Below are 144,179 nucleotides of genomic sequence, written 5' to 3' on the forward strand. Positions count from 1 at the left end.
ATTATGAGTTTTGACATAAATATATGCGGATGTGTGTGTATATGAGTGGGTTTGTGTGTATGTATATATTTGTGTGTGTAATGAATGTATATACATATTGTAAGACAAACGTATAGACTCAATATTAGATTGTTTAAGATTCGAGTTAATTTATCTAATTAAGTCTTTATTTTTCAATACTTTCTATCTTTGTACAACTGTTTATGTTTGTCCTGTTGTGATTAGTTATCATAATTTTTTTTGTTCTTTTTGCCCGTACTAGTTAGGTGGCTTCTCTTGTATACTTCTTGTATACATGGGATGCGTTACATTTTTAATGATTTCTTGATTACTTATTAAAAAAAAACACTTAAATAATAGAATTTTAACAATAATTAATTAACTAATAATAATATGGATTTAAGAAAAAAAAATTAAACAATCACAACATTTACTCTATATATGCAATGAATAAGTTAATTAAGTAGCATGTGAACAAATTCAAATTCGTTCGAAAAATAAATAAACAAAGTTTCAACAGATTATCTAGCTCGGTGATAAGTTCGAGCTCGAGCTTAGCTCATGTTTGAAAAAAAATTGAGTGAACTGAGCTTGAACATTCAATACTCATCTCAATTACAGCCGTACATTTGACCAAAAAGCAATTTGATGTTGTTCATACACATACAAGTTGGTCTTGCATGTCCTAAGAGCAAAAACAATTTAGTATATAGCATTTGCTATTTTGTTCTTTTACAACTAGGCTCAACTTTTTCTTTGTTTTTAGCTTAATTATAATGGGACCTAAAAGGTTGGAAGATTATTTCAATGACCTCCTAGTGACCATTATTTTATCCAATTCCTTGCCCATTGTAAATGTTTGTATGTATCTGTCAAGAGAACTACCATCATACTGCATTTCTTTGTATTTATTAGATGTAGTATATATGGCCACTTATTGTATATAATATTAATACCAACTAAACAATATAGTGCATTAACAATATGTGCATTTTTTTTATATCCGCCTAGAGAAACCAATTCATTGATATTTCATCTTTAAAATTAACATGTTTCTTTCATGATTTGTAATTATATATAAGAGAACTAAAAGGAATCAACCTAAATTTTCATAATTTGAAGTTATTTTTGCTTCACTTCGAAATGATTGATGATAAGGAACAGTAGTGTGGAGCCATTATGGGCTCTACAAGACTACCACTACAACAAAAATAAATAAATTAAATTAAATTAAAATTGAGCAATTAGTGATGTGTGAATAGTAAATCACTTACTCTCGCGTCGCTAATTAGTGACGTGTCACTATTTGACATGTCACTAAAATATTTTGGTGCGTGTGAAATTTTACACGTTGCTATATTTTCTGCGAATATAATTTTTTTAAAAATATATTAAATTTCAAATTATTAGTGACGTGTGACAGAGACAGGTCACTAAATAGTAGGGGGTGTACATTCGGACCGGTTATCATCGGTCAGAAAACCGGCTCCGAGAAATTGAAAAACTAGGAAATCGGGTAACCGGATACTCGAAGCTAAAGCCGAGTATTAGTTTTTAAAAACCCCAGTTATAACTGGGTAACCAGCTACAGGTCTATTAATTAATTTTTTTAAAAAAATTACCCCCGACCCTTTTACCCTAATGCTACACGACCTAACACCGGGGACCTTTCCATCTTTTTCACACTTTTGCCTTAAATCCTGATTTCTATTTCTCTTAAACTTGCCACCGCTTGCCTTCACTCTTCACGCCCCCTATTCCTTATGAATTCTTCTCCTCCGCTCTTCACTAACTCTTTGCCCTAAATATTCCTTCACTCTTCTCCTTCGCCAATCGCCAGTCGCCGCCTACCAGATAACCAATCTTCTTCTTCTTCTTCTTCTCTACGATTTTTTATTTTTGATCTGGTGATCTTTGATCTTTCAATTCTTTTCTCACCCTTACTGAGTACTGACTTCGTCTTTCTTTGTTTCTCTACAGATTTGGTGATTTTTGAAATAGAAGGAGCAAGTCACGGTTAGGTGTGTTGTTCTTCTTTAATTTTTGTTATGAACTAATTTAACTTTTGGTACTGTTTTAGCTTTCCTTTGGGATGCTAGGTTTTTTTTTCGGGTTGTTGGGGGGGGGGGGGGGTTCTGAGAAGTGGGTTTTGGTGAAACTGAGGGAAGGATCAATGGGTCGTGTTTGATTATTTGATTTCTACAGCTTGCATGAAGCCTCCTTGGCTTGATTCTGTTTTTTTCTGGTGCGTTTTCGGTGCCAATAACTGTCCTGTTCTATGGAATTATCAGATTTAGCTGATCAGATATCTGAAATGGAAATCAATAGGATAAGAACCTTAATACAAGTTGGTTAGCATTTTTTCTTTTTTTCTTTTTTTTCTTTTTTTTTTATGAATAGTTTAACATCATTCATAAAGTTCCTATCATTGAGGAGGACGAGAACAAAAACAAATAAATCCAGATTCCAGGCGCAATAAGAAGAAAATGAATTTATATGAACTTTGCCTTTGACTTTTGGCTAAATTGAATTGAAAAGGATTATGGGCTCTATCGATTTCTAATTGTATTTATTTGTAAATAAGTTTTAGTTGGTATTTTTTTCATTTTTGAGTTGAACGAGTGTACTTTGTAAGGAGAGATCTTTAAAATAGATTGTTCAATCATGTAACTACAATTATTATCTCTATATGTACTCACTTTGCAGAAGTATCAAGAAGAGAGAAGGCAACCAATTTTGTAGAGATATGGCAGGAGGATTACAAAGAGAAGCTAGATCCTAAAGTATTTAGAAGATAGAAGACATAAGATATCTATGTAATACTTATTGAGAGATGTTATTTGTAGTGGATAAAAGTTTTGCAAAAATTTAATATATGGAAAGATTTTGTTGCTGCATTGAGAATGCTGAACAAGTTTAATAAACTGAAGATTTAACAGATCAGATATCTGAAATGGAAATGAATTGGATGAGAACCTTATACATTATAATTTTTTTAAAAAAAATACTACCTGGTCCAGATAACCGGTTTTCACCCGGGTAACCAGCTAAAAACTGGTTAACTGGAGTCTCTGGTTAACGAGGTTACCCGATTCCAGAGCCTGTTATTGAAATTCAATAACCGGGAACCTCGTAGCAGGTTTCCGGTTATTGGGTAATAACCGGGAATCGGCTCCAGGTGTACACCCCAACTAAATAGTGACGTGTCAAACCAATACATCACTAAGTAGTGACGTGTCAATTTAACATGTCACTGATTTAGTGTTGTGTCAATTTGACACGTCACTACATTAGTGATGTGTCAAAATCACACGTCACTAAATGTTAAATTGACACGCCACTGTTTAGTGCATGACATGTCAATTTAAGACGTCACTAATGTAGTGGCATGTAATTTTCCCACGTCACAATCTAGTGACGTTTTATTTTCGCACGTCCCTTAATAGTGATGTGTCAATTTCATACGTCACTAAATTATTGACGTCCTAATTTTATATATATACATTTTGGTTTGATTTTTGATGAAATTTAACACATTACTATTTTAGATAAGGTTAGAGTTATACATATAAATAGAATATACTAAATATAACGACTTCTATTTTGGTTAGTGCACTATGTATATACAGGGTTAAGGTTATGTGTACACACACACACACACATATATATATAGTATATTAAATTGATGTGAACGTTATATTGTAAATGGAACATATGCACTTAGTATGTTAATTACTTAATCTGTTATGTATTATATAACAAAAAATAATAATATGTTATGTATTAGTACAATTATTAACATGTTATATCACTATTAACTAATCACTAGATTATATGATCTAAGTATTATAATCAAAATTTAGATAATATATATGTTTGTCTAATTTAACATTATGCCTATGATCATATGCTCTAAGAGTTAAATAAGTTGGGCGATTTGGCTTCCTGACATGTTATTAATTGAAAATCTCCAGAATAACGCAATTCTATACCACGATGATTAACAAAATAATCATAAAGTCACTTCTAAGTGGCATTTCACTTAATTTGTGATTATAATAAGCACAATGTTTATAGTGTGTGTGTGTATATATATATATATATATATATATATATATATATATATATATATATATATATATATATATTTTCTAAGTTTATGCTTGTAATTGTCAGAGTCCTTCTAACCTAAGTTCATTCATAAGTTTTCAAGTTTTACTTTAAATTAAGCATTTCTTTAAAGTATCTTCATGATCTTTTGAGTATTCTATTATTTTGTATTCAGATTTTGATATTGAAGTCCGTATGCTTATTACTTTATGCTAACCATTTCTCTATTCACTCCACTCTCACCACTTCTTATTTCTCTTAATTCCTCTTACTCTCTGCTTCTGCCCTCCTTTTGGTATCAAAGCCATAAGTGTTGAGTTGATTGTCTAGATTATGACTTATAATCTCAGGCTGAAAACTTTCATTAGTTAGCCTCCATTCTTTGGGCAAACTAACTTCAGTCCACTTAATAGTTCGAGGAACGCGAATATTCGCATTACTCTAGCTACTTTGAATCAACATGGTTTAATTCCTTGGGCTTTTGTTAATTGCCTGGAAGTTCATGTTAGTCCCAGTGCACTTATAATAGATCCTATATATCAAGGCTAAAGGTTGAACACCTTCAAGGACTCTGTATCCTTGAGTTCTGATGCTCAGGGTTGGAACTTTTAATATATGGGGATCACTTAAACTTACGGTGAAATCAGGGTAACAGTCAAAGTAAACTGGCCCATCATGCATAGTTGCCTCAATGACTCCAAGGAGACTATCCTTCCAATCAATGAAGCGAGCATCTTTTAATCCTAGCATTACATAGGCTTTAAGACCTCTTCATGTTAAGGGCTTAATGGCGACCTGAACTAATCTTATGTGTATAAAGTTATGAGCTTCTCTTCTGTGTCTCTTAATAGCTTTTGGGCTAAAAAGCTGACATAACTCATGCTCCTTGTTCAGAGCATAGACTTGTTCAACGGTCTTGACATGTTGTTCAGTTTTGAACGATGCCATTGACCACTTCTTCCTGTAAATTTCTTTGCTAGGAACGTTAGGGATATTCCAATCATTAGCATCAATGAAGGAATCCTCATCATGGTATTCAACATGTTCTTCGTTGACAACTTCTGGGATCTCAGGGATCCTAGTGGACTTAGAGCTTACTGAGGAGTTAGATCTGAACAATCTATTCATCTTTGCAAGTTTAGGGTTACCTGACTCAGACTTTTATTGTTTCGATCCCTCTACCACGAGAAATCTCTCTATCACACTTCATCTCTGTTGATTGATGCCTCCGACATTGGTTACAGTGGTATTCTTAAACAGCAAATTCATTCCAATCAACCTGAACATATTGTTCGTTTCCATTCAGGTGTTTGGAATTCAGCACAACGGAACTATAGTACTATTAAGAAAGAAATTTTATTTATAGTACTATGTATTTCTAAGTTTCAAGATGATCTTTTAAATCAAAAGTTTTTAATAAGAGTTGATTGCATGAGTGCAAAGCATGTTTTAGAAAAAGATGTTCAAAATATTGCATCTAAACAGATTTTTGCAAGATGTCAAGCAATCTTAAGCATTTTTGATTTTGACATTGAGTATATTAAGGGAAGTCAGAATTCAATCCCTGACTTCTTAACCTGTGAATTCTTGCAGGGAAAAAATGGCTGACAAAAAGAAAGACAAGGCTCCAGCCATTAAGCCTAAACTAAGACCAGAAGTCAAGCCTTTTGCGCTTGTCAACCCAAGCCAATTAGGTTCCAAGGACCTCACCCTAAGCAATTCACCTCTTCAAATGGTGAATCGATTTACTACCCTAGGTAGTACCATAAGTCCAAGGCTGTCTTTTCAGTCTGCCTTAGTAAGTCCACCAAGTCCTTATGATCCTTTTGAAGGTATTTAATCTCAAAGGTCTAATACAAGGTACCCTAAGTCTTCCCCTTATTATGCCAAAGATCCGCCCCATAAACAATTAGTGTCATGACCAAAGAAGAAGAGCAAGAAGAGTTGCTTCTTGATCTTATAAGCAAAATTGAGAATTTTAAGTTAAAAAGACAATACTTAGAAAAATTAAGAAAACCCTTAACAAAGAGAGAAGTTTCTAAGTCTAAAAGCCAGGAGATAAGCTTAAGTAATACACTTAAAAGATTTGATAAACCAAAGGAATAAATCTCAATAAAAGATTTACAACTTGAAGTAAATCAAATTAAGTCTGAGATTAAAATACTTAAGGAAGAAAATCAAGATTTAAGACAAGATGTTAACATCTTGAAAATCGAGCACAAGCTTACAAAAGCAATTCAATTTCTAAGTTTGTTAACCTAATCAAGTCAAAGACTCAACAGATAAGGTTTTTACAAGAAGAGATTAAGGTTAAAAGAATTGAAGAACAATTAAGCCAAAAATCCCTTCAACAAAGAATTCAATTCTTTGAAGACAGGATCAAAAGTAAAGTCTATTTTGATCTCCCTATTGTCTTCTAGCATAGGAAGAAGCACACTGTAAGCCTTCCTTATGTCAAAGATTTTGACAAAGGAAAAATCACCACTAAGTCACAGCCCATCCAAATGAGTCAAGAAGTCATGGAATTTTACCGAAATGAAATAGAAGATTTACTTCGGAAAGGCATAATCCATAAAAGTAAGTCCCCTTGATCTTGTTCAGCCTTTTATATTCAGAAAAATGCTGAGCTAGAAAGAGGAGCCCCAAATATATATATATATATATATATATAATGAGGTGGCACATACACTAGCTAAGGAGGCAACTCGAAATAAGATAGAGCAGAATTGGATTGAAGAATATCCTTTGAGTATTTTGAATATTGTAACTAGGGAACAACATTGTCTCTCGATCCCTATTTTGGAATCAATTTTTTTTTAGTATTGATTCATGAGATGTTGAGATTTTTGTTAAATAAAAAAAAAAAAAAGTATCGGCTCAAAATCATAATTATCGGTTTTCAAAGAATACAATGACATAATACAAGTACTACAAACTTAACATGAGAAAATTGACAATATATATATAGGAATAACATCATTCTAAAGTTAATCAATGACACATACATCAGACAAAACCTTCATCCTCTAGTGTGGCTTTTGCCTTGATGAACATCCTTCCTAGTGCATTAGTCTAATCGATCGTGATACGATCAAATGATTGATCAAACTAGACACAATTGAAAGTTTGACTGAATATCTAATTCATCGTAGTGTATCGGTCCGATCTATTGTGATACGAATGTTCAATCAATCAAACTTGACATAGTTAATGTTCGATCTAGCGTGCGATCAATCATGATAGGATCATAGAGTCGATAGAATCATCCAATTGATCCTGGTGTATTACTCAAATCGATCCTATAGCTAGTGCATTAGTCTAATCGATCGTGATATGATCAAATGATCAATCAAACTTGACATAATTAAAGTTTTGATCGAATATCTAGTTCATCGTAGTGCATCAGTCTGATCTATTGTGATACGAATGTTCGATCAATCAAAATTGACACAATGAATGCGATCGATCATGATAGGATCATAGGAAAATAGAAAACGACTCCAAACAAAAATATGAACTAACTAAAAAAAAAAAAAAATTTAACTCGAAACAAAAATTAGATTTTATTTTATTTTATTAAAAAAAACTTAAATTTTATTTTTTAAATTGAGAATAATCTCAGTTGATTAAAATTTTATTTTACTTTTTTTTTTAAAAAAATTATTTTTCGAAATAAAAATATGAACTCATTTTAAAAAAAAAAAATAGTTTTAATAATTTTAGAAAATCAATCTTTTTGTATTTTTTTTTTTAAAAAAAAAAGCGCGAGCGGTTCGTATCCCCCGCGCACGCCCCTTGTGTTTTTTTTCAAAAAATTTCAAACTCCTTTTTATTCTTCTTTTTTCTCTTCCTTTTTCCCCTGCCCTTTCTTTCTTCTGTCTTGTTCTTCTTCCCTTTTCTTTCTCTCGACTTCACCTGCCCCAGCCGACTCCTCCTTCCCTTTTCTCTCTTTTCCTTTTCTTTCTTCCTCTCTTCTCTCTGATTCTCTCGCACGACCCCCTCTCCATTTCTCCCTTCTCCTTTCTTCTTCACACTTGATGAACCGAGAGAGAGAGAACCCGCGTGTGAAAGGTGGGTTTTTGGCCGTGGGTGGTACGATTTTTGGAGATGTGGTGGCTAGGTCACCGTCGTGGCTTGGAGGCAGCAGCTAGGGCAGTGGGTTCCGGCCTTGCTTCGGTGAGATTTCTCTATCCCTTGTCTTGGATTTGTTTAGATCTCTCTGATTTTCTGTGTTGGCCGATTGAGAGTATTGGAGCTTCAACCGATGCTTTTACCTGGGTTTGAAGTTGAGTTATGGTGTTTTTAGTGATTTTTGGTGGGTGTTGACCGAATAGGTCTTCCTCTTTGTGTTTGGTTACAACTGGTTTAATGTTTATGGACAGGATACCATGGAGCTATCTCAACCTGCTTCCCAAATGCCCAACGCTCCTTTGATTGGCATCATCCAACCAAGAAGAGAAGAGAAGAAGAAGAAGAATGAAGATGGAAGAGTAAATCCAAAAGGCGTTTTTTCGGTCATCAAAGGAAATCAAGCAAGGGGAGTTAATCTTGAGCTTCTCTTGATAATTATGAGATACCCATCCGGTTGAAGCTTTTTTTTTTTCTCTATGAAATTTGGTTGATTTGGTTAATTTGGTATGTTGATTTTGTTATAGCTAAATGGTTATATATTTTGAAATTTTGATGGGTACTCTTATTTGACCGATTATAGTAAGAATTAGTGGGTTGTTTTGTTTAATTTCGAAAATGGGTAAGATTTTCTAGGTGATCTGTTTTAAGATGACCGATTATGGTGTTGTGGAACAAGTTTTTATGTTGTAAATTTTCTGGGTAGATGGGTTTCTTTTCTACCTTGTCTCTATGATGGAAATGAGTAATTGGCCGTATGGGTAGGCTGGGTAGCTGGGTTTTCTTTTCTACCTTAGCCGTATGGTACACTACAATTTCTATTAATTGGTAATGGGACTTGGAAACAAACCTTTTATGATACTACAAAAGGATTAATATTCTTTAAAAAAAAAAAAGAAGGATTAATATTGGTTCTTGATGATGCAGGCTGACTTCATGAAAATGCCATTTCCTGACAATCATGCTTCTGTTGCTCCACAGGAACTAAACCTCATTTCTGGAGTGGACAAAACCTGCAATTTTGTGAAGATTGGTTGACAGAGTTCATGTTTATGTTATCAATCTTTTTTTATTTTTTTTTGAATTGACAAATCGATCTTAGTACTTCATTGCAGCAGTGCATCTGTTAATGTGTTTATTTTGTTATATTTGCAGCTATTGCCACGGTCGTTACCATAGCAGAAATTTTGAAAAAAAATGGATTGGCTATTGAGAAGAGTAATATTTTCTGTCTTCCGTACGTATATTTGTGTAATATTTTAAGAACACAGTTAACTTCTAATTCTCATAGAAAATAACATTCACTGTATGCAAAGATCAGGATCGATCTAAAGGATGACTCTAGTGGAAGTGCATTGCATTGCTTGGTGTGCAGGGGCTAGGCTGGTGAAAATAAGGATATGAGGGTGTTTTCTTTGGTTTTTTAATGCACTTTAGTCAAAACTTCACTAAAGTAATAATAATATTTTTTTAATATGGGAATTTTAGTGACGCGTTACAAATTGACACGTCACCAAATAGTAGAGTGCCATTTTTGCCATGTAAATTTAGTGACGTGTCAGTGTTTGACATATCACTAACGGAAATTTAGCGACTTTGGGTTTCAAGACGTTGAGAAAGCATCATTAACGTCACGTCACTAACTTTTAGTGACCTATCAGAACCTCTGACACATCATTAAATGCAGTTCTTAAAAACTCAATTTTTTGTAGTGTACCTCCAAGTCAGGCCACATAAGGTACCTGCCATGAATCGGCGGTACCTAAATGAGGTCTTGTGTTGCTCAAAAATATCATATTTGGAACAATATAAAACAGAAAAATATATAATGATAATTGGTCTAAAGCTAGTTGGGTGAATCACAAAATAGGCAAAATGAACCAATTGAAAATTTATTAGTTATCCGTCCAAGAAAAAGTAAATCATTAGTTTTGGCTAGTATGCCAATTCTTCGTGGAAAACATTTACATTGTACAACAAAATGAATAACGTTATAACCACTTCTTCATTTTCTTATCAAAGATGCCTGGTCCGTAAGTTGACTTGAACATGTCAACAAGAAGGGGAAATTGCATCAATACGAATAAGGCGACAGGAATACTAGCGAAACAAATGACAGGAATGATTATCCATGAATATTGTCCTTGGAGCATAATTAAAAGAGCAGTAGAAAAGGCTATCATCATGGCTGCAATGGAAAAGAAAAGAGTGGAAAGTCCTATGATCATCTTTCTTGGCAAGGCTTCAAGGAAATCGTCTTCTGCATAGCGTGATGTTAGGATTCCCAAAAACATCACGACGGAAGTTGTGGAGGAAAAGAGTGACAAGGCATCGAATATTATAAAGAGCATGAACAATCTTTTATCTAAGAATATAGGGAAGCCAGTATTTTGGTTGTTACCACCTGGAACAGTAAAAGCTGTAGCAAACATAATAGTAACAATGAGAGCGCCTACCACTGTACAAGAAGTTGCTGTGCCCTTCATCCATTTCTCTCCCTCTTTCATCAAGTCCTTGTGGTTCTTCGTAAACAATTGCCTAGGAGTGAAATCATCATTGTTGAAAGATTCCTTAATCTTGGGTTGGACCATGCTCTCTACTTCCTGCAGTGTTGAACTAAATCGTATAAGTCCAACCTTATCAAAATAATAATAATAATAAGAAAATAATACACTTACTCTCTTAAACTTACACCTAAATTGTAATGTCTCCCAAACTTTAAAGAGTTGCAATTGACTCATGAAATTGCGTATCCCTTTAAGAAAAGATTCTAACGAAGGGTGCTAAGTGAAAGGACAAGGTAATTTAGGGTCAATTGCAACTTTTTAAAATTTAGGGGTACATTGTAATTTGGGTAAGTGCAAATTTCCAAAAAAAATGAAAGCTACTAATATATAAACTTAATATCCTATTGGTCGATTACAATAGTATAAATACAGAATTTAACCCTATATGTAGGAATAGTAAATATTAACATTAAAGTTCAATACGTTAAATAATTAGTTGAAATGAAAAGTGAATTATAAAGATAGAATGATATTAAATTATTTTTTATCCAAAAGATTAAATTTATAAAAGGGTGGGTATAATCATTTATATATGTACTTTAACTTTTTTAGTTTATCCCACAAACATAAAATTTATTTACTTTACTTTTTATTATTTCTTCTGTGTTCCCAGGCACTAAAGCATCTAGGATCCTATTCCCCATTTAGACTTCTAACATTCATGTAGGAAGAATTCTTTGCCAATTAGGTACCTTACATATCTCCTCAAATGACATAATACCTAATAAGCCCCTTCTCCTTACTGCATATAAAACGGTAGTATATTTTGTGCAGAGTCTACAATTATAAAATTTGTAAGTAATAAAATATATGCAGCAACTATGAAATGTCTAATTAAATTAGTGGCATGTCACAAACAATGATGTTGCCCCGCTCCAAGGCCGATTGACCATATATGCCTTGCTTACACGTACGACCAAAAATAAAGTTGGCCTATTTGAGGTTATTGAAGGGCTGGACACAAGTATGCTCTCAAACACTCTCAAACATCTCTCTCTTTCACTTGAATTCATTTTCTCCTTACTCAATCACAAACTTTAGCATCAGAGATGATACTGTCGACCCGCCAGGGCGACCACTGTGACCCTTCTGTCTCGGGAGGTTCTTGTGTTGTCGGCCACCTGTGTAACATTTATATTAACAGTTGGCGCCGTTTGTGGGATATATAGCCAACTGCTTGGTTTATTGTCCACATGATCCAGGAACACACAGGATGCCTGGTTCAAGATATCTGGTAGCCATCAAACCCCACTGGCAATATTTGCTTATTGTGAAATAGAAAGAATGAGAACCTCTGAAGGACTTCATGGCTTGCTTCAACTGGGAAAAGCTCACAGTCAATGATCTAGATCAGAAGGTGGTCCTACCCACCCTACTCGGACATATTTGGCCATGTAGCCCTTTCATGGCCGAACCTCCAAGACCTTATGAGCAAAGCAGAGTAGTTCATGAATGCAGAGGGAAATAATAAAGGCTTTCACCAAGCAATCAAATTGAGTAGAACTGCTGGATAGAGAGCGAAAGGATCGCCCGTGAAGTGAAAGGGACACCTGACCTCAGCGCCTACACAAACGCTTCCTGGTGTTCCAGCCATGAAAAGGAGCCCCACAACGGCACCCGCTGCGTTTCATATCATTCATTGCCTTTGAGGATGTCCTAGTTGATGATTGTATGAAAAGATCTCAGATTCAGGAAGGCTGAAATGCTAAGGTCAAACCCTTGAAACCGTAAAACAAAACAAATACCTACTCAAACTCAAGCTACCAATTACTGAAATTCTTCTACAAAACCAACACCTTATACTCATACAATTGGCTAGCCATCAAGAAAACCCCAACAATTAATAACCCAAAAATACCATGAATTGCTCAATCAAAATACCTATAGCTCAAGTCATAACCGGCCATGGTTCAACCTTAACAACTGAATCACACAACCAGCCCATATAAAAGAGACAATCCTCAAATCATACGGCTAAATAGGGCTATCACCAAAACCTACAACCCACCAAAACTCACGGGTCCTTTAACTAAAACCACAACAATATCATCAATTCAAAGCTTTAAGAAATGGAGTACCCAAAGAAATCATCCCTCCATTCAGCCATGAATCCTTCAAAGCCATAACTTCAACTCTAAAGACAACCCATCTTCTCAAGTCATCAACACAACCCGGCAAAACACCAACTAATTGAAACCCAAAACAGCGGAATAATTAAGCCATACAACAACCCAAATCAACCTTCAATTACCGAAACAGGGGAAAGAAATAAAGCTCCAAAATCCACCACAAGCCAACCCAAGAACCAGCCACCAAGAATTTACATCAAACTCAATCTCAAAATCAATAACCCAATTCAATCCAATCTGCTATATATATATTGCAAACCCCACCCACTAAATCTTCACCATTAGAATTTTATCACCCATTCGGTCCTACACTTGAAAAATAACCGTACTTTTGTTTCAGAGCATTTGATTAACACAACAAAATACACCATCAAAATCACTGAAACACTAAACTCTTCTTCATCATTGGCCATCAACAGAAAATACCCAATCAGCCACAAAACCTCCAAAATCAAACCCAGAAATTCAATCAATTAGTCAACTACAACTGAAAGAGAACACCCAATCAACCCTACAAAATTCTCAACATCAACAACCCCAAATCTGCTGTAAAAATCACCCAAAGAGAAATCACCAGAATTTATCCCCAAAATCAAATACCCAAAAGCTAAAGAAATAGAATTTACCTTACTGATTTTTGTTGGACACTAACGAGCTAAGGGAACAAAACTACGGGTTTGTTTTGCCGGAACAGGGCCAGAAAACACAGCTTAGCCGCTACCCATAGCACAACGCCGGTGGCCTAACCACCGTACCACAGCTGCGGTCTCTCTCCGTCTCCTTCTGCTTCGGTCTCTCTTCTCTGTCTCTTGGTCTGTGACTCTCCATCTCTCTTGGTGAACGACGCAGCACATGGGCTAAGAAAATCTTCTCTGTTTCTTCTATTCCAAGGTCAATATGAAGACTCTACTAATTATTGCGTGTGAAATACAAAAGGAGAATGGTCTTTTATAAGCTGTAAAAGACGCAAACGGATCCTCAGAGTAGCCGGTCCTTACAATATATGCGGTAAAATTATCATTTTAAATTTTTAAACAATTTTGTTTATTGATTTGTAAAAGACCGATTCCTTTCCATTTCACATCTTCCCATGATTACACGGTATACCTACTTCTAGGGTTGGGCATTGGGTGGGGCAGGGTGGGGCAGATTTCTGCCCTCTTTACCCTTGCCTCACAACCCTACGGGTGAGACATTTTTTACCCTTGAATAACAAGAAAAAGAGTTAATCCATGAGGGGCAATTTTGTGCGGAGCGGGGTGATGTAGCGCCGCGCGGGAGGGTGGGTGGGTGTTTCAACAGGGTGAAGAAAATGAAAAGAGACAAAGGAAAAAATATTTTGCAAAGATAGAAAACATAAGGATTAATTAGTAATTCTGTTTACAGAGATGGAAAAGTCTCTCAAGAAATGAAAAAGTCTATTTGTAATAAACTAATAATTTCATAATCAATTTACAAATTATAGGGAGCATTTAATAATGGAATAATTGCACCGTTGGTCCCTGTGGTATATCATAATTATTTTTCACTCCCTATGGTTTAAAAAGTTCATGGGAGGTCCTCGTGATATGCAATAATTACAAATCGATCCCTGACGTCAAATTCTGTTAAAAATTTTAACAAATTCCATCAAATGCCACGTCAACGACACGTGTCGCCAATAAGATGGCGACACGTGTCCACCGTAATAAAAAAATAAAAATTTATTAAAAAAAAAATACTTATTTTTTAAAAAAAAAATAAGTATTTTTATTTTTTTTAATAATTTTTTTTTTTACTGTGGACACGTGTTGCCATCTTATTGGCGACACGTGTCGCTGACGTGGCATTTGACGGAATCTGTTAAAAATTTTAATAGAATTTGACGCCAGGAATCGATTTGTAATTATTGCATATCACGAGGACCTCCCATGAACTTTTTAAACCATAGGGAGTGAAAAATAATTATGGTATACCACAGGGACCAACGGTGCAATTATCCCTTTAATAATTTCATTTACAAATGCAAATTGCCAAAACCCAAGTGAAAGGAATCCAAAGATTGACCATGCGCACATGAGCATTAATTATAATTAGTAATTCCATTTTCAGAGATGAAAAAGTCTCTCTAAAAATGGAAAAGCCTATGTAATAATTCTATAATCCATTTAAGGGAGCATTTAATACTTCCATTTACAGATGCAAAACTAAAGATAAAGGAATTCAAAGGATTAACGCACCGTCAAACCACCATCTCACCATTAATTTATTATGGAGGAATGTTATAGCATTTCTTGGTGTTCTTTTGAAATAGCATAGATATAATTTTTTTGATTAGACAATTGCATTTATGCCATCCAAAAGGACATAGATGTAATTTTTTAATTGCACCTATGTCATTCCAGGAGAACATTAGGAGATGCTCTAACATTTCTCTTTATTATGCTGGCGTAACATTGTAAATTCACCCTTAAACCCACCTTTGTTAATTAATTAATTAATTTAAAAAGAAAACTAAGGTGTGGATGTACATGGTTTTCCTTGGTTTTCCCTACCAATGAAAACCTCCATAAAAAACATGCTGCCCAAGATCCTTTATGCCTGATTTGTTATCAGGAAAGTGAATCAGAGGGTCACATAATCTGGAGCTGCCGATCATCTGAAGCAGTTTGGCAGGAGAGCTCTAGGAAAATTCAAAAACTATCCATATTGGAGAATGATGGTTTACTTCTGCTGCAGAAATTGCAACAACAGTTGGAGGAATCTGATTTCATTTTTGCTATGATGGTAGCTAGGCTCATTTGGATGAGGAGGAATTCTTTTGTCTTTGAGGGTCTTTTCTCCCCATCTCTCCATCTTATTCAGCAAGTCGCTGCCACCTTGGAAGAGTTTAAGGCAGCAAATGTACCTGGAGAACCTTTACTGGTGAGGACCCCGGCGATTCACAAGTTGACCAAACCTCCATTGGGCTCTATCAAGATCAACTGGGATGCATCTTTGGATACCAATGGGAACCGTATGGGTATGGGGATTGTTGCTCAGGATGAATCCGGGTCTTTCCTAGCGGTTGTGGTTTCGACCATGCCCTACATTCGTGATCCAGAGGTGGCCGAGGATTTAACAGCTTAGAAGGTGGTCTGTTTTGGTGAAGAACCTGCGGCTCAAGGGGTAGTCTTCGAAGGGGATGCTCTAAACGTGGTAAATGCTCTTAATGAAGTAGGGCATTGCTGGAGACCTTGTGGAAACATTGTGGCAGCTATCAAGGATAGACTTTACCAGTTCAGCCCTTGGGCAGCGAATTTTGTTCACAAAGAAACCAACCAAGTGGCTCATTCACTAGCAAAGTATGCCTTGGTAGTTCAGAGTGAGTGTGTCTGGAAGGAGGAGTGTCCACCCCTCCTCCAGGATCTTCTTTATGATGAGCTTATGTAATACTCAGTGATTTTGTTTTTGAAATCTGAATGATTATTTAATATTCAAAAAAAAAAAAAAAAAAACTACCCACCGGAGAACGGTTTCCAAGTGTTACAACTTGAACAACAAACACCAAACATTCGGCGAGGGAGATCTGGTGCTATGCAAGACATTCCTGGCCACGAGGAACTTGGCAGAAGGAAAATTGGGTCCCCGTTGAGAAGGCCCTTACAGGGTAATCGAGTGCAGGTGCCTCAGAACTTAGTTCCAATAGCCTAAGTGATTGGTCTCAAATCTAATGATAATTTTAAAAGTTACATCAGGAAGTGTGAGAGTGAGAGTGTGTGTAGCATTACTAATAAAACTTACCTTCAATAAGATTTGAAGTTTCTGGCTATCTCATAAGTCTGTCGCAATTCCGATTAATTATAATTTCAAACCACTAAGAAATCATACTTGTCATCTAAATCTTATATAATTATGAAAGAGCTCCTTAAGCTACTAATGCATAAAAATAAACCCCTCCATGCATGAGATGTCCACAATTTAATAAGATGTTTTAATATTTTACTATCAGCTTATGTAATGTACATCTTAATCATTGAGTAACCGAGTTAATCATATGATCATTTACAATACTCTAGAATCAAATTCTTTATAGTATTAATCTTAGTAGCAACTTCACTAAAAAATTACCAGGTCTAGAATTAGATGATCAATTCAATTAAATTATCAAGGACTCGTGTAGATCTGTAAGATATTAAGAATATCAATCATATAAGATCTCCTTAGTTGGTAAATCAAAGTTATCAGCATTTCATATATAAGCCCACTAATTTCTCCAAATTAATAGTCTTTGCAATTGGTAGATCTATGAAATGCATTCAAGTGACATTGGTTTGTAGAACGCATTTTCATGGTGGTCCAACTCAATGCATAAACATGCTAAGTAGAAGTCTCAACTTTAATGATACAAGACAAATCATTATATCACATATAAATATTATGTTATACTTATTGCGAATAAAATGCCCAATTTTATTATCACTTGTTGTCGACTTAAATTCACAAGTTATATCATGTAACGACTTACCCTCAATGATATAATATTGTCCATTTTTAGTTCCTCTGAACCAGACTTTTAAAGAAGTCACTCATCCTAATACTACTGTCGCATAAGTACACTTAATTGCGGAGTTATGATAAGTTCATGACCATTACAGTTTTAAAACATGCTCAACAAATGTTAAGAAATGTGTGTGTATATATATATATATGCACATCACCATTCCCATACCCAGTAGAAGCGGGACGTTACATATTGACCTTGTGATTTAGATGTTTTCTCCATTAATTATAACTAAAGCACCTAAACAATATGAATATATACTTCAACCAAAAACAATATATCTATATATATATATATTATTTTTTTTAAAAAAATTTTCCAATTCAATTTTGATTTTGGGCTACTAATCCTAACAGCTAATAGTGAAAGTATATGGAATTAAAAAAATAAGTAAATAAATAAATAAAAAATAGTGAAGAGCATATGAGAAAAGTTGGAAAATAGAGAAATGACCTTAAACCATTGTAGTTCTCTTTGCATCTTCAAAGCTGCGCCTGGGATTCGATTAAGTTCAATCGAAGCTCCTGTCATCCCAGCCATATGTAATATGTTATTGCCTTCTTTATTAATCCAACATGTCATAGCTTTCTTCACACCAAGCTGGTATATAAGGCTAAAAATGTTTGCCTGACGATATAGGACAGCACGTGAAAATAAGGATGTTAAGTCTTTATCATTGGTCCATATAAGATTTGGAATTGCTCTGATTATGTCAAAAAAATATTGAAAATTCCCTCTCTCGACAGAACGGGTGACGGCATCATAGACGCCACCTTTCTTCCTTTGGTTTTCATTTGACTTTAATACTTCTTTGCACATGAGATCGAGAAGTTCATGGGACTGTGCATGAACTAACTTCATTTCATATAAATGCTGGATTCCTGTGTGAATGATCCAAACAATGGCAACTTAGCTAAATGAAACTATAATTGTTTTTCAAAAAAAACAAGGCTCAAGAAATTAAGCAATGTATGGTATTAATTGAATTGACGTAGTATACCCAAGAAGTTAAGGAGAATTGAAACTGGCTGGTGCAATAGAGCTAGCACTGCAAAATAAAAACGCAATTTAATTGGTCACTCATACACATTAGAAAATTATTACTAAAACGAAATTAATAAATAAAACAGACCAATGTACGTATAAGTGTTAAAAATTATAATTTTACTTATTCTATCAAATTAATAGTATGAGTTTATGGATCAGATGGTCGATAATATCTAATCAACCTCAAATTATTCAGTTATGTGATATTAGCAATCTTTATATATACTAGCTAGATTTAACTTGATACATATTTTGAACCATATACATAGAATTAACATCCGTTGTGGCTGGATAGAAATTTATTAATTGATCGATAAGTTAATCAATGGTGTAGCTTAAAGCGAGAGGAAAAGAAGAACACATCTTCTTTTTTGAATTTCAAGAATTCCAGAAAAAGGACCAAACAATCGAAGAAAACTCTAGGTTGTTAAAAGGGCTGAATTTTTTGTTTGCACAATTTTTTTTTTTTTTTTTTTTTTTTCGCTTCATTGTTTACACATTCTATGCTCACCTGTATGCCACTTCGAATACAACTTGTCGACTCGCATTTGAGTGACGTTTTCTAACCTACTTCCGTTTGAAATCTTGTTTGAATTCTCCTTCAAACATCATCGCCACAAGCCATGTCGTTATCACGGTTCACATCCAATAATACGTATCTTGATGAGTTTGACGATGAAAATCCATGAATTCGACCATTGTAGTGTCTTAAATTTTAAGACATAAAATATGACGTCTTAAATTAGAATTTAAGATTCAATAATAAAATAAAGAAATATATAAATATTTATAAGATTAAATATTCACTACAAAAAAAATTGTTTTTTGCCACTTGCAGTTCGTCACATGTACGGTCACTGTACACGTGGCGAACTGTTGGCCACGTGCAAGTGGCCACGTAAATACACGTGGTGGATCCGGGTGACACTAATTGCACAGTTGGCCGCGTGTATTTTAATACACGTGGCTAAATGTTTTTTTTTTTTAAAAAAAAAAATTATATTTTTTTTGGACACGTATACTTAATTAATGCACGTTGCCAACAATTATATTATCTTTTCTTTTTTTTTTTTCTCTTTTTTTTTTTCCTTCCTAATATATTGGAGTGTACGTATATGTTAACGTACACTCCATCCAACTCTCGTCTATACGCCACTAGCCGGCCATACCGAGAGAGATACAAAGAGTGAGAGAGACAGACAGAGAGTGAGACAGAGAGAGAGAGAGAGGTATTAGAGAAAGAGAGTGAGAGGGTACTGACGGAGAGAGAGAGAGACGTCGACGTCGGGAAGGCCGGCCACGTGGTGGTCGTGGAGCTGGCCGGTGGTGCGCATCTAACGGAGAGAGAGAGAAAGAGAACACTGAGAGAGAGAGAGCGAGAGCAAGAGAGAGTGAGCGAGAGGGAGAGAGAGAGAGAGAGAGAGAGAATAGAGAGAACACTGAGAGAGAGAGACCAGAGAACGAACACTGAGAGAGAGAGAGAGAGAGAGAGAGAGAGAGCGAGCGAGAGGGAGGGAGAGAGAGAGAACACTAAGAGAGAGAGAGAGAGAGAGAACAGTAAGAGAGAGAGCGAGAGTGAGAGAGAGAGAGAACAGTGACGGAAAGAGAGAGAGAACACTGAGAGCCTAATTTATATATGTATAAATTATATATACATATATATTCAAAGTAATGGCAGGTGGGTGCGCGGGAGTTGTCCCGCGCGCCTACCTGCACCAATTTTAAATATATTTTTATTTTATATGTATATATATATATACAAATTTTCAAAAACAGTTGGCCACGTGTATTAAATACACGTGGCCAATTACAAATAAAAATATATATAAAAAAAAAAATATTTTAGCCACGCGTATTTATTACACGTGGCTAATTGGCCACGTATAATTAATATACGTGGCCAATTGCAAATATAAATATAAAAAATTATAAAAAAATATAAATATTTTAGCCACTTGTATTTATTACACGTGGTCAATTACAAATATAAATATAAAAAAATATAAATATTTTAGCCACGCGTATTAATTACACGTGGCCAAGTAGCCACGTGTAATAAATACACGTGGCTAACTGTCATCTAGCCACGTCTATTTATTACACGTGGCTACTTGGCCACGTGTAATTAATACGCGTGGCTAATTGGCCACGTGGCTACAGTAACGGTTACTGCAGCCACGTGGCTAATTGCATGTTTTTTTGTAGTGATTCATCAATATTAGAAACACATTTATAGTTCTAATTCCACTAGAAAAGTTTGACGGAGCTTAAACTTTGGCAGGAGAGAAATAGGGTCAAACGAATTCCCTCTTAGTTAATTCAAAAATTAAAAAACTCTACTCGAAATCTTTTATCTACCCTCTAAATTTCATAATTTTTGAACTTTATTAAAGATGCGAAAACACCCGTAAAACATACTACCTCTGATTTGGTTGAAAATTCACATCCAGCATTATTAATTAATTGGGATAATAATATTAATATTATAATATTAATTGATGTTATAATATTTATATTGAGTGTAATATTGTTTGGCATAATATTATTTGATATAAAATATTTGGTATAGATTATGAATATTGTGTTATTATATTATTAAATTATTGGTATAATAATCTTATCAGTATAATAATATTATTAAAAAAATAATATTAATAATGAAATGAACTAGAACTCAAATGGGTTTAAGTTATAATTTTAGGAAATTAAAAATGAGAAAGACCAATATGAAATACCTACAGATAAAATATCTAAATTTTATCATGATAAGATAATAACCCATGTTCATTTTACACGGACCCAGCCAACGGTAACTCTTAAATAAAAATTCGTTCACAATTTCAAACGCCCATGTCTGTTTTTACACGTTATTGTACCCAGCCCAGTCCACGCTAAGACACAGATCGATGCTCGTTGTTCTTCTACTGTTTCGCATATTCAAGAACCCAACCCAGCACTACAGAAAAGAAAGGCAAAGGAGAACTTAGTTAGAAGAAAATTAGTACTGCGTTAGAACCTAAACACTCGTTAGAAGATGATAAGAAAATCTTCTTCCACTCTCGAACCTACTCATAGGACACTTGCCCATACCCCAACCGTTGATTGAAAGCCACTAGGCGGAAATCCAACCGTCCAAGATGGGTACAACCCCCTTCTACGTTACTCTCCTCTTTCTCTAATCATTACCTCCGATGACTCACCATCCCAGCTCATCACCCAGATGCAGAGAACCTCTCCCAGCCATTGGATTGAATCTAGCTCAAGAGGATCCGGTCCGTTGAAGAAATCCTAAATAAAATCTATAAATAGGAGAGAAATGCTACAGACCCAAAATCTTTTCCAAAGAGATGATTCCAAACTGACGTGGAGATTGATCTGGCCGAGCCATGTTGGGCTTTTGTAAAAAATAAAATTTGACGATGGCTTCAACTTTTCACTGACAAAATGGTAGACGTGATGTTTTTTGATCTGCTTGCAGAGAAAATTGTAGCAACAAGAAAAGGAGAAAAATGGCGTATTTGTGGGTCTCTGTCACATGGGGGTGGAGCCCACTGTTGTGGTGTTGTTGTAAAGGAAAGGGGTTTGATTCCTAGGGTATTGTTGTAAAGGAAAGGGGTTTGATTCCTACACTTCAACACCACAACAATTATACAACACCCCCTCACATGGGGTGGGCCCCATACACTGGGCCCCACCCCCAGTGTATGATAAGTTTTAAGGTTTCATGATAAGTCATAGACTTCATGTTACGTTTGAAAATGACATGCAAAGTATATTATGTTAATGATGCATAAGTGTGTGAAAGCATGAACATGATGAGCATGAACGAAATCATGAACGCTGAATGTAAGACCATGGGTTCAAGTCCCGTCGGTGGATCAAGTGTAAGATCGTGGGTTCAAGTCCCGCCGGCATAAAAAACAAGACTTTGGGTTTAAGTCCCACAGGTACTAAGAATGAAGACCATGGGTTCAAGTCCCATTGGTACCAAGTGTAAGACCGTGGGTTCAAGTCCCCCGACCACTATGAAACAATGAAAACGAATGAAAGGCAAGCATGACATAATGATGATGTATGACATGTTTTATGATTGATTTCATGCTAGATGTATCGGTATGTATATGTTTTTTTTTTTGGAACAGAACATATGTATACCGTTACAGCTAGATTGCATAAAATGATTTTTTATGTGGTATTTCATGCTATATGTAGTAATATGCCTATTAGTTTGAATGGAATAGAACATATGAATATTACTACGACTGGTTTGCATATAATGGTTTAGGTGGTTTCATGCTTAGGTGTACTTGAATACTTGTATTTCACAAAGGTTTGGAATGCTTGTGTTGGTTTATTTTAATTGGCTGCATTTTATCAACAAAAACGCTTCCATACTAGGGACACCGTATTTCCAGAAGAATTTATGCAGAATATTTATCCTAAGATGGAAAGAGCTGAACAAGGCAATATCTGTACAGAATATCACTACAAAGGAAAGATTGTGGTAAAGGAAAGTTTCTGGAGACTTTATAGCTCAAAAAGTTAGTTTTCCCTGTAGCACGTCCGGAAGCCCAAATGCCAGAGTCCGGATGCCTAGCTAAGAAACTTAGAGTTCAATACATGCCCGGACGCCATTAGCGGATGCAGAGGTCAGTAGGTTCCAATTTGCAGAGAAGTTTGGACACAAAAGTAAAGAATACGGACGGAGGAGCCATTTCATACAACCGTCTGGACGCTAGGGTTGAAAGTCCAAACGCGCTTCAGTAATTATGAAGTCCCAGATGCAGGTCCGAATGCCAAAAGTCAAGTCTGGATGCGGCCTATGGAAATCCAAAATTGTGTAGAATTAGGTTTACGAAACCTATTTAAGGGGCTTCTAGGCTGTGTTTTTGTATGAATTTTGAATAAAATTCATGTGTGCTAAGAGAAGAGTTATTAGGTAGAAATTGTTAGATGTGCTGAATCTCTTAGAGTTTTTGTGTTGTAATTGTTGAACCATTTGATGCCTAACTAGAGAGGAGCTCTAGATAAAGGGATCAATTGAAGAACTCTTAGACAAGGTCTGGTAGAGAGGCATTCAAGTATAAGTATTTGTTAGAGTTCAAGGTACGACTACTACAAAAGTATTGTGAGTACGACTGTCTTGTAATTAGCTATTTCTTCTGTTAGTTGATTTCCTGGGTTTGGCTGCCTTGGAGTGGTTTTTCTCTTTGGTTCAAAGAGTTTTCACTTTGTAACCAAATATTTGTGTCAATCTCTTTATTGCTTTACATATTTGGTTGCATGCTTGGTTGCAGTTAATTTAAGAGTTACTATTACTTTTCAATTGGTATCAGAGCAGGTTCCCTCGTTTTTAGATTAATTTCCTGAGCGTTATCCTTTGACTTCTATTATCATGGCTCAAAATCTTAATTTTGTCTATGCTTTTGATGGTTCTAATTATGGCTATTTGAAAGTGCACATGAGATTTTTTTTTTTTTTTTTTTTGAAATCTATATATGTTTGGCATATTGTTGAATTTAGATGGACTCTACCCAAAACACCAATTGCTGAATGGACTATACCTTAGAAAAATTCTTGTATTGAGAATGACAAAGCCATAAATGCTATCTGCCAAGAACTTTTACCATTTGAATTCTCACGAATCTCTCATTGTGAAACTGCCCTGGAAGCATGGGAAATCCTGGAAACCACATATGAAGGCACAAACTTGTTAAATATGCCAAACTTCAAATGTTGGTTTCCCAATTTGAAGGAATTAAGATGCTAGAGGATTAGTCTTTTAGTGAGTTTTACACTAAGATTAGTGATTTAAGAAATTCTATGATAAATCTTGGAAAGAAAATATCTGATGCAAAACTTATTTAGAAGATTCTAAGATCTTTGTCTGAAAGGTTTTGAATCCAGGTGACCACTATTGAAGAAAGTAAAGATCTAGATGTGGTAAAAATTGAAGAGCTTGTAGGTTTTCCTTGCCCCCTGTCAAGAGGGTTAAATCCATTGCTCTCAAAGCTGCAAAAAGGTAAAAGTAAAAATTCTTTTGATGAAAAATTTGATGATGAGGATGGAATAGCCATGTTTGCCAAAAATTGCAGAAAATGGATGAATTCTAAAAGGTTCAAAAATAGAAAATTTTATGATAATTTAAAGGGGACCCCAAAGGTGCTAAACAAGGAAAAGGTGAAACTGACAAAAAGGATTGTCGCGGTCCTAAGTGTTTTGAATGTTTAGGTATTGGGCACATCCGAGTAGATTGTGGATACCTCAAGCAGGCAAAAGGTAAGGTTCTCAATGCCACTATCAGTGATGATTCATAGAATGAAGAGACTCCGGGTAAAGACTCAAACTTTTTAGCTTTTGCTGCATCTTATAATAGTCCTAAAGAGTCCAATGACTATTACTCTGAAAGTAGTGGTTTTGAAGATGAGAAAGAAAAGCTTCAATGGGTTTACAACAAGATGTATGTTAAATTCTTTGAATTAAGAGAAGTAAACCAATAGAATGTGCATAAGCTTAATCTGTATGAGATAGAGAGAAGCAAGCAAATAGAAAAAAATTAACTTGTTGCGCCTATCATAAAGCATGCCAAATCAAGAAGCCTGCCTACCTGCCTGCCATCACTGTGGTGTCACTAGTCACATTCGACCACACTGTCCTCAAATCCATTCTCAGAAGCCTCTGATCAAGATGCAAGAGCCAAAGAAAGGTAAATCTAGCACTAGACCTTCCAAGACTTATCATGCTCTTTGGCAAAATCGGCAATACCCCCAAAGGTTTGTTCCCACTTGCCATCACTATGACAAGACTGGCCATAACAAATCCAATTGTTTCAAGTTGAAGCCCATGAGCCCAAGGATAAACACCTCTATAAAGGATTATTCAGCATGATGCAAAATGTCTTTATCAGATTCGACAAACTGGACAAGGTTCACAGTCCTGCAACTAGGGTCAAAAGGGTATGGGTAAGGAAGGATGAGATCATTCACCCCTTGAGGTGGAGTGGACTTACCTAGAGGTAGGTGAGTATATGGCATGCCTAGGATCATGGTTCCTTATCCTAGAGTATGCCGGGATCTATGCACTACATCTTGCATTTATCGCCATATATTTTTGCTCATGCTTGACATCTTTGTTTGGAACTATTTTTATCCTCGTACTTCTCTGATTACTTTAAGAGAATTTTAAGCAGGTTTTCATGAGGATAACAGAAAAAGCACGTCGAGCGGCTGCTTTTCTGGTAATATCAAACCTCTCTCTGAGGACAAGTTTGTTTTTCTTTACATGCTAGATTTAGGCTTTGGTATCTCAGTGTTTTTCTCTGAAAAGCATGTTTTTGTTGTTTTTATTTTGTGTGTTTATTTTTTTCAACAAAAAAAAGGGAGATGCAGTATATAATTTTTTTTATTATTATTATTTTTTTTTCTATTAGCTTCTCAGATATCTCATGTCTTTAATAGATATCTCAGTTGTTGTGCATTGATGAAATATTCTTACATATAATTGAGATGTTTAGTTTGATTTCTGCTGAGTTTTTTTGCTGCATTTGAAAGATGATAGTTTATTCCTCTCATGCGATGAATTTGTGCAATATCAAAAGCTCCCTTAAAGAAATTTTTTATTTTTTATTTTTATTTTTTATTTCTAGTTTTTTTACACTGAAAATTATTTTAAGAGATTTATTTATTTATTTATTTATTTATTTATTTTTGCAAAGATGGTCAATTTGACCAACTCACTAGTTGAACCTAGAACTTATAAATTCTAGCATTCTTTCTAGGTTGCTGCGCCAAGATTTAAAAGCAATAAATTCTTAGAAAATATAGATATAAAAAAGATCTACTGCTGAATGTGTTGTTAAACTATTGTTACACTTGTCCTTATAGAAAGAGTCAGTGATCAAATCATTACGGAAATAAACGATCACTAACGAACTAAGTAAAGTGCTGCGACTTAGGAGGAAGTGTATCAGATGAGGGTGGCAAGCCATAGTAAGATAAGGTTTGACTTTTGGCACATCAAACAATAATTCTCTTTTTAGAAAATTTAGTTGTTTGAAACCTTATCAGTGAACATGTTGTCTTAATTGAGAAAGCTTTCGCACATGACACACAAGGCTTGAGTTGATTAAATTGTTCAAAATTAATATTCTACAGAAAAATTTTTGCTCATAAATTACTTAACTCTCAATTATATTTTTGAATATTTTTGATATGCTATTGGACTGGTTTATCAATTTCAAATGCATGCGTGGTTTGGAGCTAATGTTAGAAAATAGTTTTTCTGCATTTTTCTCCTAAATTTCAAGTTTCTGTATGAAGCGTCTAGGCAGCTGAGTCTCTCGTCCAAAGACGCTGATCAATATGTTCATTAGCAAAGCACGTCTGAACAGGCAAGTTTGGCATCCGGACGAGCGACCGAGGGCATATAAAACCCTATCTCTTTCCCCCCATGCCAGTGCCGTCACCTGTAGACTTTGAGATTTTGTTTTTGTTTTTGTTTTTTGTTTTTCTCTCATTTTCTCGTGCCTTTTCTCTCAAGATTTTGATGCTTTTTGTCTCCTTTGCATTATCTCATCTCACATTATTTCCAGGTATGTCTTCTTCTCCCTCTCACTAAGTGTTTTGATTATGTCTATGAGAAGATAGGGATTATGGATAATGTGTTATTTTGAGACTTTATGCTTGAGATTAATGCTTGCTGGGGTTGGAATATTTTTTTTTGGCATTGTTATAATTGACATGTATGACAGTATGAGTTCTTATTTTTTTTGGCATTTAGTTGCATGTATGCACGTGAAACTTTTGTTTGTCCTATATTAGTTTGCATGTCCTATCACTATTGGACTATATTGGTTTTGCATGCACATGCTATTATTTTCTGTCAGACTTTTAGGCATGCATTTCATGTGACTATTAAACTACCTCAATATGTTTTTTGGCCTGGCATTTTTTTTTTTTGGGAATCTAACTTGAGTTTTGAATATTCGGTGTTTTGGGATATTTTTCTGTGTAATTTTTTATTTATTTTTTTTTTTTTTTTAAGAAAATGTTAGTTGTTGTTGACAACGACTCCCAGAGCCAACTCCGCAAGAGGACAAGAGTGGAAATTGCTGCTGCCAAGGAATCGATCAGCAAAAGGGAAATTGTGATTGAGCGGGCTATTTTGATACTAGATGTCATGGTCGCACCCTTCGCCTTCATCAACCAAATCTTTTAGGAGAATGGTTGGCTGAGCATGTTCAACTCCAACAAAGTCTTTCCTCGACTTGTGCGAGAGTTTTATATGAATATGAAGATTGTGCAGATTGTGAGGCTCTGTTCGGTTCTCGAGATAAATGTGCGCGGAACAGAAATTAGGATTGATCCTACTCTCATCAGCTTGGTGACCAACATCCCTTTGTCTCCTAATCTTTGAATTCCTTTCCAAGATTCTGTGGTACCCCCCTCCTGGGAAGGCCTGAGGATGTACTTTGATCCTCAAGGAGCACAAGTATGGCATGAAGAGATGAAGTCTATTCCCATTGGTTGGCTGCAATCTCCTGACCGACTCTTGGCTCGGATTGTATTACAGAATCTTTGGCCGATCTACTGGAACAGTGATCTTACTCTCAAGAGGGCCAGATTTCTTTATGCCATCGTCACCAAAGTTTCTTTCTGCATGTGCAAACTTATCGTGATGACGATGATAGAGATGCAGGAAGACAGTCAGGTGGCCTTGCCCTATAGAAGACTGGTGACTAGGATCATCTAGAGGTTTGTGACTAACATTCCCGTCTATGAGCCTGAAGCTTCACCTGAATGACCATTTGGCAAGCAGGCGGTCATGAAGTCAAATGTTCAACTCCAAAGGCACCTGAACCCAGAGGAGCTAGCTCATCCAGTTCTACCGGCTCAGCTAGAGCCATCGATCAGTAGCTTCTACTTCACACACTGCATCCCCCAGTGATGTAGTTCTAAGTGCATTGAACCGGATTACTGATCAGCTGCAGTCCATGAAAACCCAGATGATTGAAGGGTTTTAGTCTTTTGACGAGCGGTTCCAAGCTAAAGTGGAGTAGGTCAACATCAATGTAGAAACCTCTCTACGTTACTTGGTGATTAAGTGCTGTCATTTATTATTTTTTTTTTAAGTTGTTTTGACAAACAGTTTATTTTTGTCTGGGCTATTTTGGATAATTTTTGTTGGATTATCATGGTTTATTTTAATGCCTATTAATACTCTAAACCCTTTGTCCTTTTGAGATAAAAAAGGAAGAGTATTTTTAATTTTTGGTATAGGTCATTTTTGTCCCAAAATGGCCAAAGGGAGAGTTTGTTGGTTTATTTTAATTGGCAACATTTTGTTGACAAAAATGCTTTCATATCAGGGACATCGTATTTCTTGAAGAACTATTGCAGAATATTTATTCTAAGATGGAAAGAGCAAAACAAGGCAATATCTGCACATAATATCACTAAGAAGGAAAGATTCTGGAGAAGGAACGTTTCTGGAGACTTTACAGATCAGAAAGTAGGTTTTCCCTACACCACGTCCTGACGTCTAGATGCTAGAGTTCGAACTCCTAGCTCAGAAACTCAGAGTCTGATACATGTCTGGACACCATCAAGGGACGGCTAGGTCAGTGAGTTCAAGTCCAGAAGAGGTCTGGACAGCCCAGTAGACACAAAGGTCAGTATGTTCCTGTTTGCAAAGATGTCTGGATGCAGAAGTGAAGACTGCGGACGAAGGAGCCTTTTTATGCAACAGTCCGGATGGTAGGGTTGCAAGTCCAGACGCACTTCAGCAATTTTATGAAGTCACAGTTGCAGGTCCGGACGCTGCTTATGGATATCAGACCTTGTGTAGAATTAGGTTTTCTGACGCCTATTTAAAGGGACTTCTAGGCTATGTTTTTGTATGAATCCTAAATAGAATTCATGTGTGCTAAGAGAATAGTTATTAGGCAAAAAATGTTAGATGTGCTAATTTTCTTAGAGTTTTTGTGTTATAACCGTTCAACCGTTTGAAGCCTAACTAGAGAGGAGCTCTAGCTAAAGGGATCAATTGAAGAACTCTTCAGACATGGTCTTGTAGAGAAACATTAAAGTATATGTATTTGTTAGAGTTCAAGGTACGACTACTGCCAAGATCTTGTGATTACGACTGTCTTATAACTAAGTATTTATTTTGTTAGTTGATTTCCTAGGTTTGGTTGCCCCTGAGTAGTTTTTTTCTTTGGTTCAAAGAGTTTCCACTTCACCACAAAATATTTATGTCAATATCTTAATTGCTTTACATATTTGGTTGCATGCTTGGTTGCGGTTAATTTAGGAGTCATTATTATTTTTCAATTGGTATCAAAGCGGGTTCACTCGTTTTTGGATTTATTTCTTGAGTGTTATCCTAGACTCTGTTTTTATCATGTCTTATGACTTTGATAATTGTAAATTAGAAGAATAAGATGAACTCCAAAATATTTTTCTTTGATTAAGAAATATATTGAAATTAGAGATTCAGACATTGAACATCTACAAAGACTTAAAGATTTTAAAACTGAACGAAATTGTTTAAATGAAAAAATCAAGTCTTTGGAAGATGCTTTGAATGAATCAAAATTCCATTGGAAGGTTCTTCTAATTCTAACTTGAATTTTGATAAAGTTACTACTTCTCCTTCACATGCTTTGACTTCTTGTATAACTATGTTTGTTAAGCCTAGCATGTCTGATAATCAAATCGATGATAATTGTGAGGGCAAAGCGAAAAATATCAATGTTCTTAGTCACAAAGAATTTGAATCTAAAAATCTCATCAAGAATCATTCTAATTCTAGATTCATCCCTACTTAACCAAACTATTTTAGATTCATTCTAAAAAACCTTGGGTTAAACAGTATGTACCTAAGCAAGATGATCCAGGTATTGAGAACCAAGTAAGAGCCTTAAGTGACCAAGTCAAACTCATAAGTGCTAGGAACTGTTACTTCTGATAAAAAATTTGTCATTTTGGGTAATAAAAGAGATCAGAAAAGTACCAAGGATAAACAGGTTTGGGTAAAAAACGGAAGACAATATATGTTTGGTTGCTCATACTGTCTTAAAGGTACTTGATACTTGTTTGTGGTATTTGGATAGTGGATGCTCTAAACATATGATAGGTAATAAGACTCTTCTCAAGAAAATCTAGATGGACAGAGGTCGAAAGATCACCTATGGAGATGGTAGCCAATATAAAGTCATCGGAAAATGCATCATTCAAATTGCTAGACTTGCGGCATCTCAAGAAGTCCTATATGTGGAGGGACTTAAAGTAAATCTACTCAGCTTCAACCAATTCTGTGACAATGATCTTGTGGTGCAATTTTCAAAGAATGAATCCAACATCTTTGATAGCAACGACAAGTGGCTGATGGGAGGAGAAAGAGCTATTGACAACTGCTATGGCCTTTCTGGCCTCACTTCAGAATCTCAAATCACTTGCAACAAGGCAACAATTGATGATAATGAACCTTGGCATCAAAGGTTGGGGCACTTAAACTACAACGATCTGCTCAAGATTGCCAGCAAAGAAGTTGTTAGAGATTTGCCAAAAATAGACAAAATCGAGAAGGGAGTATGTGGACCGTGCCAGTTGGGGAAGCAAGCTTGGGTAGCTCACAAGAAAACCTTGTGTATTCTCACTTCCAAAAATTCAGAACTGCTTCATATGGATCTCATAGGTCCCACAAGAACTACTAGCATGGGTGGAAGAAAATACATCTTAGTTGTTGTGGATGACTACTCCTAGTATACTTGGTCTCTTGCTCTTCGGCAAAAATCTGATGCTTTTGATTAAGCCCAACAACTATTCAAAAGAATTCAAATTAAGCAAAATTGCTCTATCATGAGAATCCATAGTGATCATGGAAGAGAATTTGAGAATTCCAACTTTTAGGAATATTGCAATTTTCATGGTATTCAACAAGAATTTTCCTCACCTATCACTCCCCGACAAAATGGTGTAGTGGAGTGAAAGAATAGAGTCATTTAGGAGATGGCTCGGGTTATAATACACTCCAAGAATCTGGCTCAACATTTTTTTGGAGAAGTTGTCAACACCGCCTGCCATATCATCAATCAAGTGTACCTTCGGCTTGAGACCAATAAGACTCCTTATGAAATATGGCGAGGTAAGAAAGCTACAGTCAAATATTTTCAAATTTTGGAAGCAAGTGCTACATTCTTAGAGACCGGAAAATTTGGGCAAGTTTGATGCTAAAAGTGATGAATGGATCTTCTTGGGATACTCCTTTAACAACCAAGCTTACAGAGTGTTCAATAAGAGAATTGGGACTGTTATGGAATCAATCAATGTTGTGGTTGATGATGAAGAAGCTGGAGCACTTAGCAAGGGGGAGAATCCATTGCCTATAGATACTCCCATGGAATCATCAAGTCCTATTAAACAAACTGTCAAGTCTCCTTCTTCACCTAAGGATAAGCTAATTATTCCTACTGATACACCTCTTCAAAAAGCTGTACCTCATGAGAATTCAGCTAGTGAATCTGAATCATCTCAAGATGAACTTGATCATGCTGATCCTCCCAAAGATCCATCCTCATGGGTCAAGCTGAATCATCCTTATAGGCAGGTACTTGGAGACTTTAATGAAGGTCTTTGACTAAGAAATAGAGTGATAAATCAAGTTTCCTACAATTGTTGCCTTTTTCAGTTTGAGCCCAAGAAAGTAGATGAAGCCTTACAAGATGAAAGTTGGATTGCTACAATGCATGATGAATTACATCAGTTTACCAGAAATGATGTATGGACTATTGTTCCCATACCTCTTGATCACAACATCATCGACACAAAATGGATGTTTAACAACAAGCCCGATGAGCATGTTATTGTGGTTCGAAACAAGGCTCAACTTGTTGCTCAGGGGTACAATTAGATTGAAGGTGTAAATTTTGATGAAACAATTGCCCCTGTTGCTCGACTAGAGTCCATCAGAATTCTGCAATCCATTGCCTGTCATCTTGGATTCAATCACTATTAGATGGATGTCAAAAGTGCCTTCTAGAATGGTATACTTCAAGAAGAAGTCTATGTGGAACAACCCAAAGGACTTCAAAATTCTCATCATCCTCAGCATCTCTCCAAACTGAAAAAGGCTATGTATGGCCTTAAGCAAGCTCCTCGGGCATGGTATGAGTGACTTACTACTTATCTCTTGGCTCAAGGTTTTACAAAAGGACATGTTGATCGGACCTTATTTATTTGGAACCAAGGTAAGCACAAGCTCATTGCTCAGATTTTTGTGGATGATATCATCTTTGGAGCTATAGTTGATTCTCAAGCCCACAAATTCTCTAAAGAGATGAAGCAAGAATTTGAGATGAGTATGATTGGAGAGCTAAATTTTTTTTTTTTTGTGTCTCCAAGTCTAAACCCCTAAAGGGATCTTTATCTCTCAGTCCAAGTATGCCAAAGACTTGGTGAAGTAGTTTGGTCTGGATGGGAAGAGTCATGCTTGCACACCTATGAGCACAGGTGTTAAAATCAGTGTAGATCTTACAGGCAAAAGTGTGAACTCTACTCTTTACACAAATATGATTGGGAGTCTTTTCTACTTCTTAAAGAATCTCATCTCATTGCTGTCAAACATATCATCAGGTATGTAAATGATACAACTACTCATGGTCTTTGGTATTCTTGAGAGACAGATATTGTGCTTGCAAGGTATTCTGATGCAGATTAGCCTTGCAATGCTGATGATCGAAAAAGCATGTCAGGCAACTACTTTTATGTTGGCACCAATTTGGTAGCATGGCTGAGTAGGAAATAGTCCTTTATTTCTCTATCCATTACAGAAGCATAATACATAGCTGCTAGTAGCTGCTGCACTCAGTTGCTTTGAATGAAGCAACTTCTTTTTGATTATGGCTTTGCACAAGATACCATGGTTGCTCATTGCGACAATACAAGTGCCATTAATATTTCCAAGAATCTAGTTTAGTATTCTCGCACCAAGCACATAGACATCCGTCATCACTTCCTTCAGGATCTTGTTGAGTCCCAGGTAGTATCTCTTTCTTTTATGCCCACTCACAACCAAATGGCTGATATCCTTACCACACCTCTCGATGGTAGAAGGTTTGAATCTTTTAGGAAAGCCATTGGTGCCTGTGACATGTCCTTCTACATGCTAGGATTGGACTTTAGTGTGTTCTTTAGTCTTCTCTGCTTAAGCGTGTCTTTTTACTATTTTTCTTGCTATTTTTTAGTTTTTTTTTTTTTCAAAAACACAGGGCGATGATGTAGTTTATTCTTTATAAATTTCATTAGATAGCTTATGGATGATGCAGTTTATTCTTTATACATTTCATCAGATAGCTTATATATTTAGAATTGATATCTTAATCTATGTGCATTGATGACATATTCTTACATATGCTTGAGATCTTTTGCTTGATATCTGCTAAGTTTTTCTATTGCATTTGAAAGTTGATAGTTTATTCCTCTCATGCGATAAATTTTGTGCACTATCAAAAGCTCCCTTAAGGTAAATTTTTTATCTTTGGTTTTTTATGCTGAAAATTCTTTTAACAATTTTTTTTTTTTTTTGAACCTAGAACCTATAAATTCTGGCACTATTATTGGGTTACAGCTCTAAATATAAAAAGCAAATAAATTCTAAAAAAATATGGATATCATAAACGATTCATTTCTAGATGTGTTGTTAAATTGTTCCTACACTTGTCCTTTTAGAAATAGCCAGTGATCAAATCATTGTGAAAATAGACGATCACTAATAAATTAAGTAAAATAAAAAGTGTTGTGACTTAGGGGGAGTGTATCAGATGAGGGTGGCTAGGCCCTAGTAAGATAAGTTTGACTTTTGAGTCATCGAACAATAATTTTCTCTTATTTAGAAAATTCAGCTGTTTCAGACCTTATCAATGAGCATGCTGCCTTAATTGAGAAAGCTTTCACACACGACACGCATGGTATGAGTTGAGTAAATTTTCTAAGTTTCATATTCTGCAGAGAAATTTTTACTAATAAATTACTTCACTCTCATGTATATTTTTAGATATGTTTGAACTACTATATGACTAATTTCTCCATTTTATATACATTCGTGTTCTGATTATCTGTGTGAAAGAATACCTCTGCTTGTCTTTCTTACTAGGGCTAGGCCGCGTAGTAAGATAAGTTTGACTTTTGAGTCATCAAACAATAATTTTCTCTTATTTAGAAAATTCAGCTGTTTCAGACCTTATCAATGAGAATGCTGCCTTAATTGAGAAAGCTTTTACACACGACACGCATGGTATGAGTTGAGTAAATTTTCTAAGTTTCATATTCTGCAGAGAAATTTTTACTAATAAATTACTTCACTCTCATGTATATTTTTAGATATGTTTGAACTGCTATGTGACTAATTTCTCCATTTTATATACATTCGTGTTCTGATTATCTGTGTGAAAGAATACCTCTACTTGGCTTTCTTATCTTTTCCAGAAAACTACAGCAGGATTAAGTGTTGTGTCACTTTTTTTTTTCAATTGTTTCGATAAACTATTTATTTTTGTTAGGGTTATTTTTACTGAACACTAGATATTTTGGATAATTTTTGGATTATCATGGTTTATTTTACTGGCTGTTAATACTTTGTTTACCCTTTGTCCTTTTGAAACAAAAAGGGTGAGTATTTTTAATTTTTGGTATAAGTCATTTTAATTGGCTACATTTTATTGACAAAAACACTTCCATATCAGGGACACCGTATTTCCAGAAGAATTATGGCAGAATATTTATTCTAAGATGGAAAGAGCTAAACAAGGCAATATCTGCTCAGAATATCACTAAGAAGGAAAGATTCTAGTGAAGGAAAGTTTATGGAGACGTTACAGTTCAAAAAGTCGGTTTTCCTTACAGCATGTCTGGAAGTCCATATGCCAGAGTCCGGTCACCTAGCTCTGAAACTCAAAGTCTAATACATGTCTGGACGCCATCAGCAGACGGTTAGGTTAGTGAGTTTAAGTCCGGAAAAGGTCTGGATAGCACAACAGACATAGAGGTTAGTAGGTTCCTTTAATGCAACCGTCCAGATGCTAGGGTTGCAAGTCCGGACGCGCTCAACAATTTTATGAAGTTGCAGTTGCAAGTCTAGATGCCAGAAGTCAAGTCCGGACGTTGACTATGGAAATCCGAATTTGTGTAGAATTAGGTTTTTTGAAGCCTATTTAAAGGGGTTTCTAGGCTGTGTTTTTGTATGAATACTGAATAGAATTCCTGTGTGCTAAGAGAAGATTTATTTGGCAGAAATTGTTAGATGTGCTAATTCTCTTAGAGTTTTTGTGTTATTACCGTTCAACCGTTTGAAGCCTAACTAGAGAGGAGCTCTAGTTAAAGGGATCAATTGAAGAACTCTTCAGACAGGGTCTGGTAGAGAGGCGTTCAAGTATAGGTACTTGTTAAAGTTCAAGGTACGACTACTGCAAAGGTATTGTGAGTACTGCTATCTTGTAACTAGTTATTTCTTCTATTAGTTGATTTCCTAGGTTTCGCTGCCCCGGAGTGGTTTTTCTCTTTGGTTCAAAGAGTTTCCACTTCGTAACCAAATATCTGTGTCAATCTCTTTATTGCTTTACATATTTGGTTGCATGCTTGGTTGTGGTTAATTTAGGAGTCATTATTATTTTTCAAATATGTTTTCAATTGTCAAGGTTTTCATACTAGATATATCATTATGTATATGCGTTTGAATGGGACAAAGCATATGCACACCGTTACGGTTGGTTGCATATAATGTTTTCATACACTCAAGAAGGTAGGACACATGTATATGGATGTAGCTGAGTTATGATGTTTCTTGGTTTCATGCTTAGATATGTTTGTATGCTTATGTTATGCTACTCAAGGGAGCGGGTGTAGCTGAGTTATGATGCTATATATTTCCATATTTAAAAGTGCATATATGGCAACTCCATAGGGTGGGATACATTTATAATATATGCGCAACTGAGCTATGCTGTATATATGTACAATGTTATGACTTAGAGGGGTTAGTATAAGAACGTTTTCGAGTGTGAATTGGGAACATGCCCATATATGCACAGCTAAGATATTATATATAGCGCCCCAAATTTTAAGACATAAAATATAACGTCTTAAAATATAATTTTAAGACCTAGTAATAAGGCAAAAGAATATATATGAATATTTATGATAATAAATATTCATTAATATTTTATGTGAATATTTATAGGATTAAATATTATTTGAGGCATTTTCATAATTCTAAATTGATTAAACAAGATTATCGGACCTTAAGCTATAAAATCGAAATATGAATAATTAAATCTGGACACGACAATTGATCCTCACAATATGGCGCTCAATCGTAGTAGCTCTCGATTGCCAAGAAATGGCGATCGATCGACATAGTTCTGCAAAAGATGAATTCCATCGCACCAGCTGTCCTCCAATTTTTTATACAAAATATCTTTAACTTGATGCTGAAGTAGATGCTCCCAACCGTTGGACACGATCAAAATAAGCTCATCTTGGCCGTCCAAGATTCTATAAAAGGAATGCAGCCCTTCGGTTCATTGCACACCTTAACCTTCTTCTTCCTCCGTTTTTCCTTTCTTTCTCTGTTGCTCTCTGCTCTCCCTCTCTCTTTTTTGTTTTACAGCAGTGAGTTTAATCTTTGTTCTGGTCTCGGTCTATAGTTAACTAAGTGGGTATTTGTTTTCCAGCAAGCTCACACACACACCCACGGCCAAGGAATAACTCTCTGCAACTTTCTCCCTTATACTTCTTTCTCTGTAATTTCCGCAGAGACTCACCCAAGCTCTCCCTTTTTCTCTTGCTCTTCTAATGACAGACAATCTCTCTCAACCAGTAGTTCTTTCCCTTTAACAGAACAGAAACAGAAACTCTTAATCCTTTCTGTTTTCTTCTCAATGAATAGTAGAAAATAGATACAAAAATGAAAAATAAAACTCTGTCTCTCACACACTTGGCTAGCTTCTGTTTTCAAAGGAAAAAATATAAGAGAAGCTCCGAAACTCTCAAATATCCACTGCCTCTATTACAACTAACTCAAAGGAAAAGAGAAGAACTTACTCTCTCTATTTTCTTTCTCCCTCTTTGTCGTAGCCAACAAAGAAAAAGAAAAGATTAAAAGTTCTCTCTCTCTCTCTCTCGGCTAGTAAACCAGGAAAAAGAAAAGGAAGTAGAAAGCTATCCTATCTCTCTCAGCTGGTTCTGCTAGAAACACTTGGAGCATTTCTCAAAAATATCTCAAACTTGCTTTGGAGATATTTTGGTAAGTCTCTAAACATAGTTCAATTTTTATGATTTTTATAAGTTATTAGATATTTAATGTTTAAATGTTGTGTCTAAACAGGTATTTTCAAGTGATGTATTTAATTGACAAAATACACCATTATAATGCCCAAATAAAATGGAGTATTTTGTAAAATGGTCGTTATTCTACCCAATTTTATAAGACTAAAATAAGAATTATTTATTTTTATGCTGATATGCCATCCATCTAGTTTTAAAATATAAAACTCATTATTTACATTAATAAGGTCACTACATCAATTTTGTACAAAATTGATATAAGCTTTTTAATATTAATGTTATTATGATGCTGGTTTTAATTTAAGTGTATTTTAGGCATTAATTAATAAATGTCGTAATAATACCCACATGAAAATATGTGGTAATATAATCGACCTATTTCATATGCCGTTGTAATATCCAAACTATATTAAAAACTATGTTAGGTTATTTAAAAGTCAGAAATAGTAATAAAAGTATTAAAATAGCTTCTTAGTATTTTGTACTAATATACTATCGCATATACCAAACTATATTGCCGTAAACACTTGTGTAAATATTGTTTGAAGCAGGAAAGAATTGTAAATATTTTATACTTGCTGAGGATGATACTGATTTCCATAATGTCATGTTTACGAATTTATGTAATTATATGCATTTGTTTAATTACATGTGTAAGTATTTTATAATTATTGAGAGTGATACTGGTTTCCATAATGTTGTGATTTATGCTTTATTTAATTATATGCAATTTGTTTGGAACTTTGCACATTTTATTGTTATGACTAATAAATGGGTTAATAATAAGTTGGAAAGTTGTCACTACTAGCGGCATGGGAAAGTCGTCACTGCCTGTGCCGCTAAACAATAAAAGTTGGAAAGCCGTCGCTACTAACGGAATGGGAAATTATAAATTTTCACGTATGCCTTTTTGTAAAAGGCAGGGCGTTACATTATATTTAAAGGGTTTCATAACTATAGTGTTTACTCTATCAGCTACGAACTACTTTTATAAGAATGTAAAACCCAAAGGTAGTTGTTATTGTAAAGTCACATGGATAGTGAAAAGCCACCTCACTGTGAAAACTTAGTGATTTTTATAAGCGTTGAGCATGTGGACTCATATTTTTGCATGGGGAAATGTGGTGCCCCATGATCACTTAGATGGTATTGTTGCTATAGGTACCAAGGATTTGGATAAGGATCCAGTAGCTGCATACTATGGCTGTTGTGACTGAGGTCCTAGGATGCTAGAATTTCAAGTTTGACTTATGGCTAGTCAATCTATTGTCATGTTCATAGAGCTCTATGGTACATATATTTGTCTTGTGTCGCATGTGGCACTTTTGTATAGTTATTCTTTGTAACGTAATGGATACAATGTTTAAACTTTAATGAAATAGATGTATTTGTCAGCTCTGTGTGTTATGCAAGTTTTTGTTAAGATAATGTTTCTGCTGATATGTGTTAATGATATAACATGTTCACGTAAGAGACGATGAAGGCTATGTACAAGTTATTGTGATGATCCAGTTTCAAAAAAACAAATGGTTCTGAATCAGGTTGCACAATAAATATTTTTAGAAGCCCTTGATAAAAATTGGAATATCACACAAAATCTAAACTGGAGATTTGTAATTGTTGTAAAAGAATAGGAATAAATTAACAAATTTTGTACAAGTATATATGCGAAATATGAAATTTTTTCAGATATTAAATAAATCATTAATTTTTAATTTATTCTCTTGAGACATATTTCATGTTTACTTTATGGACGAAGTAATTTCTGCATTGAGATTGCCAACGCTAAAAGAAAAATAGTTATTGGAATATTGTTTCTCTAATGAAGGCAAGTCATGGTTTTATCATTTAAGTAATTATCACATGAGAAAATATGAAGTTGTCCAAAATATTGTTCTTACTGTTGCAAGCCAACTCTTAGGGAAAAAACAGTTTAGGGAACAACATACCTGATCTTGTGGTTTTTACTTGATTGCTTTTGGGTCTTTCATTGTTTTGAATGCTCAAACGAATTTCCTCTATGGCACTAGTAGGTTGAATGTGTATGCCTTTCATAAAAAAGGGACATTGAATCTCAACAAGAATGCAGTCATAGCGTTAATTAATACATATGGGTAAATGTTTTTTTAGCAACATAAAAGATTAAACAAATAACTATTCAATTTATCATGATTTTACCTAAAAAAAGAAAAGAAAATGGAAACTCTTCAATATACCTTAGAAATTTGACTTTATCGTATAGTGTGTTCCAGCCTTCGAAAGGTAGCAAAAATTGCACCAGATATATGGGTGCAAATGCGACCAAGACATTATTTTACGAAATAAATCCTCTTTATAGGTGTCTTGGAGGCTATCTTTTCTCCTTTTATTTTATTTTTTCTTTTTGGATTCATGATATGTATAATAACGCCCCTAGGTGACAAATCTCTGGTAAACAATTCGTTTTGTTAAAGAGAGAGAATCAAGCCCAAAACTCACGCGAATTAGAGTAGCTAGCGGCTATTAGAGCACTATAGGGGTGCAAAAGCACTTAAGCCCAAACTTTGACTAGACAAGAAAGCCCACATAAACACAATTAGCAAACATAATATTTAGCCTCTACGGTAAGCTGAATTACAGCTCTAGAAGTAACAAAACTTGGAATATAATAATAATAATAATGAGTAGCAATGACAATAACAATTTTAACAGGAAAAGTTACAGGGGATATATATGAAATGAAAAAAGGAGGGAGTGAGTAATGGAGAAAGGATGTCACCATATGGTCTTGTGACAGTAATCAGTGTCACCTCGAGCTAACAAAAACCCAAAAAAAATCCAGCGGTAATTCAATTAAGCAACTTGATTCCGAGTGTTATGACGTCTCACATCTTCATGGTATGAGAATGATGATGTGTTTATATATATTCGTACCATTTTTGACACAACGTGTTTTAAAGTCATGATGGGTATGAAACTATCAGAACTTTACAGTTAAGCATGCTTATGTAAGAGTAGTACGAAAATAGGTGACCTCTTGGTAAATCTGGTTCAGGAGAGTTAAAAGCGAACAATATTATGTTGTTGGGTATGGATTGTTACAAGTCTTCCCTCTCTCTTATAGTTATGTTGTATTGTGTGTGAGGTTGTTTGTGCTTATTATGTGTTCTATATCGCATGCTTATTTTTACATGTAAGGGTTTGCCTCTTGATATAGGAGAGAGAACCTTCCTTTCGGCAGTAGAAAAGTAGTGGTAAAAGGTGACATGTGGCACTACCCTTCTCTATGCTAGTGTGCAAGATGATAGGTAGGTGAAGAATGTGACATTTGCTCAAAATCGCAAATGTGCCTATCTATTCCCATTTGGTCTTAGTTCCCCAAAGGTGGAAGTTGCAGATATAATGATTTAAACTTTATAATAAGCATTAATGACCGAAAATGCTAGAGAGAGGGTGACTAGTCAAAGTTATGCTGAGCTTTAATCGATTGGTCCCCTGAACATCACCTTTGCCATCAAGTTTCCTAATGACACATCGATTGTGTGAAGCCACACAATGGATGGTCACTGTGGGTATGACAATAGATGGTTGGACCACATCCTTATTACCAAATCACAATTTCCCTTCTTCCCTCAGGAAACAATTCATGGACTTGGTTCATAGTTTTCGGAAGAAAAAAAAAAGAAGAAGTTAAAGGTGAAATAGGTTATGTCCACACATTTCCTACATGTTACAGTGTCACCAACTTGAGTGGCCACGCATATGTTTTGATCTAAGGGTTCAGTGCTCAACTTGCATAGTTTCACATAAGTGGATGAAATGAACGAATGGGTAGCACCCGAATCAAACAAGATTTAGGCTACACTACCAAACAAAGGGATTGTACCTATGACTACATTAGTGGCATTGGCTTCAGCTTTGACATTTCCTGGTATAAGTGAGTGCACCTTTGCTTGGCAAGTTGTCTTGGCTGGTTATTGGTTGCTTGCGACCATTGACTCCTTGTATCTGACGTAGGGCATTGACTTGCAAAGTGGCCAGGTTTGCCACACCGAAAACGTAACCTAGACCTTATCATACATTCCCCAGGGTGTTCCCCTCCACACTTGTTGCACTGTGGTTTACCACACCAAAAACATAACCTAGACTCTATCATACACTCCCCAGTGTGTTCCCCTCCACACTTGTTGCACTGTGACACACTGACATTGACACGACTTGCAGGGGCATTCCTTTTCCCAAAGGATACGGAACTACTGCTATAAGACTATCGCTTTGACGTAGGTGGAGGAAGAGGCGTTCCAGATGACATGGAACACTTCCTATTCACATAGTCAGCAGTTGCTTCCTTGATCCCTCTCTCAACAATGGTAGCAGTTTGCACCATTTTGGTGTAGTTGTTAATCTCGAGGAAAGCAATCCTCTCTTTGATTCTTGACGTTAAGACGCCAAAAAACCTTTTAGCCTTGGTTTGCTCATCAGGGATGAGGTGTGAAGCATAACTTGACAACTTAAGGAACTCAGCTGAATACTGCTCAACTAACATGTTCCCCTGTTTCAGATCTGGGAACTTTCGAGCACATTGTTGTCATCGTGCTCGAGGGAGGAATCGGTCATTGAACTCCTTCTTGAATCGATCCCGTGTGATTGGGACACAAGAGGCCAATTCTTCAGCTATAAAGACTTTTGTTGACTTCCACCAATACTTGGTTTCACCGTCCAACTTGAGTCCAGCATAGTCAACCTTCTGACTATCTGTACAACTAAGGGCATCAGCAAGGTCCTGGAAATTTGTGATCCAGTTGTCAGTTGCCAAAGGCCCAGCACTTCTATCAAACATTGGTGAATTGTGTTTGAAGAAGTTGGTCGATGAGCAACCAACCTTATTATGATGTTTGCCCTGTCTAGGTATGGCGGCCATCATGGTTGTCATGAATTGCGCGGCATTGGTCCAAAATTGAGCCATGTTGGGCATTTGAGGAGGAGGCAGACGAGGTGTTGGAGGTAGAAGCAAGTCACTTCCATCTCTATCACCCATGAAAGACTCCTCTTCCTCACTCATTTGAATCATTTATCCAAAAATCCCTATCTCTCATTTTTTTTTTTTTTTTTTTTTTTTTTTTTAAGAAAAAGTTAAGAGTAATAATATCAAATAATGATGTTTTATGTGTACTGTCTTGCATTTGGTATCACTTTCTTTTTAATAGATGTATGAAAATATATGAAATTATTAGAATGTTTGAACTTATAGTTGGGAGTTAATGTAATTTATTTATTTACGAATGTATGTTCAGATTTCAATTAATCGGAATCACTTGCTAAAGTATTCGATACATACTTAATTTTGGAAAGAAAAATACGATCTGATGTGGCAATCCATTATTTGGATGATGCTGCATATAATCTTTATAGAAATTATATCCAATGTTTATATTCTATAAAGATGAAAAAGGCTTGAGCAATAATAACAAAAACAATAGAGTGCCTACATTCATGAGATGGGAAAAACCACTAGTAGAGAATATAAAGATAAATTGGGATGTAGCTGTTAACAAAAATAAAAAAGAAAATGAGAGTGGGGATAATAGCTAGAGATTATGAAGCAAAGTGTTATAATCAATGTGTACCACAAAGTGGTACATTCCAGACCCCCTTGTAGAAGAGGTTATGGCAGTTTCAAAAGTGGTCGAATTTAGCATAGATTTGGGATTCCAGAACTTTATGATGGAGGGGGATGCATTGGGGATAGCTCATGCATTACAAAGAGATCGGAATTGTTGGAGCAGATACGGGCATATGATGGATGATGCAAAAGATCTTCTAGGTAGTTTTCAGTCATGGACAGTGAAAACATATAAAAATGAATGCAAACCTTTTCACATTTTATATCACATCAATCATTTATTATTATTATTATTTATTAAGAATAATCCCAATTTCACTGGCTGATTTGGAAAGGATCAGGCCTCAAAGCCAGCACCGGCCCATGAAAAATTTCAAGCCTCAACCCAAGACAACAAGACTCCTGGATAGGCCTATCCTGAGAGATTGACAATTGGGCTATGTTGAAACTAGTGTCTAAAACTCCAAATACATTAAGTTGGTTTTCTATAAATTGTATAATATTGAACATTGGACATATATATATATATATATATATATATATATATATATATATATATATATTATAGCTTTACATGTCACTACAAAAAGTCAGCCTTTTTGAGTTGTTTTTGGTTAGTGTTATTTTAACAAAACGACTCCAAGTGGAGTCGTTTTTAACTAAAATGACTCCAAGTGGAGCCGTTTTAACAAAACCGATTACTAAAAATTAACAATGATATATATATAAATTACTAAAAAGAAAAAAAAAAAAAGAAAAAAAAGAAAAAAAAAAGACTCCATTTATAATTTTTAACCAGTTTCCTAAAATCCTACCGATTATCCGGTTGCGGCTATATCCAGTTTCTCGGTTATCTGATTAATGGTTATTAATTGGCAGTTGCACATGTACACCCCTACTCGGCCCCATCACTTTTTGTAATATATCTATAACTGACGAGTATCAAATATAATATATTTGGATCCCTTAATTTGCATTTTTTTAAACTTTTAGTTTTGTTGTTTTCTTTCTCTTTTTTTTTTTTTTTTTGTTAGTTTTAGTATTCTAAGTGTTTTGTAGGTCATTGAAGAAAATGACTATTTTAATATAGAATTGCAAAGAAGGGAGAAACTGAAATTAATTGAAAATGCAGAATTTGGCAAGTGTGGATTCCCTAATAAGGCAATGCTACGTGGCAAAGTAAAATAAATGGGAGGCGCCAGTGTGTGCATTGTTTTAGAACAAGCCAAGATACATGTTTTCCTAATTAGTGTTCGTGCAGTGCAAATGAGGGAATTTTAGTTCTAGACTTAGAGCTGCATGTACATATCAAGGACCTACACCGAACCAGCTGGACTCGGCTCTTTCCAAAGATAGGCGCAGCACACTTTTTTTTTTTCTCCATGTTTGCCACCACACACACGTCTCTCTCCATATATGCAGCACTGAATCCATGCACAAAGGAAGTAGATTTTAAAAAAGAGAGACACTGAGCTGGCAGCAGAAAAACGCACGGATGATTTCCTTCCAAACCTGTAGCCGTGCAACAAATCAAGGCAAAGCAATTTTCTTTCCAGGCTTGGCATGCAACACGGAATTGTTGTACACGATTTTCTTCCCAAAAGGAGACAGCACCGAGAGCCGTTCCAAGTAGCACCGAATCACTATGTGATTCTTTCCATAAAACACACCAACCAAACTACACGTGAACTGGAGCAAAATGAGAGACACAGTTCTTTCCATAACAGCAGGACGCGTCTTCATCCATGCATTGTACCCACATGTTTTCTTTCCAAACAGGCAGCACATACGCGGGTTTTCTCTTTTGGGAAGAACTAGCACCGAATTAGAGAACACGGGCGCAAAGGAGATTATTTCCTTTTGACCAAGAGAAGACACGCACGTTTCCATTTCTGGCAGCACACTCTTCTTTAGGAAAGCTGGGTTGCTTTGCACTGAACCAGTACACGCACATGTTAGTTCTTCCAAGGAACAAGCTGTGCATGCACCGACACCCAGCTCTTCCTAAGGCTGAATCTTTCCATGATAGGCGTGCGTGATTCTCGCCACAAGAGGAACAGAGACACAGGTCTGGAGGAGTGGCAGCACCGAATGCTCAAGGAAAGTATAGAACCGACCTGGAAAGTGCATGGGAGGCGCCACATATACAGAAAAGGAATTTTTTTTTTTTTTTTGAGCTGAACAGATAGGTGGCGCCAATTGAAGAGGAGATCGTGATGGGGACCAGACGCGTCGAGCTCTTTTCATAATTAACAAGATAGAAGTATCAGGCTCTGGCCACTTACCAATGGGAGGAACACACATGATTTTTTTCCTAAGAAGCAAGCAGCACCAAAAGAATAACCTAGGACTTGTATTCTATATACATATATCCCTTTTTTTCTCTTCTAAACCGGGGGGGGGGGGGGGGGGGGGGGGGGGTTGGGTGTGACAGGCGCAAGCCTACAGTCACACCAAGGCATGTAGTAGTTTGTAAGTTTTATTTATTTATTTATTATGTTCTTCATAAAATTTAATATTTTTTTCTTAGTGATGAGTAACTAATTTTTTAACTAAGGTTGAGAATGAAATCTCACCTTTAAATAGCAACAATATTTTCATGAGAATTTATACTATCTGATTTTATTGGATTTAATATTTTCAATGTTTTACTTCTTTTCAATTATTGAGATGATTTTTTGGATATCTATTGTGATTTCCGGATACATGTGATGATTTGAGATAGTCTCATTTAATTGATTGCTGAGATTTTTCATTTATCAAAACATTGGATATTCATTGTGTTTCGTTTTATGAATACATTTGATGATTTGGTTTAAACCGGATATTTTTTGTGATTTGTGCAAAGAACAGATTCATTGAATGATTTAATTAATTTTTTAAGTATAGTAAAACGACATACGTAAGATTTGTACGATGAGAACTTTGGATACGTATTGACGAACATGAGAATATGTTGTTGCGATCTAGTGGGTGTGGATTCTAAAACCTGAGTACATTTTCTTTTCTTTTTATGTATTGTATTTTATTTACAAAACCCCAAAATTTAGAGCTAGGTTAAAATAGAATTAGTTTAAATATAAAGTAATTTTTGTAATACAATTCCCTATGGATTTGACTTCGCACTTGCACATACACTATATTGCAAACGATTTATGCGCTTGCGAGTACTTTTAAAACTCACATCAATAACCCTAACCCTATATACTATATATATAACACTAAATTAACCAAAATATGAGTCATTATTTATATATATATATATAAGTTATAATTATATTTTGTATATATATTATATATGCATAAACCCTATATATATATATATATATATATATATATATATATATATATATATATATATATATATATATATATATATATATATATATAGTACTATATAAGTTGTATTTAGGTTGTAATCGAGGCGATCCAACTTTAAAATTTCAAGACTATCTCATTTATGAGTTGAACTTAAATAGTTGATCTTGAACTAGAGCCGTCTATGAAATGTGTGTTCAAGCTTGACTTGTTTAAAACTCGGGCGAGCTCGAACTCGTTGAGAATGACATTCAAGTTCATAAACTAATAGTATATGTATAATGTGAGCAAGTAGCAAATCTAATATATTATATATAGCTAAGTAACTATAATATAAATATAATATATAATTATTGTTAATTAACAATGTGTGATGTAATATATGTGTTTATACATATATAGTTATATACTAACTATACAATATATGTTATATACTAAGTATTAATATACTAAATACTATTATCAACATATTATAATTAATATGTAATACTATATTTACGTAGCTAGTACACTATATTCTTTTACACACACACACACACACACACACACACATGCACATATATATATATACAATTTTTTTTTTTTTATCAAAAAATGACCTATAGACTATAGTTAATTAATATGATATATATAATATGCGTAGAAATATTGAGTAACATATAGTTAATTATATCAACTTAATATATGTTAATTAACTAGATAATATCTTAGTTTATGAGCTAACTAGTTAGTATATATGTTAACTAATACACACGGATATAAATATTAAGTAACATATATAACATATATTACTTAATTACTAATATAGATGCTTAAATTTATATAACTCATTTTTAATAATATATTAATATCTATATTTCTCTCTATATATAAGAGATATGAACGAATTAACGAGTCGACCTAATGAGCCGGGCAAGCGATCCGATTGAACTAACTAACCTTATATATATATATACTATATATAACCCTAAACCAAATATGAGTCATTATATATAGCATCAAAGAAAAACCCTTCCTTTGTAGTTTAAGTTATATTAAAAAATTTAGTAAAAATTAAAAACAATTGGATTCGTTTTCAAAATGACTCTAATTGGAGACGTTTTTGGCTAAAACGGATCCAATTGGACTCGTTTTGAAGGGTGTGTGCACGGGACACGAAACTGCCCATGCCACACCCCATCATATCAAAATTAAAACCAACTTTTTTTTTTTTTAGAACTTGTTGTCTCTCTCTCTCTGATCGCACACTCTCTCTTTGTCTCATTCTCTCTCTCTCTCTCTCTCTCTCTCTCTCTCATAGACACTGCTGGCAGCCACTCCTTCGATCATCGGCCACCACTACGCTTCCAGTATGTCCTCTCCTTTCTCTCTCTCTCTCTCTCACCGCTGGCCACCGCTCCTCCGATCACCGGCAACCACTGCACGGCACCGGTACGTCCTCTCTCTCTCACTCTCTCTCTAGCTCTCTCTCACCACCAGCCGCCGCTCCTCCGATCACCAGCAACCACTGCACGGCACCAGTACGTCTTCTCTCTCACTCTCTCTCTCTAGCTCTCTCTCACTCACTCTCTCTCTCTCTCTCTCTCAACTCCGTCGATCAGTCGTCCTCCGACCCTGAACCCCATGCCACCGACCACCACTTCTTGCCACCTCCAGTATCCTCTCTCATCACTCTCTAGCTCTCTATCTCTCTATAAGAGCTAAAAGTATTGCATTTCCCACATTAAGTAAAAAAATTTTACAAAAAAAAAGAAAAAGAAAAAGAAAAAGGAGAACGTTTGAATATATAACTTGTATTTTCTCCAATAAAATTCACATACTTGTATGCCAAAATGATTGCATATTCACATTATTAGAGATCTATATGCATGTATCATAATATTACGAATTGATTTTTTTTTTCGTGTATTTATTCTATTATTTCAGTTCCATATTACTTTCTACCTTAAAATTTTTAATTTTAGTTTTAATGTATTTCTTCAGATAGAATTAAAAATTCCCAAAGACTGATTAGTGGTAATTAGTGGTTCAGAGTTTGGGTTTAGCTAGGATCTGTGGTTTGAGCTTTGGGGTCTAAGGTTAGTAGTCCTTAGGTGCATGCATGTATATTATAATAGCATACTAAAATATACTATATATGTATATATTTAGTAACATATATAGGGTTTAGGGTTTTACATAGTATACTAAATATAACTAGGGTTTGCGATTTGGTTTTAGGATTTAAGGTTATAGTGTAGTTGTAATTTGTGGTTTAGGGTTTGGGTTTAGCTAGGGTTTGTGGTTTGAGCTTTGGGGTTTATAATCCTTAGGTGCATGCATGTATATTATAATAACATACTAAAATATACTACTTGTATAATATATAATATATAGTTATATTTAGTACTTATATATTTAGCAACACACACACACACACACACACACACACACACACATATATATATATATATATATATATATATATATATATATATATATATATATATATATATGAGTTTAGGGCTATATATAGTGAACTAATTAGCACTAAGTATTTAATTATATATATAGGAACATTATACATGTTATATATATACAAAATATAACTTATAGGTTTTGGTTTATATATATTAGTGTTATATACACGTTAACAATTTTGTGTATTATAATGTAGTTACGGTAAATATGGGCAAGAGTTGGATGATGAAGTTGAGAGGATCGAGGGAGTATATGGATGGGGCCGAAGCGTTTGTGAAGTTTGTAGTTACGATCTCTAGAATTAAATATTCAATTGTGTGGCCATGCAAGAAGTGTGGCTTGAATTGGAGCCTATGGCTAGAAGAAGTATATGACCACTTGACCGGTGGAAGTGGAATTTTGCTTAGTTACAATGAATGGGTTTGGCATGGAGAGAAGATTGGGGCTCCTGCACCAAATAGAGTATCTATACTTGAATTTCCCAACTCGGCTCTGGCTCCAAATAATGTACCAATACCCGACGAGTCAAGAATAATGCATGCCATACTGCAAGATATTTTTGGCATGCATGATATTCGGACAGACGATGGTAAGTGTCAAGTGGAATTGCAAGCCGAAGATGCACCTGAGGCAGTTGAGGGGAATTGTTGAGAGTGCCAGGAAATTCTACAACTTGGTTTAGGATGCAATCAAACCACTTCATGATAAAACAAAATATAGCAAATTGCCAGCTATTGTATATCTAGACAACTTGGTGGGTGGACTGAGTAATACGATTATCACATCTTTTCTTGTGTTCATCAATTAGTTTGTACCAAGAGATGAGCTAGCTTTGCCTAAATGTACGTATGAGGTCCAAAAATATTTGAGAGACTGGGGGCTTGCATATGAAAAGATTTCGGCTTTTCGAAATGATTGTATGCTATTCTGGAAGGAAAATGAGAAGTTAGATACATGTATAGTGTATGGAAAATCAAAGTGGAAGGACGAAGTTATTGAAGAAGATGGGTCATCCTAAACATCGAAGAGGCGGCTGGTGAAGGTGTTGCGGTGGTTTCCATTGGCATCAAGATTGAAAAGGTTGTACATGTCACAACATACCGCTTCCCACATGAGGTGGCACGCTCATGGGTGGACAAAAGACAGTGTATTCAAGCATCGGGCAGACGGTGAAGCTTAGAGGGCATTCAATACACTACACCAAAACTTTGCATCAAACCCATACAATATTATGCTTGGGCTAGCATCGGATGATTTTAATCCTTTTGGGAACATGAGCACAAGCCACAATACTTGACCTGTCATGCTAGTTCCATACATCTTGCCTCATTGGATGTGCAGGAAATAACCGTATTTCATATTATCCACGACTATTCCTGGCCCAATTTCACTTGGAATGAATATAGATGTCTACTTACAACCTCTAATATCATAGTTACAAGAGTTTTGGAATGTAGGGGTACGAACATTTGATATATCCATGAAAAATTTGTTTGTTATGCGAGCAACATTGATATGGACAATAAATGACTTCCCAGTGTATGCAGATTTCTCTGAATGGAGTATTAGGGACATACTAGCATGTCCTTATTCTATGAACTCAACGAGGTCTACATGGTTAACATACGGATATAAATTTTGTTATGGGGCATAGGCGATGGTTGCCTACCATATCATATGGGGCGATTGAACGCAAGATACTTTGACGGTAAACAAGAGCTGGGTGTTATGCCAGTTGTGCCAGGTGGAGATGAAATCCTAAGACAATTATAGGGACTTGTTTGTGTTCATGAAGACACAGGAAAGGGTTAACAAAACAGAACTGAGCAACAGGGTTAGAAAGCAAATGTCACATTGCCTTATTAGAAAGATAGTTTGTTACGACACAACCTTGATGTGATGCACATAGAGAAAAATGTGATGAATAATATCATTGGGACGCTACTGGACATGAAAGAAAAAAAAAAAGACAACCACGTAGCACATTTGGACTTGTATAAAATGGGTTTAAGACCAGAACATCAACCATTGACCAACGAGAGAGGCAAAACAGATCTGCTCGCAACATGCCACACGATGTCTAATGAGGATAAATTATTTTTTTTTTTAAGGTGATCAAAGATGTCAGTGTACTCAACGGATATGCCTTCAATGTGTCCCGTTGTGTGAACCTTAAAGGCCATACCATTGTTGGTTTGAAGAGTCATGACAACCATATCCTACCAATCGATTTGTATGGATCATTGCCAAAGAAGGTTGTGAAACCTCTGCATTTTTCAGGGGTATATGTTCGAAAACATTGACGGAAGAAGACTTAGCCCGACATGAAGCTAAAATCCAATAATATTGGGCAAGATTGAACAAATATTTCCCTTGAGTTTCTTTACAAGCATGGTTCATGTTGTCATACATTTATTTCGTGAATGATAGCTTGGTAGACCGATACACTATCGGAGGATGTATCAAATTGAGAGGTAACACGAGTATTCTCTATATATATATATATATGTATAATTCTTCTTTTTCCTCAATTGTCTCAAAGAGGTAATACAGGTGATAATTTTGTTTTCTCTATGTAGGTCCCTTGGACACTACAAATCCTTAGTGTGCAACAGAGCTACATCTGAGGGTTCTATAGCGGAAGGTTACTAAGCAAATGAAATGCTGACATTTTGTTCAAGGTACTTAGAGAAACCCCGATGAGGCTAGAAGGCTGGTAACACAAGTCATCCTCGACCAATGCACATTGACGCAGGTTCATCGATATATTATTTTTAACTCAGATGAGTTCCTTCAATTGCGCACTCAAGTTATATTTTCTAAGACATCTTACTTTGGCTTAAACATACACTTGTGAATTCTAAATGTGGACTGCAAACATATAGGATGCACCTGGATAAGCTGAGCCACGGCTCTAATAAGGGTTGACTATTGGACAGGGAATTGCATCGACAACATAGGGATAAATTTTGTGATTGGTACCTTGACTACATAAGATTTTCTTATGGTTTATAAAATCATGATGATTGTTTTAGTGTAAATGTAATTTTCTACATCCTGTAATGTCCAAGACATTAATTAGGAGTTTAAAATGTGAATTAGATTAAGGAAATTATTAGACTTAGTAAAATGGAAAGAAAACACCTTGAAAACACTTAGAAAACACTAAAAAATGAGTTTCTGAGAATCGGGTCCGGACGGGTCGAAACTGGTGTACAAACGGGTTAATTAGAATGTCTTTATTGACATTCTGGAAGTTATGTATGAACAAGCACAACCTATGTCCGAACACAATTCCTAGAAAGTACAGTTTGCGATTGCTTCGACATGTATTAGGACAACCTCTTTCCCTTCCAGATAGCCCACATTTTAAACAGAAAATCAGCTCCTTTTTCAGCTCATTTTCGTGTATCCCTCAACCCTCCTCACCATTTTCTTTAGGGTTTTCATCTAAAACCCATATTTCTTGAATATTCAAGCCTCTAAACTCAAATCCAACTTCAGAAACGTGATCTACATGAAGAGATCTACGTTTTCACCGATTGATTTAAGGTAAAATTTGAAATTCATAATTGCTCTAGTTTTAGGTTGATTCTTGAGAGATTGAGCTTGATCTTCTATTCTTCTTTAGGTTTTGCACATCTTGGAGCTTTGTGAACAATCTCCTAGCTCCGTGTCATGTTTTGGTGAATTTTGGCTAAAGTTTCTGAAACCCTAACTGTTGGGTTATTGTTTAAATTGTAGTTTTATGCACCTAACCCTAAGATTATCTTATGGGTTAGTATTATTTATTGTTTGGGTTGTCAAATGGAACCCTATAATTCAATGAGTTTTCCATGGGTTTAGCCCTTGAACGATTCAAAAGCTATTTCGAAGTTCAGAGTTAGAAATATTGTGTTATTGTTAATGTATCTTGCAATGTGTTAATGCAGTGATACATTGCGAGGCTTTGGTGGAAGATTCATCTAAAAGCTATAAACCAAGCAGCCAAAGTGCGTATTTTACTCATTGAGAACTTATTGTGATTTACACAAATAAAATGATATGTTTGACTACTTTGAGCCAATGATATTTTTGTATGGTATATGCATGTGAATTACTTTGATTATGTTGAAACGATGATTTAATGAGATTCATGAGCTTTTATGTTATGTTAAGAACATGTGGATTAAGAAGTATTTTATGTGACACTTGTGTTGATTAAAGTTTGTGAATAGATCATGAGATAAGATGAGATGTGTGTGTGATTGCATGGATATAGAGCACAGATAGTGTTCACTAGCATAACGAAATCATGTACGCTGAATGAGCCCTGGGGTTGAATCCTCATGGGTGGAGACAATAGGTTTCATAGAGGTTATGCTCTTGGTCCTAGAAATAGTAAGACCAGAGAGTTGATACTCCTCGCACCAGTGAGTTAATGCTCCTAGCTTCAGAAACAAGAAAATAGAACAAAAGCATGCATAGCAAAGTGATGTGTGACATGATTTGGAAAAGGATTTTGTGCTAGACGTATTAGTATGCAAATGTTTTCTAGTATAGGACGGGAAGCGTATGTATAGTGATATTCGACTAGTTTGCATTGCATTCTATGAGATAACCTGTATTTGGAGTGCTTGTAATACATGAATTCCCCAAAGGTTTGGAATGTCATGTATGCATGTGCGACTGAGTAATGACATTAAATAGATTTCATGAGATGACATATATTTGGAGTGCTTATAATACACGAGTTCCCCAAAGGTTTGAAGCGTCATGTTTGCATGTACGACTGAGATACAACGTTGATTAAATTGGTTGGAATGTTGTATATTTGGAGTGCATGTATATTGGAATTCGCCAAAGATTTGGAATGTCTTATATGCATGTGCGGCCAAGTTATAACAATGTTTTGATTTATTAAGATGTAAAGTTTTGGAATGTAAGTATGCATCTATTCCACAAAGGTTTGGAAGAAATGCAAGCATATATAGCAAAGATATTACGTCTGTTGGTGTGTAATTAGCTACATTCTGTTGAACAAAATCACTTCTATGTAAGGATGCTTTTATACAGGGATATCATTTTATCCAGAGTCTACTATTCAGTTATGAGCTTCAAGATAACTCTGTGCGAAATTCAAAATGTGTTGATCAGCTCCCTTGCAACTATCCGGACGACTTGTTATACCGTCTGAACGCTCAACTATCCAAAGCATCATCTATCTAGACGACGAGACTTTCTGTCCAAACTTTTCTCTATGTCGAGAAGCTTCAAACTGTTCCAGCTTGCATCCATTTGGATGCCACTTAGTGTTCGATCAGCTATGGGATTTCTTTCCAAAACACAGATATTGGAAGACAGCTGCAACCGTTCGGATGATGTGTGTTCCCGTCTGGACGCACTTATTCATAAGGAAAGTAGTTCATTCAAAATCCAGATGTCTGGACATTAGTCTTCATGGTTCAGACGCTCAAGCTTCATATATGGAAATTGTGTGCATCAGATCAACCGTTCGGAGACAGATGTTATGGCCCGGACGCGCCAAGCCTTGATATGAAAATTGCGTGTAGCTAAAGTGCGACCGTCCGGATGCTAGAGCAACACCGTCCAGACGTAGCTCAATTCAGGAAAGAATTTCAGCGAAATTTGGAAAGTCGATCGCACAGCTGTCCATCCGGATGCCTAATGTCTACAGTCCGGATTGTGCCTAGGTATTTCAAGTCAGACGCTCATTTAAATTTGTAGCCTATAAATTGAGGCCCCTTGGCTTGAGAATTGTATGAATTCGGTAGTGAGTTCTTTGTAAGCTTAAAGAGAGTGTTTAGGGAGATATTGAAGATCTGCTAGCTCTCTAGCTGTTGCCAATGTGTGATGTGATCAACTGTGAAGTATATTTTAGGGATTGGTCCTAAGGTAATGGATTCCATTGAAGACCCCTTCAGTTAGGAGTCCTAGTTAGGAGGCATTCATGTTAGGTTACACGTCAGAGTTCAAGGTACGACCACTGCATAAGGGAATGTGAGTACTACTGCTTTATAATTAGCTTTGTCTTTTGAACAATGAGCATCCTGGGTTTAGTTACCTCAGAGTGGTTTTTCTCTTAATTGAGTTTCCACTTCATCAACAAAATATTTGTCTCCTTTAAATTCTGCATTTAATGTTTTGTTGCACACTGTTCATACACACTTGATAATTTAGAAGTCAACTTTAATTTTCAACGTCAAATGTTTTCTCATGATACCATGTTTGGGACTATATGTATATTGGGATTCCCCAAAGGTTTGGATGACTCGTATGCGCATAAGGCCGAGACATGGTGTCAACTATTTCTCAGATATCCTTGTATGCTTGTATTTCCCCAAAGGTTCAGAAAGCTTGTATACGAGAATATCTGAGTCACAAGATGTATTGATGTATTGATGTGTATAATGTAGACTATTAGATTTGCGAACCAAATGCCATTGTAATGACCCACCCCCAATGACACAATATTGTCCGCTTTTGACTCCCCAAACCAGACTTCCCAAGAGGTCACCCATCCTGGGATTGCTTTCGCAGAAGCACGCTTAACTGTGGAGTTCTGATAGGTTTATGACCATCACGGCTTTAAAATGCGCTGTGTCATAAAGGGTGCATTTATACATATAAGCACATCCCTATTATTAGGCAATGTGGGACGTCACAATCACCCCCTCTTGAGACCCAATATCCCCGCTGGCGACCCTCATGGGATCACCCCATTTTTGGAGTCCTAGCGAGTGCCCGCTGGCAATCCTCATGGGCTTGTGCACGCTCCCACCATCTCAGGCTGAGCAATGGCTCTGATACCATTTGTAACGACCCACCCTTAATGACACAATATTGTCTACTTTTGGCTCCCCAAACCAGACTTCCCAGGAGGTCACCCATCCTGGGATTGCTCTCACAGAAGCACGCTTAACTACGGAGTTTTGATAGGTTCATGACCATCACGACTTTATGTCATAAAGGGTGCATTTATACATATAAGTACATCCTCATTCCCAAGCGATGTGGGATGTCACAGTCATGGTTTACTTTGCCAGCTAAGAAACATTTTATGTAAAACTAGCAAACCATAAGTAGCCGTTATTGTAAACATATGGTAGAAACATAATGGTTGGCTCATTGTGAAAACCAGTGTAATTTACTCTTAAGTTGGTGAACTCATACTTTTACCTATGCGGAAGTGGCTAACATCACAACTGTGTAGATGCTGATGTTTTGGCTGCAGGTACCATTACTATCGATGACGATCCAATAGCTATGCATTTGGGATACTATGATTGAAGCTCCTCGCTCTGGTTATAGTAGTGTCGGACTCGGATGGTCCATTTTTTTGTAGTCATTTTGTATATGGCTCGTGTCGCTTGTGACCCGTGTATTTGTTAGCCATTTTTTTGTTGTGTAAATAATTGTATTTGTTAGCCATTGTTTTGGTAATGTCTCTGTGTTGTAATTAACTTTTGATAGTTCTATAAGATTTGATTTCCATTGTACAGCTGCATAGATCTTGACACTAATTAGGTACATATTATGGGATGTGTACCATATGTTGACTTTGTGACATATCGTCATGCCGTTGTGATGATTCAGTTTGTATATAAAAAAAAAAAAATGGGTCATTACACAACCCACCAACTATAAGCAATATTATTTCAATTTGCAGGTCAACCAAATGGACCAGACATGCAAAACTGAACTGAGGGATAAGCTTATATGGCATTCTAAAGAGCCAATCGAAACAGCCCTCAAATATACCGATATGTGGTTAACGGCAAGTTGTATTGCACTTTAGCCAAGATGATGGAAAGATAACTCAAAATAGTGGCGTGTGTGTGCCGACAGTTGATGGCAATACCTATTACGGGAAGCTAACTCAAATAATCGAGGTAGAGTATTATGACACGACTAGGTATGTGCTATTCAAGTGTGATTGGGCAGAGATTAGAAAGGATATGGGATGGTTGGAGGATGAGTATGGTATAACACTTGTGAATTTTAAAAAACCTGATACACACGGGAGAGAAGATTTCGAATGATCCGTACGTATTATCTTCACAAGTATCACAACTATACTATGTCCGTGACAATAGGAACCCAGACTGGTGTTACATAATAAGGACTAAACCAAGAAACGTGTATGACGTTGGTCAGAGGGAAGAGAACAATGATGAAGGTATCAACAGCAAATGCAGGAGCAATTTCCTCATTTGTTTGAGTAAACCCAAGTATCATCACTTGTTCATACCATTTATGTGTTTTCCTTTAAGTAAAATGCATGTTCATAAGTTTGTAAAACGATTTAGAGTCTAAATTTCGAGAACGAAATTCTTAATAGAAGGGAGGGATGTAATGTCCAAGATATTAATTAAAAGTTTAAAACATGATTTAAACTAAGTTATATATATTCAGTTTTTCACATTCATGACCAACTTTGGTTAATTTAAATTGCTTGTTTTCGTAAGAGATATTGAAGTGGACACCACCCACCCGTGCTGAAGTTTTTGTGGCAACCCACACAAGAAAGGATGGGACAGCCAGTACTCAACAAGCTTCGGAGACAATTGTATGTGCTTAACTTAGTGATTTAGCTTGTGTGTTGTTGAATATACCATATATATTGAAACAATATAAGTATTTACTGAGGCAAATAAGTGTTTTAATAATTAACACATTTAATATATATATATATATACAAGAACGAAACCGGTATCTCCGTAGGGTTCAATACTTTGGGTCGAAGATGATGCACTTGCAAGGGTAATAGGTAGACCGGAATACTCGGGTTGTGTTCGTGGAACGGGGCTCAAGCCACCACCTGTTAGATCCATTTCTCACTCATCTACATCAGCGTCACGCTTGTCCCAGGACTCTGCATTAGTCTCTCGAATCAATTCAATGACGGCGCAGATGCATGAATTGTAGGAAGAGAAGAGAATCATGAATGAATGGATGGCAGGACAGTATCAAGTAATAGCTGATCTGAAGAAGATTATTGAAAGTCTTGCTGCCTTCAATGCAATAGTGGGCAACACTTCGACTGCGCAAGACACTGAGTCACCTAATGTCGTGAGGGCAAGATCTTGAGTAGCCAATCAACCAGATTAGCTCCCAACATGATTAACTAATTAACAAAGTGTGATTTTTTTTCATTATACACTTGAAAATGCTATGTGTATCGTTACTAGTTTCCCATATATACATATATAGTTACGTAACACATTTCATCTGAGTCACTAATGTAGGTGTCTCTGTTATCCCAGGATGATGATCTGTAGAAGTAGCCATGTACGTTGGATATGAAGTTATATTGGCAGTTGTGACATACAGTATTAGTATTCTTTTGAATGTAGGTGGAATATCAAAGTTTGTAAATTATGCAAGCACTGTTTATATTGTTTTATTGTTTGGACTTGATCGGTTTGTGATTGTACATAACTTATATAGTATGTTTGGAATTAATTTGAACGTTTTGAAGTTTGTATCACATATGTTTGAGGTTGAGTAACATTATATTAATACGTTGTTTTATTTGTTATTGTTTTATTTTTATGACTTGGTGTGTACATCAAGCTATAGTGATCATTTATGAGTGTATGGGGTTCGGATTATTAGTATATGTGATCATTTATAAGTGTATGAATATGTAAACAATATTGTTGCTATATCAGGTGTTAGTTTTTTTATTGGCTACATTCTGGTTGAAACAAAAACATTTTATGTAATGGTTGGGTTTCAACAGGACAACCGGTTTTTCAAACTTCATATATTCGGACAGTCGGTTTTCAAATCAGAATTTTCATATGTTTAGACTTTTACTGGTCACAAGCTTTTAGAAGATATCCATGAAGAGTCCATTGCAAAAACCAAGACAAATCAGCCGGTTCCTGTGCAATCGTCCGAACGGGCCTTTGAAGACGTCCGGACGCCCCACAGTGTCTTACAGATAAACGTTGAAGACGTCCGAACGTCAAAGCAACACCATCCGGATGCTAGGTCAATCAGTATTCAACAAGGAGTAGTATTTTAGAAGTCGGCACTGTTTGGGAAGTCTCTGCAATCCATCCGGACGACTCGGCAACACATCTGGACAATATCTAGTAATTCAAATAACTCTAGATTTCCGTTCGAACGCAGAAAGGATTTTAGCGTAAACCGTCCAGACGCTTGGTCAAGCCATTTGGATGCAAACGTATTAAGGATAGAATTGCGCTGTTTCTGAAGGATATCGCAGAAATTCGTCCAGACGTGGCAAACTTCCATCCGGACGCTCGACAAACAGAGTCCGAATCTTAGCTGTTTTTAAGGTCTCTTGAAGCCTATAAATAGGGGGCTCTAGGTCTGTGTTTTGTACAGAATTCGATAGTGAATTCCATAGTGCTTTGAGAGGGTGTTTAGGGAGAATCGAAGATCTACTAGCTCTTAAGCCGTTGCCAGTGTGTGCTCAAGTGTTCATGTGAAGTCTATCTTAGGGGTCGACCCTAAGGTAAGGGAATCCATTAAAAACCCTTTCAGGTGGAAGATCTAGTTGGGAAGCATTCGTGTTGGGCTATACGTCAAAGTTAAAGGTATGACTACTGCATAGGGTTTTGTGAGTACGAGTGTCTTGTAACTAGCTTATTTTTGAATAGTGCATTTCCTGGGTTTGGCTACCTCAGAGTAGTTTTTTCTCTTCACAGAGTTTCCACTTCGTAACAAATATCTTCTCTTATTTAAATTCCGCATTTAAGATATTTGTTTGCACACAAACACACACACTTGGTTTAAATTAGAAGCCAATAAATTATTTTCAATTGGATCAGTATTCCGCTATATGTAATTTGATTAGCGCAAGATCCCCAACAGATTAGTTGTCCCCGAAAAAGACTATTTTCGGGAGTACTCGACAGGCGGTACATCTAGATTGAGTCCTGGCTATGCAGACATCCCGAGACCAAGATTCAACTCATCCAGTCAAGGCTCGGTACAAGCTGTCTCAGGAACTCAAGTATCAGTCTCATCCCAAGAAATCTAGATTAGAACCCTAATCCAATTTAAAAATTGGGGTAGGAGTCATAATCCGGATTCAATTAGAACTTGTTGAAGAATCCGGTCAACATTCTTAATCCCAGTTGAGTTAGGATAGGACTCCTTGTCCAAATCTAATCCTTAAAGATTTGGGATTAGAATCATACTACAAGAAAAATTGGGAAAGAATCATAATCCAAGTTTGGTAAGGAATCCAAGTCCAAATCAGACTCTAACAACACTCTTAGTTTAAGTTGGAGTAGAAACCCTAATCCAAGTTTACCTCCACCTCTTAGCTTATAAATAGGACCTTATACCAAGTATGAATGACAGACTGAATTCTTGTGCATTGAGCATAGTTTTCTCTTAGAGACTAACTTAAGCATTAGATTGAGATCCCCGGAAGGGTCTCTTGATTTTAGTTGTTGTTTTGTAGTGACCATGGGAGCATGAAGAACATCACAGAACGTGTCATTCACATCATACTAGAAACGGTTCTAATAGTTTGGCACCGTCTGTGGGTACAAATATTGTTTCTCATAAAAATAATATTCGTCATGGCAGTGAACACACATTCCAGCAACCAAATCAATCAGCAAAGAAGACATTAGCCGAAGCCAATTATTCATCCTAATCTGCCTTTAGAAGATCAAAACAATCCACAGCCTCCTTCATTCCCTCCTCAGGCGGTGGAGAACAAGATAGAGTAGCGGCACTAGAGGTCCAGATATTAACCCTAATGCAATAGAATGCGGAGGAGGAGGAGGAGCACAACTGCTACACAAACGACAGTTAAGAGGATCACCGAGAGGGTGATCACCAAGGAGAGACAATGCGGCAATCAATGGGAAGATGTAGAAGATTTGGGTAGAATCACTGTTAATCTTGAGAGGAGGTGCATGTACATGACTCGGGTGATCGAAAAGAGAGACAAAGGTAATACTGTAGTGTTGGACATACTCTTGATGGGCACCATTTCGACCTTCAGCCAACAGGTAGCTAACTACCATCTACCGAAGAAGTTCAAGGTCCCCTAGATCCTGAGTTACACCAGGTTCAGAGATCCCATCGACCACTGGGAGAACATTCAAATTCATATTGATCCTCATGAGACCCCTGATGAAGTGGCTTCTTGAGCTTTTTGATGCAAGCCAGTTTTACCCAAGCAACATTTGAACATCTAAAGTTTTCAACGTTAAGCATCTAATTCCATTCACTAGTGATTCTTCCGATGAGGACTTGAATTTGAGGGAGAATGCTCTCCAACTTGGGGAGGATGATGTAGATCGGGATGCTTGTAATTTCCTAAGGAAAATAGCAATAGATGTAAGTCTAGTCTCAAATAATCTTTCTGAAGAGCGATCGGATGAAATGCGATCGAATGAAAGGCAATCGAGATTTAAAGAAGCGATCCGTAAATCAATAGGTGATTGAGGATTGAAATCGAGAGAAGCAGTCTATGCATCTATAGGCAATTGGGATTGAGATCGGCATAAGTAATCCGTGAATCAATAACAGATCAAGAAATAAATTAGTGCGTGAAAGAAAAAATCCGAGAATCTAGCGCATTAATGATGAAGTTTCCAGTATAGTGTAATTTTCTTTTAATAATAAATTTATTGGGGAATGTATTACCGATTTTTCCAAATATAACTATGATTTATTTTAATTGTCCTTTTCATTTTTGGATTATTTTTCATTTTGCCCCAAGTAATCTTTCTACTATAAATACGTAGCTTACGTTATAATAAAAGAGTTAATTTTTTTTTTTTTTTTTATCAGTTTATCAACAAAAACTACTTGGAGTTGAGTTTTCTCTTAGGTTGCCTCAAACCTTTGATAGAATCTAGGTTTCGAGAAGTGTTGTGAATCAATCTTTTGTTGATAATCTTTACAACCCATGAAGTCATGCTGCATCACCTTCCCTTTCACTCTATACAGGAATGCTTGAGATTGGTTCAGAAGGCTACCCCCAGGTTCCGTTGATAAGTTTTAGGAGTTGGATAGAGAATTCTTGATGCAATTATGGCTACACGGACGTAAAAGAAGCTCTTAGGATACTTGTTGACGCTGCAATAACGCAGTAACAAGCCTCTTAAGGAATTTATGCCTAGGTTCAACCTAGAAAAGATGGCGGCTAAAGATCCCACCAATGACATGGTTTCTTAGTGTCTTTAAAATTAAAAACATGTTTATCATGTTAAGTTTCTTAAACTCATAATGATAGATTTGAATGGTTTTCTAAATAAAACGATTATTGGGTCCATGTGAATATAATTGGGATTCATGATTGATGATGTTAACATCCTATGTACATGTATTTTATTGTAGAGAATGGGTTAAGTGACTGCACAAAAAGGGTTGTAAGTATAAAATACTTATTGAGAGTGATGTTGGTTCCATAATATTATATTTACAGGTTTATTTAATTGTATGCGTGTGAATAAACTTTGCATATTTTGCTATTGTGATTAATAATTAAATTATTAACAAGTTGGTTTGTTGTGTCGACCAATGGACCAAGTTTGTTGTTACAGTCTGTGTCAAAACATTAATAAGTAAAAGTTGGCTTGTTGTGGCAACCAATGTACTAGTAGTTGTGGCTACTAAACTGACTGTTGTGGCGGTCATTGTATTTGGTTTGTTGTTGGCGACCAATGTACAGGTAAGCTATGACTACTAGTACATAAAAGCTAATATAACATGGTATGGAGTTGGTGCTCATGTGAGGGAGTTGGTGCTCCAATAAAAAGCTGCTAAGACGAACAGGGATTTAATGGCCCTGGAACGAGTGAGCAAAATTAAATACATTAGACTTTGCATCTAAAACTATCATTATATCATTGCATTGTGTTCTTTTAAATAAACTAGTAAGCATCATATTATTGAATCAACTGACTCACACAATTATAGTATGGGATTGTGGTAATATCCACAATCACATATTTATTGATGCAGGTTTAGGAGACAAAGGCACGAATTACTTTTGCTAGCTTTAAAGATTTCAAGCTAATGTTTATGTAGCTTGTTGTATTTCTTTGTAGTCCTTGGTGTTTGCATTCTTTTGCTATGTAACATGTTTAGAGGAATGCTTGTATTTAATAGGCTTTCCATGTATGTTTGTGTGTCATTTGTGACACATATTTCGATGTAATTAGTGTAAAGAAAACTAAATAATTTCTATGAATGTCTAGAGGTAATTCGGTCAGCTTAATATGTTATATTCCTAATCTTTAAGAAAAAAATATATTCCACTACGAAATTTTATCATCTCTGATGTAATAATGTCACGTGGTTTATTAGATATAATCACTTATGCCTTTTTGTAAAAGGCGGGGCGTTATAGTTTGGTATCAAAACATTTTGCTCTGAGGATCTTAAGGCTTGACCCTATAAGGTTAGAAAGTCAGAAATAACACAAGAGCTATAAGAAATATAAAACCACTTTTTAAACTCTAAAAAATACTTTGTGTGAATTCTACTAGGTATTAAAATATTCATAATAGTATTATATTGAAATAAGTTTGATGAATGCTCATTTATGCTTCCATCCCTTGATGATATATGAATGTATGCATTTTGATGCTTTGTTATGTGTTTGGAAACATAGTGATCTGATTTGCATGCTAAATGAAGATTGTACTACAAAATAAGGGATATGAATCTATGATTTTTAAACAAGAAAAGTATTTTAAGTATGAACTTTCAACATTTGTTACCCTGTTTACAAAATAATGTTTAGATGTGATGAAAACATCTTAAAAATAAAAGTTTTGTGAAAATAAAAAAAATATATGCAAATTTGCATATATATTTTTTTTTTTATTGTTTAAAGGGTAAATGCAAGTAGAAACTTTTAAAATATGTGTTAATGACATGCATACTGAAATGTGTATGGTATCAGATAATACCACTTTAGATGATGTTTATAAATAAACACCTTGGTTTGTATGTGACCTCTAAGTTTTGTATTATGATTAGATTTATTTGCTCTCATTGGATAAGTGACTGAACATTGAATTTAATTTGAAAAGAGCTGAATAAATATTCTTTATGAGATTAACAAGTTTAGATGTTTTAGGTGCAAAAAGGTTCCACTATGATAATGATCTCATCATGGAATGGGCGAGATCCTTGGTTATAGTATTAAGGCAGCAGCATGTCTATGATGCATAAAAGCTTTGAGGTATGAAAATAGAAATGATCTCATGATTAGAGAGATTGATACGTAGTATTATTCTTGAGGTATAGTCATGAAATGATAATTTTGGGGATATAGATTACAAAATCTTGGTGCTAAATACCTTAGCAGACTTATGGATATTAAGTTGATAAATTCATTAAGCACCTTATTGATATTTATGTACTTAGGGAAGATATTTTCCCTACGTCCATGATTAAAGCAAACTTAAAATTAAAAGGATAAATATTAAGATTTTTAATGCATACCCGATTAACCCTAGAAAGTGAGGAAAAATATACTTCATGGACTAATGATTAATGACTAGTTGAGTAAGAAATATCTAATCAAGTGTGATGGTATCTGTTAGTTTGTGTTGGTTGCATTATATTTCACGAAATCACTAGTATGTAATGTTGCTACATATTCAAGGATGCCATTTATGTCAGAGTCTTCAGTTCAGATATGTGCTTCAAGAAGTTCAAGGAAGATTCTGTGCAGTTTCCAAGTCAGAGAAGTCAAATCCCAAGATTCCATCCGGATGGCCCAGTCATGCGTACGTACACCTATCAATGTCGAGAACCTTCGAACAGTTCAAGATTGCATCCATCTAGACATCATGGAAACACGTCCTGATGCTCTTTAGACTTCGATCAAGATTAGGTTTTCCTTTGCAGGTACGTTTATAGGAAGACAACTGCATTTGTCCAAACGACAGGGCTACACCATTCGGATGTCAGGCAACACTATCCGAACGCAGGTCCTTATTATGGTAATTATGTGCAACAGAGATGCAACCATTCGATTTCTAGGGCAACACCATCCAGATGCAGCCATATTCCGGAAAGCTTTTTAGGGTATTATAAAAAGTTGGTTGCGCAGTTCACCGTCCGAATGCTCAAAGCTTCCGTCCAGACACAGCCTAGAGAAATTTGAATCATTGTCGATTTAGGACCTCTATAGTCTTTAAATAAAGGCCTTTAGGCATGTATTCTTTACATAATTCGATATTGAATTCTTCATAGCTTAGTGAGTATATTTTAGGGAGATATTGTGAAAATCCGCTAGCTTTCAAACAGTTGTCATTGCCGTTGTGTTGTTGCTGTGCTCATCATTGAAGTCTATCTTAAGGAAGAGCCCTAAGGTAAAGGAATCCTTAAAGGACCCCTTCAAGTATGAGACTTGGATGGGAAGCGTTCACGGTGGGTTTCGTGTTAGAGTGTTAGATACGATCACTGCATCGGGTATGTGAGTGTTACTTTCCATGTACTAGCTTTGTCTTCTGATAGTAGATTTCCTAGGTTTGGCTGCCCCGAAGTAGTTTTTCTCTTAACTGAGTTTTCACTTCATTAACAAAATATTTGTGTTCTTTAAATTTCACATTTACAAGATTTTGTTACACTTTGTGCACACACACGATATTATATAAATTTGGAGAAGTTAATTTATTTTTCAGTATATTTTGAGGATATTCATATAAATTGTGGATTGTTGATTCATGAGTATTTTGAAGATAAATTTATGTTTTTAAGAGAATCAACCGTGTAAATGATTTAGTAATATTTGGAGAAGTTATCTTCCTACGCATCTGATAAATTTGGAGAAGTTAGAATCCATTAATTAATGAATTATTGAGGTTTTCTAGAGCTTAAGTTAATTGATATAAAAGGATTGAATATGTGATTCATTTAGAACAACTCTCTTGAAAAACCCTACTTTGTGGATAAATATTTTAGTTATCAGATTTGAAAATTAATTAACTACATAATTCGATTGATATTATGGTTCTAACCTAATGGTTTTTGAGGATGATAGTAATCATGCAAAAATAAGAAAAGATCATGGTACTATATAAAATTTTAAGGAAATGATAAGTGTTGGTTTATTTTAATTGGTTGCATTCTGTTGATAAAAACGCTTCCATATTAGTGACACCGTATTTCCAGAAGACTAGCAGAAGATTTAACGCAGAATAATTATTTAAGAATGGAAAGGGCTGAATAAAGCAATATCTGCATGAAATTTTACTAAGAAGGAAAGGTTCTTGTGAAGGAAAGATTCTGGAGACTTTACAGCTAAGAAAGTCGATTTTTCCCTACAGCCCACCTAGACAGCTAGATAAAAGAGTCCGGACACCTAGCTCAGAAGTTCAATGTACAATTCTAGTCCGAACAAAATTAGCAAAAGGCTAGCACAGTGTGTTCCTGTTCACAGAGAAGTCCGGATGGCCTAGCAGACACGAAGGTCAGTAGGTTCCTATTTGCAGAGAAGTCCGAATGTAGAAGTGAAGACTGCGGACGTAGAGTCTTTTTATGCAACTATCCGGACATACTTCAGTATTTCATGAAGTCGCAGTTGCTTGTTCAGACACCGCCTATGGAAATCTGAATTTGTGTAGAATTAGGATTTCTGAATCCTATTTAAATGGGCTTTTAGGCAGTGTTTACGTATGAATTCTGAATAGAATTCCGATGTGCTAAGAAGAGTTTTTATGCAGAAATTGTTATATTTACTAATTCTCTTAGAGTTGTTTGTGTTGTAACCGTTCAACCGTTTGAAGCCTAACTAGAGAGGAACACTAGTTAAAGGGATCATTTGTAGAACTCTCTATGCGGGTATGGGAAAGCGGCATTCAAATATAGGTACTTGTTAGAGTTCAAGGTATGACTACTACAAAGATATTGTGAGTATAATTGTCTTGTAACTAGCTATTTCTTCTGTTAGTTGATTTCCTAGGCTTGGCTGCCCCATAGTAGTTTTTCTCTTTGGTCCAAAGAGTTTCCACTTCATAACCAAATATATATGTCTATCTCTTTTCTGCTTTACATGGTTGCATGCTTGGTTAAGGTTAATTTAGGAGTCTTTAATATTTTTCAATTGGTATCAAAGCGGGTTCACTCGTTTCTTGATTAAATCCCCGAGTGTTATCCTAGACTACTCTAGCCATGTCTTTAAATCTTAATTTTGTGCCTGCTTTTGATGGTTCTAATTATGGCGATTAGAAAGCACGTATGAGATTTTTTCTAAAATCTACAGATGTTTGGCACATTGTTGAACCTGGATGGACTCTACCAGAAACACCAATGGCTGAATGGACTATCTCTCAAACACATTCTCGTACCACGAATGACAAAGCCATAAATGCCATTTGCCAAGCACTTTCACCATCTGAATTCTCACGAATTTCTCATTGTGAAATTGCCCTAGAAGTATGGGAAGTCCTGGAAACCACATATAAAGGCATAAAACTTGTTAAATCTGCTAACTTTCAAATGTTGGTTTCTCAATTTGAAGGAAATAAGATGCTAGAGGATGAGTCTTTTAATGAGTTTTACACAAAGATCAGTAATTTGAAAAATTTTATGATAAATCTTGGAAAGAAAATATCTTATGTGAAGCTCATTAAGAAGATTTGAGATATTTGTCTGAAAGGTTTAGAATTAAAGTAACCACCATTGAGGAAAGCAAAAATCTAGATGACATGAAAATTGAAGAGCTTGTTGGTTCGCTTCAAACCTATGAGCTTTCCTTTCCTCCCATCAAGAAAGCTAAGTCCATCGCTCTCAAGGCTGCAAAAGGTAAAAGTAAAAGTTCTTCTGATGAAGAATTTGATGATAAGGATTGGATAGCTATGTTTGCTAGGAATTTAAGAAAAATGATGAATTCTAAAAATTTTCTGATAATTTTGAAGGTGACCCCAAAGGTGCTGAACAAGAAAATGGTGAAACTAACAAAAAGGATCCTCGTTGTCCTAAGTGTTTTGAATGTTCAAGTTTTGGTTACATCCAAGCAGATTGTGAAAATCTCAAGCAGGCAAGAGATAGGGCTCGCAATACTACTCTTAGTGATGATTTTGACAATGATGAGACTCCGGGTAAGGACTTTAATTTTTTAGCCTTTGCATCTTCATAGGATAGTCCTCAAGAGTCCAATGAAAATTACTCAAAAAATAGTGGTTCAGAAGATGAAAAAGAGAAGCTTTAAAGGGTTTATAATAAGCTGTATATTAAATTCATGGAATTAAGAGAAGTGTGCAGAAGCTTACTTTGTTTGAGATGGAAAGAAGTGAGATGATTGAGAAAATCAAGTGCTTAGAAGAAGAATTAATAGAATCTCAGGTGCAATTAGAAAAAATTTCTAATCATAAGCTAGTTCAAATGTTAAAAGGGCAAAAATGTTCATCTGACAAAACTGGCTTGGGTTTTGATAAATGAACTGCATCTGCTTCTAATATTGCTTTTACATCTAAAACTATCTCTGTGAAGCTTGAAATTGTAGAACCTTAGGATGCCTGTGTGGACAAAGGTAAAAGTATTATTTCTTGTGAGAATGCTAACATTAAATCTGCTAAGCCTATGATGAAGCATTCCAATTCAAGAAGCCTACCTACCTGCCATCACTGTCGTGTCACTATTCACATTCGACCACACTGTCCTCAGATCCACTCTCAAAAGTATTGGATCAAGAAGCAAGAGCCAAAGAAAGGTAAATCTGGCACTAGACCTTCCAAGACTCAGCATGCTTCTTAGCGAAAGCAGAAATACTACCAACGGTTTGTTCCCCCTTGCCATGGCTATGGCAAGATTGGCCATAGGAAATCCAACTGTTTGAAGTTGAAGCCCCGTGAGCCCAAGGATAATCACCTCTATGAAGGATTATTCAGTGTGATGAAGAATGCCCTGAGCAGATTGGACAAACTAGACAAGGTTCACAACCCTGGACCGAGGGTACAAAAGGCATGGGTAAGGAAGGATGAGATCATTCACCCCTTGAGAGGGAGTGGACTCACCTAAAGGTAGATGAGTACTTGGCATGCCTAGGATCATGGTTCCTTATCCTATAGCATGTTAGGACATATGCATTGCATCTTGCAGTTATTGCCATATATTATTGCTCATGCTTTGCATCTCTGTTTGGAACTCTTTTTTTATCCTCATATTTCTCTTGTTACTTTAAGAGAATTTTTAGCAGGTTTTCATGAGGATGATAGAAAAAGCACGTCAGACGGCTGTTTTTTGTAATATCAAACCTCTCTATGAGGACAGGTTTGTTTTTCTTTACATGCTAGACTTAGGCTTTGGTATCTCATTCTTTTTTTCTCTAAAAAGCAAGTTTTTGTTGTTTTTGTTTTGTGTGTTTATTTTTTTAAGCAAAAAAAAAGTGGGGGAGACGCAGTATTTTTAATTCTTTTGTTAGCTTTTCAGATATTTCATGTGTTTTTAATTGATATCTCAGTCATTGTGCATTGATGAAATATTCTTACAGATATTTGAGATGTTTAGTTTGATATCTGCTGAGTTTTTCTGCTGCATCTAATCATTGATAGTTTATTCCTCTCATGCGATGGATTTGTACACTATCAAAAGATCCCTTAAAAAAAATAAAAATAAAATAAAATAAAATAAAATCTCTAGTTTTGACAATCAAATTCTTTTTTTGATTTTTTTTTTTTGTTGTAAAGATGGTCAAATTGGCCAACTCGCTAGTTGAACCTAGAACCTATAAATTCTGACATTCCTTCTAGATTATAATACCAAGAATAAAAGCAATAAATTCTCAGAAAATATAAATAAAAAGTCCATTGCTTAATGTCTTACTAAAAAGTTTTTGCACTTGTCTCTATAGAAAGAGTCAGTGGTCAAATCATTGCGAAAATGGGCAATTACTAACGAGCTAAGTAAAAGAATTAAAAATGTTGTTTCTTAGGGGGAGTGCATTATATGAGGGTGGCTAGCCCTAGTAAGATAAGATTTTGACTTTTGACTCATCAAACAATAATTTTCTCATATTAGAAAGTTCAGTTGTTTTAAACCTTATCAATGAACTTGTTGCCTTAATTGAGAAAGCTTTCAAACACGACACGCATGGCATGGGTTGAGGAAATTGTCTAAAATTTATATTCTGTAGAAAAAATTTTGTACATAAATTACTTCACTTTCAATTATATTTTTGAATGTTTTGATATGCTATTTGACTGTTTTATCAATTTTAAATACATGCGTGATTTGGAGCTAACACAAGAAAATTCTTTTTCTACTATTTTCTCCAATTTTTTATGTTTTTGCGTGAAGCGTTTGAACGGCTATGGCTTAGGTCTAGACACGCTGATCAGTGTGTTTTTCTACAAAGCACATCTGGAGATGCAAGAACTGGCATTCAAACGCTCATCCCAGGTTGATAAAACCCTAAGTTTTTATTCCAAGCTGCCAGCATCCCCTTATTTTTATTTTTTTCTTTTACTCTCTCTCCGGGTGTGTTGAGTTCTCTCTTGGGCGTTTGTGTATTTCTTTCAAGCCTTCACCTTTATCTAGGTATGTCCTTCTTCTCCCTTTCTGAAAACATAGGGATTATGGATAGTGTATTATTTTGAGATTTTATGCTTGATATTAGTGCTTGTTGGGGTTGGAATATTTGTAAGTTCTTGGCATTGTTAGTATTGACATGCATGAGTTCTTATTTTTGGCTTTTAGTTGCATGCATGCATGTGGAATTTTTGTCTAACCCATATTAGTTTTGCAAGTGCTATTGCTATTGGTCATTGTTGTGCATGCGCTACTTTAGATATGCATGTCACGTATGTGATAACATGCCTGATAGATTCCTTATGCTTATTTTTGCATTTTTATAATTCTCTCATATTTAATGCATATGTTCGGGTTATAATTTTTTTTTTGTTTTTTTTGGAATCTTCTTGCTCATATGGGGAATTTAACTCATGTTTTGGATAATCTGTGCTTCTTGGATTTTTTTTTTTTTTTGTGTGAAATATTTTCAGGAAAATGTCTACCACTGGCACCGACTCCCAGAGCCAACTCTGCAAAAGGACTAGAGCAAAAATTACTACAACGAAGGAGCACATCAACAAAAGGAACATTGTGATCGAGCGGGCAATTCTAAGATCTCATGTCATGGTTGCCCCCTTCGACTTCATCAATCGAATCTTTCAAGAGAATGGGTGGCTGAGCGTGTTCAACTCCAACAACATATATCCGTGGCTGGTGAGAGAATTTTACATGAATACAGAGATTGTTCATTTTCAGCAGCATTGTTCGGTCCTAGAGAGCAAGGTTCACGAGACAGAAATCAGAATTGACCCTAAGCTCACCAACTCAGTGACAAGCATTCCTCTGTCTCCTGCCCTTGGGATACCTTTCCCTGATTTTGTGGATCCCCCCTACAAGGAAGACCTGATAAGGTGCTTTGATCCCCGAGGAGCACAAGTGTGGGAAGAAAATCAGAAGTTCATTCCTATTGGCTATCTACAATCCCCTTAGCGGCTCCTGGCTCATATTGTGATGCAGAATATATGGGCAATCTCCCGGAACAGTGACCTCACTCTCAAAAAGGCTAGATTTCTTTATGCCATCATCGACAGAGTTCCATTTTGCATATGCAAGCATATCATCATGACGATGATAGAGATGTAGGAAGGCAGTTAGGTGGCCCTGCCGTATAGAGGTTTGGTGATTAGGATCATCAAGAGGCTTATTTCAAACATCCCCGCCTATGAGGCAAAAACTATGCCTAACAGAGTATTTGGGAAGCAGACTGTCATGAAGTCAAATGCTCAGCTCTAGAGGTATCAAGATCCAAAAGAGCCTGTTGAGCCAACTTCTGCAGAGTTGTTAACCGCATCTTCTTCACACACTGCATCTCCCAGTGATTCAATTCTGGGTGCACTGACCTAGATTACAGAGAGGTTGCAGACCATGGACACTAAGGGGAATGAGCAGTTTTAGAGCATTTGTAATGAAGTCGTCAAACAGACGAAATCACCAAAATCAGACAATTTTGCTCAAAATCTCGTCTCCAACAAACTCTCTACATCTGCAGTACATTTGCTGATTGTCAGAAGCCCTCATCTGATGAGACAAGGGAAAACACGATCGTCTCTTCTTGTTTTTTATTTTTTTATTCCATTTTCACGGGATGAGCAGAAGATCAACACTAAAAATATCACAAGGGAGACACCACAACCGGAAATCACAGGGACCACAACCGGAAATATCATAGCAAACACATAAGAAACACGATCGGCCAGAACAAAGAGATCAACACCAAAAATACACACGGTTCACTAAAACCCATTAATCAATAATAATCCAAATAAAAAACACAAGAAATTACCTAAAGAATTTTTTGTTTAATCATAGAAAATTCACCAAAAGTCATCTCTCAAATCACCGGAAAACACCCATCGGGAACCCACTGGAATTTCCCTGATTTTCACTGGAAAATCACCTCACGTCCACCGAAGGGTTTTGGCCGACGACCCATAGACGTGGGTCTCTGGGTTCATCGGATTGCTATAGGTCCTCCACGATCGGGCTGGGTCTCTCAAGTCTCAGGTCTCTTTTCCTCTCTCGGTATCTCCATCTCTCTCACAGAGTCTCTCATCTCTCTGTTTTGGGTCATAGAGAAGAGAGAAACGACGGGTCAGGAAGGCAAGAAATCGAGAAGAAGAGAAGAGAAGGGAAGAGACGAAAAAGGAAAGGGAGGTCAGAATTCTAGAAGAGTCCGAATGGTTGGTTGATTAAAAAGTTATTAAAAAATAGTATTTATTTTAAAGTAGAGAATATTTGAAGAGTTTGATATGTAGAGCTTTTGAAAACTAGGTAACTAAAATAACAAAAGTGAAATTTTGCCGACTTCACTATAGATGCTCTTAGTCCATGGACACCAGGATGACTGCATAGTTCCAGTCTTTTGATGATCGGTTCCAGGTGTTGGAAGCTAATGTGGAATAGATCAACATCAACGTACGGACCACTCTACGTTACTTGGTGCCAGAGGATTAGCAGGATCAAGTGACGTGACACTCATTTTTCTTATTAGTTGTTTATTTTGATAAACAATTTATTATGTATGGCCTATTTTTCATGAAAACTAAATAATTTGGTTAATTATTTGGATTATTGTGGTTTATTTTTGGGCTTAGTAATACTTTGTTTACCCTTTGTTCTTTTGAGACAAAAATGGAGAGTATTTTTAATTTTTGGTTGTAAGTTGTTTTCGTCCAAGAATGACCAAATGAGGAGTTTTTTTTGTTTATTTTAATTTACTACATTATGTTGACAAAAACACTTCCATATTAGGGACACCGTATTTCTAGACGACCGGCAAAAGATTTAGTGCAGAATAATTATTCAAGAATAAAAAGTGCTGAACAAGGCAATATTTGCACGAAATTTCACTAAGAAGGAAAGGTTCTGGTGAAAGAAAGATTCTGGAGACTTTACAGCTCAAAAAGTCAGTTTTTCCCTACAACCTGTCCGGACGGCCAGATAAAAGAGTCCAGACGCCTAGCTCAGAAGGTCAGTATTCTATTCCTGTCTGGACAGAATTAGCAGACGGCTTGCATAGTATGTTCTTGTTCGCAGAGAAGTCTGGACGGCCCAATGGACGCGAAGGTCAGTAGGTTCATGTTTTTAGAGAAGTTATGATGCAGAAGTGAAGATTATGGATGGAGGAGCCTTTTTATGCAACTGTCTGGATGCTAGGGCTTGAGGTCCAGACGTGCTTCAGTATTTCATGAAATCGCAGATGCGTGTTCGGACGCCGCCTATGAAAATTCGAATTTGTGTAAAATTAGGATTTCTGGAGGCTATTTAAAGGACCTTCTAGGTTGTGTTTATGTATGAATTCTGAATAGAATTCTAGTGTGCTAAGAGAAGAGTTTTTAGGTAGAAATTGTTATATGTACTAATTCTCTTAGAGTTCTTTGTGTTGTAACCGTCCAACCGTTTGAAGCCCAACTAGACAGGGGCACTAGTTAAAGGGATCAATTGAAGAACTCTCTAGATGGGTCTAGGAGAGAGGCATTCAAGTATAGGTACTTGTTAGAATTCAAGATACGACTACTGCTTAGGTATTGTGAGTACGACAGTCTTATAACTAGCCATTTCTTCTGTTAGTTTGATTTCCTAGGTTTGGCAGTCCTATAGTGGTTTTTTTCTTTGGTTCAAAGAGTTTTCACATTGTAACCAAATATCTGTGTCTATCTCTTTACTGCTTTACATATTTGGTTGCACGCTTGGTTGCAATTAATTTAGAAGTTTTTAATATTTTTCAATAAGATCTTGAAACATGGAAAAATGTAATTTCCTTGCACCTCTTTGATACGATTGATTAAATGTGATTCAGGAAACATAATGAGCTCACAAAGAGGATTGCAATATGTTGAGGTAAGGACTAATGATCATTCAGGTATTTTGGGTTTATATTACTAGGACCTGATCAGGTAATGATTCATGACACACACAAAAAATAATTTGATCAATGGATTTTGAGGTTGTATAGGTAATGGCTTTATTGATTAGAATTTTGACATAGAAATTCTATGGTAACCAAGAATTGATCATTTGAGGAAACATGGAGATCTGAGAATTTATATATTGAGATATCGATTGGAATCTGTAGCATGAAGTAATTGAGATTGATTTGCTTTAAGTCCTAAGTCTTAAGAAATAGTAAGATGATGGATTTCATGTATTGACTTATGTTGATTGATTATTCTTATCACTAATATTTGAGTGATTGTTTGATCGATTGACTAATCGTATTCTGTCACAATCGAACAACGATTACAAAGAGAACGATGTCGATAAGAACATAAGCCTCGTCCCGAAAAAGGTAATCTCAAATTGAATATGTAACCAAATTGATGCTAGGAATGATTTCCATTAAGCCAAGTATGCGTAATAATTACGTCGCCTTTTTAGGTAAAGTTAGTATTCAACTATTAAGGTTAAGATTTCTATAATCTATTTCCTTTAGTTTTAGTTGTGATAAATTCTAAGATGAATTTTGGCTAACATGATGAATTGTTAGGAAATTGAATTGATAATTAGCCTTGGTGACGAATTTAAGTTGCTTTGGTTGTTAAGTTATGATTATGGATCTTAGCCAAATGAATTAATAATTCCATGCAACTATTTTAGATAATTTATTATGATAAATTAACAAGTTTTAATTGAGAATTTACTAATTGATTTATATAATTGGCTGAGTTCGAGGTTTTTAAATGATTAAATATTAATTCTATGATATCAACCAAAGATTGATAATTTGATGATAGGTTTATAATTTTGAGATGACCTTTAATTATTGGATTGAGGAGATAGAATTTGAATTATTGGAAGAAATTTTGGTGTCTTATAGAAAAATATTTTAGTGTTATCATTGGAGAACTCCATAGATTAAACTAGGTCTCAAGATCAATCAAGGAGGAAATTGTCTCAATCTCCCACTAAGCTGCATTCTAATAAACTCGAGAATGATTGAGGTAAATAATGCCTTGATTTGGAATTTCTTGCTTAGTGTGAACTAGTATGAATGGCATGATTTACAATTTTGAGATCCGAGAATTAAGGACTATTACTTGCTCGAGGAATAGGAATGGTAGACCCAAATTAATGATAAGGATTTCCAAATGGGAGAAATTCTAACCCATACAAAACTTAAGGATAACTATGGACGATCTTTTAATCGAGGCGTTAGGTCATGAATAAGATTCTTCCGTAGGATTGGGAGGTGGAATTCCAATAACATAAGAAGGAATTTCAATAATAAAAGATAAGATGAAATTTCAATGTATTTACTTGAGGTATATTTTGACAAAATGACGAACTGATCATGTAGCATCACGGATGTACAATGTAGTGAGGAACTCTTATAGAAAGTAGACCTTTACACTGAAACAGAGAAATGAAAATGATGTAGATGGTGAAAGTTAGATGATCATGTAGGTTAAGGTTATATGACGAGATGATAGAAAGAAAATATACATTATTTTATTACATCATTTTCTTTCCTTAAAACATTTTTAAGTGGTAACAGTTAGAGTAACGTATGTTTAGCGACTAGGTGCTACGTTTAAAATATGAGTAGCTCAATTTAGAATTTAGAAATCTAAATCCTCATTTAATATAAACTTTATGAGTAGCATACTTTATGAATTTCAAGGACGAAATTCAATTAATAAGGGAGGGATATAGGTATGTAGCACTTCAGAACGTCTTAAATTAGAATTTAAGATATAATAATAAAGGAAAAGAATATATATAAATATTTATGAGAATAAATATTCATTAGTTTTGTTATTTTATAAACCATGATTTTATAAATAGTTAGGCTCCACTAATATTGATGAATAATGAAATAGACAGACTTGAATATTCACTAATTAAATCAATGTAATATTATTAGAATAGTAATATTATAAATTCAATTGGTATTATAATAATGTTGATATTATAATATTTATTGGTAATGTAATATTTATTATTGTGCATAATATTATTTGGTATAATAATATTATTTATAAAACGAACTAGACTTCAAACAGATTTAAATTGTAACCTTAGTGAATTAAAATGAGAAAGACCTGGTGCAGAAAATGTCTGCACATATTTAGATTAAACTTAACTCATCCATTAAAAAAAAAACAGATTAAACTTAACTCGTAAGATTAAAATATCTGCTAGCTTCCTGTTCTATAAAATCAACTCCCCTCCTGTAAAGGTAAAAACGTTCTGCAAGAATTTTAGAATATAATCCAGGCAAAAAGATGAAAGAATTCAAGGAAGAAGATGGAAATTATACTGAAAATGCAAGAAAAACAGCTTCGGGTGCTTGTAGAGGCCCTATCTCTCCGGAAAACAACTTAGTCAATATTCTTTTCTCTTACATCACTAGCCGCTGCGGCTCTTCCTAAATACCCAATTCTGTTAGAATCTTTTGTAAACGAAAAGCTACAGCTGTCTATTTAGATAACACGCACAAAAGAAAACAAAAAGGCAGCAAGGCGCATGCTGTACAGGATATCAAAACGCCCTCCTTCCAACATAAAACGCAAACATAAAACGACTGCCATTAAGCATGAAACGCCAAGAGATAGACAGCTCATCACTGCTCCAAACCCTTCTATTTCCTTCTGTTGGTTTTTGTTGATTCGCTTGCAGAATACGAATACCATACCCTGCTACCCCAAGCTTCATGAGCTGCCATGGTCTCCCGTATCATGCCCATAACAGGAGTCCCCCCTTCAAAACACCTTGCCCGCAAGGTGGGGGTATTGCTCCTGAAAATTACGAAGCAACTCCCAAGAGTCATCCTCAACTGTTGCTCCCTTCCAGCGAACCAGCACCTCTGTTACAGCACGGTTCCCCTTTTTAATCATACGACGAGAAAGCACAACTTCCGGTTCTGGCTTGATTTCCCCTGCCAAACTCACAGGTGGAAGAGTGGGCAAGGGGGTGATGTGTTGTCCCAATTTAAGCTTCAGGCAGGACACATGAAAAACAGGATGAATTTGTGAAAAGGGAGGGAGGTCCAGTTTATAAGCCACAAGGCCAATCTTCTGTAAGATTTTAAAAGGCCCAAAAAACCTAAGCGACAACTTTAAATTCTTTCTCATGGCCACTGACTCTGCCGATATGGCTGAAGGCGCAAGTAGACCTAGTCACCAACCTGAAATTCCCTCTCAGTGTGGTGTTTATTAGCCTGTACTTTCATCCGGTTCTGGGCTTGCTGTAGGTGCTCCTTAAGGAGGTTGACAATAGTGGTGCGATCCTTAAGCTGAGAATCCACCACCAAATTAGCAGAAGTGCCCGGCACATATGAGAGCAAGGATGGAGGAGCATATCCGTATACAGCTTCAAAAGGAGTGAGACCCGTGGAGGAATGGTGGTTAGTGTTATACCACCATTCAGCCAAAGGCAACCAGCGACTCCAATCCTTTGGTTTAAAACCCGAATAGCAACGGAGGTAGGTTTCAAGACACTTGTTGAGGGACTCAGTTTGGCCATCAGATTGGGGGTGGTATGCAGAACTGAAAGCTAGGGAAATGCCTTGTAAATGAAACAATTCACGCCAAAATGAGCTGGTAAACAGAGGATCACGGTCTGAAACAATGGTTTGGGGCATTCCATGAAGTTTAAAGATTTGAGAGAGGAACAAATGGGCAACTGTGGAGGCAGTGTAGGGGTGAGAGAGAGGTAGGAAGTGGCCATATTTAGAAAATCTGTCAATGACAACCAAAATAACCGTGTAACCATGGGAGGGGGGAAGACCCTCTATGAAATCCATGGATATGTCAGCCAATATGCGGGAAGGTATGGGTAAGGGCTGGAGAAGCCCTGCAGGGTGAAGAGTCTCATGTTTATTTACTTGGCAAATATCACATTCTCAAACAAACTTATTGATATCATTACGCATTCCTTTCCAATAAAAATCCAATTTAGCCCGATGAACTGTTTTGTGGTAGCCTAAATGCCCAGAAGTGGGATTAGAATGAATATATTCGAGAAGCTGAAACTGAAATGGAGAGCCCTTTACAATCCATAGGCGACCCTTTCGCAAAAGAAGACCCTGCTGCAAGGAATACCCTGGAGGTGCAGCCCTACCCTGTTGAAGAGCTGCCAAAATGGAAGAGGTCTCGGCATCTTAAAGATAGGAAGCCTGTAGCTCTGTAGTCCATGAGGGAGTTGGAAAAGAGATCAAAGAAATAGATAATTCCTCGGCATTTAATGGATCCTCAAACTTCTGAGATAAGGCGTCGGCAACCTTGTTTTCCTTTCCCTGTTTATATTCAATGACAAAATCATAACCGAGCAACTTGGAGAGCCATCTTTGCTGGGATATAGTGCCAACACACTGTTCTAACAAGAATTTTAAAGACTGTTGGTCTGTCTTCACATGGAAAGAGAGACCTAAAAGGTAAGGCCGCCACTTTTGAACAGCGGTGACTAATGAAAATAGCTCCTTCTCATAAGTTGAAAGGTGTAAGGCTTGACCCTTTAAAGCCTGACTCAGGAAAGCTATAGGACGGCCTTCTTGCATCAAAACCGCTCCAATACCCGTTGCACACGCATCACATTCGATGGTGAAAGTTTGGGAAAAATCCGGCAAGCGTAAAACTGGAGGAGAAGTAACAGCATCTTTAAGCCGAAGGAAGGCAGCAGTGGCGTCGGACGTCCAAAGAAAGGAATTTTTCTTGAGTAGGGCTGTGAGGGGAGCAGCAATTATCCCATAACCGCGGATAAATTTGCGATAGTAGCCTGTTAACCCATGAAAGCCCCGAAGAGACTTGATCGTTGTTGGGACAGACCATTGAAGCATAGCTTCGAGCTTAGATGGATCAGCCCGCACTCCCTGAGCTGAAATAAGATGACCTAAATAGTCAATCTCAGATACACCAAACCTGCATTTTGAACTTTTGGCATAAAGAAGATTAGTCTTAAGGATAAGCAAAACAGAATGCAAGTGAGCCAAATGATCTTCCAAAGAACGACTGTAAACCAAGATGTCGTCAAAGAATACTAAGACGAATTTCCGAAGGCAGGGTTTGAATATGTCGTTCATTAAGGCCTGAAAGGTTGCAGGGGCATTTGTCAAGCCAAAAGGCATAACAAGGAATTCATAATGCCCCTCGTGAGTGCGGAATGTCGTTTTAGGAACATCAGCCGGTTTGACTCGAATTTGATGGTAACCCGAACGCAAGTCGAGTTTGGAAAAAATTGTAGCCCCATGAAGCTCATCCAGCAGCTCATCAATAACTGGAATGGGGTATTTGTCCTTGACGGTATTCTGATTAAGAGCTCTGTAGTCGACACATAATCGCCAACTTCCATCAGGCTTACGGACTAAGAGGACAGGGGAGGAGAAAAGGCTCTGGCTGGATTGGATCACCCCTAATAGCAGTAAATCCTTGACAATCTTCTCAATTTCTGACTTCTGAAAGTATGGATAGCAATAAGGTCTAATGCTAACTGGTTGGTCTGACTTTAGTAAAATTTGGTGGTCCTGCGTTCGCGGAGGTGGAAGACCCGTAGGTTCCGCAAATACTTGATCAAATTGCTGCAATAATTCCCGGATTGGACCAGAAGGGCAGTGGGCCGCAGGGTCCTCAACTGGTGATAAGAAATGCAAGAGAAAACTCTTGGAAGCTGATGTAGGGAATCGAAGAAAATGAGAAATGTCCTCCATGGTTAATCCCGTAGGGCTCAAACCCTTAAGGGTGACCGGGCCAGAATTAAGATTAAACTGCATAGTCATGACAGCAAAATCCCAAAGGATTGGACCCAAGGTCCGTAACCATTCAACACCCAATATGACATCACACCCTCCTAATGGTAACAAATAAAATTCAAAAGTGATGACAGCCCCCTGTATTCGAATAGAGACCGAAGGACATTTACCAGAACTCAAAAGAGTATCTCCATTTGCAACCCGGACTTTCAATTGTAATGGAATAAGTTCACCCAAACACAGCTTAGGCAAAGAATGTAAATTAATGAAATTATGGGTACTACCGGAGTCAATGAGAATGACTACCCGTTGATTACGAATCCAACCTATGAGTCTCATAGTTTTAGGAGCAATAGAACCAGAAATTGTATGGAGTGAAATTTTAGGTTCTACAATCTCCTGAATAATAGGCTCATCCACTGGTTCAACATGGTCCAAAACTTCCACTACAGGGTCATCACCCGATTCCTCATGAAACAGTTCATGGCCATGCAACAAGTAAAGTTTAGGAGACTTACACTTGTGAGCTAGATGCCATCGCTCCTCAAAGTTGTAACAGAGTCCCTTTTCGCGGCGCTCACGCATTTGAGCTGGAGAGATGTGCTGGACCGAGACGCCAGGGTTGGAACGAGGGGAAAAAACTGAGGTGGAGGAATCACTTAACTGGCTCGGAGAGGCCGACTATGGACCATAAGAGAGAGACCTGCTAGAACTGTAAGAAGAACTCTGAGACTTGAAAGTCTTACGCCCAGTAGTAAGATATTCTTCCTGTAGTTTAGCAAGCCCAAAAGCCGGAACCAGAGTGCGTGGAGCTAGCATCCGCAAAGGAAGACGAATCTCATCTTTGAGGCCGCTGAGAAAACAGCTAAGCCGGTATTGGTCGGAGAGGCCACGAAGGCGATTGGAAAGAGATTCGAACTATGCCGTATAAGCAGCCACAGTGGTGGAATGGCGCAACTTCACCAAAGACTCCATAGGGTCGTCATAAGCCGAACCAAAGTGGGTGAGAAGAGCTTGTGTGAACGCATCCCACGTAGGAAATTGACCTGCTTCGTCAGCGTCCTGAAACCAGATGAGGGCTTCACCCTCCATATGGAAAGAAGCCATCCTGATGCGCTGATACAAGGGAGTATGATAATAATCGAAGAACTGATTCACCTTGTAAGTCCAAGTCGACGGATTTTCACCATCGAAGCGAGGAAAATCCAGACGGATAGCACGTGTGTGAATAGTCTGGTCGTCCCGAGGATGACCGTAAAAATCATCGTCATGATCCCAACGCTCCTCTCTGTGGTAACGATGGTCCCGACGCTCCTCCCTAGCGTCACGATGGTCCTAACCAAGAGCCCGATGGTCAGGGTGGTTCGGAACAGCAGGTGGGGGATGGGCCCGCTCTCGGTCGTCAGGTGGACGGTCTGGACGTGCAGCGTTCTGAGTTTGGTGAACATTTTGAAGAAGCTCAGTGAGGTCATTAAACTTCTGTTCCACCAAGGTATTAAAGGTTTGCTGCTGAGCAAGTCCCTCAGTACACTCTTTGATGGATTCTTGAAGTTTGAAAAGACGGGTGCCATCGGACATGGCAATCGAGTAGAAAAAAAAAATTTCTGGGTAAAAGACAGCGGAAATGAAGGATCGATGGATGCTCTGATACCAAATGTAAAGGTAAAAACGTTCTGCAAGAATTTTAGGATATAATCCAGGCAAAAAGATGAAAGAATTCAAGGAAGAAGATGGAAATTATATTGAAAATGCAAGAAAAACAGCTTCGGGCGCTTGTAGAGGCCCTATCTCTCCGGAAAACAACTTAGTCAATATTCTTTTCTCTTACATCACTAGCCGCTGCGGCTCTTCCTAAATACCCAATTATGTTAGAATCTTTTGTAACCGAAAAGCTACAGCTGTCTATTTAGATAACACGCACAAAAGAAAACAAAAAGGCAGCAAGGCGCATGCTGTACAGGTTATCAAAACGCCCTCCTTCCAACATAAAACGCAAACATAAAACGACTGATATTAAGCATGAAACGCCAAGAGATAGCCAGCTCATCACTGCTCCAGACCCTTCTATTTCCTTCTGTTGGTTTCTGTTGATTCGCTTGCAGAATACGAATACCATACCCTGCTACCCCAAGCTTCATGAGCTGCCATGGTCTCCCATATCATGCCCATAACACCTCCGTTCAGCATATTACGCAACCTCTCACGCGGCTTCCCCTTCTTCTTTTCTTTTCTTCTTTTTTCCTTCTAGATTCTTCCTTCTCTCACTGTTCTTCTTGTCTTCTATCTTACACGCTCAGTTCGATCGAGAAGGAGAATGAGGGAGATACAGAGAGAGATGGGGAGAGGGGAGAAAGACTAGGAGAGGCCGATTGTGAGCCGGAGATTATGAGAGAAACCCACAACCCGAGAGACTGATTGAGAAGGTAAAACCAGAGAGAGTGAGAGCTAGAGACCCGGGAGAGAAAACTGTGGAGGCCCGAGTGAAACCTGAGGTGATTCCGGTGATCTGAGCAAAGACCCGGTAAGAGAAAGGAACAGTCGCCTGTGGGCAAGACACGATTTCCAGCAATTTTTGTAGAGGACCTCCGTTACTGATTTGGTGGTTTTTGGAGATGGATTTTCTGAGAAAATCCTCAAGGTAAATAATTCCTATGATTTAGTTTGATTTGATTTAATTTATGGCTGATTGAATGTTTTGGTTATCGATTGTGTGGTTTTGAAGTTTGATGAAAATTGTATGGTGTTTTGATGGTGTTCGACCGATTGAATGTGAGTGTGTGTGTCGGCAGTGTCTCCTGTTTTGTGGGTTCGGCCAACTGTTGTGGATTCGGCCGATTGTTGTGGGTTCGGCCGATGGCGATATGTTTTGAGGCTGAATTATTCCTTTTGTTGGCAATAAGGTTTAGGTTCAATTATTGATAATTTGGGTTGAATTTTTAGACCGAATTTGTGGTGATTGGCCGAGTATTTCCTATGTTGGTTATTTCCCCTTGCCTCGGTTATGTGCAATATCTGGCCGTGTGATGTTTAGTTCAACTGTTGCCAAATGGATATTTGGGTTCCGATTAATATTAGTTTGGGATTTGTTGTGTTAACCTTTAATATTTAATTTTAGGTGAAATCTTAGTATTCACTGTCTTAGTAAATTAATGACCAAATTGATTATGGGTTTTGGTAATTTATAGAAAGTATGTGGGTGTTTATGATTAGAGGTTAATATGTGAGGTTTAAATATATTTATTATGTTGAGTGCCTTTAAAATTAAAAACTTGTTTATCATGTTAAGTTTCTTAAACTCATAATGATAGATATGAATGATTTTTTTAAATAAAACGATAATTGCGTCTATGTGAATATAATTGGGATTCATGAGTGATGATGTTAACATCCTATGTACATGTATGTATTTATTGCAAAGAATGGGCTAAGAGAGTGCACAAAAAGAGCTGTAAGTATAAAATACTTACTGAGAGTGATGCTGGTTTCATAGTATTATGTTTACAGGTTTATTTAATTGAATGCGTGTGAACAAACTTTGCATATTTTGCAGTTGGGATTAATAATTAAATTATTAACAAGTTTGTTGTGGCGACCAATGGACCAGGTTTGTTGTTGCGGCCTATATCAAAACATTAATAAGTAAAAGTTGGCTTGTTGTAGCAGCTAGTGTACTAGGTAGTGGTGGCTACTAAACTGACAGTTTTGGCGGTCATTGTATTTGGTTTGTTGTTGGCGACCAATGTATATAGGTAAGCCATGACTACTAGTATAGAAAACCTGATATAACATGGTATGGAGTTGGTGCTCCAATAAAAAGCCGCTAAGTCAAACAGGGATTTAATGGCCTTGGACTGAGTGAACGAAATTAAATACATAAGACTTTGCATATAAAGCTGTCATCATAACATTGCATTGTGTTTTTTTAAATAAATTAGTAAGCATCATATTATTGAATCAGATGACTCGCACAATTATAATATGAGATTGTGGTAATATCCACAATCACATATTTATTGATGCAAGTTTAGGAGACAAACGCAAGGATTACTTTTGTTAGTTTTAGAGATTTCATGCTAATGTTTATGTAGCTAGTTGTATTTCTTTGTAGTTGTTGGTGTTTTCATTTTTTTTTGCTATGTAACATGTTTAAAGGAATGCTTGTGTTTAGTTTTCCATGTATGTTTGCATGTTATTTGTGAGACATATTTCGATGTAATTAGCGTAAAGAAAACTAAATAATTTCTATGAATGTCTAGAGGTAATTCAATAAGCTCAATGTGTTATATTCCTAGGTCTTTTAAGAAAAAAATATATTCCGTTGTAAGATTTTATCGTCTATGATGTAGTAATGTCACGTGGTTTATTAGATATAACCACTTGCGTATTTTTGTAAAAGGCGGGGCGTTACACAGACATCTCAGGATCGAGATTCAACTTATCTAGTCAAGGATCGAGATAAGCATGTCCCAAGAACTCAGGTATCAGTCTCATCCCAAGAAATCCGGGTTAGAACCCTACTCTAAGTTGAATTGGGGTAGAAGTCATCATCTGGGTCCAATTAGAACTCTTTAAAGAATCCGATCAATAACTCTACTCCTATTTGAGTTGGGATAGGACTCCCAGTCCAAATCTAATCTATGAAGATCTGAGATTAGAATCATACTAGAAGACGAGTTGAGAAAGAATCACAATTCAGGTTTGGTAAGGAATCCAAGTCCAAATCAGACTCTGACGATGCTATTAGGTTAAGTTGGAGTAAAAACTCCAATCCATGTTTACCCCCACCTCTTTAACTTATAAATAGGCCCTTATACCATGTATGAATGGCATACTGAATTCTTGTTCATTGAACATACTTTTATCTCAAAGACTGACTTAGACATTAAAGTGAGATCTCTGGAAGGGTCTCATAATTTTAGTTGTTGTTTTGTAGTGATCATAGTAAAGCACATAAAAATAAAATAAAAAATAAAAAGTGTCATTAATACCATATCGAAAACTGTTTTAATACTATTCAAATAAAATAAAATAAAAAAATCCATTTTTTTTCACTTTTTCACACATTATTTATATTTTATATCACATCAATTATTTCTTATTACTATTCTAAAACAAAACTCACATAAAAAAACATTTATCAAACACACCCTATGTTTTCATGTGTTGTGTTAGATTTGGTATTATGTTCTTTCCTATGTATGAAAATATGAAATTATCATTTTAGATGTGAATTAATTTTTGTTGTTATTTTCTATACACCATTTCTTGATCCTTTTTTCATTATGGAGCAAGTGTCAAATGAAAATTTTAAAAATTGAGACGATGGGAAAAGGACCAAGGAATGAGATGAATCATTTGATGAGAAGCTATAAGAGAAAAGAGATTGGTACTAACAGTATTTGTAGATCCATCGTTTCCAAAACACGAGCCCATCTCCACTCGGGAATGCATTAGGCATATCAGCCAAAGCGTACAAAGGGGAATGATCATCTTTGTCTCGAGCAAGTGTCAAATGTGGACACTTCCGAATTAAGTCCAAAGCAATATCTGTTGTTTTGTGCCAGCGTACGGAAAAGTTAGGCCAAGAGTTCTTGCGAAGATTTCAAATCATCATGATCAGAAGAGCTGGTTCTTACCTAAACTTCTGATATATATAGCTAGGGTACAAAGTGTGGCACCATTTTCTTTCGTCAGATCTTCCAGCGGAGTCAGAGAATAGAGATAGCGAGCCAATTCTATATCCCCATTTCCAATAGCCTGAATAACTGGAATTCTTTGTTCTGAATCTTCAATGCCGATCAACTTGTTGTTCTTTCTAAGCATGCACGCTGCCATCATGTAGTTTCCAGCATCAAGTGCAGCAACCAGAGGTGTGTTACCGAAGGTATCTGGTATTGCCAAGTCTTCTACAGACATTACATCCACTAACTTCTCCACTATATGCTCATACCCAGCTGTAACAGCAACGTAAAGAGCCGTCTCGCCCAGAGATGTGATTTTTGCACTTCTTGCATCGGGCTGGCCGTTGAGGAACTCCTCTGCAGCATTCCAATCACCACTTTGCAGAGCCTCTATTAAGGCCTCATACTGAACATGGTCAACATTCCCATTTTCGTCGCTGCCTGCAAAGTAAAGTTTTTTGAAGGCATTCTACATCAACATGACAACTATATATATATATATGGGATGTTCTTTTCTTTCGATTTTAAATTTCAGAATTTTAAACTCTCTTTTTTTTTTTTTTTTTTTTTTTTTTATTATTATTATTATGAATTAAATCCTTTATAAAGCTCAAACACAAGTGTACAAACTCTCCAATATAAAACTGGACCAAGCCACCTACGTAGGGACAATCCCCTAGTTAGGGCAACATCAGATCACAACTAAACAACTTACTGCAAAACAGCAGTAAACAAACCAACAGAAAACACTGCTATGCACAAGAAAACACAGCAGAGCAACAACACACAAACAGACCACACAAAATCAACAACCCTGTATCAGATTTGCAAGTTCCAATGACGAACCAGGCATATATTGTTTCCAACCATATAGGCCTATTTTGGAAGGAAAAATCTTACTAAAAAGCAAAATGTTATTTAATTAATTAATATCTCCATCTCGTGTGTGTGTGTGTATATTATATGCACCATCCACAACGTACTGGATTTTTTACATAGTTATCATATCACCCTAATTGATGGTTGAATTGAAAAAATCAGGTGCAGATCAATAATTTTTGGTTAGATAGTTTACTATATGCCCTGCAATAAAACCAATATGAAATTATTGAACTAATGATTTTGATTAAATAACAGAACTGGAAAAGAATAAGTAATACTCATGATGAACCAAATTAAACTGTGAATGATAAAAGGAACTGTCATTAGGTTACAAGACGACCTTTAATAAGATATTTATATTTTTGAGAAAAATACACATAGTTCTTTTAAATTACTATCTCAGTGTCAATATACCCCTCAAACTAATAATTGTGTCAATCTCTCCCCTCCCTAAACTACCAAAAAATGTTAGTCTCCTTAATGACAAAAGTACCCTTCATAAAATTAGTAAAATAAAAATATATAAAATAAAAAAAAAATTATACCAAAAAAATAATTAAAAAAATTAAAAACTGTTTTTTCATATATATATTTCAGTTATATTTTCATTTTTCATCTTTTTTTTTTAAAAAAAATGTTTCTTTTTTCGTTTTTTAATTTACTAAAAAAACTGGTTTTTTTTTTCTTTTTCATTTGTTTTTTTTTTTAAAAAAAAATATATGTTTTTATAATTTTCAGTTATTTTTTCATTTGCTTTTTAAAAAAAATAAAAAATCGTTCAATTTTCGTTTTTATTTTTTATTTTTTTTTTAAATAATTGTTTTAGTTTTTTTTTAATTTTTAAGTTTTAGTTTTTTTAAAAAAAATTTATAAGGACATTTTTGTCTTTTTGTTAGTCTTAGGGAGGACATTGACAATTTTTTGTAGTTTTGGGGACACATTGACAATTGAGTGGTAGTTTGATGGAGATATGTGTACTTTTTCCTAAATATATGTGAGGGGAGAACTAACTCATAGCCACCACTCTTCTTTTTTTCTTTTTTCTTTTTATATTATTTTAATTATGCTAGATTTAGCTAGTGAAATGTGCAATTGACACATAACTTCTCAAATCTAAAAAACAAAGTTTCATCAATTTAGTGGTATGACATGGCACACTATCAATTAATTCAAAAATCAGTTGACCAAATGGACATATTTAAAATTAAGGTAAAACTTAAAAATCTAATTATTGAAATTGAAAATTTGATGGCTAAATTGAAATCACAAGAAAACATGCAGACTATTTTGAGTATTTGCATAGTTGAAAGAGAGAGGGGGACTTGAGTCAGCACCTGCATGCACGGCATACTTTTTTGCCAACATATCCCAAGCGGTTTTTGCCAAAGTTTTCTTAATAATCTCAAAACCTGTGTCCAGTCTACATGAAATTCGGATTACATTTAAGGCCATGAGATTCTTATTCCTCCAATCCTTAAAAGCAACTTCATCATCTTCTTGCCTTGGAGGTTCGGTGGTTGCTTCAATTATCTCCCAAAGATCATGGGCCATCAAATAGGCTTTTATTTGAACACTCCAATCTGCATAATTATCTTTTTCAAGAACTTGAAGAAACTTTTTTGCCAACGTATCCCAAGCGGTTTTTGGAGAACTAATCTGAATAATGTTGGAAAATGTGTCCGGTCCGCATGAAATTTGGATTACATTTAGGGCTGTGGAATTCTTCATACTCCAAGCCTCAAAAGCAGCCTTATCATCTTCAAGACTTGGAGGTTCCATGGTTGCTTCAATTACGTCCCAAAGATCATGGGCCATCAAATAGGTTTTAACCCGAACAGTCCAAGCCACGTAATTATCTTTCTCAAGAACTTGAAGAAGAACTGCACACAATAGCAACCTTTGTTTGACCATGTATGTGCATTTATTAAATTGGGAGAAAGAGAGAGAGAAAGAAAGAAAGAAAGACCTGCCAAAGTATTCCATGCAATTTTAGCATATTTAATCTCCTTAATCATAGCCAATGCATACTGTCCACATGAAACCTTGAGCACATGTAAAGCCGTGGAATTCTTCTCACTCCAAGCCTTGAAAGCTGCTTCATCATCTTCTTGCTTAGGAGGTTCAGTGGTTGCTTCAACTGTATCCCAGAGATCATGAGCCATCAAATAGGTTTTTACTTGAACACTCCAAGCCACGTAATTATCTTTGTCAAGAACTTGAAGAACACCTGCACTCAAGCCACCCTTTATCTCCATGTTTAATCTGTGAGTATATCCAAATAGGGTTAGGAGCATAAATTAAAGACAATAAAAGTAATAATATGAATTCCTTGACGGACTTTCCTACTCTTCTTGCAGACCATTAACGGATGTTTAATCATTGGGTAATTCTTATTTTTTTTTTCCTGATTAATAAAATATTTGTTGGGAAAAACCAACATCCAAAATACACGGTTACTCAAGATATCTGTATGGGCAAAAGAGGAAAAAAAGAAAAGTCAGCTACTTCTCAATGCCCAAAATAAAGGCCGTTTACAAACAAATAAAGAGCTTTTCTATTCAGTAACTAAATCAAATGAAGAACACAAGATTCTCAAGAATGCGAACTGGAATTAGAAGTCCTGCTTGTGAACATTAGTAGCATTGTCTTATTCCTTCTCATTTCAAATTTTTTGATGCATTAATGGAGTTATGAGTCCGTAACAATATTATTATGTCCTTCTGGAACCAAAAGGTCTTATTATTTTTGCCAAGTAACTTAACTATTCTTTCTTAGTGCAAAAAAGTTAGATTATCTTTGAATGAGGTACTTCAGGATATACCAATAGAATAACAATGCTACATATTACATTTTTATCTCATAATTATTTTATCTTAACGTGATAGTTCTAACAAATTTTTAAATCAATCTTAACAGTGTTATAATTTAGCTCCTCAAACTACCAATTATTCTTCAGATAGCCTCTCAAACTACAAAGGCTTGGACTTTGGCCCCCCAAACTACCAAAATTTTTGAAAAAGACCCCTTTTGACAAAATATGCCCACAATACTCCTACCACGTGTCATTTTTCAATTAAAAAATAGTTGAGGCATAAGTGGATCTTTAACTAAATAGCATGAATTGAAGCTTGCACCAAAAAATTAAATTAAATTAAAAAAAATATAAATAAATAAAAGAAAGAATACTCCACTCTCTTACCGGTCCTAAATTCACAATGATACAGTTTAAAACCTGATAATATTGAATATTCATGGTATGACTTGTTGGTTTGTAGTGATGGAAATCCTCATTCGAGGAGAGGGTTTACAAAACGTGAAAGATAGATCTAGGTTGTTAAAAGGGCAAGACTTTTTTCGGGTCTAAGGACAAGATTGAGTTCAAATTAGGAGTGTACAATCGGCTGTGGTTGTGGTTATTTGGTCATAACCGCAACCACAACTAGTCTACCGCTTGCGGTTTTTACTAACTGCCGGTTATCCGGTTATTAAAAACGAGTTATTAACCGGATAACCGGTTTTAATATACTGTTAAATCTTTTTTAGTTTTTTTTTATCCAATATTTGGCCATTCAATATTCAATGCTAAATTCTAAATACTACTATCACCATTCATTCAACATAAATAAAAATGATTACAATAAAATCATGTACAGTACTTCTTGATCCTCCGAACGACTCCTGACTTGCATTTTGATCCATGGGTGGCTGGGTGCAATCAGCTCTGCCGAGCAGCTCTCATTTCTGTCAAAAGGAATTTTCACTACCGCAAGGTACTTCTCCCATGACCATTTCTCTGTTTTTATAGTGAAAGTTTTATTACGTGATTTCTCAACTAGAATATTCATATTTGTTCACTTGTTGTGTGGTTGGCTTATGTTCATTTAAGCTCAATCTCCATCAATGCTAGAGGCCAACTAACTAACCTCCGTTAATTTTGCTATGGAGAATACACATTGTTGTAATATATATATAAACCGGTTACCAGTTATCTGGTTATTAATCACTTTTTTAAAATACTATAACCGGTAATCGCAACTAGGAATCCGGTTATCTAGTTGCGGTTATTTTCAGTTTTTCAATTTTTTGATTTTTCCAGTTAGCGGTTGTTGGTGGTTATCATTTAATAACCGTCCCGCTTGTATACTTCTAATTCAAACAACATAATTCAGGAGAGTCAGATTCTAAGGTCGTAATTTTGCTTACATTAATTCAATTAAATATTACATTTTCTCTCACATGCTTTTAATTTGATGTAAGTGATTTTGCCGCAGCGTTACCCCCCCTTAATATGAGAAGATGATATGTGAAAAATTTTAAATTTCAAACTTTAACAAAAACAGACCCTTTGCTTCATACAAAAACCATATATCCCCTCCTCACGTTTTACGTTTTGTAGTTTTTGCTTGGTATAGGATTTGCAATGGGTTGTGCGCAGTCTCTCGCCTTTGCCCCTCTCTTACAGTACTACACACCACAATCCCTTTGCAATGGGTTGTGGGATTTATTGATTTCATTCAAATTTGACACCCATCTGTGTACTTGCTTTGTCTTAGGCTTCTCTCTGTGATTTGTTTGAGAGATTTTGTTTTGGATTTTTCCTTTGTAGTCTGTTGGCTTGAGTTTTCCCGCTTGAGTGCCGGCATGTGTAGTAGTTCTTTGGTTGGTTAAAATTTCCATTCATCCACCCCCCCCCCCCCCCCAAAAAAAAAAAAAAAAGAAGTAATGTACTCGTCTGTTATCCCCTGTTTCTTGCTAGCGTGAATGATGAAGTCCCACTTAGGACTCCCCATCTACACCAAGTTACTTGGCTAGTTGGCTGTTGAGTCTCTTAAGCAACGTGGGTCTCTAAGTGATATGGGTAGTGGGTGCTGTAGTGCTTTAGTTATGTTTTATGAAAAATGATTGACGGGAAATGGTACTTGGGGGCAAACCAACCGACCCCCAATAGGCCCTTTTATTAAAAAAAAAAATAAAAAATAAAAAAAATAATCAAAAGCAACTTCTGATGACATCAGAAGTTGTTTTTGATTATAAAAACTCACTTTTATTGAAAAGAGGGGGGTAGGGCCAGTTGGTTTGCCCCTACCTATCATTCCTCATGATTGACAGTCACCCCTACATACAACTCCTCACCACCTCTTTGACGTGGCATGTATTTTTTATTATTTTTTTAAAAAAAAACTTGAAATATACTCTCCCTAATTTTTCTTTCCACCCCTTTCCCCCTCTCACGCTGAAACCCCTCTCCTATCTCTCTCAACTCTCTTCTGCAGACTTTTACCTTGAAGCTATCTATTCTTAAGTCTATATTATTTTTTTATTATTTTTTATTAATTTTTTTTATTAAAGTATTTTTTTTCATGTGGGTCCCGCTTGATAATTCCACTACTTTACACACTTTCTTTAGATCTCCACTATAAAGGAAGAGAAAAAAGGAAGAACGTGGAGTCATGGAGGGAAAAGAGAAAAAAAAAAAAAAAAAAAAAAAAGAAGAGGAAAATGTGGAGATAAAGAAGGAAGAGAAAAATATATAAGTGAATAGTATAACTCTACTTGTAGAGTTGCACAATTTATGGAATTAAGAAAAATCTATTATAGAATTTGAATACATAAGCCGATAGATAGAGTCTCTTTTTATCACTTTTATTATCTATTCTAGCTTAAAGTTGCAAATAGATAATCCATTGGGAGTGCTCTTAACAGACCACTGCATGATTTCATTCCACACAACCGGCAGATTACTCTCCCTCCAAGCCAGACATAAGAGATCTCCATATACGCCTACTAAAGCTGCATTCAAAGAATAAGGGGGAAGAGGAAGGGACTCGACCGGCGAGTGAGAGGGAGAGAGAGAGGGGGGCAACGGTTTGGGGGAGAGGGAAGGGCTCGACCAGCAAGCGAGAGGGCGGGGATTTGAGCAGAGAGAGAGAGAGAGAGGGGACAACGGTTTAGGGGCGGGGATTTGAGCAGAGAGAGAGAGAGGGGGGGTCGACGGTTTAGGGGGGATTTGAGCAGAGAGAGAGGGGGAGACACGGTACAAACAAACCTCACCGGAGATGGATTCCGCCGTCGGAGACAGAATATATACCACCAAAGAGGCTGCTGGAGATAGAGAAATCGCCGGAAAAAGGAGAGGAAGTGGATGGCCGGCCGGAGAGCGAGCAAGCGAGTGGTCGGAGAGGGACGGTTGGCCGGCAAGCGAGCTAGAGAAAGAGAGAGAGAGGAGAGGGGTTTCAACGTGGGGTGGAAATTGGGGGGGGGGGGGGGATAGGGGAAGGGAAAAAAAATAGGGAGAGTATTATATTTCAGGTTTTTTTTAAAAAAATAACAAAAAAAAATACATGCCACGTCAAAGAGGTGGTAAGGAGTAGTATGTAGGGGTGGCCGTCAATCATTTCTCATGTTTTATTGACATTAGTTATTGCTGTCATGGGTACCCACGACTAGTCAACGTGGGTAGAGTAGCGTAGAGTGGCAGTTTCCTTATGTAGTGGGTAGTTATGTGTGAGTAGTATATGACTAAAGGCTGGAAGCAAGGTTCAGGTATAGAATTTGTAATCAGACGACTGTCTATGTGGTTTGTCTCCATCCCCTAATTGGAGTTCACTATCCTCAATATATCTAAATTCTGTTTCAATTACTGTGGGTTCCTATCAGTGAACAGAGCCGCTTCTCACGTCTTGTTCTAACTCCATGCTGAACGAAAACTCTCCTTGCTTTGTGTTGGAGAAATAATCAGCTCCAAAGACACGTGGGCCTAAGGTAGTATCGGGGACCGAGCCCATCGGGTTGGCCCGGCCAGATCAGACCTAAGTACAAGACCAGTCGTTATCTCCAAAAAGACGGATATTCAAAATATATCAAGATAGACTTCTGTACCAACAGTATATGGGATAAGGTACCTAATAGAATGACATTAGCTAAAGAGAGTGTCATATCCAGTTTGGACTCTACTACCCAATTTGAATTCTATGAAGATAAGACTCAAGACTATGTGATCTAGGACTCAGACTCCTAATTAGAAAGATAAGATTCGAGACTATGTGATCTAGGACTCAGACTCCTAATTAGATTATGTTCCAAGCACTCTAGCAGTTTTATAACTGTGAACTGTGAGCCTATAAATAAGACTACTACGCCAGGTATTAAAAACAGATTCTCTGAACTATTGAGATTACTGATATTCTCCAGAAAATAAGTTTGAACTGACTTAGGCATCGGAGTGGGGGTCCGGTCGGCACCCCCGACGAGCCGTTTGTTATTTTGCAGATCCCGAGGAGAACGAACATCGAGGAAGGCAACGAATCACAAGGCAACACGTCACCGTACCGGAAACTGTACCAACAGTTTGGCGCCGTCTGTGGGAACGACGAATCGTTTCTTGCAAAAAAAATAAATCCGCAACGGTGACTACACGATCAAATCATGGGGATTGAAGATTCTCGTCTTTAAAAATCACGGCTCAAATTAGCCGGATTTTTTTTTTCTTGAAGATCCTCAATTTGTGTCCACCGACACAAAGTCGAAATTCTTCCCTGTGGATGCACAAGATAAGTCCATACCTTTCTTTTTATTCCGATTTGTTAAATTGTGGAAAGAAATTCATGGTGTGGATAACTATTTGTGCTATGATGAAATCCAATAATGAGAAATTTTGGAGTGTCAGTTCTGAAACTCTATTTAGCAGGAGACAAAGATCAAATAATTATTGTGCCCTTGTGCGTTTACAAGCGCTTCGTTAAAAAACATGAAGCCTTTCAACTATACTATGAGTTTTGGTTGGAATGATGCTTCTCTTCTAATACTTGCTGATTTTTAATATTTTTTATTGGCACTACAAGACAAATACATGGGTTTATAAGAGAAGAGTGATGGTTTGAACTTTTCAAGCCTTGATTTCACGTAAAACTTTAAAAGTTCTTAGCCCATGCCTTTCCTCTTATTAGAAAGAGATTTCTGAATCAATAAAAGTATATCTCTAGATCTGGTTTTTTAGCGTCAAAATTAATTGCTGACAACAAGGCATGTTGCTCGTCTATAGTATCGGCAATGTGTTTATTAACCTTCTCTGTAGAGATGACAAGAAAAGACCAAGAGATGAAAGCAGATATTTCCTCTAAGTCAGATCTCCCACTTCCGAAAAATCCAAACAAGACAAAGGAAAAGATGGGTCAAAAAGAAAGGGGATTTTGGGATCTAGCAGGCCTGGTTCAGAAGGCCCAAACGGGTCAGTCCAAAAAGAAAAAACAAAAGAAGAAGATGGTTCAATAGGCAGGGAGTCGGCCCAATAAGCATAACAAAACAAAAGAAAAAAAATATGGAATAGAAGTGGGGCCCAACCGATCCGGATCCTCCCCTCCGAACCTGAGAGCACCTTCGTGAACCTCCGAGGCAGCAGTGAAGGAGAGATTCCACCTTTGAACCTCCGAGGCAGCGGCGACAGGAAGATCCAAACCGAGTCACCTCGGTTCAAGTTAAGATCCACACAGGTGACGCCAAGTCAGGTGACGAAGGACCCACAACCGAGAAGGTCCAGCTCGAGATCCTCCCCTCTGACTCCGAGACCATCGACCAGTGCCGCTACCACCGGATCCGTTGCGGCCACCGTACAAGAAGACTCCACCCGAACATGGGGGCAGTCTTCTTCACAGATTTGGAGATTTTCAGGCGATGGCGACGCTCCACTCCACTCAGAATCCAGCGACTCGTGCTCCTCACGATCATCCCCGCCTGTTGCTGAATCGTCTAGGCCAGGCATCTAGAAACTTGAAAGCTCACATCTCTTTCACCCAATCCGTGGCCAAAGACTAGTGACCAGCGAGATGGAGACCCTCGAGAGGATAGAGCTGACTGTAAACAAGAAAGCAAACCCGAGACTTCATATGAGATACTTCTCTGACCTGAGCCAAAAGTCCGAGACTCCGAGCATCAAGTCACGACTCGCTGAGCGTTGCTGGAGCATGGAGCCACCTCGATGATTGGACCGGAATGGCACAATCGGGGCAGTCCCAGGACCCTTCAGAAAGTACCGCGGCCTCAATGTCCTTCTTCATCCAATATGTGGCCGTGGACTCATGGTCCGGAAAAAAAAAAAAAAAAAAAAAAAAAAAAAAAAAAAAAGAAAAAAAGAAAGAAGGTGAAACCAACCCGGTCCGGTTCCTGGTTCCTTCTCTGAAGAAGCTAATGGGAACGAGATCAAAACCCTCGTCAAAGGGAGATCCAGCAGGAGTTGAAATTGGCGGAGAGCAAACCAGAATCTGCTTGATTTCGAAGTCTTCAACGCGGTGCAGAACCCAGGGCTCTGAGTTCAACAAAACCCAGAATGTCTCCACCTCGGATCAGGTGCTGGTCGGGTCGTTGTCTCAAAGATCCGGTCTCCCCAGCCCCCTAGATGGTCATCGAAAGCATGTTGTTCGAGCTCCAAAGGAAGATCCACGCCGGCTCATCTCGGGTCAAATTCAGATCCTCCATCCTCGGGGTTATGAATTAGAACCCATTCTAATCAATTCCAGTGGGGCGGATGAAGAATTGCGGCGTTGTCACAGAGAGCCCAATCCCGATCGTGAAGAATTTGTGGGTCTTAGTAAGAGCAAATTGAGGAGCAAGATTAGCCTTCCCTGTCTACCTGAACCATCCAATTCGTGTTGTAGAGAAAATAAAACATGAGCCCGGCGATTCCTATTTTTGTCACGAACCTCAAGAAGATTGCCACAGCATGGCTGCAAGGCCTAATCCGACGGCTCAAACTAGGGAGACGACCATGGGAATTCTGGCTTTTTCCAGCCAGTTGGCACCTATTTTGTTCCCAATGCTTGTTGAAACTCCAAGACTGAGAGCTGAGGGAAAAACGTAGACGAGAGAGGTCTGGATGAGAATTCCCATGCTCAGAGATACCCGCGAGTCGTGGGCCACGACGCTCCAGTTCATCGAGGAAACAATGAGAAACGTAGGAGCTGTGCAAAAAAAAAAAAAATGTTTTGGCCGAAATCTTGAGTCAGAACACCGATGGGGTAGAACTTCGGTGATTTAAGTATTGATGGTGGCCCACCTACGCACAACCCCAATTGGTTTCCATTGAGCTCATGGCCCAGAGGTCCCAATAATGGCCGTGTGAAGCCCATGAACTCCCAAGCACTTCGGGTCTTCACCCAGTGAGACGTCGGAGTCCCAAACGGTGTTATGTATGAATGAAGAATGGAGGGGAGTTGTTATGGACTCCTTTGACAGAAAGGGTCTAAGACGATCTAGCGGGTGGTTCTACCAAGATTCGGACAGAATCGAGAAGCCTCTATTTTTTCCACCGAGGCCCACAATTCATATGGTTCCCTCTCATCATTAGGAAACTTTGAGATCCGCAATTTACCGATGCAGTTGTGGCTTCATGATGACCAAGCTTGTTTTGAGAGTGAAAGGGGTTCAGTGCGTTGCGCGAGGATTGAAGCTGTGGGTTTTGGAGAAAGGCAGCGTCGGACTAGAAGAAAAAGAGGAGGGAGACTTGAAGAAACCAATATCAAGCTTTTGAAATTGGCTTTCCAAGACAAGCCTATGCTGTTTCTGTAAAAAGGGTATACCCCGAGAAGTTTAATTTCGAGGTGTTTTACCTAGCTGAAAGTTAAATCCGAGGTGATTTATTGAGGCTGAAAGTTAGATCCGAGGTGATTTATTGAGACTGAAAGTTAGATCCGAGGTGATTTATTGGGGCTGAAAGTTAGATCCGATGTGTTTTACCGAGGTGAAAAGTTAGATCCGAGGTGATTTATTGAGGCGGAAAGTTAGATCCGAGGTGTTTTACCGAGGCGAAAAGTTAGATCCGAGGTGATATACCGAGGGGAATGTTAGATCCGAGGTGTTTTACCGAGGCGAAAAGTTAGATCCGAGGTGATATACCGAGAAGAAAGTATAATCCGAGAAGTTTGATCCGAGGGTATTCTACCGAGGCGAAAAGTATGTACCGAGATGACACGTACCGAGAGTATTATTCCGAGGGTACTATCCCGAGGAGACTATGCCCGAGCTCCTAGTTCCAAATGGCACACTTTGAGGACCCCTCTAGATTTGCCATCCTCCTAAGTGCACAGTCACGTGCCGAGGGACAAATCCGAGCCGATGGTCCAGTTTGAGGAACTCTCCCAAAAAGCACCATATCGAGTGGTGTGCAGGATAAGGAGCTCCAAGTAAGACGGTTCATCTTCATCGAATTCACCAGATAAGTTCATACTCTTCTTTGACAAACATGATTTATGTTAAAGTAAGGATAAATGTTGGTTTTTACCAATCAGGAAAAAATATATATATGCATGCGCTTGTACTCTTTGCCGAAATGTATATATATTTTGATAAAATAGACTCATATGTTGAGGCTTCACTCCTGTCGTGAGTGAAAGGATCACAAAATCATCCCGACGGATGAAAAGAATATATGGTGCTACTGTGCATTCTGCTATTTTGTTTTAGGATATGCAGTGCTTCGTTAACCCTTTTTGCAGAAAAGATACGGGGAGACAACCCCTACAACAAATTAAACAAGGAAAGTCTCTCGGTCAGTCCAACACCGAGAGCCAAGGAGACAACCTTGCAGAGAAAACAAGGAAAAGTCTCTCGGTTAGTCCAAAATCGAGAGCAGGAAAAGTCTCTCGGTCAGTCAACACCGAGAGCAGGAAAAGTCTCTCGGTCAGTCAACACCGAGAGCAGGAAAAGTCTCTCGGTCAGTCAACACCGAGAGCAGGAAAAGTCTCTCGGTTAGTCCAAAACCGAGAGCAGGAAAAGTCTCTCGGTCAGTCAACACCGAGAGCAGGAAAAGTCTCTCGGTTAGTCCAAAACCGAGAGCAGGAAAAGTCTCACGGTCAGTCAACACCGAGAGCAGGAAAAGTCTCTCGGTTAGTCAACACCGAGAGCAGGAAAAGTCTCTCGGTCAGTCAACACCGAGAGCAGGAAAAGTCTCTCGGTTAGTCAAAAACCGAGAACAGGAAAAGTCTCTCGGTCAGTCAACACCGAGAGCAGGAAAAGTCTCTCGGTCAGTCAACACCGAGAGTAGGAAAAGTCTCTCGGTTAGTCAACACCGAGAGCAGGAAAAGTCTCTCGGTCAGTCAACACCGAGAGCAGGAAAAGTCTCTCGGTCAGTCAACATCGAGAGCAGGAAAAGTCTCTCGGTCAGTCCAACACCGAGAGCAAGAAAAGCCTCTCGGTAAGTCCAACACCGAGAGCAGGAAAAGCCTCTCGGTAAGTCCAACACCGAGAGCAGGAAAAGCCTCTCGGTCAGTCCAACACCGAGAGCAGAAAAATAAAAAGTCTCTCGGTCTATCCAACACCGAGAGCAAGAAAAACCTAACGGTTAGTCCAACAAAGGATATAACGGCAGGATTGCAGTTTTTCGGAAGGACAAGAACATCCAAGATAGAATCGGCCCGAGTCCTTTCCTCGGACGACCCGAAATGGTTATGGAAAGGACACCAAGACAAGAAAACCTCTCGGTTGGAGGTCTCCAGACGTTAAAAGATTGGAGCATTCAGAGATAAAGAAATTAAAAGGTAAAGATTTCAAGTTATGATTTCATTTCAGTAATATATAAAGTCTTTTACAGGTTACAAAGATTTCCGAAAAGAAAGGTAAAGCTCAGCGACCTGACTACCCACCTCGAACGACTTAACCTGCTGTCGCAGACTAAAGTTATGGGGGGTAGCTCAGAAAGGTAAACAGGATAATAAAGCTTCAGAAAGAGTTTCAGTAAAGATTCAGGAAGACAAAGCTTCAAGGATGACAAAGCTTCAGAATGATAAAGTTTCAGGAATGAAAAGCTTCAGGAAGGTATGAGGATAAAACCTCTTTAAAAAATCATCAAGTAAGACTCAACAAAGTTAAAGCTTCTACAAAGGCAAAATCACCGAAGCTACACCAAACTCTCAAATTAAGATCTCTCAGGAGCAACTCGAACAAAGATACGGGGAGACAACCCCTATAACAAACCATACGGGGATATCACCTCTACAAAAAATAACCAAGTAAGTTCATCGCTTCTAAAAGATTTTTTCATATCCTCCTCGGTCATAACTTACACAAACCGATTGTTTGTTTAAGTTAAGGAGGATAACTCAAAGTAAGATTTTTCTCTCCTAGTCATGGAGTTCAAAACAAAAGATTTTTGAAACAAAAGATTTTTCTTACCCTCCTCGGAGTTAACTTACGCAAACCGATTGTTTGTTCAAGTTATTAGAGGATAGGTGAGAATTGATTTGTCATGGAAAGTTTTTCCATAACAAAGAATTCAAACATTACAAAGTTCGAAAATAAAGATATTCACAGGTGAGACCAAGCTAGATGGTGTTCAGATTAGAAGATTCGGTACGCCAAGCACAAAACCTCAGGCTAGCAGAAGCCCCTAGTCGTTATAAGTCTCGGACAACCAAAGCCTCAGCGCTAGTCTGGGCCTCCGAAGCCCCCAAGAGAGATTTTTGTGGAAGCAGTCTACGAAGCACTACCGATGAAGAAGCTTCGGGTATGTTAAGCCTTTTCTTCAACGGACAACGGTTTACCATTTTTTTTCAGACAGAACCTTGATCTCAGGAAAGTTGTACGCAAAGTGTTCTCTCAGAGTGGCATTTCACCACAATCTTGGTGAAATCAACTACATCAGTCCGATCCATCTCCTACCGAGAGTAGGAGATCATTTTTACAACTTTGGCCCGACCGAAAATATTATGTAGAGGTATTTATGAAGAAGATATCTATGAGAAGTTGCTATTAGTACTATGACAAATCACAAGTTGGATCCACTCAACCCGATCCAAGGAGGAGATAAACATTTAGCAACTACTTCAGGGAAATCAGGTATCAGTTATCCCTAGTAGAATTGGGATAGGACTTATGGTCCAATCAGATAAGAAGAATGATCAGATCAGAAGTCTAAGAAGATATCAGATTAGAAGTCTAATAAAGGATCAGAGTCCAATTAGAACTTTAACAGCAGTTCTAGATCGACAAGGAGTAGGAATTCTAATCCTTCCAGAGATTCGAGGCATTATTCGTCATAATTACTTTGAAAGAGGCGGCAATTGTTAGATACAGATTATGGAAGATCCAGATTCAGAAATTGAGGTATTTAATTCTCTTATATTCTAAATTCAAATAAGAGAATTAGGGGGGTAACTGTTGGAGAAATAATCAGCTCCAAAGACACGTGGGCCTAAGGTAGTATCGGGGACCGAGCCCATCGGGTTGGCCCGGCCAGATCAGACCTAAGTACAAGACCAGTCGTTATCTCCAAAAAGACGGATATTCAAAATATATCAAGATAGACTTCTGTACCAACAGTATATGGGATAAGGTACCTAATAGAATGACATTAGCTAAAGAGAGTGTCATATCCAGTTTGGACTCTACTACCCAATTTGAATTCTATGAAGATAAGACTCAAGACTATGTGATCTAGGACTCAGACTCCTAATTAGAAAGATAAGATTCGAGACTATGTGATCTAGGACTCAGACTCCTAATTAGATTATGTTCCAAGCACTCTAGCAGTTTTATAACTGTGAACTGTGAGCCTATAAATAAGACTACTACGCCAGGTATTAAAAACAGATTCTCTGAACTATTGAGATTACTGATATTCTCCAGAAAATAAGTTTGAACTGACTTAGGCATCGGAGTGGGGGTCCGGTCGGCACCCCCGACGAGCCGTTTGTTATTTTGCAGATCCCGAGGAGAACGAACATCGAGGAAGGCAACGAATCACAAGGCAACACGTCACCGTACCGGAAACTGTACCAACACTTTGATCGGTTATTGCCAACTTATCCACTTCCGTCCATTTCCAGGTATTTTAACAGAAATAAAAAAATAAAAAACCTGAGAATTTGTTTCCACCTCAAATAAGCAACTTGAAGGTGTAAGGAAACCAAATAATCAGAAAAAGCCGACAGGAAGAAGCAAAAATGCAAAATCCAGTATTGTCATTTTCGTTGAAAAAACTACTATTGTGGCTGAAAGGTTAGTTTTTAGGCTTAAATATTCAGAAGAAAATGAAGGGAGCTAACGAAAGTTATTTTTGGTTGAAAGAAGAAGGAAATGTCTGGTTCAGAAAAAGACTCACAGGCCGTTCTTTTGATATCTTCAGCGGTTGCTGGGTTTGATGGCGAGACGGCTATTTGAGACTGGTGGAGGTAGGGAAAACTGAAAAGGGTGGTTTTTTCTTTTTTCTTTTTTTTTTTTTTTATCAAAGAACGTAAAGTGCATGTGTGCAATTTTAAATTTTTTAAGCCTCGTTTGGTTCGCGGAATAGACCCTGGCATAATTAATTAGGAAGTAAGAATTATTAGAAAAAAAACATTTCAATTAGAGAAAACCTTTAATCCGGGCCGTCTGTAAAACACTATTTTTATAGCCTTCAATAAGAAATTGACACCCCCTTTGGGACAAAGGTGGATGGAGCCACACCTCAAACTTCCTCCCTTTCTTGTTTCAATTTAACGAAAAATTTCACCAATCTCTTCGAATTTTTTGTTAAATTCTATCAAAATTTCTTAACATCTATTTTTTTTTTCAAAAAGAAATAGAAAAAAAAAAAAAAGAAAAAAAAAAAAGAAAAAAGAAAAACGTACAAGGGAAGTGGATGCTATTTCTACAATCTTTTCATAGGATCCAATAATTGTTGGCCGAATATTAATTAAATGGAATGGAAGTTTAACCGTGACATTCCCACTCTTAAAGGAGTCAGACAGTTGGACTAAAACATGATCATTTTAACAAACCACATAATGAGACAATCAAATCCTTTATGAGGAAACCTCACAACGTACAACTATTATTGGATCCAAAATCCAGGGCAACTAAAGAAGTCTTTAATGAAAACATAGCATTTAATTCTCTTTATACAAAATGCAAAGGAGAACATTGATGCAAAAATGAAGCAGTTACTTACAGGTTTAGACGACGGACAGTCTTCCCAAACCGAACCTTGTAAGTCAGTCCCACTTTGCAATACTGATTTTTAGTAGACAAACTTCAATCTTTAAAGAAATGGTGAGATATACGTATATCCACGACCCCAGTGCCTTGGTGCACGCAACAAATATGCCAACGACACACACACACACACACACACACACAAAAAAAAAAAAAAAAAAAAAAAAAAAAAAAAAAAAATCTACTTTAAGAAGACTTGGTCGTGACCAAGCAGGCATGCACCAATATTCCACGTTGTAGCAGTTGAGAGTCTGTTTTGTAGCAAATTTTTATTTTGTCATTACTAAGAGCAACTTGCTCAAATGCAATTATTCAATAGACTAAAATAGATCAAATGTGCTTTCTCTCTAATTCTTTATATATTCTTCGAACGCCTGCCTTTGTGGAAGAAACACTAGATGCCACCTACGACAGCTACTAGAACATTTAGTTTAGAGAAGACTTTGAGCGGAATTAAGACAAATTGTCGCAAATTAAGTAAGAGTCAAGATCGGCGGCCTGTACTTATTTATTAAAGTTGGCGACGTTGATATCCAAGCAAATAAGGTCATTTCTTCCGACGTATACGTTCGATCAGCCTCGTTTAATTGGATTTATCTTTTAGCAAATTTATTAATGAGTTTTGGATTTTTTTCAAATTGCTCCTAGTTAAACAAAACAGTCATGGATCTAACCGATAGTTCACGTGCTTCTATATCTTAAACACAACCATCCACAAATACATATCCTAATTAATACAAATTTGAACTACATATAAAAAATTAAAAATACTTGTTTGTGAAAATTCTTATTGCATCAGACTCTAAAAAACATATTAAAAACAAAAAATACATTAAAACAAACAAATTAAGGTGCAGTTTTATAACAAATATATGATTAAAAAAAAAATAACCTCAAACAAAGGTTGACATTTATGAAAACATAAAATTTGATTAAACAAATAATTACAGTTACAAGATTATTGGACGAACTGTCTTCCAAAAGTACTAATGCTTTTTTTTTTTTTAATAAAAAAATAAATAAATAAAAAACCGCTTGGTAGTCCCAAAGTATTATAAGAATAGCTATACGTACCCCTGTAACCCAAAAAGAATGGTCAGTTCGGACAGTGCTGCCTAATAACTCTAATTTTCTACTTAAAGACATGTTTTAAGACATTCGTTGTATAGACAAATAGTAGAAAAACATAGATATCTTTTATAGGTTTTCGATAGAGGTTTTTCAAAGGTTTTATGTGTTTGAGAATTAAATAGTTTAATCAACGTCTTTATATTGTAAAAGTCTCATGCATTACTTTTCTCCATTATAGTAAAATATACTGCAACTCTATATACATAGCTCTTAGTAGTGAACTACGAAAATTCTGTGTTCTTTTGTGTTATTGCTTGTTTGTATTTTTTTTTTTTTCGCATTCAACGGGTCTTGGAAATAGAATATATTTCCCTAATAATTAGTATTAGAGCTTTTAGTTTGAGTGAGAGCGATAACAAGAGAAGAAAGAAAGATTGGAATAAAAAGGCCCAACGACATATTTTGGGTATACGTATTAGAAGATGCCTATTGAAGATTATGTCTTAATGCCGAAATTAACGGTGATCACTCACGCCTAGTCCTTGATCTGAAATCCCTGCAATACAGTTAAAATGTCAGAGTGGTGAGCTACCAAGGGGGGAGGAGGGCGGCGGTACCACCTTCGATGCTTATGTTAGTAAGAGAATAAATATAATAATGAAAAAAAAAAAAGATTGAGATTAGTGCATGAGAGCGCATGAGAGCATGCCTGGTCTAATCTCCTACGTATTGATCTTATATAGGCTACGTATCATTTATGTTGTGTGCCTTCACAAGGCAATTTGTTATTAATTCTGCCACCCGTTAATGGGTTGTCTTTCTATAAATGTTATATGTTAATTTTATATATGATCCTTCTGAACGTGTGTTCCATGTAAGTTGTGTTTTGGACATTATGCAGGGCTTTGAGTTGGCCTTCATTTCAGTAGATCCATTCAAGCAATCCTCATTCCCTTGGGCCAACGGGAGTTAGAGTAAAAAACCAATTCCAATTTGTATGGGAGGAAACTATACCTGCTTCTTTTGGGGGAGCAACTAGAGAGTATGGCGGATGATGAATAGCCCTGCTTGATCAATAGGTGCATTTGATGAACTTAAATTAATTTAAAATTTGTCATTACTAAGAGCAGCTTGCTCATGATTATTCAATAGATTAAGAGCGCTTAGAAACAAAATAGATTAAACACGGTTTCTCTATGATTCTTTATATATCATCATTTTACTTTATTTTATTTTTTATATTTTTATCTATTTATTTCTTGATTTGCTGATATTGACCTGTAAAAACAGGGTGTTTACAATAGAGATTAATGCTTCTGCTCAAGGTGGGTTAGTTGACTTATTTGCCAAGTGAGACATCATGCAAAATAAATCATGCATGTAAATAAAATGAAAGAGGGTTTTCGACCCACTTCAATTCTCGACTGAACACCCCTGCCACTACAAGATCCATAATGAGAGGCTTAGAAGAACTCATGGCTGCTAGTATTAGCCGTAACAGTATCTAACTATAATGCTAATACCCATTCTCTTGTAGACGTTATAAGATGGATCGGAGCTTCCCATACTTTTAACAATGAACCTCTGCTCGCACCTGCTTCTTGCCCTCTTGCATTAAGTGAGAAGGATTAATAAAATCAGCTCCATCTTGAACCATATTTTCCTTGTCATCAACGCCATTAGTTCTAACTCACTCTAGTCTACTTTGTAAGTCATCCATATATATATCCAGGATGCACATGAATTCTTACTAGTCAAAATGGCTTTTCTGTGTCATTAATTAGTACATAATACATCCCACATCTCTGGTTGACGAACAACTCCAAAGTATATATGACATAAAGGATTATACCTCTCATGAAGATATTTTCTTTTCTTGGCAGAAAATTGTTGCAAGCTTTCCACAAGTGTATTTTAACCGCATCAGGTACATGCATCTACCAAATATTCTTCCGTACGTACGCTATTTGATTCACAGAGTTTTGACCGCCAATTCTTTATTTTTTTTTTCCTTAACTAATATTTTGGCAAAGCGGACTACCATGCAAATAGGTGCATATCTTCTTTATTTTGCCTTAATTTACAGTGTCTTGACAGTCAATTCTTCATAATTCTTTCCTTTGCTTCATTTTCTTGGCTTATTCCTTATTTGTAATTCTACATCGAGGGAAGTTGAAAGCTATCTCTGCATGATGGACTATAGACTAATAACACGAAGCCTATTCTACAAATAGAAATGCTATTTTTTCTTTTCCTGCATGTCTAATTCCGTTCAACTATGTCCATATTTTTATAAAAAAATCTACTAAAAAATATTTTAGGAACTATATATGTTTGAATTGTACATATCCAACGGTGAATTTGAAAAAGAATTATAAAAAAGATAGACAAGAATTAGAAGAATAACAGGTCTCATTCTATATACCAAAGATTTTCCTCCAAACTCAGCAAAAAATTGTGTTGGTATAAAATCTTACTGTAAGAATATATTCTCCATATAATTGATTAGATATGGTAGGAGAATATATGAGATTGTACGATTTGATTGTAATTTATTATAATCAAATAACTTGAATACATTCAATTCTAATATGATTTGATATTCTTTCATACTTTTTTGTACTCTTATTACATCTCTATAAATAGTGATAATTTGTATTGTAAATTTATCAAGAGAAAATAAGAGTATAATGTTGTCATTTGGACTTTATCGTGTGAACGTAATTCATAGACCGAACTACGTAAAATCTCTTGTCTCTTTCTCTTTATTCCGCTTTATCTTTATTTTTCTTTTTGATTATATTTTCTTTCACTGTGGGCCCCAATTTGTTTTTCCTTTAAAAATATAGCAAGGTAAAAAACCCTAGAAGAAGCTAGGGGAACACCAGGGAAAGGAGAGAGGATCGGCTCTCTTTTTTTCTCTAAAACTCTCTCTCTCAGGTTCTATTAAGAACCCATACCATTTTTATAAACACAAGTGTGCTAACTCAAACATGGAAGTGTCTTTAACTCCGGCCAAATTAAGACCCTATAACGATTTCTCTTTTTTTCCAAAACATTATAATCACTACAAAAATTTCAAGAATTCTTGACGGTTTGAAATCATCCAGAAATTACAAAAAACTGCCTGGAACAAAGTCCATATGATTTATTCTGGACAAATATGAGTTGCGAATTCGGATTCTAGACAGTTTTGGTAAAACCATCAACAATTATTTCTGGACGGTTTGGTCCAAATCGTCCAGAAATACAATGAATATATATATATATATATATATATATATATATATATATATATATTAATATTATTAATATAATTTTTTTTATATTAATTAGTTTTTTTAAAAAAATAAAACTAAATTAACCGATTTGATCAAAATCAAAACTAAAACCCAAAAAAAGAGAGATCCGACTGGCGACAAAGAAAGAGAGAGAGGAAGAGAGATCCAGCACCACGCACACCAGCTGGTGATAGAGAAAGAGAGAAGAAGAGAGAATCGGCCGGAAATCCACGTATTCCGTCCAGAAAACCCACGCCGACCCTCTAGATCCTGTCGTAGGTTTGATTGATCCGAATGTCCTGTTTCGTTCTGATCCCACCGACCATCTAGATCCCACTTGCCCATCTTCAATCGCTGGCCGGAGAGAGAAGAAGAAGAACGAGAGATGGTGGTTCAGTTTAAATTTAAACGATGGTTTAGTTTAAAAGTTCATTGATGGCTTTTGTTTTTTTTTTAAAAAAAAAAAAAAAAAAAAAAAAAAAAAAAAAAAAAAAAACAAGAAAAAAAGAGACATGTTACATATGGTTTTCTATGAGACTATTTATAAGTTACAGACTGTTTTAGTAAAACTGTCTGAAAAAAAAAATTAAAAAAAAATGTTACAAATGGTTTTATTGAAACCGTCTGTAAGTTACAGAGAGTTTCAGTAAAACAGTCTCTAAATTTAGAGACGATTTTAAAAAAACCTTCTAAAAATTAAAAAAAAAAAAAAAAAATTGTAGACAGTTTTATTGAAACCGTCTGTAAGTTACAGATTGTTTCAGTAACCGTCTATAAATTTAGAGATGGTTTTAAAAAAAAACCGTCTAGAAATGAATTTCCAAATAGTTTGGTTAAAACTGTCTATAAATTTACAGACGGTTTTATAAAACCGATTGTAAAACTATAATTCTAGACGGTTTTGAAAACCGCCTAGAAAAAAACCGGCTAGAATCAACTATTTTTTTTTTGTAGTGAATTCACTCTTGCTCTGAATAGCCCCTCTCTTTCCAGACGTATGATGCAGCCCTTGTTGTCTATTTTGATCCAAAAATTGCACCAACAAAATGTATTGTCAGTTTCAGCAATTATTCAAACCAAAGTCATTATTCACATCTTAGTAATAAATTTCTCTATTCAACTAATTTTTCCTTTCGGGGGTCACATCGTTAGCCAGGAGTATAAAGGGCCACCTACGTACCTACCATGGATGCCACTACGAGGGATCGTGTCGATAGGGGTGTATAAGTCATTACGATTATTAATTATTGTCTCTAACCGCAATCACAACCCTCTTAAACGGTGATCAAACTTTTGTAACCACAACTACACTGCTTTAGGCGGTTAACGGTTTAAAATAACTATCGGTTAATAATTTTTGAAATAAAAAACCTCATCACATAACCATCTTTTTAGGTATAGACCTTTTGCGCCTATTTATGTGTTTTGGGCCTGTTTTTACTATTTTATGACTAACAGTAAATTAATAGATTCTATTAGTTTGCCACGTTTTATATGAAATTCACACGTGTCCATTACAATAAAAAAATATAAATAAATAAACTAATTTTCTTTTTTTTGGTATGATGTGGCAAACTAATGGAATCTTTTAATTTATTGAACAGAAAACAGGTTCAGAAAATGATTCATAATTATAGTTCATCGTACCAGCTATGCTCCTTGTATTGCTTGAGCATTAGTGTTTACTGGTAGAAAATAAGTACTTCAAATAAAATCTCCCAACTTACTTTGTAACATCCCCAAACTGCTAAGGGTTAGGTTAGTCTATTTTCTTACACCAAACCGCAAAGATTCATAAGGTCTGCCAGATAATCTAACTAATATGCTGAATGAAATAAATTACTAGAAAAATAATTTTAAAACTCAGAACTTCAATAAATGCAGAAACGGTTCTTTCAAAAAGAGTAATTATGTTTGATACAATAAATGAAAATCAAAAGAAAACTAAATTTATCGTGCAAGTGCACTTATTAAGGTAGCAGAACTAAAATATCATAATGATAGCTTAGATCTCATCCGGCCGCCTAGGTCTCTCTGCTCATAACCTAAAACAAAACAAAATAAGGGGTAAGCGAGAAATGCTCAGTAAGGTAACCATCAAACCATAAAACGGTCAAGGTAAAATCATTTTCTTCAAAATGATCATTAAAAACACACTTGAAATCTAAATTTTCATAACACAAATATAAGTTCGGCATTTTGCTTAACACATAAGATTTCTGGTTGATAATTAAAACTTCTCATATTTAGGGCCCATGTATACTATTATGCCCTGTGTACTTAGGGTTGCTCAGTCTTTGCTGTGACCATGGTAAGTACTATAGCCGTAGGCCTGCCTCCTCAGTTAATTAATCAAAGTGCACTTAGCATGACCTGGAGACGGATTTCTGTCTTCTTAACATCCTTCAGTGGTTGCGCTTCCATCTCAAGCAATGGTACCGAGCTTAAACTCTGTAAATCTCTGTGAATATCTCTGGGGCCAAAATAATAGTCTCCTCCACACACGTGCTTCATTTATAAAAGTCTTTCTCTTTCTCATAATTTATTCTTATTCCTTTCACTATGCTTGGTAACTCTTGAGGCAATGCGTGGGAGGGTAGTTACTCTCATTTTCTCATTAATTTAAAAAAGTAGTAACTTCCCGTCTTGGGAACCAACTAATCAATTTGCTATAATTAGAAAATCCTTTATAACTAAAGCTTATTTTAAAATTGCTGATTTGAAGAATATCATTTACACCAACAACTTTCATTTCAAAACTATTTTAAAACAATCTTTTATGCATCAATATAAATTTGAAACACATAATGAGAACAATTATTCATAAATATGCTAGAATCAATTGATAAAATAATGACATAAAATAATTTTAAAGGGGTAGAGGATCCCTTACATCTCTGAATGCAGTACGTCGTTGAAATATCTCGACAGTTAACCAGTCACCTGGTAGCCAACTCGACTACGTGAATTTTAAATTTATATATTGAACCACTTCGTAATAGTATGTATCAATTGTAGTATAGTAAAAGTTATCGAACCACAGAGATTAGATGTTGTTTTTCATAACGAGATACTCAAATAGCATATTTAACTTAACCTAAAAGTAAAAACAAAAATAAAGTTGTAGAATTGAAGGTACAATGGGTAAAGCGATAAAATGAAAACGGAAAATGAAACAAACTTAAGAGAAAACTTAGGGTAATAATCTTATCAAATCCTAAACCAATGGAATGCTTAAAGTCTATAGATTTTCCTAACATGCATGATATGAGTGCGTAATGAGTGTCAACCATTACGACGACCTCAACATGAAAATACTTTAGTTAAGACGTAATGTAAAGCACCTAGTTTTATATTAAACAACTCCACATAAAGATTAATCTATAATTGAAAAACGTTTACACTACCAAATGTATGAGGCGATTAATGCTCCCTAACTTACTACTCTATAAAACATCTTAATAAGTATACATAATACTTGAAAATCCTAATTATGCCACAATGATAAAATATATAGTTTCACACCGATCTATTTCACGTAAAAGTTACACTACAATTGAAAAACATTTACACTACCAAATGTGTGAAACGATCGATGCTACCTAGCATACCCTATAGGTGACTCTAATAGGTAAACATATATCATGTCAAATAGCACTATTGCAAAAGACATCGTTCTCTTTCAAGAACGTTAATTTTACTCAATAAATCTAAGAAAACTCATAGACAAGTTTAACTCTTTTACATGAATAAAATGATTAGAATATTGAAGACAAAACTTTTTAGCATGGGTTTTGCAATCCTCTAGCCCTTCACAATCATCAAACACATTTAGAAAATCCTAAGAACATCTAGAACATCCCATGGTTTTGGAAGAGATTTTGATCGAAAACTCTAAGAAAGAGTTTAGCTAGATATGAAATGAACTAATCTAAGCATGAAATTAAAGGAAAACAGTAAAGGAACAAGAAGAAAATGAATTAAAAACAACTATATTAATCTATGAAATTCGGATTACATAAAAAAAAAAAAATTAAAACCTAAGCTAGAACATGAAGAACAAAGAAGAAGAAGTTGCTCTCTAAATTTAAGCTCAAAAAACGTGTATCAAAGGAAACTAAAAACATAAGAAATTGAGTGATACACCTGAAAAAATTTGAAACCTCCAAAAGATGCATAAACTAAACCTAAACCCTCATCTCATATATATAGAGATTTGGATTTACAAAAGACTCATCAAGGATCAATTCTAGCCGCACAAATAGAGCTAGTCGCCGTCCATTTTTGTCTGTAGAACTCAACTTTTAATTTGGATCGCACAAAGATTTAGAAATATCTAGACCTTTTAGAAGATGCGAAGTCGATCGATCAAATATAATGTCAATCGATCAAAAGTCAATTGATCGCTTCTATGAGTTTCTGAAAATCGATTGATCGCATCTCGACTAATCGAAGTTAGGTCAATTGAAAGTAGATCGATCGAATTATTGGTTGTACAAATAATCGATCGATCGAATTGCCTTGGATGATTTTCTCTTTTTTGGATTAACCTTAAACTCTAGAAATGACCAAATTGCCCTTGATGTATTTTTAAGTTTAATTCAAGTGTTTTGAACTAGATTTCAACTAAAACCTGAAAATAAGATATAACACAAAACAACAAAACATTATATATACAACACAAACTAAGCCTAACAAATGCAAATTAAGGGGTCTTGAATCAAATAATTCAAGACTTATCACCACCTGGTACAGGTTTAGATAAATTAATACCTCGTGTTAGTCACTAGACTACACATTGACACTGCTAAGATTCGTCTTGCTAACCTACTGAGAATGGATTCCTTAAGCACACTAATAACTCGAATAATACATAAATCATTAAATAAGCAATAATACATTTCTTTTATTGATGTTAGAAATACAACTCAATAAAGGTAATTGTCATAAGAAATATTCTCTATTATAGTCATATAATTCGATAAATTCATGTTTTGGTACCAAATTTTACATCTATTCAAAATAATTTTAAAAAAAGGCTCCATGATTTTTAAAGCAATTAACAAGGATTTTTAAAACACTTGAATTAAAACCATCTTTAGGGCTGGCTCATCCATTAGGTGACTTAGGCGGTCGCCTAAGGCCCCCAAATGGCAATATATACTGGTGATACTGCTATGATAGTAAGGATTTTTTATTTTTTATTTTTTATTTAAAAGCCCAATTATCATACACAACAATTAAGCAAAAAACAAATCTCTTCCGGGAGACTCTAATTCCCGAGAAAAATCAACCGTCAAAGGCCTCAAAGCCTAGAAACACAATGATTTTGCCAATATATATATATATATATATATATAGTAAATCACCTCTCTTTAGCGGTCTCTAGAACTCCTACATAGAAAAGTCAATCGATGTTAGAATACAACGGTTATTTCTCTTAAAAAAAAAAAAAAAAATTCGTTATTCCTCCATTTGGGAGACTCTAGACCTCCCACGTAAAAACAATCAAACGTCAAAAGCTAGGAACACAAGTCTTAGTACAATCTCTCTAACAAATTACCAAAATACCCACCAGCCAGCTCTCACCTCCAGTCTCTTCGCCTCCGGTCTATTCGCCTCTCCTTCGGCAATCTCTGGCACCCATTGACCCAAGTTGAAAACACAGCACTGAGATATTGAACACCGTAATGGGTAATCGACTCTGCTACAATTTTATTTTTTTATTTTTTGATCTATTGCTCTAAGGCCTTCTACTTGCTTTTGTAAGATATTATTCCCTTATGTGGCCTTTATATCACATTTACGGTGTTTGCTATGTTTATTATTTTTTTAATAAACATATACGGTATTATGGTTATTTCTATTAATTTAGATTACCGTAAATATGGAATCGGTTAATTGATTTTAAAAATCAATTAACAATATTGTTTCCTTGATGGAAGGAAACAATACGGTGTTTACCATTTGAGGGTCCCTAACCTAGCCTATAAATAGAGTGCCTGTGTACACCATCAACACAGCCATCAAGCAATAGGCATAGGTTAGAAGATCCCTCAAATAATCTTTTTTTGTTCTTCAGATGGATCGTGGAAAAGCTTGAGCAAATATGGCTAGAGGTAAGCCTGAATCCTGTCTTATTTGTTTTCCGCTGCGCATGTTAGGGTAAAGAAATAATTGTTATTTAATTATTTCTTACATGTGGTATCAGAGCCATCCTCTGTGCTATTTTGCTTAGCGTATAATTTTACTATGCGTTATCAATATTGAATCAAGTATTTTTTTTTATTGGTCATCAATATTGAATCAAGTATATTCTATTTGGTATTGTTCACTTCTGTTTGTCAATATTGTTTGAGCAATATTTCGTCTTTTGTGACATGATAGAAACGCATTAGCGATTATTTTGTGAATATTTTTTGTTCACGTACTGTTTGTGAAAATCCGTAAATTTGATAAAACTATTTTTTGTTTTATCACTATTCTGTGTATTGTGATATACTGCCTAATTTTGAGTTGTTGTAATCTTGATATGGGTATTTTCATAAAGGGGTGGCGGCTAGGGTTCCATTTTTAGGGTTTTCAACCCATCTGGAACATTACGGGTCGGGTTGGTTGGTGACTGGGTAGGGTTTCTACCCATTAAAGTTTCTGGGTTGGATATATTTTTCGGGTAGGGTTTTTTAAAACCCATGCAGTTTTTGGGCCATTTAAGTGGGCTGACCTAGTTTGGGCCAGCACTATACATAGACCCAGAGGCCTGACCCGATTAAGTGGGTTGACCCAATTGCCCAAATACAGTAGCCCAATTGGAGTCTTATGACCCAGAAGCCCAACCCAATATAGTAGCCCATTACAGTAGCATTTAAATAAAAGATTTGGCTCATATAGGGTTCGAACTTGGGACCTTCATGTCCATAAAGTGACAAGCTTCAAACCATTGAGCTAAGCCTGGTTTTATGCTATCACATTAAGGTTTTATTCCCTTTATTATTTACAGTACTGTGTATTAAAATTATTGTTTATTTAATACATGAATTGAGGAATATATTTTTAATTGTTGAATTTATATTGTTTAAATATAAATTGCTTGATGCTTAGACCTAAGAATAATTAACAATACCATATATACTGGTGTGTTTACAGTAATATCTAAGAATGCAATGTCGGGGAAAGTTCTGGCAAGGAAAGTCTTGGGATTTAAGTGTGTCCGGTGTGACCCCCCTCACTTTCCTGGGAGCTCATCTGCTTGCACCTTGGAAAATGCTGTTTACCCCATTTAAGTATTGGTTTGTTATATTCTTGGGGCTATTAAGGGGGCATCTATAAAGTTGTTAGATGTTAATGAAGTAGCAATTATCATGATAATTTTGGGAGAGCCACAGCATCCCAATTTTGAATGACAATTGCATCAAGATTACACACACGTAATTATCATCATGATTTTGGGGAGCCACAACATCCCAATTTTTTAATGATAATTACATCAGGATTACACATAAGAACATCATAAAGAATTTTATTAGATGTTCATAAACTGCAGAGTGATTATTATGATTTTGGGAGAGCCACAACATCTCAATTTTATAATAATTGCATAAAGATCGTACACGTGAACTTCATATAGAAAAATTAACATCGTCTTGTAATTAATTCATAAATTTAATTACTTATCCCCACAGGGAAGTTTTTATTTTTATGACTTAATTAGAATAAGATAACAAATTTGGTATTGAAAGTAAAATTTCTCTCGGTTGCCCACAGGTACAGAGAATTTTATTTTTCAATATTTAAATTTATTAGTCTTATTGATAAAGAGTAAATTTCATGCATGATGCAACCTTTGCCCACAGGTAGGTTGAAATTTACTATTTAAATTGGCATTGGCTAATTTAAAATAATGTTAATTCATAGCATTAAAGTGTTTATTTTCTTGGTTATTGCAACTATTCATAATACTCTACTTTGGTAGTTTTATATTTCAATACTTTATGATGATATTTTTCTGACTGGAAAAAGATTAATATACTTTTTCATTTGAGTGTTTCTAATTCCATTATGGGAATGAAGGATATTGTAGTTTAGCATAAATCCCTAAAGATTGAGATTTTTTAAGTCATTATTGGTCATTTTATTTTTGAATTTTCTCTTCTAAGTGTAAAATTTTATCTTGTAACACACGTAAGGATAAATGGTTAGTAAATAAACTTCTAACCATGTGTGTTCAAGGATATGAGAGAATTCATAAAGTGTTCACATGATTACTCATGTCAACGGAAGGACCAATAAATGCAATCATGTCCAACACTTAAAGTATGAGAATAAAGTGCCAATAAAGTATTATGGCAATCAAGATACCTATTTCTCATGCAATAAGGAAAATTGAGGGCATATAAAGAAAGATTGCATGAAGTATAAGAAATGACTTAAAATAAAGATAATCTCCATATCTAGTATGCCATGAATCTCTTTTAGTGACTCAATCAAATATATTGTGGATTGATTATGGTTTAACAATCCACATTGTCAACACAAATGCAGAGTCCTTTTTAAAATGGATAACACGTGTTTATAATTTGAGCTTGTTGGGATCTATAGGTTAATTTTAAAATTCAGTTATAATTTTGACCTTAAAAATGATTTATATTCCATAATCTTTTTGAAATCTATTTTCTAGTTTGGCTTATTAAAAATTTCAATTTTATTTTAAACTTGAAATTTTTCTTATTTTTGGTGGAATATTGGTTGGGGTTTATTTAAAGTCTATTTAAAATTGACCTACGTCTCAATTTTTGAAACAAAATTATTTGTTTATTTCTGCATAGTGATGTTGATGTAAAGTAGAGTCTTTGAGAATTTAAAAAATGCTCTTGTTATGGCTTTGGAGATTGAAATATATCTCCATACAAAAAATAAAAGTCGGTGATTTACTGACTTTGGTACTTGTGTGGACTGCATAAGAGAAAGCATACCAACAAGACCATTAAAGGTGCCAAAGAGAGCCTTTTAAAATTCTTGAGATCATGTACATTGAAATATGTTAACCTTTCCATACTCATTGCCTAAATGGTCAGAGATATTTTTATCTCTTTTAGTGATGACCATATAAAGTTTATGTATCTCTATCTTCTAAATATTAAAGGTGGGGTATTGAATGCTTTCAATATCTATAAGGAAGAAGAAGAGAAACAATATGAAGATCATAAGATCTAATATAGGCATAGAGTATTAAGGTAGGGGAAATGATTAGTAATACTAATCTGCTATTACCCTTATAGAGTAAAGCTTTGAAGACCGTTGTGTATATGTTAAACAGGATTTCATCTAAGGTTGTCCTTATGACACCTTTTAAAGTATGAAATAGATGGAAGCTTAGTTTACATTATTTACACATATGGGATTGCCTTGCTAAAGAGAGGATTTATAATCCTCGCCCTAGGAAATTAGATTTAAGGACAACCAGCGGATCTTTTATAAGCTATCTAGTAAACTTTAAAGGGTTTTAATGTTTTATTGTCCTTCATATAAGCCTAGAGTTGTTGATTGTAAAATTTCTAGAGGATATGGAACCTAGTGGGAGTGCTCATTCACATAAATTGGAATTTGAGGAAGCACTAGAGTTGACCAAATCTCCTCCTCATAGAGGATGATTGATTGTATTCAGGGAAAATCAGATTGATTATCCTGAACCACAATCACTTCTAAAACAACCAACTCATACAGAATAGGTTCAAAATCTATTCTCCCATTGCAAAATGCAGAGGAAGTAGAATTAAGAAAATCCTATAGAATAAGTAGATCAACAATTCTTAGTGATCATGTTGTATACTTCCCAGAGTCTGATGTTGACATTGGACATAAAGATGATCCAAATTTGTTTTCACATGCTATGAGTGGAGAAAACTCCACATTGAGATTCAGTGCCATGAAGTAAGAGATAAATCCATTGCTCAAAAGTCAAGCTAGACTCGTAGCCAATGTTTTTACTCATAAGGAAGGCATTGATTATCGTGAAACATTCTCTCCAGTGTCTAAGAATGGTTCATCAAGATAATCATGGCATTAGTAGCTCATTTTGATCTAGAGTTACATCAAATTGATGCGAAAACAACATTTATGAATGAGGATCTTAAAGATGAGGTTTACATGACACAACCTAAACGTTTTATAAAATAACAGTCAAAATACTTGCAAATTAAAGAATTCTATTTATGGGCTGTGGTAGATCTCTCACCGGTGATATACTTTTTACAAGGTAATTGTTTTATTGTTTACTGAAAACCTTGTTAGTTAGTATATATACCTTAAGGTCAGTGGGAGTACAGTAATCTTTTTAGTCCTATATGTAGATATTGTTTTTGCAAGTGGTGATTTAGGTTTGCTACATAAGGTTCATTTCACAAAACTTTTAAATGAAGGATTTGGGTGAAACCTCTTATGTCTTTTGACATAGAGATTCACAGAGACATAAAGAATATTAACATTATCTCGGAAGGCCTACATTGAAAAACTTTTGCGAAGATTTAGAATGAAGAATTATGTACCTTCAGTAGCAATTAAGAAGGACTAATTAAATATAGATTAATGTCCCAAAAGGTATTGGAATAAGGGCAGATGAAAAGTTTTTTAAAGCGTCTGCATTATACATAACCATATGACTGACAATAAGTATATTGAGTCAATAAAGTGCTGCAAATAAAGTCTTGCGGTATATGCAAGGAACCAAGAAGTACAACTTAACCTAAGGATACACTTTCCATTTGAAGGTGGTTAGTTGTTCAGATTTGAGTTTTGCTGATTGTGTAAATAGTAGAAAGTCTACTTTAGGGTATATATCTTTTTATTGAGAGATATATCTTAAAGATGCAGTATGCAGACTATGGTTGCTACGTCTACCAAGAAAGCTAAAATTCTAGCGTGCTATGAATTTAGTACACAGGCATGATGGTTGAGACATTTTGTTGAAAGTCTCAATATTGTCGATTTTTACAGTTAGACCATAAAGATACTCTGCGGTAATTCTACTATAATCTTCTTTTATAAGAATAAAGAGTAGAAGCAGAAGTAAATCGACATCAAGTATCTCAGTACGAGAGATAACATTAAGAGACATAAAGGGTCTATTGAGCATATAAGTACTGAATTAATGATTGCGGATCCCATGACTTAAAGTTTACTGGTAAATAAAGAATAAAGTCATGCGGAATATATGAGACTCATTAATTCATTTTTTGCTTGGTTTGTCTCTTTTTGGTCTATAGACATAAAGTTATTATAATAAAGATTTTGTGCACATTTGTTATTTTATCCATGAGGATAAATAAAGTTGGACCCGAATGACTTATAGGAAGTTCATTCATAAAGCTTAATTATCCATAAGGTACTCATATAATGAGTGTTTTTCATTGTGATACATGGAAGGGACGACCTAATTTTATAATGGTTTTACCGCCATGATTCGTGTGAAACATTTCTTATCTGAGTGGGAGGATTCCATAAGTGATTGGCCAAACTAAAGAACCTAATACCATAAGGTCATGTGTCATAAAGGCCAAGTGGGAGAATGTAAAATATTATTCCCTTATGTGGCCTTTATATCACATTTACGGTGTTTGCTATGTTTATTATTTTTTTAATAAACATATACGGTATTATGATTATTTCTATTAATTTAGATTACCGTAAATATGGAATCGGTTAATTGATTTTAAAAATCAATTAACAATATTGTTTCCTTGATGGAAGGAAACAATACGGTGTTTACCATTTGAGGGTCCCTAACCTAGCCTATAAATAGAGTGCCTGTGTACACCATCAACACAGCCATCAAGCAATAGGCATAGGTTAGAAGATCCCTCAAATAATCTTTTCTTGTTCTTCAGATGGATCGTGGAAAAGCTTGAGCAAATATGGCTAGAGATAAGCCTGAATCCTGTCTTATTTGTTTTCCGCTGCACATGTTAGGTTAAAGAAATAATTGTTATTTAATTATTTCTTACAGCTTTGTTTTTGTTTTTTTTTTTTCTTTATTTCTTTTGCTTTGTGAAGAGTCTCTGAGACGAGGGCCACTATTTTTTTTTATGGAAAAACATACATCACGTTTATCAAGATGAAAACGTGTGACCCAAAGATGCAAAACTGAAATCTCCTTATGTTTCTTTTTCTTCTCTTAAAAAAAAAATATTCTAACTTTATTATACTTTTTAAATCATATTAATCTTTCTTATTATTATTTAATTAAAAAAATTTACTATAAAATATATACTTTTTTTTTTTCACTTTTCAATATAATATTCTCAAATTTTACCATATCAATTACTTTTTACTACACAACAGACAAATATTTCATAATACAACTGTTTATCAAATAAGCCCTCATATATTTTTACTTTCAAATGTGTTCTTATCTTATGCGTGGGCTTTGGGAATAGAAAACACGGGTATCTGTCACGTCAGGTCAGATATGTAACGTTAATGGGTTTCAATGGTAACCCTGAATTTTGTTGTATTTCGTTTCACTTTCTTACAAATTCTATTATTGTTCTTTTTTTCTTTTACTCTTTTTTTTTTTTTCTTTATATTTCTCAAACCCTCGACGTTCTTTCTTGATATGTATTAATGGAGGGAGGGAGATGGGTAACACTGCATCTAATAGATGGAATGAAAATAAAAATTTTACTTAAAAAAATATATATATTTATTTAAGGAGGAGGGAGATGGGTAAGAATGCATCTAAAAGATGGAATGAAAAAAATACTTACTTAAAAAAAATTATTTATTTAATATTTAAATATAAAAGGCCTCATTTTAAATTATTGCCTAAGGCCCCACAATATATAAAATTGCCCTAACCGTCTTTATTTTTCTATGGGACAGAATTAAAATAACTAAAATCTAATATAGTTATGCAAAGAAAGGTTTGTTATAGGGTCGTTAGGACGAAGGAGTAGAAGGAAAAAATAAAATAAAAATAAAAGTGGTTTAGGACCGGTACCAACAATATATATATATTTCTGGAATAGCGTTCGATTACTGTGTATACACGACTAGACGACCAATAGGAAAAAGAGAATAAATAGGCTACGAACACTTCAACGGGGGCTACTTTCTCTATTGCGGTAGAAAAATTAAGCGTACAAAATAATATCCCCTTTGAATGACAAGAGATGAAAGATAAGGGCAAAGGTATTACGGTCCCACCATGTCCCACATCAAAAAAAAAAAAAAAAAAAAAAAAAAAAAAAAAAAAAAAAAAAGCTAGAAAGAAGAAAGGCTATACGTTTAATATTCAAGAAGCAAAGGTCAAAGTACTTCATTGTTCTTCTTTCATTAAAGATAATAAAACATATAAAAAAATAAAATAAAGTAATTAGATGAAGGACAATAGGACAAAATAAATTAGTATGTCAGTGTATGAAGGCTACGGTTCTACAGAAAGAGAAAAACTAAAAAAGAAAAATTGTAAGAGACAAGAAGGTATCTTGTCTAAGGGGTTGAAAGTTGTGCAAGTGTAAAGGGTGTGCGGCTAGAAAACAATGAGGAGGAAAAATTAGGCGTCTGCTAATTTATTTATATAAATAGGGTTTGTTCTTTTTGAAAGGGAGAATGGGTGATAGGATTTGACAATTGGGGGGTTTTTTTTTTTGAAAGTATTAACTAAAAAGGTAAAATTTAAATTGACATAAAATTTTATTAAATATAAAAAAAATCAGATATTAAAAACAAAATAGTAACGGCTATTTAAATAAAACACAGAATATTATAAATATACAAGGTCAGTTTTTTATTTTTATTTTATATTATTATTAAATGCTCAGTCTTTCATTCTCATAAGTAGTAAAAAATTATTTTACCCTCATTTACTGTGGGCCCCACTTTGCTTTTTCTTTCAAAATATAACAGGGTAAAAAACCTTAGAAGAAGCTAGGGAACACCAAGAAAAGGGAAGAGGATTGGCCCTCTTTTCTCTCTAAAAATCTGTACGTCCCTCTCTAAAAAACCCTCTCTCAGGTTCTATTAAAAACGACCCATACCATTTTTATAAACACGAGTGTGCTAACTCAATCATGGAAGTGTCTTTAGCTCCGGCCGAAGACCCTATAACGATTTCTCCGGCCATTTTACAAATATAGTATAATATAATTCTCGCTAGCTCTTGAATAGGCCCCTCTCTTTCCAGACGTATGATGCAGCCCTGGTCGTCTATTTTGTCCAAAATTGCACCAACAAAATGTATTGTCGGTTTCAGCAATTATTCAAACCAAAGTCATTATTCACATCGTAGTAATAAATTTCTCTATTCAACTAATTTTTCCTTTTGGGTCACATCGTTAGCCAAGAATATAAAGGACCACCTACTTACCTACCATGGAAGCCACTACAAAGGATAGTGTCGATAGGGGTATATAAGTAATTATAATTATTAATTATTGTCTCTAGCCGCAATCACAACCCTTTTAAACAGTGATCAAAATTTTTGTAACCGTAACTGCACCGCTCTAGGCGGTTAACGTACGGTTTTAAAATAATTGTCAGTTTGTAATTATTGAAATAAAAAAATTGCACCACATAACCCTCTTTTTAGGTATAGAGCTTTTGTGCTTATATAGGTGTTTTGGGACTGTTTTTAGTGTTTTATAACTATTCTTGTTTTTTTCTTTTTCCTTTTTTTTTTTTTTTAAAAAAAAAAAAAGCATTAGTTATGAAAAAAAAATTAGTTTTGGGCTTATTCACATCACATTTTTGAGCTGTTTGGTGTGCTTTTGGTACATTATATATTATTCCAAAGGCTCAAGTAAATCCAAAATCCAAAACAACATTTTTAAGTATATTATTATTATTAGGTTTAATTGCAGCACTAGTTCCTGAGTTGGCTTAAATTAGAAATCACTTCCTATAGTACAAAAAGTTCATGAAGGGTTCCTATGGTAAACTATAATTACGAATCATTCTCTGAACCCATTTTTCGTTCACATAGTTAATAAATTTCGTTAGTTTGCCATGCCATACCCAATAGAAAATCGACATGTGTCTATTACAATAAAAAATATCAATACATAGAAAAATATAAATAAATCAAACTTCATTTTTTTTTAAAGAAAAAAAAAATAGTGAAGGTGTGGCTGCTGGTTGGGCAAGCACCCTCGGCACCTAGGGGAGGCTACAAGCCACCCCTCTGCCGGTTAGGTAGTCATCCCTTCACTATTTTTTATTTTTTTTAAAAAAAAAATGTAATAATATTTTTTTAGTTTTATTTATTTATGTTTTTTTTTTTATTATAATGGATATGTGTCGATTTTTTATTGAGTATGACGTGACAAATCTGTTAATTTTATGTACGAAAAACAAGCTTAAAAAATTATTCGTAATTATAATTCACCATACTAACTATGCTCCTCGAATTGCTTGAGCATTGGGGTTTACCGGTAGAATATAAGTCTTTCAAATAAAATCTCCCAACTTGCTTTGTCTGATTTATCATTCATTTGGTGAGATCAAGTTTGAAATAACGGATGATTTTCTAGAGTAACCGAATGGAGGAAGTCAATGAATTAATTAACCCCCCCCTCTCTCTCTCTCTCTCTCTCTCTCTCTCTGTGAATTTGCAAGCGAGACAGGTGATCTTGCCATCTCCTCCGCAAAATAAATCTTGCAAATAAAAGTGGGTTTTAATTTCGACGCATGAATTAAGTGAAGGAAATTGCAATATTCCAATGCAATTTAAGGGGAAAAAGAAAAAGGAAAAATATAAAATTAATATGATGCTTTTAAAAATTTGTTTCTGGGTTTGCTGTGGAGTCAGGACTACTTTGCTAGGCCCAACAAAGTGAACCCTTGTCTTCTTTTCATCTTCCAAAAGTAAATATAGCTTTTAAAATTATTATCAACTTTTAGATGAATTATTATTAAATTTTGATAGAGAGAGAGAGAGGGGGACTGATGATCTCGTGGGTGGAGGGGTTGATGATGGGGAAGTGGGAGGCGCGGCCAGTGGGTTTGTGGGCATGTGGCTTTTTAGGGGATATACCGATGGCTAGTGTGGAGTATGTGGAGATTGCGGTGGACGGCGCTCGGAGAGCCCTTGCCAGGAACAAAGGCAGAGATTGGGCCTCAGCTTCCCGGGCTGTTCGTGGCAAGTATTTGCTTGCTATTGCGGCTAAGGTATTGGGTTGTGGTAGAAAATGGGAATCATAGTGTGTGATCCAGTAGGGTGTGATGCTATTGCTCTTTTAATAGTAGTGGGTTGCGAAAAACGTTGTGAGATTGGCTTTAAAGACACAGAAACACCCTTGGTTTCTTCAACACATGAACGGCATTCATCTTGTATGGAAAAAAATGTATTCATCTGGCACCACACGAGTTTAATATGCAAAACCCGCTAACCAAGTCTGCATTCAAGAGATTTCTAGAACAGTTATCTGGTTCGCAGTCCGTGGAGATGTTTCAGAGGATTTTTCTATTGGATTGTACTTTACCCAACTTGGTTCTGGTTGCTTTACCCAACTTGGTTCTGATTTTTCTACAGACGGCGATGCGGTTGACTTTCGTCCCCGGGTGAAATGACAGAATGTTGTTGGCGACTCAGCACTGGGGGGCAGGGAGTTTGGCCAGGGACCAATGACAGAGATGCCGGCGAAAACGAAAAAACAAAATATAATAATTTAGCCCTTCTACACTACTAAATTTTTTGAAAAATACCAATTTTTTTTTATTTTTTTTTATTTTTTTTTTAATGAAATGTGTCTATAATACTATTGCTACTTGTAATTTTTCAATTAAAAATTAAAATAATAATAATAATAATAAAAAATTAGGAAAAAAATCATATTTAGTCCCTTAGTTTTTATCTAATTTGGATTTAGTTCTTAGATTTTCAAGTTAAAAAATAAAGTCCTTAGGTTTGGCCCAAATTTCAAATTGACTTCTCTATTAATTTAATGTCAAAGTTAGCGATTTTTTATTTGTCACATTATTTTATTTAATACTCTAGGGTTCATATTAGCACCCAATACAATGTTAATGTCCATGTTAGCATCAAATTTAACGGTTTTCTTTCTAATGTTACAAATCTAGAAGATTAAGATTACGAAGAAGATAGTTTTTATTTATAGAATTGGTTCTTTTTTTCTTTTTTTTTTTTCTTTTCCTATAAATGACTTGGTGCTTAATGATGTGGTATTGATATTAGGTATTGATATAGACATTGATGTGTCAATTGAGACACACATGAAATATGACAAACTATTAATCTTGAGGAAAAAGTAACGAAGGAACATATTTAAAATTTATGCAGAACCTAAGGACCATATTCTTAAAATTAGAAACTCAGGGACATCATCAATGTAAACAATGGCAAAATGGCTGAATGGATTAAGAATGTTATAATCCATTCAGCCATTTTACCATTGTTTACATTGATGATGTCCTCATCTACTCCAAATCCATTGATGAACACTAGAAACATTTGAATTCGTTTCTAGAAAATCATAAAAATTAATGCACTTGTTGTTTTTGCAAAGAAGATCAAATTATTCCAAACCAAAATTCGATTCCTTGGTTTTGATATTCCTGAAGGACAAATTCATCCCATTAATCGAACTATTGAATTTGCTAGCAAATTCCATGATGTTATTACTGATAAAAATCAACTCCAAAGATTTCTTGGATCGTTGAATTACATTGCTGACTTCTACAAAGATCTGAGGAAATACTACAAACCGGTGTTTGACAGGTTGCAAAGTAATCCTCCTCCTTGGTCAGAAGTTCATAATTCACTTGTTAAAGAGATCAAAACTCATGTTAGATCTCTTCCTTGCTTGAGAATTCCCACTGATAATGCTTTCAAAATTGTTGAAACTAATGCCTCCGACATAGGATATGGAGGAATTGAAACAGATTGTTTCACCAAGATCTCCCGAACAGATTGTTCGATTCCATTCCGGATCCTGGAACAATGCACAAAAAAACTATAGTACTATTAAAAAGGAAATCCTTTCTGTTGTTCTTTGCATTTCAAAATTTCAATCAGATTTATTAAATCAAAAATTCTTGCTAAGAATTGATTGCAAATCTGCAAAATACGTTTTGAAAAAAGATGTTGAAAACATTGCATCAAAACAAATATTCGCTAGGTGGCAAGCTATTTTAAGTGCTTTTGATTTTGATATTGAATATATTAAAGGAATTAACAATTCCATTCCTGATTTCCTCACTCGTGAATTTTTGCAGTGCCATCATGGCAAGTAAAAAAGATCGAGGAAAAGGAAAAGTTGCCTCCAACCCTTCTGTTAACCAGCCCCCTCCTATTGTTAACAAGCCTCTGACCATCAAATCAGAGTCTCAACCTACTGGAACTCCTACCAGTTCTCCTATTGCCACATCTTTGGCACTCACTAACCGTTTTATGACCTTCAGTCCTGAACCAATTATTACTTTCAGTAGTGCCCTCGCTACTGATTTCAGTCCTTTTCTTGGAATTTCCTAAAGACCAAGAATGCAATTTGTTAAAGCTAATAAACCTTCAGCTTATGTTAAATTACCCTATTTCCAACACTTGTTTTTTGTTGAGCTAGGAATGGCTCCCATTAAAGAACCAAGCCAATTGGCTCTTAACTATTTTCCTCCCCGTTTTCATTGGGTTCCTGAACACCCTCTCAAAGATATCATCTATTACACCACCATCTTGGTCGATACCAAATCGGTTCACTTCAAACCGATTCTTGATCAAAAAACTAGTAAGACTCTCTACATGAGCGTCTATTTTGATAGGGTTATCCCTCTCAAAGATTAGGGAGATCACCCTTCCCAACCGAGAACTCTCCTTAATTCTGAGCTCTCCTACTTTTACTATGATTACATGGATGCCTGGTTCAGATTCATGCTCTACCAGAACTCCACCAATAACCACTCTTGGTTCATTAATTTTGACAAGAAATTTTCTGGAATCCTTCCTCTTTGGTTCTCAAAGTAGTAGGGACAGTTCAGTGCAGTTCCAGAAAATTCTCCCTCTGAATTTGGCCAAAGCTTTTGGAACCTTCAGAGACCATTTCAATATTGATGCTTATGGAAAGAAATTTCCTCCCATAATGCATTTTGTTATAAAATTCAAGATTCTTTGGATTTTAAAATGGAATTATGTTCAAAATGGCGATATCATTGACCGATATTGGTTCGTCAAATGGTGGGACAAGTTCCCACAAACTGATGCTATTGCCCAAACTGTTTACAAGGATTTTGCTAAGAAGATTACTCCTCCAAAGAATACTCTTCCTGCAATTCCCATTGCTAAGCCTCCAGCTATCACTGCTGGCCTTGTTACACCATCACAATTTCTCCCTCTCACAATAGAGAAGAAAGAAGATGATAATAAATCAGTTGCTGCATCTTCATCCTCAGAAAGAAGAAGAAGAAAGGCCCTTCCAAAAATGACATGAGAATGTTCCAACAATTTCTTAGAACATACAAGGAAGAAAATAATATTGAAGAAAGTGAAGACAGTGAAGAAGAAAGCAAATCTGTCCCTTCTTCCCCGGATTCCACTAGATATCTATTCGGGCATGACCCGGTTTGCACCCAGGATGCCTTAGATGCAATCCCTGGCATTGAAGATATTCTAGAACTCAATTATTGACCCCCATGGGTTTTTTCTTACTGTTATTTTTGCCCCAGACAACATTCTAGAACTCAATTATTGACCCCCATGGGTTTTTTCTTACTGTTATTTTCGCCCCAAACAACATTATTAGCTCCCCCAGAGCACTCACCAAAAGTTTGCTTGTCTCTTGCGGAATTATTGGTTTCTTCTGCAGCTGGCCGACAGCTTTGGCCGACAACACTTTATTGACTGCTACAGTACCATCGCATGCTGATACACAGTCTTTTGCTTTTACTTTTACTGTATTATTACCCTTTGTAATTGGCCTATATAAGGACCAAAGCCTTTAGGGTAAGGCAGAAGCTTTTAGACAGAAAACTTTGCATCTTCTGATCTACTATCTCCTGCTCTCAATATTGTGATCTTTTGATCTCACCACTTGTATTATCCCCTGTTAATCCTAAAAGTATTTCAATTTTATTTTGAAATAAAATTACAGTTTGATAATTCTGTTAATTTTGATAAAATTATTTTATCTCCATTACTTGCATCCCCAATTGGCAGGTTTACACCGCCTAACCCTTTCCCCTTCATACACACACACACACACCTCTCTCAGGTCTCTCTTGATCTCTTTCTTTCTTTTCTTCATTTGTACCAAGCCTTCCTGATGTGAACCCGCAGGATGAAATCCCCTTTGAACCCACAAACAACTTGAAATCTACCCAAGAAAGCCAAGAATCAAGTCCAAAGAATCTAGACCCGTTGAAATCTTGTTTCAAGAACCTAGATTTGGTGAGAACGCCACAAAGGGTTTGCCTTTGACAAGTTCTTAGTTTAATCAAGAACAAGTAGAGAAAACTGAAAAAAGTTTTCTATGAAGAACAAAAACTTCATTCACAATCAACTTGTTTAGCATATGCGACTACAAGTCTTTTTAAAATCTCTCCATAAAACCCTAACCCTACTAAGGCCTACATCAATTAAAAGACATGGGCTGAACATCTTCAAGCCCAAAATATCCTAAACTACACTTCTATAGCTAATAAAAGAAGTCCACTTAATAAAACAAATAGGCCTAAAGGCCTACAACCATAGAAACATAAAAATTGGCCCATATGCCTATACTTAGTGAAATAAAGAGTTTGCAAGAAACCACTAGGCTATGCCGCCCCCATCTGTTGCTTGTATCACATGAATTAAAGTTGGTTCTTCTTCTTTCAAGCCCATCTTGAATGTTGGAGTCTTGCTCGATAAATTTGTAAACTCGGCCCAAGTGGATTGCACCAATCCTTGCATTGCCTCTTTGATCTTCTTCGCCCTTGACTTTGTGATTGGCCCATCTGGAACTTGTAAGGGATCTTTAAGATTCGGCCTACCATGGGGCCCATCATTCCCCCTCTCCTCAAAAGGATTCGACCTCGAATCGTCACCTGCATCATAGGGAGAAAGATCAGAAACATTGAAAGTAGCAGAGACATTATACTCACCGGGAAGATCCACTTTATAAGCATTATCTTTAATTTTCTCAAGGATTTGGAAAGGTCCATCGCCGCGAGGATGCAATTTAGTCCTTCTATGGGCTGGGAATTGTTCTTTGCGCATGTGAACCCAAACCCAATCGCCTGGTTCAAAGATGACACGCCTTCGCCCTTTATTGGCTTGGGAAGCAAACTTTTCATTCTTCTGCGCAATTTGAAGTCGTACCCTCTCATGAATTGACTTCACCAATTCGGCCTTCCTGTGTCCATCCAAACTACTCCTGTCATCAATAGGTAAAGGCATCAAATCTAAAGGAGTAAGTGGATTAAAACCACAAACAATTTCAAAGGGAGAATAAGAAGTAGTAGTATGCATAGTCCTATTATATGCAAACTCTATAAATGGTAAACAGTCCTCCCAAGTTTTCAAATTCTTTTGAATGACAGTGCGTAAGAGTTGAGTTAAAGTCCTGTTGACTACTTCAGTCTGTCCATCAGTCAGTGGATGACAAGTAGTGGAAAATAAAAGTTTGGTACCTAATTTTCCCCACAAAACCTTCCAAAAGTAGCTAAGGAATTTAACATTCCTATCATAAACAATACTTCTAGGGTCACCATGGAGTCGCACTATTTCCTTGAAAAACAAATCAGCTATATTGTTAGCATCATCTGTTTTATGGCATGGAATGAAATGTGCCATTTTACTAAATCTGTCCACTATCACAAAAATAGAATCACTACCTTTTTTTGTCCTAGGCAAACCCAAAACAAAGTCCATAGATATGTCTACCCATGGCTCACTAGGAACGGGTAAGGGTGTATACAACCTGTGTGGTAAAACCTTAGATTTGGCCTTGCGACATGTAATGCACCTATCACATATTCGGGTGACGTCTCTTCTCATCCTAGGCCAAAAGAAATGTTCATTGATGTGCAAATTTGTTTAACTCGCAAGAGCACGAATCGTATGTAGTATAGTGTGTGCAAGTGCGAGGTCGAATCCGCAGGGAAATGTGTGTGAAAAAAAAGAAAATCACTTTCTATTTAAATAAATCTTGTTTTAACCTAGACCCAAAGATTTTGGAATTTTTGTTAACAAAATAATAAACAAAAAAAAAAACTAAATAAGAACAATTTATAAAGAAAGACACTAAGGTATCGGAATTCACCAAACCAAATCAAACACCCTACTCTTGCATTTTATTCATAAATTCAATTCAATGGGCTCAATATTCAAATTCAAAACATGAAAACATTTGAAGAAATCAATTCAAATAAATCACAACGATTATCCCTTTTTAATTGAAATCATCTATTGTATCCGGAAATCACAATAGATATCCCAATCTCAAAGAAATCAATCGATGTATCCATCGATTGAATTACACAAACATTAAATAAAGATCATCAATCTAAAAAATAAATTGACGTGGAATTTGAATATATATATATAAGAACAATGAATCTATGAATATCATGACAAGAGTATAGGTGTTATCATTGATGAGGTTTCATCCTCAACCTTAGTTGAGGATTTTAGCCTCTCATGATTAAAAACACCAACAACTCGTGAAATGAAATCATGAAATAATAAAAGCGAAGAAGAAAAAGAAGAACAGAAGTTTTTTTTTTTTTAAAAAAAAGTAAAATTAAAACAATGGGAAAGAAAGGAAGAACGGAAACGAAGTAACAATAAACAAAAGATAAGTGATGAGAAAGAAAGAAGAATAATTGAAAATTAAATAACAACGTCAAAGAAAGAAAGAACGAAAATTAAATAAAAAGTAAGCAATAAATAAAAATGAAAAGAACGAAGAACAACTGAAATTTGAATAACTTAAAATTAAAAGAAAGAGTAACAACTTACAAAAGAAAAGAAAAGAGCTAAGACAAGTGTTCTGAAGAGAAAAGTTGATGCCCTAAGTGGTACATAGCAAGGGGTATTTATAGCAGAAGATTAGGTTAAACCAATGTTTTACAAAATGGCACCTCTACCCCTCTAAACCCTAATAGGAGAAAAGAACGCTAGGGTTTAGGGCCATATTTTCAAAATGGCACCTCTACCCCTCAAAAAACCTAATAAGATAAAAGAATGCTAGGGTTTGGAGTGTCTGCAGTCGACAGGAACAAGGAAATTCGGGCTCTTATATTGCGAGGCATTTATGACTTGGCAGACATTCGAATTGGGAAAATTATATTTCACAATGATTTATATCATTTTGAATTATCTTTCCAACGCCGCTGATTTCACTTCAATCTGATACTTGAGCTGAAAGTTATGATCAAAATACTATGACTTGTGCAGAACTTGAAATTTAATCCAATCCGATTTTGACTTCCAAAATTTGCAATTTTTTTCTTTTTCACTTTAAAACTACGGCTTTCTCTCCAGGATCTGCAAAATACCAAAATACAAAAACTAACAAAAAATATTAGAAAATAACAAAACTAAAGGTCTAACTAATACAAATTAAGGGGTCCAAATATACAATATTTGGCACTCATCATTCATGTAAAATTTCTAAGGTTTTCCTTACACCAAAATGTCCCATTAATCCCCCACCATGTGCCTCACGTACCAATAATTCACGCATTGAACAATTTGGCACACACAATTTGCTTTCTTTAAACAAAAACCATCATGCTTGTAAAACTTACCAAATGCTGCTTTATCACACGCTATATACACATCAGAAAAATCAGCGTCATTGACATACATGTCTTTCACATATTCAAACCCAAGCATTTTAGCACTCAGAGAAGTAAGAAGTACATACCTTCGTGATAAAGCATCAGCAACAATGTTCTCCTTACCTTGCTTGTAACGGATGACATAGGGAAAGGTCTCAATGTATTCAATCCATCTAGCATGTCGCTTATTTGATTTACCTTGACTCTTGAGATGCTTTAATGATTCATGATCGGTGTGGATCACAAATTCCTTAGGTCAAAGGTAGTGCTGCCACGTCTCTAGAGCGCGAACAAGAGCATAAAGTTCTTTGTCATAAGTGGGGTAATTCAAGGCCGCCCCACTTAGCTTCTCACTGAAGAAGGCTATGGGCCGCCTATCCTGCATTAAAACGGCTCCAATTCCTATTCCTGAGGCATCACATTCAATCTCAAAAGTTTTGTTAAAATCAGGTAATGCTAATACAGGTGTAGAACATAACCTTTCTTTGATAGTAGCAAATGCATTTGCTTGATCACTCCCCCAATGAAATCCAACATTCTTTTTAATTATTTCAGTGAGTGGTGCAGCAATGGTGCTAAAATCCTTAACAAAACGCCTATAAAAGCTAGCTAAACCATGAAAGCTTCTTACCTCAGTGATGCTTTTAGGCGTTGGCCACTCCTTGATAGCCTTTACTTTTTCTTCATCCACCTCAATACCTTTTGTACTAACAACATAACCAAGAAAAACAACTTTTTCCATGCAAAAGGTACATTTCTTAAAATTAGCATACAACTTTTCACATCTCAACACATCTAACACACATCTTAAATGCTCAATATGTTCATCTAAGTTCGTGCTATACACTAAGATATCATCAAAGTACACGACTACAAATTTGCCTATGAACGCACGTAATACATGGTTCATTAATCTCATGAAAGTACTAGGCGCATTTGTAAGTCCAAATGGCATAACCAACCATTCATAAAGTCCATGTTTAGTTTTAAAAGCTGTTTTCCATTCATCTCCCTCTTTCATTCTAATTTGATGATATCCACTTTTAAGATCAATTTTACTGAAAATACATGAGCCATGCAATTCATCAAGTATATCATCTAATCTAGGAATGGGATGACGGTACTTTACCGTAATATTGTTGACCGCTCTACAATCAATGCACATCCTCCAAGTCCCATCCTTCTTTGGCACTAGTAGCACTGGTACTGCACATGGGCTCATGCTCTCCCTCACATACCCCTTGCTCAACAAATCTTCAACTTGCCTTTGAAGCTCCTTGGTCTCCTCCGGATTACTCCTATAGGCTGGTCGGTTTGGAATAACTGCTCCGGGTATGAAATCAATTTGGTGCTCAATGCCTCTAATGGGTGGCAACCCACTCGGCATCTCCTCCAGAAATACATCATCAAACTCCTGCAACAAAGAAAGAGCCAAACTAGGAAGAGATTGGTTAGTTTCATCAAGATTAAGATAAGATTCTTTGTAAACAAGAAAAATCATAGGCTGATCTGCTAAGAAGGCCCTCTTAACCTCACTCTCCTTTGCATAAAAACTCATCTTTGCCTTCCCTTTTCTCTCTACAAGTCCTCTTTCTTTTTTCTCTCGTGGCTCCACTCTCTTTTCTTTATTCTCAAGCACCTCTCTATTTTCTTTTTCACTCTTTTTTTTTTTTGCTCAATCTCGCTTTTCAGCTTCAGTTGGTCCTCATAGACCTGTTTTGGGGTTAAAGGAGCAAGCTTGAATGTTTTTCCATCCTTCACAAAGTTGTACCTGTTTGTAAACCCATCATGAATCACCCTCCTATCATACTGCCATGGCCTCCCCAACAAAATATGGCTAGCATGCATAGGAACTACATCACAAAGCACCTCATCACTATACCTCCCAATGGTAAAAGCCACCAAAACTTGCTTATTGACCTTGACCTCCCCACATTCATTCAACCATTGCAACTTATAAGGTCTAGGGTGCTTCAATAAAGGTAAGCTCAACTTTTCAACTAGGGTGGTACTAGCTACATTGGTGCAACTTCCCCCGTCTATAATCATACTACACACCTTGTTGTTTACATAACATCTGGTATGAAATATGTTCTCTCTCTATTGCTCCATATTGTCTATCTTAATTTGCGTATTGAGAGCACGCCTGGCAACAAGAGACTCACCTTCTACGAGGTATTCCACTCCATCGTCATCACTAGCATTAACCAACTCGGGCATCTCATCACTATCATCTTCACTATCAGTCATCACCTCCCCATTGTCTCGCAGAACCATCACTCGCTTGTTTGGACATTGAGACGCAATGTGCCCTGAACCCAAACACTTAAAACATTTAATATCTCTATTCCTTGAAGGTTGGAAATCAACCTTGGATTTGTTCTTACTAGTTCCCTCATCTTTTCCCTTAGGTGGTTCGGCCTTCCCCTTTACTATAGCTTGATCATTTCTATCCCACTTTGGTTTCCAAGGAGTGCTAGAAACTGAAGTATACCTTGCTGCCCCCTTTCTCTTTAATTGCCTCTCCACCTTCATAGGCATGTGCACCATATCTTCTACCTCCACATAATGTTGCAACTCAACTACATTGGCTATGTCCCTATTCAAACCACTAAAAAATCTGGCCATTGTGGCCTCCCGATCCTCCTCTACATTGGCCCGAATCATAGACACCTCCATCTCCTTATGGTAATCTTCTACACTCCTTGACCCTTGTGTAAAGTTTTGTAATTTTTGGTAGAGGTCTCTATAGTAGTGGCTAGGTACAAATCTTCGCCTCATGAGAGCTTTTAACTCACCCCATGTTTCTATAGGTCTCTCATGATTCCTCCTCCTATTGGTCATTAATTGATCCCACCAAATAATTGCATAATCAGTGAACTCAATTACCGCCAACTTCACCTTCTTCTCTTCTGAATAATTGTGACAATCAAAAATCAACTCTATTTTCTTCTCCCACTCTAAATAGGCTTCAGGGTCAGTCCTACCTTGGAAAGATGGTATTTTCATTTTGATGCTCCCAAGGTTCCTATCTACCTCATCTCGACCCCTTGGATTTCTCCCATGTCCTCTTCCATGCCTAACTCCTCTAGGTCTGTCAACTCCGCCCCTTCCAACTTCAGATGCTATGTCTTCCTCATCATCATCAACTCCTTCGTTTTCAAACTCATTTTCAATGCTAGGCGCACGTCTCCTCCTATCTCGCCCACCTTGCAGATTTCTAATGACTACCTCTTGCTGATCCATCCTATTCTTCACCTCCTCCAACTCCAAATTCAACTGTTCAAACTGTTGTTGCATGGCCCACAATACAAAGAATGAATTATCCACCTCCTCCTTAGGTGTTGAGTCACTCTTATGAGACATTTTCAATGCACTACAAAACAAAAAATATGTTAGTGGTAAAAACCTCACACACTCCCTCACGTGTTTACACTCAAATATTGTCACTCCACTCGTGTTTCCACTCTTTTAGTCTTTCACCTCACTTGTTTTCCCTTTCAAGTTCTTTAAGAACTAGTTGAACTAAATCAAGACATCACCTTGTATTATTCCAACCAGCAACAGATTCCAGAAACAAGAAAGGAATAAAATGACACGGATCTAAAAGAATTTGTATGAGGAAAGAACAATTAGGACACAAGATACTAAAGATGATACACTCGATCCCTTTGAAGATAAAGATCAATCAACACCAAATCACTTCAATTTCCGGATTGCAAAGTATATCAAATAGCTTTTTTTTTTTTTTTTTTTTTTTTTTTTTTTTTTTGAAATTTCTTTCTTCTTCTTTTTTTTTTTTTTTTTTTTTCTCTCTCTTTTTTTATTATTATTATTATTATTATTTTTTTTTTTAAATTTGAAAAATTACAGATATGGAAGTTAAAGCAAGGATTCAAATTTGAAAAATTTAGGGATAATTACACTTAACCCCTCTGATTTATCCACGGTGTAGCGATTTACCCCCCAATGTACCAAAATTGGTACATGACCCTCCCGAACTTGCTAACGTGTGGCAAAATCAACCTTCCGTCCAATCGACCGTTCGTTTGGACGGAAAGTCGGTCACGTGCAAGTCACGTGACTTGGGGAGGGTCTCTATCTTAAACAGTCACGTGACTTGCACGTGACCAACTTTCCGTCCAAACAAACGGTCGATTGGACGGAAGGTTGATTTTGCCACACGTTGGCAAGTTCGGGGGGGTCATGTACCAATTTTGGTACATTGGGGGGTAAATCGCCACACCGTGGATAAATTAGGGGGGTTAAGTATAATTATCCCAAAAATTTAAGCAAAGATTTGCAAAAGCAATCAAGAATGGAATTCAAATCTGACAATTTCAGATTTGAAAAATTATAGCATAGACTGGTGTAATTAATTAAAGAAATCAGAAATCTGAATTCTTGAATCAATTACATGAGTAACCAAATGTGAAAATCACAGATCTGAATTCTAACACACGATATTTTTTTTTTTTTTTTTTTTTTTTTTTTTTTTGGAAAAGAACACACGAAATTAATAAGAATGAAGTAAGGAGTTGTAGATCCAAATGCAAGAACTAAAAAAAAAAAAAAAAAAAAGAAGAAAAAGAAAAGGAAAAGGAAAAGGATAAATAAGAAGGATAAATAAGACCTGATTTGGAGCCTGAGCTCTGATACCAAATGATGTGAACCCGTAGGATGAAATCCCCTTTGAACCCACAAACAAATTGAAATCTACCCAAGAAAGCCAAGAATCAAGTCCAAAGAATCTAGACCCGTTGAAATCTTATTTCAAGAACCTAGATTTGGTGAGAACGCCACAAAGGGTTTGCCTCTGACAAGTTCTTAGTTCAATCAAGAACAAGTAAAGAAAACTGAAAAAAGTTTTCTATGAAGAACAAAAACTTCATTTACAATCAACTTGTCTAGCATATGCGGCTACAAGTCTTTTTAAAATCTCTCCATAAAACCCTAACCCTACTAAGGCCTACATCAATTAAAAGACATGGGCTGAACATCTTCAAGCCCAAAATATCCTAAACTACACTTCTATAGCTAATAAAAGAAGTCCACTTAATAAAACAAATAGGCCTAAAGGCCTACAACCATAGAAACATAAAAATAGGCCCATATGCCTATACTTAGTGAAATAAAGAGTTTGCAAGAAACCACTAGGCTATGCCGCCCCCATCTGTTGCTTGTATCACATGAATTAAAGTTGGTTCTTCTTCTTTCAAGCCCATCTTGAATGTTGGAGTCTTGCTCGATAAATTTGCAAACTCGGCCCAAGTGGATTGCACCAATCCTTGCATTGCCTCCTTGATCTTCTTCGCCCTTGACTTTGTGATTGGCCCATCTGGAACTTGTAAGGGATCTTTAAGATTCGGCCTACCATGGGGCCCATCACTTCCGCCCTTTATGGTATCAGAGCCATAAAATCTTTTGATCAACACACATTTTAATGCCAAGTTTTTCAATGATTGAAAACAGATCACCATAGGTTAAGTTTTCATAATCAATAGAACCAGTAGTAGGATTAACAAGTTCATCTTTTACTTTGTAAGCAAATAATGAAGGTAATCCATCAATGAACTTTCTTTCCAATATGGTTTAAAACTATCAGTTCTGAGCATAACACAGGAAAGAAAAACATCTTGATACCATCTATAATCAGACATAGAAGAACATCTAAGATTATTCAAATAATCAGAAATGCGAGAAGTAATATTGGATGGAGTCCCAACAAAACGTTTGATGATAGTGTATACCAAAGTATTGACACCATCAGGCAATTGCTTGCCATCTTTAAGGACAGGATTCCCGTCCCCATCTATTTTAACAGCAGTTTTTACCTGGTCTTTGGACTCTTGAGTGAGATGCTTATCCCACCAAGCACTGAGAGTACCAGAAAACCCAGTAGTTAATAAATCAACAATATCATAATCAGTCAAGTCATGGTTAGTCATATAAGCATTAACAACCATGGACATGTGATTCATTTTATTAAGGATTTCTTGTTCAGATAATCCATCAATATTCCACTCATACAATTTATCAGCAGAAACAGAAAACTGGTTTTGAAAAACCCTTTCTTCAAATTGTAAGCCAGGAGGAGTGGGTTTATTATACCAATTTTTGGTAAGGTTAACAGGTTTGGATTTGAAAATTCTTTGGAGTTTTGGAGAAATTTCAGTTTTCCCAAAATTTTCTTCAATAATTTTAATATCTTCATCAGAAGAAGAAATAAGTGAATCGGAATCAGAGGCTGCAGAGGTTTCTGGCTCAGAATCTTTTAAAACATTTTTGCCTTTGTTTATAACAAAGGCTTTGTTAACAGTGGAAGAACTTGCTTCGGGAGATGAGGTAGAGGCTGCCTTTCTAAGGCTAATCTCTAGAAGCATTTCTTCAATTTTTTCCAAATTCTTTTGGCTATTAGTTTTTAAACTAGTTCCTTTTCTTTCTTCGGGCAAAGAAATCAAAGGTTCTTCAACATCTTTTTTAATAACTAAAGGAATTGGTTTTTCAACAATTGTAATTTTAGAATCAATCTTCTCTTCTATTCGATCAAGTTGTTGACCAATAGTATGGAGAGATTGGCTGGCACAATTACCTTGTTCAATAATTTTCCAAGTCTCAGAATGAGTGGTATCATTCTTTGTGACTTTAAAAGGAGAAGCAATAACAACAGTGTCATCTTTTCCTTTTATTCGGATAGTTTCAAGAGGAGGATGAGAAGCTTTGACAACTGTGTTGTCTTCGGCCAATATAAAAGCCTTTTTGATAACATTTAAAACATTGGGAGAAAGTGTTTTCTCAAGGCTTTTAGCAAAATCAGAAGCTAGATTAGGCTTAACAGTGTCAAGATAATCAAAAAACAAAATGTGTCTTTGTTCTTCAACACATTTGTTTGCCCATTGTTCCTTGATCAATTCTTTCTCTTCTTTTGGAAGAGCATTGCCAAAAACGAGTCTTTTGTTGTAATTCTTTTTTGAAAGAAAATCTTGTCTCAAAGATTCCCAATCAAAGTCATTAAAACTCATTTTTTCTTTGGTAATAACATTGCAGTGATGAAAAACAGGTTTGGGCATAGGAGCATTTAAATCAGAAGCAGATGGAGAAATTTCTCCTTCTTCTTCCGTTTGAGAAACATGAGAAGGGGCTGCCGATTGTTTAGCAGAGTAAAAAGCAGAACAAACTTAGGAGTCAGTAGAAATCCCTTTAAGTTTAATATTAGCAGAAGAGTCAGCTAAAAAGGTTTCAAGTTCTTTATCTCGTTTTTGAAAACTTTCAGTAGTAGTGGAATCGGCAAAAGAATTTCTTCTTTGGTTAATAGCAAACAAATTTCTTCCTTCATTAATGGACAAGGGTCTTTCAACCCTTGGATTATTGGCGAAACTAATTTTGACAGATCCATCGATGTATTGTTGGATGTAGTCAACATTAGTATCGTCCTAGGCAACTTTGGCTGGTTGAGAAACATTCTCAATCAACCATTCACTGGGGAGTGTGATCTCACTCCATTTCATCATTCGAGGGATTCGAATGTTAGCATCTCAGGTGGAACTTTGAATTAACAGGGTCGATTCTCCCGAGTTTTTAATAATAGCTTGAGAATTCAAGTTGGTTTTTAACAATTTGTAATAAATACGGTAGATAATAACTCCAGGTTGACTACCAATCAACATATCATAACCTGAAGTTAGAACATTCAAAGTCAGAGCTTTGGAAATATTAACATCACTCAAGGAAAGAGTTATGTTAGGGAAAGTATCAAAATAAACGGGTCCATTGTACAAAGATGTATGAACTATGCCAAGGGTGCTAGTTCTAAAATCAAGAAATCTAGCATCACGAAGGCACATTAGAACAGAAGCATCAATACCAATTCGTGTTAATGGTTTAACAGCGATTTGGACGGCTCCAATATGCAGAAATTTAAAACCTTTAGCAAGAGATTGATTGACAAATCTCTTGTTAAATAATTCGAAGTCCTCATTCCCATTGGAAATAGGAATGTTTTGTTCAACAGTTTTAACAGCATATTCAGATTTGAAAGAGCTTTTAAACCAAGAAGTTTTGTAAACTTCTTTATCAGGGAGTCTTGGAATACTCCAATTTTTGAAATCAAAAGAGGAATCACCCTCAACAGAGTAATGTTCGGAATTAACAACATTATCAGGAAGAGTAATAGAGGACCTAGAGCTAACTGAAGAGTTAGATCTCCACATCTTGAAAATCTTAGTCAAACAACAACCAAAGCAAACATTTTCTAAACATTAAACTTAAACTATTAGTCCACGACACATACCCTGACCCTAGACCTTTTGTCGACTAATCCCTAAGACGCCAAACCCAGGCTTTAAACGGGAACCAAGTCTGTGCTAAAGAGCGGCCTGTTCGGGGGGGTGGTTATGATCCCTAATAGCAAAGAGTAATGAAATAGAGAATATAAACCAAAGCAGGTGTGTGTGTATATATATATATATATATATATATATATATATATATATATATATATATATATATATATATATTTAAAAAAAATATTGCGATCGATCGAAGGATGTATTGCTTCTTTCCAGCATCGTCGTTGGGCACGATGCACGCCTACAGCTCGGCGAACTCGTCCCTGCCTCTTCAAACGTGGACGTGGCTAATTTCCTATCCTTCGATGTCTATTATATTAATCTTTCGAAAGTGATGAATGATTTCCAATTTGAATTTTGTTTTGTTACAAATGACGAACGAGTCTATCATCATTGTGGAAGTACTTGATCGGTTTCTGATGAAGAAATCAACGGCAATGAGCTTGTTCATTGATGTTCATATTCATTTTCCTCTTTGTGATTTTTTGGCATTCAAAACGTTGGCCAATAGTTACCTGGGGCTCAGTGATCACAAGTTTTCTCTTTGGTGGAGGATATTTTCTAGAACAGGGTGAGCTTGAGCTCGGCTGAGATCAGCGAGTTGATGATTGCAAACCAAAACTCATCGAGTTGGACTATAAAATCAGTCATCACGGCGTTGCAAACGGACAATGACCGGAGAGGTGTCGAGAAGATTAGGTCGCGGTTGAGAAATAACGCTACCCCATACACTCATCTTTTTAAAAAATAAAATTAAAAAAAAAAAGAAATAAATTTTAATGTTTTTATTTCTTTTTAAAATTTTTTATTTTTTATTTTTGAATTTTGTTAATTAAAAAATGACATGTGGCATGGGTAGTATGGGGATATTTCGTCAAAAATTGAATTTTTCCAAAGTTTTGGTAGTTTGAGGGTCAAAGTCCAAGCCTTAGTAGTTTAGGGGGTTATCCGAAAAATAATTGATAATTTGAGAGGGCTAAATTGTATTTTTTTTTTTAAAAAAAAAAATCGAATGTGGTAATGCCACGTCAAGGTTTATGTTAGTGGGTATAGGGAGTTGGGTGTAAGCCTAACATTTTCCTTTTAAGAGTAAAAGTAGGTGGTTAATAACTGATAACCGGCTACATGAATTGATTTTGTTTTTTTTTTCTTTTTTATATTTAACATAAAAGATATGAGTTAACAGTGAATCGACATTTTTAACTAATTGAATCACGTGGAGCCCCAAACGCTCAATTCCGCCCATTACAAAAAGGGCCCAACACTCAAGGGAAGCTCGTATGAAACAATGACCAAGAAAGTCCACGTTAGCTTGCCTCTTCTATTTTAAGAAAGTCCCACAAGGGCACGAGCACAACCAAAGTTGAAGAAAGGGAAAGTCCCATCATATTTTTTTTTAATAAAAGACATTTGATCCTCTACTTCATCAAAGGAAGGATACTATCATACTACAACACGGCAATGAAGCTGAAGAAGTCGTTTTTACGTTTATTTTATATTCTTTTAATAATAAAGTGATTTTAAAATTATCAATTGATCAAGATTTAATGGTGATCAATTATAAGTTTAATAATAATTTTAAAAGCTATATTATTATTAGGACACAAAAGAAACTTTTAAAACTACTCGGTGAAGTTTGGTAGCACCATAAAACCAAGTAACTTTAGAAGTATTCTTCTTCCAAATATTACTTCAATTAAGGGCAGTTGAAAATATATCTGTTGACTGAGAAGAAAGGGCTCAGTTGGAAGATGATTATAATATGAGAAATAGTACCCAAAAAAAGTTGAATATGCTTCTGTTGCAAAGGCCTTCGCTAAAAGGACTTCCCTATTCCAGATGAACCAAATGAGTTTTTTCCCCGCTCTCTTTGCTACATCAGATCAAATGCAATTTTTAATTGCAAAAAGTATCATACAAGACACTATTTACATTAGTGATTACAGATTTACAGAAGAAAATAACACAGAACATAGCATGCAAGTAGATTGCTAGTTCTTTCATCACTCTTTGAGAGTTCACATCCCACCTTCTACTAGAAATTCCAAATCAAGTTCTCTACCAATTTTTAATCTTCCATTGACATAAATTTCACTTTCAAGCAGACAGGTAGTAAAAAACAGTGAATGCTAAATCCTTGTCCCTTATTTATAGGTGCGAATTCGGTGGTACGTGGGGATAACTCTCAGAATGAAACTTTGTATATGCAAATGGTTTTTCTAAACCCCATAATAATGGGTCTTAAACCCCATAATAATTCTTGTTATTTTTTAATATGTATCTGTACAATTGGAAGATAGACTAATCGGATAATCAAACAATCAATGAAGCAATGGCAAATATAACTCTGAAAATGGTCCTTTCTACCTGCTCTGACTTGGCCGCTTCTGTCAAGATGAGGATAAGGCCAATACTCCGAGGAATGACAGGTATTTAAACACCCTTTCACAGCACAAAGAATTCTAATGCCCTATACACAAACCCTCCTTTCGCTTTTTTGTTTTTTTTTTTGGTATTTTTTTAATGAAAAGAGAATCCAGAACGTACAAGGATACCAATTTTTTAATGAATTCAACAGAAAGAATATAGCATATCAGAGTTTTCTTTCACTGTTATACCTGAGAGAGAGAAAGGGAGAGAGCAATTGTTGATTGTACAATATGACCTCTCCACAAATCTTTTCATTCGTTTCTAGTAGATTTGTATAATCTATGCGTATAGTTTCCATTGTAGCTCTAAAGAAACAAGAATTAGGGTGCGTTTGAGATTTCGATTTCATAGACAATAAGTTCTATTTTAAACCAAATCGCAGAATATAGATCGTTTGGAAACTGCGTTTTTAAAAATTACGATTTGAAAACGGAGAAAATCTGCATTTTCAAATGGCAGATAAGATGGTATTTTTTTAAAAACGCAGAATTTTAAATGTAAATTTGCGATTTTAAAGGCTAAATTGCGATTTTGCCAAACGCTTAACTGCGTTTTTAAAAATTACTTTTTTCAAATTGCACATTTTAAAATCATTATTTTAAATCACACTTTTTGAAATCGCAAACCCAAACGGACCCTTACTAGAAACTGAAAGTCAGAAATTTCAGGACACATTCTTTGCTAATTGATTGTCTTGCATTTATGGTACAAGTGGCATTTTTTCATAAGGATCAAGTTTTACTATAAACCAATCGATTCTTATTAACATTGAAAGCACCCCCAGGTTCAACCATAAAACGAAAGCAGATAAGCAGATAAGCCATATCACTCCACTTCAAATTAATTAATTTAATGTTCGTTCCCTTCTCAACCCTTGGACTTTGTCCTTGGTCTCGTAGCAGCTGCTGCATCACCATTAGGCCCATTTCCTCCACAATCAAGAATGGCCTTTATCTCCTCTGCCCTCCTCAAATATTCCAAATTTTTTTGAGTAATCACTTCCTTAATCTTCGGATTCTTCTCGTACTTCAAATGGATCCTTCATGTAGGGTGGCGTAGTGGGTTCGCAATAGTAAATAACAATAGAATTACAACTTTTCTCCAACCAAAATTCTATCAAAGAATTGAGGCAAAAGGGACAGATTATCACTTATTGATCGAGTATTTCATATTGATAAATTAATAAAATTATATAAACCTGTGGCAAAAGCTTAATAGACTTCTATGGAGCCTAAATTCGAAACCCTAAAAAATAATAATAAAAAAAGTGAAATAAAAATATTTTGCAGTACAAATAATATAAAACAACTTTTACTTAGTAAACTTTGGAATTACAAAATGTTCATGAAATACAAAATTGTATCCCTCTAAATAAACTTTTCAATGCCACCAAGTTTGTTTCAATCCGATGTCAGAATTAGAAGATACGATTTTTTACGTAAAACGGGTCTAACCAAAACTGATGAAACTAGCCCGCATCATTCTCATCGGGTTTGAGAGAATTCGTCCTCGAATTCAAATGATTTTTGCCCCAATCCTTCATATGCCAAATTCATTCATTCCATCTCTTTCGCTTCAAAAGTGAAACAATGTAACATCTTACAATAAATAATTATTCACTAATCACCACAAGAATACGATGATCAACTTGAAAACTTTTCGCACTATATTCAAAGAACTCTTGCTTCATACCATTGTCACACATCTTCTCTTATTCATGCACCATTAATATCTCTCAAAAGGAATCAACGATCTCTTCAATTTTAAACATAAAATTAGTCCCCGCAAAAAAAAAAAAAAAAAAAAATCATCAAAAGCATTAACATCAAGAGAATTTGATAAAATATTTTATATCCCAAGGAAATCAACTTCGTTAATATCCAAATTGAAAACTTTATTTTTAGGGCATTCATCAAACACATGATTTATAGAACTCTCATCAACAAAATTTTCAATATTATCTAAAGAGATTTACCTTTTCCAATGTTTCACTTTTATCAGGATAAATGTCATAGATTAGTATAGAGACTCAATCTGCTATAGATTTTTTCTATTGATCATACGACAAAGAACCACTACAAAAAAAAAAAGAAAAAAGAAGGAGGCTTTTTGAGCCGGTTTTGTTTGATCCATTTTAACAAAACGACTCTAATTAGAGCCGTTTTAACAATTGGAGCTGTTTTTTCTAAAACAGCTCCGATTAGAGCTGTTTTCGTTAGAACAGGTCAAATTAGTTTAAGCCGTTTTAACAAAAGCGGCTCTAATTAGAGGCGTTTTTTTAAAAACGGCTCTAATTAGAGGCTTTTTTTTTAAAACGG

General features: G+C 35.9%; 1 protein-coding gene across 3 annotated transcripts; it reads right to left on the bottom strand.

Moving 5' to 3' along the window:
* Positions 1 to 10,099: 10,099 nt before the first annotated feature.
* Positions 10,100 to 103,058, bottom strand: LOC133880430 (uncharacterized). Of its 3 annotated transcripts, XM_062319380.1 has the most exons (10): positions 102,922 to 103,058; positions 88,972 to 89,267; positions 88,340 to 88,885; positions 86,079 to 86,564; positions 85,837 to 85,989; positions 39,793 to 39,891; positions 18,457 to 18,504; positions 17,910 to 18,337; positions 10,695 to 10,841; positions 10,325 to 10,498 (listed from the first exon to the last, which is right to left on the bottom strand). In XM_062319380.1, the coding sequence occupies exons 2-10, from the start codon at positions 89,258 to 89,260 to the stop codon at positions 10,463 to 10,465; spliced, it is 2,232 nt and encodes a 743-aa protein (XP_062175364.1). In that variant the 5' UTR covers positions 89,261 to 89,267; positions 102,922 to 103,058; the 3' UTR covers positions 10,325 to 10,462. The 3 variants fall into 3 exon arrangements, with proteins under 3 accessions (XP_062175362.1, XP_062175363.1, XP_062175364.1); XM_062319378.1 differs by having other exon boundaries at positions 10,100 to 10,841; XM_062319379.1 differs by lacking the exon at positions 39,793 to 39,891 and having other exon boundaries at positions 10,100 to 10,841.
* Between the last annotated feature and the right edge of the window lie 41,121 nt (positions 103,059 to 144,179).

The sequence above is a fragment of the Alnus glutinosa genome, chromosome 10 (assembly GCF_958979055.1).
Source record: "Alnus glutinosa chromosome 10, dhAlnGlut1.1, whole genome shotgun sequence".
Taxonomy (NCBI): domain Eukaryota; kingdom Viridiplantae; phylum Streptophyta; class Magnoliopsida; order Fagales; family Betulaceae; genus Alnus; species Alnus glutinosa.

Excerpts from the sequence above, each read along its gene's own strand:
- LOC133880430 (XM_062319378.1), bottom strand. The coding sequence starts at position 89,260 with ATGGAGATAAAGGGTGGCTTGAGTGCAGGTGTTCTTCAAGTTCTTGAC. Across the intron at positions 88,886-88,971 it reads TGCATGGAATACTTTGGCAG|TTCTTCTTCAAGTTCTTGAG; the intron begins GTCTTTCTTTCT and ends TATTGTGTGCAG. Across the intron at positions 86,565-88,339 it reads AAAGTATGCCGTGCATGCAG|GCAGCGACGAAAATGGGAAT; the intron begins GTGCTGACTCAA and ends TTTACTTTGCAG.